Source organism: Sus scrofa, chromosome 18 (assembly GCF_000003025.6).
Source record: "Sus scrofa isolate TJ Tabasco breed Duroc chromosome 18, Sscrofa11.1, whole genome shotgun sequence".
Classification (NCBI taxonomy): Eukaryota; Metazoa; Chordata; class Mammalia; order Artiodactyla; family Suidae; genus Sus; species Sus scrofa.
In genome coordinates this window covers 50726654-50839304 of record NC_010460.4, presented here as the reverse complement: position 1 = coordinate 50839304, position 112651 = coordinate 50726654, and the positions used below count along the sequence as shown (strand labels likewise).

At 53.5% G+C, this 112651-nt stretch overlaps 2 protein-coding genes across 3 annotated transcripts; both read right to left on the bottom strand.

Moving 5' to 3' along the window:
- NUDCD3 (NudC domain containing 3) lies at positions 8969 to 80236 on the bottom strand. Of its 2 annotated transcripts, XM_013985824.2 has the most exons (7): positions 79842 to 80174; positions 73500 to 73810; positions 67023 to 67115; positions 30702 to 30834; positions 23323 to 23466; positions 13994 to 14182; positions 8969 to 10609 (listed from the first exon to the last, which is right to left on the bottom strand). In XM_013985824.2, the coding sequence occupies exons 1-7, from the start codon at positions 80031 to 80033 to the stop codon at positions 10499 to 10501; spliced, it is 1173 nt and encodes a 390-aa protein (XP_013841278.1). In that variant the 5' UTR covers positions 80034 to 80174; the 3' UTR covers positions 8969 to 10498. The 2 variants fall into 2 exon arrangements, with proteins under 2 accessions (XP_013841278.1, XP_003134928.3); XM_003134880.6 differs by lacking the exon at positions 67023 to 67115 and having other exon boundaries at positions 79842 to 80236.
- NPC1L1 (NPC1 like intracellular cholesterol transporter 1) lies at positions 81629 to 112451 on the bottom strand. The gene is made up of 19 exons (XM_005673340.3): positions 112178 to 112451; positions 109710 to 111238; positions 107079 to 107179; positions 106217 to 106389; positions 105850 to 105978; positions 105025 to 105207; positions 103826 to 103940; positions 103554 to 103681; positions 102320 to 102457; positions 101960 to 102049; positions 90848 to 91038; positions 90533 to 90657; positions 89871 to 89997; positions 89670 to 89725; positions 88257 to 88407; positions 87892 to 88123; positions 87621 to 87734; positions 87366 to 87528; positions 81629 to 85423 (listed from the first exon to the last, which is right to left on the bottom strand). Exons 1-19 carry the CDS (start codon positions 112229 to 112231, stop codon positions 85224 to 85226), a joined length of 3999 nt encoding a protein of 1332 aa, XP_005673397.2. The 5' UTR covers positions 112232 to 112451; the 3' UTR covers positions 81629 to 85223.

Sequence of the window (112651 nt, the reverse complement as noted above, 5' to 3'; positions counted from 1 at the left end):
TTATGTCAGGAGAATCATCTCCTTAGGGTGATCCTGGAAGATGGAGCCGCGCTGTTGGTGGGCGAATGTCAGAGGCAGACGATGCCGATGCTTGGGGAACTTGGGCAGAACAGCTCGGGATTCCATCACGCCACCCAGAATGGCCAAAACGTAAGGCCTGTGAATTGCCGACTTGATACTTGGGATCACACTTGACCGTGGGTAACTGAAACCTTGGAAGGTGAAAGCAGGGATAAGGGCAGACGGCTTTATCAGAACTTCCTTCATTTTCACGGCCGAATGACATTGCATTGTATGGATGGACTCTGTTTGTCGAGCCGGACATCTCAGCTGTCTCCATCTTTTGTCTCCTGTGAGTAACGCTGCTGTGGACAGTGGCACACAGTACCTCCGACCACATTCGGGTATATATCTAGGAGCAGAACTGCTTGGTCATGCGGTAGTTCTGTTTAACTTTTTGAGGACCCACCAGACTGTTTTTTACAGCAGCTGCCTCATTTTTCATCCCACTGGCAAAATGCACGGGGTCCAATTTCTTCATACCCTCACCATCACTTGTTCTTGGCCTTTCAAAACCATCATAGCCATCCTAGTGTGTGTGAAGTGTATCTCCTGTGGGTTTTGCATTTCCCTGTTGACTTAAGGACATGGAGAATCTTCCCATCTGCTTACTGGTTATCTGTATAGGTCTACTGAAGTTCTCTGCCCACGTGTTAGTTGGCTTGTCTTTTTCATGTTGAGTTGTAGGAGTTATTTCTACATTCTGGATATTAAACCCTTATTTTCTTCTACTCTGAACATTGTATTTTCACTTTCTTAATAGTGTTCGTGGAGTTCCCATCATGGCGCAGCAGAAACGAATCTGTCTAGGAACCAGGAGGTTGCAGGTTCGATCCCTGGCCTCACTCAGTGGGTTAAGGATCCGGCATTGCAGTGAGCTCTGGTGTAGGTCGAAGACACAGCTCGAATCTGGCTTTGCTGTGGCTGTGGCTTAGGTTGGCGGCTGTAGCTCTGATTTGATCCTCAGCCTGGGAACCTCCATATGCTGCAGGTGCAGCTCTAAAAAGAAAAAAAAAAAAGTGTTTTCTTCTAAGAGTGTTATGCTTTTAGCTCTTATATTTAGGTTGTTAATCCATTTTGAGCTAACACTTGTGTGTGGTGTGAGGTAGGGCTCCAACTCTATCCTATGAAACAGGCAAATTCATAGAGACGGATAAGTGGTTGGCAGATAAGTAGGCCTGGGATGGGGAGGGGGGATTGGGCATGATTGCTTATGGGGACGAAGTTTCTTTTTGGGGTGATGACAATATTCTAAATTTGGATAGTGGTGACGGTTGCATAATTCAGTGAATACATTAACAACCACTGAATTGTACACTTTAAAAGGGTGAATTTTATGCTATGTGAATTATACCTCAATAAAGCTGTTATTAAAACAAACAAAAAGAACAGCTGGTGGCCCGTAGGAGGGGGACAGGCCTGGCAGCCCCGCCTCCTGCTTCTAGAAGAGCAAACATGCTGCCCTCCTGTGGCCTCTGGTGGCCGCCAGCCAGACTTCTGCCCTGCCAGGGCTGTTTTAAATCAAATACCCAGGAGTCTCTCTCAAGAGTCACATTTGAGGTAATAAAGGGTCCACTCTCATCGGCTTTTCTCCACTTTGGTCCCAACCCCAAATGCAGCTGTTGTGGGCTTCTCATCCCTTTTATCAGCCACGAGATGGAAAGAGGCCACAGACGGCAGATCCGGTGCACATCTCTCTCCCTGGAGTAGACGAAGCACAGAAGGAAAAGCAGGACGCTGATGGTCCCAGTGGACCCCAGGGTGAGGCCAAGACCCAGCCCTGCCCCAAGTCCCCCCTGTGGAGGGAAAGGCTGGGCCTCCGCCTTGTCCCCTGCCATGACCTCAGGGACAGTTGTGTGAGGGTCCTCCTGCCACCGGGCCAGCCTGGGGCTGGGTGTGGGCTCTTTGCTGACCAGCCCAGCTTGGGTTCCAACTGGGATTTGAGCATTTAAGCCCAGATTGCACTAGCCAGTTGCACGAGGCCTTTTTGTGGAAGCTTTGTGGTGGCGGGGATGGGAAATTCTCGGACATGAAGGGCCACCATCCTGCAGTGGAAGGGATGGGGCGTCAGCATCCTCCCACAGCACAGCTGGCAGCGGCCCTGGAGAGGCTTCTCTGGCACAGCCTTCCTGGGCAGAGGCTGCTGACAACCAGGGCCGAAGAGAGCGGTGGGCACGGGTGGGGACTGTGGCTGGCAGACTGTGCAGGTCCCGGGGGGACACCGTCAGCCGCTTCAGTACAACTGAAGCTCCAGGCTGGGAGCAGAGCGCCGAAGCCAGTCTGGTTGGTGCCAGTGCTGTTTGGAGCCCAGGGGGCCTCCGTCTGGGCAGCTCCGGCTGCCGCCACCAGGCCTCTGGGGCCCCAAGCCGTCTCTGCCTTCCTGCTTCCCACCAGGGCAGAGACCTGGGTGCGAAGCAGGCTCCAGGAGGTGGTCGTACAACCTCCCTGTGAGGTCTGCCTGGCCAGGAAGGAGAAGGGCTGGAGGGTGAGCTCCCAGGAAGGCTCGGCCCCCCTGTCCTGGCCCCAGAGGCCGAGGGGCCTGGCTGGCCCCGTCCCCCGTCTCAGGCACCTGCAGCCCTTCACCGGGATTCACAACCACCTGGCTGCCATAGACCGGCCTTGACATTTTAATTACAGTCATTAAGATGCCTCCTTTTGCTGTGGCCACGTCAGCAGTTCCAGGCCCTTCTGTGTGGAGCATCTCAGCCTCGTCCCTTCTACCTGGCGGCTAACCCCTCCCCTGCCCTCCAGGGCGCTCCGTCCCACCTCCCCAGCTGGATGGGCTGGGTTGCAGGCAGCACCTCGTGCTCCCTCCCTGCTCCCCCGACCCTGACCGTCTCAAGGAGGGTCAGACCCTGCGCGGAGACCACGGCGCCAGGTTGGGGCGGGAGCGCTTTCCCGTGGAAGGTTCCCTCACTGGTGTCCAGGCCACCTGTCTGCCTTGTCTCTCTGGTCTTGGGACCTCTGCTTGGGACACATGGCCCCCAAAGGGGCTCACTGCGGTGTCCCCCTGTCCCCAGCCTCTCCCCAGTGGGAGGACCCAGGTCCCATGGGCTCCCCCTGAGCAGACTCGCAGTGAAGTGGGGACATCTACCACGGGTCCACTGCCCCGCGACAGCTGGGGTGGGACATGCACCCTGTCTGTCCCCTCGCAAGGCTATGAGCAAAGCGCCTGTCTCCTTGTGCCTCCTCCAAGACCTGAGCCTGGGTTGAGAGTCTAATTCCCAGTAAAAGCTGTTCTGCCAAACTTAGCACAAAATGGCAATTCTGGGCTTGAACTCTACCTAGCAACAAGATTAGCAGCTGATTTTGCAAGCTGGTATTTTTATCCCTGGGACTGGAAGCGCTGAGAAAAGTGGCCTCCTCCTGCAGCACCTGGGGACCCTCCCCCCCAGGCGCTCCTCCTGGCCCCATGCCCAGCTCTGGCAAGTGAGAAGGGGGGCCATGGAGCCTCCAGAGAGGAGTGTCGGCCCGGGTCCATGAGGAAGCACCGGCTGGATGCCGAGGCCTGGCCTCCTCTCCCTCTCTCCGCCTCCCTCTTCCTCATCCTCTGTCTCCGCCTCCCCCACCAGCTGCACTTGCCCTGCTGTGTTGCACTCTGGGCCCCGCCAGTCGGGGAACCGATGGGGCCGGGGCTACAGCGGGCTGGGCAGCTGCAGGATGCCCTGGACCGCTTCCTCGCATCCCTCCCCCAGCTCCTCTCTGCCTGCCTTCTCTCCACCCCTCACCATGATCAGAACCTTCGGCAGCTGAAAGCCCCAGTGCCACTTATGTGGCTGCCATCTGCCAAGCTACCACCTAGGAGTCATCATGGCTCCTGGTTTTAGAGAGGAAATACGGTGGTGGTCAAACCTCCTGGAGCTGGACTTCTAGTTCCAGAACAGGATGGATGGCATAGCCTCCCCTCCCAGCTCCTCCTCCCTGGACGTAATCCAGCAGACACCCAGACAAGGGCGCTGAGAGCTCCAAAGGAGAAGGCTGTCTGGCTGCGGCCGGGGGGCTTCATTTTCTAGAAGGTAAACATTATAGAACCGAAAAGTACACGAACCAAATTAAAAACTTTGCTGGATCAACTCTCGTGGCTGGAGATGACAAAGGGCAGAATCAGTAGCCTCGAAGAAAGACCAATAAATTTACTCACTCTGAACAGGAGGAAAACAGCCTGAAAAATAAAACAGAGCCTCATAGACTGGTGGAGCATCAACAGGAGCTACAACACTCGATCACTGGGGTCCCAGAAGGCAGGGAGAAAGGATGTGAGGCTCCAAACGTAATTCAATAAATATGTTTTGGGAGTTCCCGCTGTGGCTCAGCCGGTTGAGAACCTGGCTAGTATTCATAAGAATGCAGATTTGATCCCTGGCCTCGCTCAGTGGGTTAAGGATCTGGTGCTGCCTCAAGCTGGTGCAGAGTACACAGATGCGTCTCAGATTCGGTATTGCTTTGGCTGTGGCGTAGGCCAGCAGCTGCAGCACCAATTCGACCCCTCGCCTGGGAATTTCCATGTTTCACAGGTGGGGCCCTAAAAAATAAATAAATAAATAAATAAAAATAATGTTTTTTTTAAATCCCAATTTTTACAAAAGACATAAAATGTACAGATTCAAGAAGCTAAGCAAACTCCAAATAGGAAAAACCTAAAGAAAGCCACCCCAAGACACATCATAATTAGACTTCTGAAAGCTAAAAGCAAAGAAGAAAAAAAAAATCTTAAAAATAGCCAGACAAAAATGACACATTTGTAATAGAAGAATACCACTCAAATAACAGCAGATTTTTCACCTGAACCCATGATAGTCAGGAGAGGGTGACACAATATTTTTCAAGGGCTGAAATAAAATAGTCAATTTCAAAATCCAGTGAAAAGATCCTTCAGGAATACAGGGGAAATAAAGATAGTTCCAGATAAGGAAAAACTAAAGAGAATCTGTTGTTACCACATCTGTCGTTAAAGAATGGCTAAAGTGGGAGTTCCTGCTGTGGCGCAGCGGAAACGAATCTGACTAGGATCCATGAGGTTGCGGGTTTGATCCCTGGCCTCGCTCAGTGGGTTAAGGATCTGGCATTGCCGCGAGCTGTGGTGTAGCTCACAGACGCAGCTTGGATCTGGCGTTGCTGTGGTTGTGGTGTAGGCTGGCAGCTGTAGCTCCGATGTGACCCCTAGCCTGGGAACTTCCATATGCTGTGGGTGCGGCTCTAAAAAGCAAAAAAACAAAAACAAAACAAAAAACCCCTAATATATGTTTAGTAAGATCGCTAGATATGTCACAAAAAGTCAATTTCATTTCTATACATTACCAAGAGGAAATGAAAATAAAAGATGCAATATCATTTACAGTATAAATCTAACAAAACATGCAGAATCTACACGAGGAAAGTTACCGCATGCTGATGAAAGCGGTATTTATACTTGGGGAGACAGACCGTGTCCACGGCTGGACGGGTCAGCATGGTAAAGATGTCAATTCCTCCTAAATGGATTTATAGGTTTAGTGCATTTCTTACCAAAGGCTCAGTGAGATTTTTTTTTTTTAGGCTCTAGACAGGCTTTTTCTAAAATTCACATGAAAAGGGAAAGATCCTAGAATAACCAAAACAGTTATGACAAAGACGATTCCTAACATCCAGGCTGACCAGATAGCCAGTTATCAAGGCAGGGTGTTGATGATGGGAGGCAGACATATAAATCAACGGGATAGAACTGAGGCCCGAGGGAGTTCTCCCGTGGGGCAGCAGGCTAAGGATCCAGCACTGTCATTGCAGCAGCTCAAGTTGCTGCTGTGGCACAGGTTTGATTCCTGGCCCAAGAATTTCCACATGCCAAGAACGGCCAAAAAATAAAACAAAACAAAAAAGAATTGAGAACTCAGAGTAGAGCCACATAAATACGTCCAATTGGTTTTTTGTTTTGTTTTGTCTGTCTGTTTTGTTTTTTGCTTTTCTAGGATCGTGCCCGTAGCATTTGGAAGTTCCCAGGCTAGGGGCTGACCTGGAGCTACGGCTGCCAGCCTACACCACAGCCACAGCAACGCGGGATCTGAGCTGCGTCTGGGAGGTGCTGATCCATGGAGTCCAGGATGTCCTGATGCTGTCCAGTCCAACAGACTGCCATGGAATGCTCCAGAAGCACTGCCTGCCTCCCCCCAACCAAGGGCCCACTTCTGTTCCTGGGTGGACTCACTCAGGAACAGAGCAGGGGTGCCTCTAGCTCTTGGGGGGGTCCCGGCATGGGAGGCGTCCCTGCGAGAGGTGGCGCCCCAGGGGGGTGGGATGAGTCCCGGGGAGTCAGGGTTCCCATGAAGGGGAGACAGCCCTGCCACTCTCTCCACCAGAGGAAGCCTCTGGCCGTGTCCCCAAGGAGCCCGCGTCCAATGTCCTGGCGGAGCGTGGTGAGTGGTCTAGAGACTCGCCTAGTGGCTTCCTCTCTACTCCCTCTCAGCTCCCCGAGTCTATAAACGAGGCGGCGGGGGATCGGGAGAACAAGAAGGCATCCTCCTCCCTTTTGGGGGTGGGGGGAAACGGAGCACTGCCCCCTCCCCTGGCACATGAGGCCAATGCGTGTCCTCCGGCCCCACCACACCCATCGCTGGCCGAACAGCTGGCTCCAGGGCTCCGCAGGGGTGGGGGGACCCACCTCAGAGCACTAGTGAACTAGTTCCAGCTAGTGCTTCTTGGACTCTGGGGGGCATCAGGATTCCCAGCCCAGTTTCTGGCCCCAAGAACCACCGCCACGCGTGCCAGCACCACCACAGGGATCGGCACGAACCCCGCACATGGGAGACTCGGGAAGGCAGGGCTCATGCTCTTGGTGCTCCCAGACACGGACAGGGCTGTTTACCAGGGGGGTCTCACCCCCTCGTCCTGCACTGCCTCCCCTCCCCTTTGCAGTCTTCTGCCAGCACCCTGCACTCTGGCCAGTGCTCCCCTGCCCCTGCGCCCTCTGCACCGGGGCTGCTGGCGCCCTCCCCATCCGAATCCCCACTCTGTAGCCTCCGTGGGGGCGTGCTGCGGGCCAGCTCGGTGGTCTCCCCAAGTCCAGGTCCACCGGGGAACACTGCCAGGTCAATGCTCCTGACCCCGATCCCTGCAAGGTCAAAACCCGGGCAGCTTTCTGATTACCCTGCCTCTCAAGGTGCAGGCTCCCCACCCCTGCAGGGGGAACCTCCCCCAGCCCCTGTCACCCCGTGTCCAGAGGCAGAGCTTGAAATGGCTGGGCCGTTAGGGCTCACAGCGCTGGGGGCTTCCTCCCCCCGTGATTCACCTGGAGAGCACCTGCCAATGCCAGGCCTCTGCAGGGGTGACACAGGGACAGCAAAGGGTCCTGCTGGGACTGGGGGCAGCAGTGGGGCTCAGCTTGTACCTCAGGGTGATGCTTCCACTGTGGCCACTGGCCAGGGGGGGCTTGACAATGAGCCGAGGAGCCCTCCAGGAGGAACCAGAACAGAGAAGGTGGAGGCCCAGCCTGAGCTCCCCGGAGAAGCCCTCACTCACCAGGGTCCCGGCACCTCTCCGGCCAGGGCCCTAGCCTAGCCTTTTCCAGGGAAGACGGTCTCCGACCCGCCCTGCGGGAGGATGGCCGTGTCAGGCCCACCGGCTCTCTGTCCAGAGCTGGCAGGACCCCCTCAGCACCAAGCCCATGGCAGCAGCCCCCCAGGGTGGCCTGGAGCACGCGGGCCCAGCCCCCTCCACCCCTCGCCCTCTGGGCGGCGGCAGCAGGTGCCAACCCCGCAGAGCGGGGCCGGGAGAGCAAACCAATGGCGTCCAGCGCGGGGCTCCGGGTCGTGAGGGGCGGGCAGCTGTGAGGGCCCTCCCTTCCCTTGGCAGGCCGGCCGGGACACCCACCCTTCAGCTGTAATGGAAAAAGCCAAGGAGGTAAGAGAAAGAAGACGAACCCGCACTCTGGCGGCCTGGCGGGGAGGGGGCGAGTCTGCAGGGACAGCGCATGGCTCTCCCTCACCCCTCAGGTTGTGACAGGGACCCAAAGGAGAGGCCCAGCTTCCTAACCATGTCCACGTGGACACCAGGGAGCTGCGAGCCAGTGTGCCAGCCTGGGGTCCAGGAAACGCACACCTAGTGGGGGCCGGGCCCAGGCGTGCGTCGCTGGGGCAGGTGCGGCTCCGGGGCCCTCACTCCACCCTTTATTCATGGAAAGAAGCCGTCAGCCTGGGCTGAGCTTGCGGCCAGACAGCCACCTGGAAGCAGACCGGGGGTGGGTTTGGGTCTGTCCCCCAGGTTGTGTTGTGGGTGGTCAGGTCTTCGAAAGGCAGCTGCCCCTCCTGGACACACCTGCCCACAAAACCTTCCTGGCTGTTCTCCCTCTTGCCAAGCTTTGGAGGCAAACTGTTGAAAGACGGCGCCTCGCCTTCCTGGCAGATTATTGGAGAATGCTGAAGAATTCCACTGTTCAGGCGTTTGCACATTCTTCATTCATTCAAGAATGCTCATCAGGAAATACCCACCGGGTCCGGCCCCCTGAGCACAGCTCCGGGAATGGGGTGGGGGTGGGGGGCGGAAGGCCTGCGACGGGACTGAGGAAGGGGACCCGTCAGCCACCTGTTATGCCTGGAAGGGACGCAGGCAGACTCACGGGCCCAGTGTCCAGGGACCAGTGCAGGGGAAGAGGGCACCAGGACCCCCTGGGTGAAGCCTTCTGAATCCCGCTCGGAAACGGATGTAAGCTCTATATAGCTACAATCGTTTTTCTTGAGCAGAAGCTTATCGGATTTCTGAAAGACACGTGAAGTCTTGGCTAGCATGCAGGCTGAATGAGAAACAGCTTTGGGAAATATTTAGGAATTCCCCATTTTGGCATTTGCTGTGTACATGGGCCAGGGACCTCTTGGCTAGAACGTGGGCGATGACCACACACAGAAAACTGTCTCGGCAGCAAATGTCACACAGACACGGATGTGCTCACATACGGATTTATTGCAAACCACCACTGGAGACGGGGCGACTCTGCAGGCGGCACCCCGCTTTCCTTGGACCTCTGCGGATGGAGCTCAGTGGCCAATCTGCTGCTGCCGTGTCTGAAGAGAGAAAACAGGCAGGGAGCACAGGCTCCAGGGCCCAGGCCGGCAGCAAGGAGCAGAGGTCGCCCACCAGACGGCGGGCGAGGGCACCTGGCAGTCTCAGCACGTGGGACCAGAGCCCCAGCCCCAGGCCGCCGCTACAGTCATAGGGTGGGGAGAAACACAACCGCGAAGACAAGAAGGGGCAAAGGAAGACAACTGAGCACGGAGCCCGCAGCCCCCAGTCTCCCAAAGAGCCGAGGTGCAGGCACCCCCACCCCACCCCGCCCCGCCCCGGAGAAGACGGCAGAGGGGAGGAGGCAGGTGGAGAGCGGCCCTCACACCGATGCGGGCCAGGGAGGCCTCTCATTACATGGGGCAGGCATGCAAACCCTGAGGGCGCTGGGAAGGTCAGTGGCCCGCCCACCAGCCTGGGCGTGACCGCAAAGCAGGGCTCTGTGCCCCCTTGGTGGAGCGCCCACCAGCCACCTGGTGTCCACATCTCCCGGGACGGCATCAGGACAAGCAACTGCTTCCTGGAGCCCAGGGCTGCGTCCGCCAGAAACCTGCCCCTACAGACGTCGACGAGCAGCTCTCAGCTACAGAGTTGAAGGCCCCCCAACAGAGCTCCTCCTCCCCCAGTGCAGTGAACACAGCTCACGGGGTGCAGAAACCTGCAAGGTGACCGCCCCAAAGGGCAGCCCCAAGGTCCTGGTACAGAGCACTGGCTCTGGGTCCTGGGAGAGCAGTGGGAGCAGAGCCGCGAGCTCTGTGCGGCACAGCACGGCCTCAGCCGAGAAGGGACAGGGCTGCAGCACGGCCGACACGCCAGGGGGTCTCCTGAGGGTGCCTGGCCCAGGTCGCTCTGACAAGAACCAGACCCCTGGAGAGGAAAGTGCTAGAGCGGGTGGGAGAGGGCAGTGGGCCAGAAGACAGGGGCTGGCCCTGCACCTGCAGCCACGAGAGACTGCCTCCGGCATCCCGAACCCGTGACCAGGACCCCAGGCTCGGCGGCTCCTGGACCGGGGGAGGCAGGCAGGTGACGTGTACAAGCAGACGGGCAGGACGGCACACGAACACACCCAGCAAGAGGACAAGGCTGAGGTTTCCCCAAACTGCCAGGAGCACGGCCCACAGTCTGCAGGCCCCGCCCCAAGCGCCAGAGCAGCAAAAGCAAAGATCACAGACAGCAGCAAGCAGAGGGCGGGGCGCCTGCTCTCGGCCCGCCGCCGGGCACCAGCCGCGCGGCCCCCGCCCACCCTGCTCTGGAACAGTCTGGAGGCGCAGGGCCAGCGTGGAGGCCGGGTTCGCCCTTGAAAGCAAGGATGGCAAGGGTGAACCAGACAGGGAGTCCCTGGCAGGAGGGAGCCGAGGGACACCGCCAAGGCCCCGCCTCCCCGCCGCGAGGGCCGCCTCTCCTTCGGTCATTAAAACTGCACGGCCCCCGGGGAGATGTTGAACATGGCCGGGTCGAAGCGCTGGCCTCGGAAGGGAGAGCCTTCAGCGTCCCACCCCTTCTTCAGCATCTCATGGACTTTCTACGAACAGAAAATAGAGAGATTAACTGTAGTCACCCGGCCCACGCGGCCCGGAGCGGAGCGGGCTCTGCCTGCCGCCTCCGGAAGAGGCCCCGCCTGGACTGAGAGCAGACCCCTCCTCAAGACTGTGCCCCCACTCCGCCCCCCAGGCCGACTCTGCCCCCGTCTTGCCCCCCAGTGAAGCACCGCCGTCTCTCTGGCTCAGAGGCTGCCCTTCTCATGAGCAATGTGTCTGAATGCCTCGAGGGGGACAGCCCACAGCGCTGCTGACCAGGTGCAAAGAGGGGGCCTCTGCTCCCCTCCCCCGGGGAGAAGGCTGGTGGCACCAAGGCCCGAGCCCTCGGCTACTCTGGGGATGACCCAGGCTGTGACTTGGAGGGAGACACCTACAAGTCCGGCTGAGGACCCCACAGCCCCCGACTTCTGTGGACCCCGGGGCGGGGGGGGTCACAGCGGCTCCATCATGCATCCCAGTATGTGGCCAGTCTGGACCTTCAGCCTTCAAGGGGCGGCAACGGACCAAGCGGCGCCTCGGCCAGGGCACTGCAGGAGGCTGTGCCCGCGAGGAGGCATCTCCCTGTGCTGCAGGCGTTCCTCCCCTGGGTCCCCGAGGCTGCCCGCCGTGCCCTCCCTGCCAACACAGTGGGCTGGGAGCCACCTTCTGTTCCTTCTGACAGGGAGAAACGAAAACACGCACTGCCTGGGGGCCAGAAGGGCCTGCCCACCCCCGGCCTCTAGGCCGACAGAGCTGAGGGGACATCCTTGGTACTGGACGAGGCTGCGGGACTCCTGACAGGCGCCTCCTTTTCCCTGTTACTGAGCCTAAGTAAGTGCACGGCAGCAAACGTGTCAGAGACCCGCAGCGCGGAGCAGGGATTAACGGATGTCACTCCCGACCCAGCAGACAGCACATGACAGGACCTTGGACAGAGCACTCGGAGGGCTGGGCACTGCAGCCTCCACGGAGGAGGTGACCAGAGAGCCCAGGGCCCCACCGCCGTCCCGCCTCCCGTCCCCAGCAGAGTCACAAGGTGACACCTTGTCGCCCGGCAACAAGCTTCCTGGCCGCCCGCCGAGCCAGGCCTCCTCCTGCATCCCCTCCTCGAGCTCCCGCCCTCCGCCCCCTCTGAAGGCCCCCTTCTCGGTCTCTCACTCAGCCTGCGCTGAGCCCCGACCCATGACGACGTCCCCATGCACCAGCCTTGTCACAGGCGGCCGACAGGCCCGCACTCCAGCTTCACGGGGAGCCCTGGGCCCCTCACCGCCACCACCTCCTTTCTCAAGCGGCTCCTCCCTCCTCACAGCCCTCATCTGAAGCCACCAGCTGGTCCTGCTGACTCTCCAGCCCCAAGTCCCTTCCTCTCCTGGGGGTGCTTTCCTCCGGGGCCCACGGAGACCACCGACTCAACTGTGCATGGCTGCAAGGCCTTTAGCACTGGAAAGTCCAGCTGCCGCACCACCAGGCCACGCCAGCTCCACCAGGTCCTCAAGCCTCCACGCTTCTCTCAGCACCTGCTCCCCAGGCTGGGCTTCCCTCAAGGCCCAGGTGCTGAGGAAGGTGCACGTGGGACCCTGGGAGGCCAGGCCCCATCTGCAGATACTCCTCCCCGAATCCCTGCTAAGCCCGGTGAGTCCCAGGCAGCAGGGCTGGCACAGGGCCGTGCCCTCAGACCCCCGCCCACCTCCCTCACCAGGGCCCTGGACATCAGCCCTTGACTGTCTCCAGTGAGGGGCGGGGAGCTGGGGGCCCTGGCTGTCCAGGAGCAGGCCAGCTGGACGAAGGGTCATCCCTGGGTCCTGCCACCAGCCATGGGCTCTATGTGTCCGCCGAAGGTCTTCGCAGGGCACTGCACTCTGCCAGGCACTCTCACTGGCTCACGGTCGGCACACTGCCTGGGATGGGAAACGGCAAGTCCTTCCAGAATCTCTCTGGACTCAAACCGCAGAGGTCTTTCCACTAGACTGCAGCGTCCTCATGGCTCTTCTTCAGCTCCTTCTTGATCGGTCAGCCCCATTCCCGAGCTGCTTCCTACTTGGGCCTCACGGCCGGTGCTGCCCACGTTGGGGCAGAGACACCCCCCCTCCAGTGGCTGCACGAGCCCAGCTCCTGTCGGGCCAGTGTTCAGATGCTCCTTCATCCGGTGGCCAGAGGCAAACACAGTGAGACTGGACCAAAGCTGCCACTTCAATGTGCACACAGGGGAGCTGCACTTCAAGTCCTGGACCCTGCGAGCTCAGCAATTACACCAGACATCACTTTCCAAAGACGAGACCACTAACGTGCCTGTGACCCAAAGGTCACCCGGAGCCCCAGCCTCCGGCCCCATACGCCCCGGTGGGTCAGGGAGCCACACCGAGAAAAGATGCAGAGACTCAGGGAGAGAAGACAGACAGGCCTGAACCAGCGCAGGGGTCAAACGCCAGCCCTGCTGTCAGATCAGCTCTGGGACCTTGAACGTGCGCTGTGACCCTTAACCCTCGACCCTCCACTCGGGCTGCCATGGAGACTGTGTCCCAGGCAACCCCACCAAACCTGCGAGCAGTGAGCGCCCAGCGCACCCTCCACGGCCCCGCGGCCCCCGCAGGAGCAAGGTGGGCCGTGTGTGTCCAGGTCTGAATGAAAGGAGGACGGAGACAGACCCACAGGCACGTGGGCAGGAGCCTTGGCAGCCACAGGCCTGAAACACTCACCGTGCAGCCCCCAGGGGACAAACAGGACACCCAAGAACCCGAACGGCATTCAGCGGTCCTGGGGGGAGCGCTGTGTTTGACACATGAGCAGCCAAACCCTGGAGAGGGGCCGTGGCGCCCAGCAAGCCCCACGCCCGCCCTCCCCGGACGGGACACGTGCTTCACCTTGGCCTGTTCCCACCGCGCCGGACTTTCGACTCCCGGTGCTGTTCACGTGGGACACTGGGAGCTAAAAATAACCTGAGACACACAACCCTCTCTCCTCCAAACAGCCACTCGTGGGATTACTGAGACAGAAGGCAGCCTGCCACCTGATCCTGTTCTCTGCACTCACCTCCTCGGCCCCCGCGCCCGCCAGCCACACGCACGCTCAGGCCTCTGACGTCCAAGCGACTCGGAGGGACCTCCTCCCCATGGCCCCTTTGTGCTCGACCGCACACTGGCCCTGAGCACGCCGGGCCTGGCCGTCCTCCCTCTGCTGAGGGTCTTGGAGGGGCTCGGGGGATCTGCCTGGACGGCCCCAGCACTGAGCTAGGAACGACAGGGCCCCGATCCCGCGGCCAGGCCCCTTGCAGCTCTGCCACCCGGGCTCCCTGTCCAGCGGTGGAACCAGAGCCCCGGCCTAGGGGGAGACCAGGCCAGAGCTGCCCACGTGAGGGCCCAGGACGACCTGCGAAGGGTGGGCGCCCGTACCAGCTCGTGGCTCTGCGGCTTGCCCTGCAGCTTCTGGTGGTAGTCGAAGGTGAGCCTGTCCAGGACGGCGTGCTCCTCCTCGTCCACCGTGGCCATGGAGCGCTCCTTGTTGATCTTGTCGATGTCGATGCGCTCCTCGCCCTCCAGGATGGCGCTCCACCAGTACTCGCCCACCTTGTTCAGGCTCACCTGGCACACGGGGGCAGACACAGTCAGGGCCGGGGAGGCGGCGCTGGGGACCCAGAGGGGAAGTCGGGGCACTGGCAGGGGACTGGCGCTCCACATCTACGACTGGCTGGTGCCTGTGGTCCTTGCCCCCAGGTCCTCTCGAAGACAGGGACCCCATATGCATCAGAACCCCAGCCCACTCTGACCAAGAACACTTGACATTTCCAAGTGCTCTGAGCCGCGCCCCCCACCCCACCCCCCAGACCTGGTCCCCGTCACAGCCTCCCTGAGCCCAAACAGGAGCTGCTTTCAATGTCCATCTGCCAGGACCCTGCCAGCCTGTCCCCCTTCCCTCCCTCTTGATGACTTTTCTGCTTCCAGATGCAGCACCCGGGCTCCAGCCTGCTGTGGGGGGACCTAGAACCCAGGGGACCAAGCACTCAGCCTGATGATGACCCCCCCTCCCCCAAGCAGAGGTCTGGGTGCCTCTGTCCCACTCTCCTCCCCATCAGGGGAAGAACCACCACGGCCTCACAGGGCAGCCCAAGGAGGGGAGGGAGGAGCTGGGGGTGGGGTGGGCACAAGAACTCCGAGGTGGGAACTGCAGAATAGCAGGGCTTTGTTGGAAGGTGATGCCAAGGACACCCATCCCAGGGGCTGGACCACACAGGGGGGGCCCAGGCCACGCCCCTCCCAGGGTCAGTGGCTGGGCTCATCGGGAAACTCCCAACTGAACTCCCAGCTGATGGTGGGCCGCCCTGCCCACCCTCCCTCGTGCTGTCCCTCAGATGGGATGAAGGTCCCAGGCACATGCAGGGGGCAGAGAGGTGACACGGAGATGACGAGCTGGCAGCCAGAGCAGCTCTTGCTCAGAGGAACACCATGAGAGGAGGGCTACCAGCCATGGCAACCGTGACAAAGTGCCCCCGGAGCTGGGCCACACGCCAGTGACATCAGTCAAGACACTGTGTGCCCACAGGTCATTAGAAGTCAGCCCCATCGCTCACGGGCTAGGGAAGCCCTGCTGCCTGAGTGCACCCAGGGCCCCTGCAGAGCCCAGGTCCAGCAGGGTCACGGCAGAGCTCTGTCCCAGGCTCTGAGAGCCACTGGGGCGTGGGCACTGCTGCGGGAGACAAGTCTCCAGAGAACTGCGAGCACAGCATGAATACCAGCATCTCGGCACATCAGCCAAGGTGAGCCTCCCCGAGTCGGATCGTCCTGGGTAGACACGGCAGGGCTCAGAGGGCAGGCTCTGAGTGCCTCTGTCGCCCGGTCAGATGAATGACCTCTCCTGCCAACACCAGTGTATACACTCAGGGTGAGGGTTCTGTTTCCAGATCTCTGCCCAGCCAGCTTCCTCTAGTTTGCGCACGCAGACCTGACGGGGCCCTCAGAGACCCCAAGGCCAGACCTCGGCATGTCCTTACTGAGCTGCAGCTCTCTGTGCCGACGCAATGAAAACCTTCCAAGGGGGAAATGCATTCGGCTCGTACTAGTGCAGGAAAGACTTGTGAGGTACAGTCAGCTCTGCGTATCCACAGGTTCCGTATCCACTGATGCAACCAACTTCAGATCAAAAATATTTGGGGAGTTCCCACTGTGGCTCAGTGGAAGTGAACCCCACTAGTGTCCATGAGGAAGCAGGTTTGATCCCTGGCCTCGCTCAGTGGGATCTGGCATTGCTGGGGCATAAGCCAGCAGCTGTAGTTCTGACTGACCCCTATCCTGGGAAACCCAGACAGTTCCAAAAAGCAAGACTCAAATTTGCGGAGCTTTTGCAGCTGTTCACATAACGCTGACATTGTCTCGGGTGTTGTAAGTGAGCTAGAGATGGCGGAGAGTGAGCTCTACGCAGATACCGTACTGTTTACGTAAGGACCAGAGTATTCTCGGATGTTGGTATCTGCGGCCAGGGCCATCCTGGAACCATGTCCCCTGAGGATACCGAGAGACGACTGTATTGGCAGAATTATTTAGCCTTATTTTACTTGTATCCCTGTTGGTCGGTTATCAGTGCTAAGACATCCCTCCCACATACTATTACTACTGACAAGTCTTGTAAAACACACACTACAGGAGTTCCCATCATGGCTCAGCGGAAACAAAATCTGACTAGCATCCATGAGGACACAGGTTCAATCCCTGGCCTCGCTCAGTGGGTTAAGGATCCAGCACTGCTGTGAGCTGTGGTGCAGTGCAGGTCGCAGACGAGGCTCAAATCCTGAGTTGCTGTGGCTGTGGCATAAGCCAGCAGCTACAGCTGTGATTCAACCCCTAGCCTGGGAATCTCCATATGCTGCAGGTGTGGCCCTAAAAAGCAAAAAGGAAAAAAAAAAAAAAAAAAAAAAAACCCACATACTATCACCTCTACCTCGAAGTCAGTGCCTCACCTGGATCACCCAGCACTATGGGTACAGCAGAGCCATACTCAAGCCAAGAGCCCCCGGACAGCGCTGCAGGGACCAGCCCAAAGCCGCCCAGGGGCTCTGCTGCTGGTCCCTCTCACATGAGCCAAGAGGGTGTCGGGCCAGGTCCACACGCACATGCAAGCCCAACACAGGCCACAAGACACTGACCCTAAAAACAAGCAGTTTGATGGGCCTCACTGCCCAGCCCGCCTGTGTCCATAGCAGACGTCCACACGGCAGGCTGAGGCACCTGTGGATGCGTTCCCCGGCTCAGCAGTCACGCACGGGCCGCACGCTGGCCTCTGTGTGAACACATGGTCTCTTTCCCCTTCGCAGATACCCAGCAGTGCTGGGTCCTGCGGTAAGTGCATGTTTAACTTTAAAAAAACTGTCAAATTGGTTTCCAAACCAGCACCGTTTTGCCTTCCCGTCTGCAGTGCACAGGAGCTCCAGCAGCCCAATACTGTCGCCAGCACCTGCTACTTGCTGTCCATTCTTGCCAGTTGCCACCTGAGTAAATGTGAAGTGATATGTCACTGTGGCTTTACGTGGTATTTCCTTAATGACTAATGACAGTGCGCGTCTTTTCATGGGCTTATCTGCCATTTCATGTCTTAAACATTTTATTTGAAATAGTTTCAAACTTACAAGTTGCTAGAACTATTTCAGGACAAAGAATACCCGTAGACTCTTCTCAGCTTTGCCCACTGTCAACAGGACGCTAAACCCCCTTTCTTGATCACGTGTGCGTGTCTGCGTACATGCTCTCACTCGGTCTAAGTTTATGTATAATACATGGTAAATTACATGGTATTTTTCCAGAATCATCTTGGCCTTTTACCCCTAATACTTCAATGAGTGTCTCCTTCACAAAGAAATGAAAATTCCTTCCCAATAACTTCAGCTCACCCTCCCTCCAGTGCATGGTCCTGACCACATCTCAGTGGTCCTGTCCCCTTTCATCTGGAACATTCCAACACGTTTGTTTTCTGTTGCTAAAGACCGTTCTTTCTCCCCCATGCCCCTTTTATGGCTGCGCCTGCGGCATGTGGAGGTTCCCAAGCCAGCAATCGAACCCATGCCACAGCAGTGATAACACCAGACCCTTAACCTCTAGGGCACCGGGAAGCTCCCCAACACCATCCTTCACTTCAGGCTTGTTTAACAAATTAATGAGACTCAGGGATGTGCCCCCAGCAGCACACTGCACAGGTGATGCTGCCCCCTCCCAGGATGTCCCACCTGCAGGCACAGATGTCTCATGGCCACATCCACCGGGGGTTCCTCCCTGACCCTGTCTCCCCCACAAGGGCAGGGACACTATGCCTCTGGCCCCGACAGGCGCTGTGCAGTGGCCTGCAGGGGCTTGTCCTCTGTGACAGGAGCATTTACCCCTCTGTCGTCAGCACCGGCTCCTGGATGCCTAGCACGCCAGTAGCTCCCACTCAGGCCCGTCCCTAATGATGCAGCTACAGCGCTCAGGGGTCCGCCTGGCTGGTCTGGGGTCACTGTTATGACCCGGTAACACACTCTCCTTCCTTGGCCTTCCTCCGGGTTCCTATTACCAACCTGGCCCCAGACCCAGGAGCAGTTTCTCAGGGGGACCTCCAGCGAGCTGGCTGGACAGCTCTCCCACAACCTCCTCACAGAAACTTCGAACTGCACGAGAATCAGCTGCCCCAGTGGCCAACGTGTGCTGGTGACTCACCCACACGCCCTCCTTCCCTGGCCTTCGTCACAGAAGCTGGTTTCTATTCAGGGAGGTGGCGTGCCCGGCGAGGAAAACGGCTCCTCGCAGCTGCCCGTACGTGGGATCAAGTTTGGGCCAAGGAGATGCACGGGAGGCTGTGGGACGGGGCTTCCAAGCGGCGCCGTGAAGCAGGACAGAGGTTGGGGAGAAACAGCAGGGGCCCGCTCGGCTCCAGGCCCTTCTGCGGGGAGCCTGCGGCCCCGGCCAGCCCGCTGGCCTCGCGGGGCTTTGCCGGCCGCAGCGGTGTGGGGGCGCATTGCCTGGTTTTCAATGTCATCAACTCGGGCTTTTTTTGAAGCTGAAGCATCAAAGCACTGCAGCAGCCGCGGTGCAGGTGGGGCTTGAGCCAGAGGCCAACCCCGCGGCTCCCGGCGGCAGCGCCCCCTCCTCCTGGAGGACGGAGGGGGAGCGTGGTCTTCTGGTTCTGCCCAGCGCATGCCTCTGTCTCCGGGCAGCTTCTCCGGAATGCTGCCGGAACGTGCTGCCTCAGGCCACCTGCTTCTCAACACCAGCCTCAGCTCTTCCTGGCCGGGACCCGGGGGCTGGCGAGGATGCTCGAGAAACACGTCAGGTCCTGGGACACCTGTGCACTGAAGGCCAAGAGCTCGCAGTTCCTTCCAGGGACCAAGTCCCAGGCTTTGGGTTCTTGCCCAAATGTTAAAGGAACTTATCTGTATTTCAAGCTGAACGATAACCCCCCAGGGCCAGCAAGAGCGCTGGCGGCCACCAATGACAAAACGGAGATGATGAACCACTTCAGAGAGAAACACACATCCTCGCGAGAAAACGGAGAGGGACAGCTGGGAGGCAGGCAGCTCCAGTCAGCAAAGATAAGGTAAAAGGAACAAGGCCAGCGCCAGGGCACGCGGGCATCCGGTGACCCCACAGAAGCAGTGTTCTTCCGGGAAGAGCGCACAGCAACGCCGAGGACTATGGTCAGTCTGTAAGTCCGCTCTAAACAAGCGCTCTAAGGACCGGGGCGCGGCCTGATGGAAACAACCACAGGTTCAAGCACCAGACTCACACACCAGCGTGCGCTCTAAGACGAGCAGATGAAGGCCTGCGAACACTCTGCAGCGCTGCCCCGACTGCAAATGGCTCGAGTGGGGACTGTGTCCCGTGGGGACTGGCTTCGCCCCACCCGTGGCCACGAGCACCGAGACCACGGAGCGTGGCAGGCCTGCCGTCACCACGGCAGGGAGAGCCACCTGGGAGGAGAATCCAGGACAGCGAGCCGATGCGACCGTGGGACAGAACGAGGCATCGGGGGAGGCCCTGATTTCACGTCTCCGTAACCAAGAAAGGAGCTCGCCTGAGAATCAAGAAGCTCGTTTAACATTCCTGCGTGTGGGAGGGAGGAGGCAAGAACTGTCATCCGGTTTTAGCTGCCACCCCTGCCTGCTCGACAAGCCTGCCGGGCCTGTCGGATGTGGATCCGTGGCTCAGGCAAGGAGGGTGGAGTGGCTGGGCATCCAGTGCATCAGGACTCAGAACAAGGACTCTGGCAAGGTGACAGGCACCCCTGGGATCACCCCTCTTGGCCCACATGGCCCCTCAGAGCTGCACCCGAGGCCTGTGCCAGGGGCCTGAGGCAGTCCCCTCAAAGCGCCACACTGAAGGCTTCAAACAGGACGTTCATTCTCCGTCGGAGCCAGGCAGGCCCGCAGCCCAGTGTCCGGGCTGTCCTCCCTGCAGAGCTCCCAGGGCCAGCTGTGCCACGTCGCCCCGCCGCGGCCCTGCTTCACGTCACTCTTCCTGCGTCTATGTCTCCCTTCTGCCTCTCTCTCGTCACTTGTCCCTGGATGTAGGCCCACCTGGGGACGAGCTCGTCACTGCAAGATCCTTAACGTTATACACCACACCTGCAAAGACCCTTCCTCCAAGTGAGGCCCCCATGCAGGTTCTGGGGTGTGGCGAGGACAGGCGGGGCCCTTTTCGGCCCACTTGACCCTCGGCAGGTGGGCCCTTGACTATTTTCTTTCATTGCTCTGGTGCCCGGCACAGGGCCTGGCACTTCATGAAAGCAACCAACAGACATCTGGGGATCAATCCACCAAGGCGCCCAGCCTCCCTCTAAGATGGAGGTATGGGGAGTTCCCATCGGGCTCAGCGGAAGCGAATCTGACTAGTATCCATGAGGACACAGGTTCGATCCCTGGCCTTGCTCAGTGGATTAAGGATCTGGCATTGCCATGAGCTGTGATGTAGGTTGAAGATGCGGCTCAGATCCCATGTGTCTGTGGCTGTGGCCAGCAGCTACAGCTCCGGTTTGACCCCTAGCCTGGGAACCTCCATATGCCGAGGGTGCGGACCTAAAAAGACAGGGGGGAAAAAAAGGCGGAGGTCCAGAGGTCCAGCGAGGCTGAAGGCAGCAAGGGAGCAGGGCTGAGGCTGAGGCAGGCTCAGCAACCACGCTCTGCACCTCCAGAGGCTCGAGGGAGCAGCACTTGTTCTTGGCAGCAAATGCAGCAGGGTCTTCACCCCTCAAAGCAACGTGCTCGCTCTGGCATCGTCTCAGATACACAGCCCTCAACATCACCAATAAATAAATAATTACACCAAGAACATGCCAAACCTTCAGCTCCATAAGCAGTAATGCCTCTGTGACACACGGGCATTCGCTGTCCTAGAAGCCCGTGGCAGGAGAAGAAGCTGCACGCCAGGTATGCCGGGGCGGTGCTGACGGGCAAGCTCCTGAAGGGGGCGTGCTGCTCTGAACAAGTCCTCCTCTTTTCCCGCAAGAGGTGAAGCCGCACCACAAACATGACACCTGTCACGGGTGATGCGAGCCACTCCAAGGAGCCTTGGGAAAGAACCTCCGTAGCACCTGTAATTCTGAGAGGTTTCTTCGTGGGCCCCACAGGGTTAAGCAGGGGCAGAACGCCCACAAGCCACGCCCCCAGCAGTGACAGGTGTACCTCGGCCCACAGCTGGTTCTTCTTTATGACGCCTCGAGCAGGAAGTATTTGGCAAAAGCAAATCAGGAAACGAAAGGCAGCCAGGGCACAAGCCTCCTCCTGGACCAGAGGAGGACCTAGGGTGACCACAGGGCCAGGGTGCCTGACTGGCTGGCCGGGCCTCTCAGCAAGGTCGGCAGGGCAGGCGCTGAGCCCGTCTCCCTGCTCACCTGCCTGGGGCTGTCACTCACGAACGACACCATGCCAGCTGCCAGCTCTCCTCCTCCTCCCCTCTCCCTGCCCTCTGCAGGGCACCTTTCAGCTGAGAGAGAGAGAGGATGGGGGACAGGAGGCCTCTGGGTTTGGGTCTGGCTCCACTCTAAGCAAGCTATTCACCCTCTCTGAGCGCCGGCATCCCGATTTATAAAACGAGCTTGCACGCCCAGGCACCGCACAGAGCGGGGCCCAAGGGCACTCCATCCACGGAGGCCACAGCCCTACCACGTTCACACGCAAGGGCACACAACACATGTCAAAGGCGGCACAGCTCTGAGACAACCAGGAGGGAGTCGGCGGCCCCTGCGGCAACAGAACCGCTAAGAGGTGAGCAACCTGGTAGCAACCCCAGTTCTACAGAAGTAACGTGAGGAAGAGGCTGCCTCGGTTCCCTGCTTCACCCAACGGGCGTGGGGGCTGTGAGCTGTGCTGGGAACCTTGAGTGTGGTGACTTTCCATGGAAAGGTCAGTCCTTCCATCCCAGGCAGGGACTCAGGTTTACGGGGCTGCAGATAACAGAAGAGGGGGCACAGCCGAGCCGCCCATGGGGACGAGCAGTACGTGGTACTGTACTGGTCAGTCCGTCGACCCCACACAGGCTCTGTGAGGCCCGGCGTCCGTGGACGACAGAGCACCGAGAGTCGGGGTCCATGCTCCCTGAGAGCACCGAGCTAGCACAGCCACACCTGCAAGGGTGGGCTACCAGCCACTGGCTCTCACTGGCCACCTGTGTGACCTCAGGGGGCAAGGGGATAATGCCACCCTGGCTTTCCACCTCCGACGACCTTGGGAAGCGCCACTGGGCTGTGGCCAAGAAGGCGAAGTAGAAAACTTGGAAGGGCGGGGAGGTGGGACAGAGCCAGGTCACACCAAAAATCGGGCAGATGTGACTGGGCTCTGCCCCCAGGGGTTCCCGTCACGCAGAGAAGCCTGTATGCGCTCGGGGATCCCAGGCCTGCCACGACCTCCAGCCACCCCAGCCCCGAACAGAGCCCCGCGGGCCTTGTTGGTCAGGAGCGAGCAGGCAGGCCTACCGGCGCCTGTGCGCAGAGAGCAGTGGGTCCTGATGAGACCGAAAGGAGCATTTCTTTCTTTCCCGCACGCCTGGCACAGGAGCATCCCTGCATAAAACCCTGCGGCCCTGTGTACAGAGACCCAGCGTTTTTCTTTTCATCCTCAGCCCTTCGCCATGGCCCCGCTGAGCACCCCAGCAGGAGGGAAGAGGAGAGCAAAGAGCCCAAACACATGGCCTCCCTTCGCTGTGCGAGCCTCCCTGGGTGCTGCCCACTGACCAGGCACGAGGCTCTGAGCAGCAACTAGAACACATACCTCTCCACCTGGATCCTGCCCCCGCGGCCAGCGTGGCCCGCTGAGCCCCACTTTGTCAAAGAAGCCTGCATGTCTGGATTGATCAGCTCTGCGGCATTCGGACGGCACCCACGATCTGCCTTTCAGTTGGTGACTGATTCGGCTCTGCCTTAGGTGTAACTGAATCCCTGGGGAGAAGCCTCTGGGACAGAGGGGACGCGGCTGGTGTGTGAGCACAGCCGCACTGGGGATGATGCCCCGCCAGGACCTCCTCTGTGGTCACTGCAGGTGGTTGTGCGAGGGCAGGAGGACAGAAAGGGGTGAGAAACACTGCAGTCAAGTGTCCCCGAGTTCCTTGTTGACACCTACCCCACGTCAAGGAGCCAAGCAATGGCATTCCAAGGGACCAGGGCTGTAGAGGCAGCAGCGACAGTCAGCTGAGGCCCACAAAGGCGCAGGAACACCCAGCAAACGCCCTGCCGGCAGGGCCCGACCCCTCACGGCAGCACAGCCCGCACTCACCAGGACGCACTTCCCGGGCTCGAGGCTCCACAGGGAGCTCTCGGTGTTGATCCTGTGGGTGAACGTGCCTTCCATGAGGACCCGCTCCCCGCTCTCCTCCAGCACGGCCACCCGGATGGAGCTGCTGCTGAGGGCCACGGAGACCTGCAATGGAGCGGGAGAGAATCGGGTCTTGCCGGGAAGGCGGTGCCCTGCCTCTTCCAAAGCGGGAGGGGACGCCCGTTTCCCGGGCACCTGACCACACGCTGCAGGAAAACAAGAGGCAAAACCATCCGCCCCGGGGGCCGCGGGCCTCTGAACGAGGCATGCCAGCCAGTCCGCATCTGAAGCAGCCTCTGCATCCGCATCTCCTTCAAGGAAACTCATGAGACGATGTCTTGAGACGCGTAACAGCGCGTGGGTGCTTCGTGGAAACGGCTGGCCTCTCGAGGAAACCTGCCCCCTGGAGAGATGAGGCCAGCGGCCCTGGGCGCCCTGGGTGATGCCACGGCCAGCCCGCTGCCCTCGGGAGCCTATCCCCCCACTCCCCAGGCGCTGGCCACGGCCCTGCCCCGCTCTCACGGGAGCTGCCGGCGCAGGGTCACTTCAGGCCTGGACGGACCCTGGGCAGCACGTGCCGAAGCACATGGACCAAGTCAGCGACCGGGAGAGGAAAGAAAACAGAACTCCAGTTTAGGGTTGGTTTTTTTTGTTTTTTTGTTTTTCATTTCTTTTGGATTCTAAATTCTGTGCATTTTATCATGTAAACCTCTTTTTGTAATAGTATTTGCACGATGTATGCACTATGTGAACAGCTGCTGGAGGGGAAAATCTGGGCCTTTCTCAGGGTGGGTAGGGTCAGTCAAGGGGTCAAAGCAGTCTAGAGATGGCCTCCTACATCGCTTACTAAGTGCTTAATAAATGCTTATAAAGCACCTGAAAAGAAACCCTCAATGTCACAGAATTTCCCAACTGGAGGTTACATTTGTCGGTGGAACGTGACACTCCAAGCTCCCTGTTGGAGTTAAATAATCATAAATAACCATAAATAAGCGGGGGGAAGGGGAGTGATGCCCGTGCATGCAGCCACGTGGGCCCAGGGGTGTCCTGTGAGCCACAGCTCCACCCGCGCCCAGCTTCTAGGAGAGCTGACCATCACCCAGCCGGTTCTGCCAAAGCAGACACAACTCACTTCCCTCCAAGCTGTCCAACAGCAGCCCTGCCCACTTCTAGAGAGATCCAGACAATCACTGGCCAAATGAGGCGTCTCTGACCATGAACTCGCAGGGGCAGCAAACACCTGACAGAGGGGGCCAAGGCTCCATCAGTCCCGGCCTCCCAGGAGCAAGCCCCCTGTAACAGAGTCCTCCCGCCGGCTTTACGTAACAGGATGATTTCCAAATCTGAGCAAGCTTCTCACGATGCTTGTCTCTGGCACAAAGGGGACGAGCCAGGAGGGGCTTCCAGGAGCTGTGGTTCAAGATGTCACTCTAGGGACAGACGGTCAACTCCTGACCTCCAGGACCCACAGAGACGACAGGAACAAAGCATAAGGAGAAAACGTCCAGACAACACAAGGGAATAAGGGGGAGGCCGAGACAGAGACGAGCTTACGACAACTCTGTGGGGAGAAAGGACAGGAGCAGGGGACAGACACCACAGAGGGGACGAGCACAGCCACACACAGCTTCGGCCGGCAGTCAGCAGGCGTGGAACACAGAGGCAGAGCAGCTGAGTTGGTCCATGGGGCAGCTGGGCCAGTGGAAGCCCCTCAGAAGGGCCTGGAACCCAGGAGTTCCCGTCGTGGCGCAGTGGTTAATGAATCCGACTAGGAACCATGAGGTTGCGGGTTCGGTCCCTGCCCTTGCTCAGTGGGTTAACGATCCGGCGTTGGCGTGAGCCGGGGTGTAGGTTGCAGACGTGGCTCGGATCTCGCGTTGCTGTGGCTCTGGCGTAGGCTGGCAGCTACAGCTCCAATTCGACCCCTAGCCTGGGAACCTCCATATGCCACGGGAGCAGCCCAAAGAAATAGCAAAAAGACAAAAAAAAAAAAAAAAAAAAGAAGGGCCTGGAACCCAGTGTGGCTACAGAGCAACAGGAGGCCCTGCTCCAAAAGAAACTGACCAGCAGTCTGAGGGGCCTGGGTGGACACCCAGCCCAACAGACTGTGCGGCAAGGCCAAGCGGTTGACTTCTGAGCTGTCAGCAGCTGCAGGAGGAGCAGACCTCATACATGCAAAGGAGACTTCATACACTGACCTCATCCCTACTCAAAAGAACAGGGAAAATCTATTTTTAAAATTAAAAAAGACAAACAGGGAACTAAGGATGGCATCCTATGAGAAAAGCCAGCAGCACGAAAGACAGGTTAAAAAAAAAAAAAAAGTAACTATCAAAGAGTTAATTAGGAAAAAAGGGAATTCTAAAATATTTCCCATTTATATCCTCAGATCAGAGAAGATACTGTATTTATAGAACCAGAATAAAATAAAATAAAATGAGATTGAAACAAATAAAAAACACTTAGAAAAAAAATACAGCGACAATAAAGTTTTCAATAGAAAGGCTGCAAGACAAAGCCAAAGAAGTCAAGGTAGAGACCACAAAACACAACCCAGGCCATCAGTTTGGCACCCCGTCAACGGTGACAGCAGCAAGACGACTTTCCAGAACCTAAGAAAAAGATGCCTTCAGACTGAAAAGACCCACTGAGGGCTGAACAGAATGAATGAAAGAGGACTTTAAAAACTCATGATAAAATGTAATACATTCGTGGAGTAATTTTAAAAAAAAACTCATGATATTTCATATCACTGAGTATTTGAAATAAGGTCCTAAAAGTTCCAAACAGGAGAAAAAAAAATTTTTATGCAACAAAGAACCTGACTGGGAGATTTCTAGAGTGAGTAAGAGTGGATGTAAGACCACAACGGGACCACGCCTGCAAGCCTGTTTCGGGGAGAATATTTCTTAAACTTAGAATTCGATGCAAACCCAAACCACGAAGCAAGTGAAAGGCTACAATAATGACATTTTAAGACATTCGAGAACACTGTACTTACTACACATCATTTTGAGAAAGTTGTCTGGGGCCCTACCGCAATACAATGAGGACGAAAACCAACACCGAGGAAGACCTGGGTAAGGAGGGGCAAAAGGCACCCACTTCCCCTTATGAGCTGAGTAAGTCCTGGGATCTAATGTACAGCAAGGTGACTGCAGTGAACCACAAAAGCGTGCATTTGAAAGTTGCTGAGAGAGGAGAACTTAAAAGCTCTCATCACAAGAAAAAAAAAAAAAGATTGGAGTTCCCATTATGGCACAGCGGAAACGAATCTGACTAGAAACCATGAGATTGCGGGTTCGATCCCTGGCCTCGCTCAGGGGGTTAAGGATCTGGCGTTGCCGTGAGCTGTGGCATGGGCTGGCAGCTGTAGCTCCGATTTGACCCTAGCCTGAGAACCTCCATACGCCACGGGTGCAGCCCTAAAAAGCAAGATTTACGTCTTCAGGAGAGTTTTCTTATCTGCAAAATAAGAGGTTAGACCCAAAATCTCTGGAGTTCAATTTTCCAGCCTTAAAATCCTATGAAATGCCAGGTTTATGACTGGCCCCAGCAGACATCGGCATCTACGTCCAGATCACAAAGTTCCTTCTCCTGCCCCACTGCTACGCCGAGGACAGAACGGGGCACTCGGCTTCTTTTCCATGCGGACAAAGCAAAGTGCATGGTGAAGCAAAGACCTAACTACATTTCACAAACGCATGAGACCAAAGCTTGAATTTGAGGCATTTTTCTTTAGAGTCACCAACAAAATGATAAAAACAAAAAACGGCTGCATGTAAAATAAGAACCACCGAACATAAAGCCTACGTACAAGCACTGACTGGCGCCTCGACCCTGAGAGGCAAACCTGCTTCTGCGGAAGAAATCAACAAGGAGCACGGGAGAGACCAAGTTCTGAGGCCTCAAGCACCAAGCTGCAGCTAAAGAGGGGGCCCAGCACCCCCCAACACATCCTTCACCCCCAAACCCTTGCCCCCTCACGTAGAGCTACCCACAAACCCAGAACCACTACGACTTTATCGGCTGAGCAGCTACACCCTCGCTACCATGATGACGACATCTGATAGGTGCCGCAGACAAACACCAGAAATAAGCCCTGCTGACAGGTAGCTGTGACAGGTACCAGAGGGAACGGCTGGAAAGGAGCCAGTCCAGAGAGAAAGTGGCAACTCAGAGGAAACCCTTAGGCCAGCAAAAGCCAAGAGATACAAAATAAACTTATCCTCAAGTTTCAAGGGAGGCATGTCTAAAACTCTTAAATCACTAAGAACTAGAGACGTCAGGAATTTTTAAAAGGCAGCAGCAGTACAAGAGTGACATGGAAACTGAAAGTTGCTAAAAGAAGAAATCTTAAAAGTTCTCATCACACTCACACAGCTGTAACACAGTGAGGATGTTAACTAGTCTTACTGTGGTGACCATTTCTCAGTAGGCACAGACACTGAGCCATTATTCTGTACACCGGAAACTAATGTAACGCGCGGCATGTCAACTACACATCAATTTCTGTTTTTTAACGACGGGAAAAACACTATTAAAGGAGAAAAAGATTAATCACGTAAGAAACTAGTGAAAATTAAATCAGCAGGTGTCACATAAGTGCCAACAACAGACAAATAAATGGCTGACGTAAGCATGCCTCTTTCAATCCCGGTGTCACAAACGCGTGGGCTCATGCACATCCACACACCTCCAAGTGGCGACAGCACTGGGTCCAGAGCGAGGACAAACCAGCCTGGGGAGACCCTGAACCAATGGCTCTCTACGCTTCCTCCTGTGTCCCCCACAACAGCCTCGAAGGGCTGCTGGGAAGAAGGTTCTAGGCAGTGCCCGGCTGCACGGGGCTGGCTAAGCCATCAGAGTACCTGTCTAGGCTTCACACGGCACCTGCCACTCCACGGAACTGCGGTGCTGCACCTGGCGTCCGTACCTGAGCCCCACGCACATCAGCTCAGGAACAGCAATCTTGTCCGCGTCTTGGGGACTGTCACACACTCAGGAAATGTCTCACGCAGAAATGAGCAAAGCCCAGGGCTCCCCTTGGTGAAATCAAGGCCATATCATCCTAGAGGTTGTGGCACGTGCATCTGACCTACGCAGGATGGGCTGCCCCTCAGCGCGATGAATGAAGGTCAGGCCCCCCGCAGCACACTGCTCACAGCCCGACGCCCCAATTACCAGTGTGCACATCCAAGACGCCATTCTCCCGGGTGGCTGTGGAAAGTACACCAAGGGCGTCGGGTAACCTGGGTCCCTTAAGGCAAAGAAAGAAAAAATACTAGTCTTATGCTGGGCCTAACACAAGTCCCTCCGGAGAAAGCTCCAGAAGTTCGTGGAGAAGTAGAAGACGGACACTAGAACCAGGAAGCTGTAACATTTTTAGCCAAATAATGAAGTGTGGTAACCAACACTCCGATAATTTATTCACCCACACACAAGGCAATCCTACCAAAAAACAACATGAAAATTAACACCTTCGGGCAGTAAGACCTTAGAAGACACTGGGCAGGCTGCTCTGATAAGGAAGGTGGCCTGCCTCCGCTAGGACCTACCAGAATCACAGGGGACACTGACATCAGAAGCAGGGTCCCCAGGGATGACCCCTGGTCCCAGTTGGACCCCAAAGGCCATCTAGCCGGGGGTCACAAGCCCTGGAGAGAGCTCCTCGGACCGGGGAGGGGAGAGAGGGAGGACAGGCAGACAGCCACTCCTGCTGACACGGTCCCCAAGTCCATGCGGAGCCGTGAAGGCTCAGGGCACAGCGGCAGGCTGTCCTGCGGCTGTCTCCCATGCTGCGGAGCGAGCTGCACTGTCTGATGCTGGCCGGAAGCTGCAGTCTTCTCCAGGCTTCCCTGGCCCCGCTCGGATGCCTGCACAGGACGGGTGTGTTTTAGGGAGAGGCTGGGGAGCCAGGGAGAGACCAGCAAGGGACCTTGGGATGGGCGGTACAGTCTGGAGGGTGGATGTGCGCGTGCATCCAGCCAGCAGGAGCCACTTCCACGGCGGTGGTTTGTCTAAAGTCTACACAAACTCAGCGTCACACGCATGCTCTGAAACAGTCTCCTAAAGAAGCCAGCGGTTACTTCTCTTTACAAAGGGAAGCGTGGGGCACGGGGAAAAGAGCATGAGCTTTGGAAGCAGACACACCCGGATCACACCTCGGCTTTACCACCGCACCCATCCAGCCACTCGTCCCTCAAAAACACTGGGTCAGAGCGCCCTGGTCTCACTCCCGGCACAACAGGAGGGAGGGAGACGCCGTGGTGAATTCTCCACTTCAATCTGCATAACTGAGTACCTCTTCTCGGCCTCAATTTCTCATCTTCAAAACACGAAAGATACTGCTCACTTTGCAGGTTGCAGTTTCTCAAGACAACTGCAATAAGGCAACAGTTTCTGACACACAGCACAATCCTTTACACTATGGATTAAGGCAACAATACGCCACTTCACGCGAGCCTCCCTCTTTAAAGAGAGGCCGCCCTATCTTCAACAAGCCACAAAACCGTGCTCCTCAGCAACGCGCCCAAGTCAGCATCTCCCCCCCAGTGCCGGGCTAAACGTCTACTCTCGCAAGCTCAGGAAGATGGGCAGCGCCTCAAGCCGCTCCTGTTAGAGCTGCACGAGCCCAGGGCTAGAAGTCCATCGGTAACTGGAGAACCCACGGTTCTCTACTCTGCCTCTGGGGCTCCACTTTCGCCGTCTCTGAAATGGGTATAACAACTGCCCCACCTCCGTGCACTGCTTTGCCAGAGACTAAATGCAATAAATGTAAGAGGGTGTTGTACTTCAAAAAAAAAAAAAAAAGCTCAGGTGCCATACACACAGGGGGCTAAGGTGAGTCTCACACTTGATATGGTGGGGGGGTGCGGGTGTTTGTGACTTAAGAGGCAGTCCTGTGCTGGTGGTTAAGGAGGGAGCCCAGGGATGGAAAGGACAGGCTGGGTCAGCTCCAGTGCAGCTCACGGCCTAAAGCCTGCACCTCAAGACGAGAAACTGTGGGAGCTCCTGCTGTGGCTCAGTAGGTTACAAATCTGACGTGTATCCATGAGGACGAGGGCTCAATCCCTGGCCTCGCTCGGCAGGTTAAGGATCTGGGGTTGCCGTGAGCTGCGGTGTGGGTCGCAGACACAGCTTGGACCTGGTGTTGCTGTGGCTGTGGTGTAGGCCAGCAGCTGCAGCTCCGATTCAACCCCCAACCTTCGAACTTCCATATGCCATGGGTGCAGCCCGAAAGAAGCCCAAAAAAAAAAAAAAAAAAAAAAAAAAAAAAAAAAGGAGCAGCAGTAGCAGCTGAGTGGAAAAGCTGGAAGAAGAAGAACCCCCGCAGTTACCTGCTTGCCCTTCACCACGTGCTTGGGCACTGGCACCTTCAGCTCCAGGTCGGTGTAGTCCTGAGACCAGGTGTAGTTCTCGCGCACAGCACCGTTATAGCTGTCGGGGTTTCTCTGGAACTGCTCCTGTCTCCTGAGAAAGAACAAGAAGTAAGATGAGAGCCAGGCCCATCTGCAGCAAGGCCGCCGAGTGCCCAGATCCATCCTGCCTCTAGATCCTCAAGTTCTACCTCATCTCACTTGGTTTGGCGTCTCCAACACCTTCTCTCTGGCCAATTTCCATTCTGACCCCCCTCCTAAGGCCTCCTGGAAAGGCGCAGGGACAATGAAAAAGCCAAGACGACCCTGAGTGCGGCACCCAAGTCCCCGGCACAGCCTGGTCCTCCTGGCCGTCACGAAGCTAAGAAACCAGCCGGTCCACAAGTCAAAGTGCCTCATCAATAAAATCCTGGGGCTTGCGGGTGCCTGGTTTCTCATAAACTGCTCAGCAGAGCCTATCTTAAAAAAAAACAAAAAGCAAAATGACTTCAGCCCGCAGCCACTCAACTTCAATCCTAATCCAAGCCCGCCTCCGTTTTCTCCTGGTAAATAAATCAAAGCCAAGGCGACACACTCAACGGCAGACTTGCTTCGAGGTGAGCTGTGTGCTCAGGAGACCGCCCGGAAAACTCAGGCAGCCGATTCTTCCTGTACACTCACCACCAACCCAGCAGAGACACAGACGGGCATGGCCAAGAAGCGAATGTCAAAGGTAACACCTGATAAAACACCTGCCCTAAAACTTCACAGTGTTAATAAGAGTATAAATGCCATGTACAAGTACGCTTAGAGTCCATCATAGCGCGTTTTCAATCTACACTCAAGACAGAAGCTTACTGTGGAGGAGGCAACACCTAAGGCAAAGACACGCCGACCACGGGCGCGACTGGGCCACGCTCTCCTGCCCTCGGGGAGACGGGTAGGGGCGGCTGGAGGGAGAGGCCAATGGGCAGGTTCCACTCACTGCGCGCCGCCCCCCCGCCCCGTGTCGCAGATGGGAACACACAGGACAGAGGCAAGAATGCACACGCCCCCTGTGCCCCACACCTCCAGTCAGGAGGGCTTGGGAGTGGCAGTTAATGAGGATGCACTTCTTCTGGCTAAACTTTAAAGCCTCCTGGGGGTGTGCTTAATACGCCTCACATTGGGAAGTCGGCCTCCCCCGCGGCGATGTGAACGGAGGAGGGAAAGGCGACAGTGACGCGGCTGCAAGCCAAGGCTCGCTGAGGGCTGTCAGCCACCCTAGAAGCTGAAGAGACAAAGAAAAATTCTTTTTTTTTTTTTTTTGGTCTCTTTGCCTTTTCTAGGGCCACTCTCGCAGCATATGGAGGTTCCCCGCCTATGCCAGAGCCACAGCAACTCAGGATCCGAGCCGCGTCTGCAACCTACACTACAGCTCACAGCAACTCCAGATCCTTAACCCACTGAGCAAGGCCAGGGATCGAACCCGCAACCTCATGGTTCCCAGTCAGATTCATTAACCACTGTGCCACAACAGGAACTCCAAAGAAAAATTCTACCCAGAGTCTCAAAAGGAGTGCGGCCCTGAGACCTGTGCTGCCACAACTCTGGGAAGACGAATTTCTGTGGATCTAAACCATCCAGTTTGTGGTACTTTTTGCAGCAGTTTAGGTCAGGGGCAGGGCTAAGCGCTAACCAGTCAGAAGAGATGCCAGCCCCAAACCACCTGCTCGGGCTGGCCACGGAGGGATGGCAGGCCTCTGTGGGGACCGAAAGCCAAGGAGAGAGCAGGTGGGGCAAAGGGGACGGGACCCAGGATGGTCAGACTAAGCTTCATGTGGATGCCACCAATGCAACTGTTCAGAAAGACTGCTGAGCAATGAGAGGAAAGTTTTCAATACGCCACACAACGGCCAGAGCATATGCAGCTTTTGTGTGTGGTTCAGGTTCAGTGCTCTAAGAAAACACACACAAACACGTGTAAAAGGAATCCCCTTGGGTCTCCATGGTTGTCTCTGGGGAGGAGGAGAAGCAGTTTGACTTTCTTTTCTGTATCTTGAGGTATTATCCCAACGCCCTACAACGCGAAGACATTTTATCACCAAAGGGAAAAGAGCTCTTTAGGAAGGCACTGACCGGAGACGGATCTGCCCTGTGGCCCCAGCCCCTGGGGAGCTCCCCAGTGGCCATGCCAGCCTGCTTGTGCCCTGAGCCCCCAAAACATATCCTAGGGGGCGAGGTGGCCCAGGACTACGTGTCCCTGACCCACAGCTTCCTCCTGACTCTAGCACCTCCTGCAGCTATAACGCTCACCTCGGATGGACACCCAAACGTGCCAAGAACACTGCCAGTGAGTGCCACGTGTCAGGAGAGGGCCGGGAAGAGGCCTGACCCTGCCAGCACTGCCTTCTCAGCGCGGCCTCTTGACATATGTGTGTAAGCTACCTATCTGAAATAATCAAGGTTATGACAACATGGAAATTAAATACCCACATACAAAATAAAGGCCACCACGGCCTGGCACCTGGCAGGGATGAGGAAATAAACTCAAGGATCCCTCAAAGTGGGGGGACAGCCACTTCCCACGATGTGGGGCTACGGCCCTATCAGCTGGTGTCCACCTGGCCCCAAGACCAGAATGAGCAACAGACAAGCAGGCAATGGGAGATGCTATGAGGTCACGCCTCCTTGAAGGGCCACCCTTGGCCCCACAGGCGTGGTGCTCATGGAGTCCGGGCTGGGCATGCAGCATCACAGGATGGGCAGCTCTGGGGGCGCCTGCCCCACTCACCCCGAAGGGACCTGCAGCCTCTTCCCTATGAAGCCAGGAGAGTCGCTCCCAGTACAAACCAGCAGGCTGCTGGGTGCTTTTAACACTGTGAGTCCACATTCTCTTTAAATAATTTCCAGCTGACAGTGTGCAAAAGGAAGCCTCCTGTCATGTGCAGGTGCTCTGAGGCCAGGTGTCACCCTGTCATCCTTGACCGGCCTGCAGCCACAGCTCTGCAGCTGCGGGCTAGCACAGGGGGTGGGGAGGGGAAGGAGGGCAGGGAGTGGGCAGGGTGGGAGGAGGAGCATGAGTCAGCAGCCAGGGTGCGGATGGGGGAGCAGGCCTCTGCTGCAGCGCCCACGCCTGATGAGCCGGGTCAGCCCAGGCATCAGGGCTGCACCAGCGCTAAAGGAAAAGCCGGGCCCTGTGTCTCCCAGGACCGGCTCCGCGGAGCAGGCGCCCACAGCAGCATCACCTGTACAGGCCCGCCCTGCCCCTTCCTCCCTCCAAGTCCCTGGTGAGAACGGGCAGAGCAGCAGTGGCGAGCAGCAGTGGTGGGTAACAGGGATCCCAGCCCCCAAATAAAGGCTGTTGTGCAGGAGGCTGGAGGCAGCCCAGGGAAGGGGTTCTACTTCAGGCAGCAGCAGTAGCCGCTCTCAACCACCCCCCGTCCCGAGTCCCCGAGGGGAGTCCCCCCAGGTGCAGACAGGTGCTGCCAGCACTCACCAGGCTCCCACAGCCAAAAAAGAGCCGCCTCCACCCCAACAACATCCTGCCTTAAGCCGGGCAGTGGAGCCCGGGTGCCAGGGCTCTACCCACAGCGGGAGGGGCCGGGGCTTGTGTATTCACAAGCATGCGTGTGGTGTGTACGTGCACATGAGCATGTCACGGGAGTGTGTGTGATGTAAGCATGCATGGGGCGTGGGCATTTCCGTGTGCCTCCCTGCACTTCTGTGAGTGTGCAGTGTGCGCGTCTCCGTGGTGTGTGCACACGCACGTCTTCGGGGGGTGAGTGAGGTGCTAACGGGCGGCTCGCGCTCTCTCTTCACCGACCGGCCCACCTCTCCCTGCCTTCCTCCCCTTCTCCCTGACCTCACTCTCACGCCTGCACGCCAGCCTCGGCCGTCAGAATCCCAGCGCCTTTCCCCCGGATTTCGGCATTTTCCAGCCTCGGTCAAACGAGCACTGTTCCAACACCGCTCACTGCGAAGGTTCGAGCCCTGCTTCAGAAGCCCAGCACCGAGCGCCCTCCTGGAAGCAGGTCCACAGGCAGCACTCTCAGCACTGCAGTGTCACCGGTGGGGCCTGGGTCCCCGGCCGCTGTAACTACCTGGTAAGGTCACAGCACACCTGGCCTCACCTCTGCAGCTAAGAGAGGAAAGGGTCAGGTGGCGGCGTCCGTCCACGAGCACCACCCCGATGGGGCCCTGCCCCAGGGGGCCGCCGTCGTCCCCATCCTCCGGCCAGTCTCCTCTGGGGACCCCACCTGCAGGCCCCTTCTGCGCACCTGCCTCTTGCCCACTCCTCTGGCCCCAGGCAGGGGGTGGAGAGCCCTCCACGCCAGGCCCCAAGGTCACTGAAAACGCCCTGTGTCCACCGCTCTCAAGGCCCAAGGCCGACCCCATGTCCCTAGGCACTCCGGTCCCTGCTCCCTGACCGTAAAACCAGAACAATGACAGTCCTGCCCAGAGAGTGGCCAAGAGGAGTCAGGGAGACAAGCGTGTACAGTGGGCTGACGGGGAAGCGTTCGGTCGTGGCCCTCCCCACACCGGGTCCCTGCCCTCCGCAGTGCCCGCCCGCCCACTTGGAAAGTCTGGCTGCTGACACAAAACTCAACAGCCACTTTTATGAATTGTCTTGACCCTCTGGGGCATTTAAGGAGACACGTTACGCATCTCGCCTATTAAATTTACAGTTTCACCCTTGACTTTCTTTTTAAAAACCTGGCATCAATAATTTTACCTACACTGCTATCATTGGTTTAGCATCTGCCACCTCTCCCCAGACAGCAGGGGCTACCTCACCACCAGGACCAGAGCCCCTGGAGAGGCGGATGGGCCCCAGTCAGCCTGAGCTACACTGTCCCCCAGGAGCAAAGACACCATTCAAGGAATTCCCTCTGCAGTGCAACAGGTTTGGTGGCATCTCTGCAGGTACTGTGGCTCAGATCGGATCCCTGGCATGGGAACTCCATATGCCGAGGGGCAGTCAAAAATGAAAAAAAAAGGAAAAGAAAAAAAGATTCCATTCAAGGTGAGGAGGGGCCCATGAAGGGACTTAAAGGGCTTAAAGGGTTCCTGCTGGCCACAGATGGGACAATTCAAGCCCCCAAAAGAACAATGTGACATGTTTAAAGCTCCATGAGCTCATAAAACAAAACCCCAGTGGTCACCTTTGGTGACCAGAGCACAGCTCCGTTTGAAAACTGATTTTAAAAAATGTTCTTCAGGCATTAGAATTTCAGAAAAGCTGAGTCCCTCCATAAAGATTCCAGACAATAAAGGAAGGTATAACAGAATGAGAAAATCGCTGCGCTATGACCGGCCACGGAAACTGAGTCTGGGCACAATTCCTGACAGCCGGACGCCGAGGCCTGGGTGGAAGGCGGCAGGAGTCCACCTGTGGAAGGGTCAGGATCGCCACATCCACACAGCCAGGCTCAGGCACCTTGGGAGAGAGCCCCACCTCAGTGGCGGTCCTACCCGCTCCCTTCCGTGTCACAAAACCTGAAGGATGTGTCTTGACGACACAGCCAGGAGTGGACCTGGCGGGTCAGGGTGTAAAGGCAAGCATCCCGCGCTTAAGCGAGACTGCAAACGCAGTTCCAAGGATGCCACGTGCCACACGCGCCAGCGGCACACACGGGCCCTGCCGACCCTCGGGTCGTGCTCAACACGCCAGACTCTCCCAGGTCTTGCCACGCGGTGTTTCCGTACAGTCTTGATTCGCATTTCCCTGCCTGTTGCTGTTCATTGGCCACATGTGACTCGTTCCTGTGGAACTTCTGCCATGGCTTTGATCTGAGCTCCCCTGGTTCTCTGCAAATTTTTGGTAAGAATTCTTCCTTGGTTTCACAGTTGACAAATGCCTTCTCCTGGTCCTACTTTTCTCAAGAGTTGGATTAATTCAAGCTCTGTCACCAGAATCGAACACTCTTCCCTCCCCCAGGTCTGAGGAGAGTCCCGCCGATTTTCTAACAGCAACGCTCGCTCGTGTTTAGTCTCTACTTTTTGGAGTCCTGCCTTCTTGGCATCCAACCTGGTTTCCTTGAGTAGTCTTTTATTCTCTTGACCAAATGTACCAGAAGCTTGTCTAAATCAAAGAGAAACCCGACTAGCATCCATGAGGATGCGGGTTCGATGCCTGGCCTCACTCAGTGGGTGGAGGATCTGGCGATGGTGGTGTCAGTCCCAGACGCAGCTCAGATCCTGTGTGGCTGTGGCTGTGGCTGTGGCTGTGGTGGAGGCCGGCAGCTATAGCTCCATTTGGACCCCTAGCCTGGGAACCTCCATATGCCACAGGTGCGGCCCTAAAAAGACCAAAAAAAAAGAATAAATAAATAAATCAAAGGGAAAGTCCAGTTGAGGAACACAGAGGGGCCAGCCAGGGACAGGACTGAGCGTGGTCACTGTGTGTACCCGTCTAGTCCTGCTGGGACACCTTCCAGTCCTCAGCACCCACTCACTCCACCCAGACACTGTCAGGAAGGCTCAGTTTAATAAAAAATTCTTACAACAGTATATTTTGAAAATGTGCTTTTAACATTTTTAAATTAATTTTGTAGCACAGTTAAAAATACGAGATGATTCTATATTTACCCAAAACAAATGAGGCAAGGTGCCTGGAGTCTCATGATATGCCCACGAATCATTTGACAGATGTTAATGGAAACTCAGGGAATGTCTCTGACAGTCTGTATCAGATGGTCAGCCTACAAACACACAAGCAATATTTACTAAGGACGCCTTTAATTAACTAGAGATATAGGTTGCTTATAGTGAGCTTTTTCTTAAATCATGTTAATTACTTTCACAAGGGAAAGAGGCAGTCCAATTTTTTACAAGTCTATAAATGTGAAATATATATTTTCTTTAAAATTAGGTAATCTACCTCATTAAATATGCTGAATTATTAGTCTTTAATTCACCTTTTTATTCTGAGGCATCTAAAATCAGGACAATTATGACCAGCTTTACTATTTCAATTCCAAGGGACTTCGCAATTGAGAAACACAAGCATACCTGGGTAGCCCCAGCCCCGCACCATACCACGCTCGGGCACAGCACATGGTCTGCCAAGGCACAGAGAAGTTATATACAGTCTACACTACCCTGCGCAACTACTCTGTAGTCTGTAAACTGTGTAACAGCATTATGTCTAAAAAGACTACGAGGAGTTCCCATCATGGCACAGTGGTTGACGAATCCGACTAGGAAACCATGAGGTTGCAGGTTCGATCCCTGCCCTTGCTCAGTGGGTTAACGATCCGGCGGTGCCGTGAGCTGTGGTGTAGGTGGCAGACGCAGCTCGGATCCCTCGTTGCCGTGGCTCTGGTGTAGGCTGGTGGCTACAGCTCCAACTGGGCCCCTAGCCTGGGTATCTCCATATGCCGAGGGAGCGGCCCTAGAAAAGGCAAAAAAAATTTAAAAAAAAGAAAGAAAAGAAAAAGAAAAAGAATGTTTATATATGTATGATGGCAACACTGCTGTACAGCAGAAACTGGCACAACAATGTAAATCAACTATACTTTATTTTATTTTTTTTAACATCAGGGCTGCACTGTCGGTATGCAGAAGTTCCCAGGCCACAGCACTGCGGGATCCAAGCCATGTCTGTGACCTTGCAGCTCACGGTAACATTGGATCCTTAACCCACTGAGCAGGGCCAGGGATCAAACCTTCATCCTCATGGATACTAGTTGGGTTTGTTTCCGCTGAGCCACAACAGGAACTCCATCAACTAAACTTTAATTTTTAAAAATTTTATTTCTAAAAAATGCTAACCATCATGTGAGCTTTCAGAGCATGATCTTCTTGCTGGTGGAGGGTCCTGCATTGGTGGGACGGCTGCTGACAGATCAGGGCGGTTGGTGGTTGCCGAAGGCTGGGACGGCTGTGGCAACCTCTTAGAAGAAGGCAACAATAAAGTCTGCCACATCGACTCGCTCTTCCTCTCACCAACAATTTCTCTAGCGTGCAATGCTGCTGGACAGCATTTTACTCACAGTGGACAAGTTTCGAAACTGGCGTCAATCCTCTCAACCCCCGCTGCAAACACTAGGTCACATTCAAATCCTGCTGACCTGTCAGAAATCTTCAGTCTCCTCACCAGCAGATTCCATCTTGAGAAATCACTTTCTTTGCTCACCCATTAAAAGTTTTATATTTATAACAAATACAGTAATAATGAGAAAGTTTGAAATATTGGGCAAATTATCAAAATATGACAGTGACACAAAGTGAGCAGACGCTGCTGGGAAAATGCCACTGAGAGACCTGCCTGATGCAGGGTTGCCACAGACCTTGCGTTTGTTAAAAACAAAAACCCAGTATCTGCAGAGCACACCGAGGCAGAGCGCAATGAAATGGAGCCCCCCAGGGGCAGCACTGCACGGGGCTGCAGGTGCGGCGGGGGGATGGAACGGACCCTGAACAGATGTGTGTGTGAGAGGCCAGCGCTAGCACCCACCCCGCAGACAAAGACGGGGGGCCGCGCCGTGCCATCGCCAAGCCTCGGCCCTCGGCCCTGCCTGGAGAAGTACTGCCTGTACCTGACGGCAACCCCCCAAAGAGCCCTCGCCTCTTCCATGAATGTAAGCCGCCCCCGCCCCCCAGTTACACGCGGCCTCTGGATCCACCCTCAAAATCACAGCTTTGCAGTTTCTACCTATCCCGACTGTCTCTATCGGTCCCAACCAAGACTGGCCCCCCACCTTCTCGCCCGACACCGAATTTCTAATTCTCAGCAAGTTCGGGCCTCCCTCCCCTCTGGGAGGCTGCAGCACTCTGGAGGTGAGGCTGTCCCTCCTGAGCGGAGTGCCACCCGCTGCCTCCTCGACACATGGCGTGCTGTCTCCAGGGCTGCCGGGGGCCACCGGGCAGCACGCACACTGATGTGCCTGTCAGGACACAGCAGGGTGGCCCTGAAGCCACGGGGTCGGCTCCTTCTGACGCTGGCCTCCCATAAGCAGTGAATTCATCAAGGCCTCCTTCGGGTGGCCCCGCTGTGAAGAAGGAGAAGCACCAGAGGAGAGAGACAGGCGCTACTTTTCGTCAAGTAAAAACGGAAAAATAGGGAAGAGGGAAATTTGGGAGGCTGGGGAAAGGGAGGCTGGCCCTCCCCGGGCCCAGGTTAAGAAGCCGGAGAAGCGTCAGGGTCAGGGACAAGGCTCGGGTTGTACGATCTGCTGGCCCCTTCTGTCCTGATGACAAAATGAACTGGTTAGCGACACTGCCACTGTCAAAGAGTTTACAGCCCAATCAGGGAAATTCGTGTGCCCACCCAGATGAAAGGGGCAAAGTGTTCGCTGCCAGCAGCCAGGCTGCCTGGGACCGTGAGAGGGAGGGAGGCAGGCAGGAGCAACGTGGACACACGGCGACGGGGAGCAAGAAAAGGCCTGGCAAGGCGACACAGGCATCGGGGGCACCCAGAGCACTTGGCAGGCCAAGGCCTGAGGTGAGAAAGGGCACTTCTCCCGACAAGTCTTGAGCCGTGAAGAAACGACCTTGATACTGAGTACTGAGAAAGCTGACTTTTCCCAAAGGTGAGTCTGCCGATGTGCTATTCTGTCCTGTTCTCAAGCGTTTTGCTGCGACATCGTCTAAAATACTACAGGTCAGGGGTTAGCGAATTACAGCCCAGCACCTGTTTGGTAAATAAAGTTTTATGGGAACACGCTACAGTAATCCATTTATGAAGCGAGCGTCCCCAGCTGCTTCTGGCTCTAGAATGCATGGCCTGCAGAGCCTAAACTATTTACCAGCTGGCCCTTCAAATGAACTTATGCAGTTTCGGGATCTGGGGGCTGGTTTTGTGGCTTTTTGTTATTGGTATTTTTGAAACGCCACGTTAAGTTTAAAAACAAAAAACCAACTTTTAAAAGGCATCCATTCCAATCAATAACAAAACAGCGGAAATGAAAGCGGCTCCTGTCACTCAGACATGTGACCAGGTCACCAAGGGTGGAGCCTCTTCTGTTCCTGGCAGCTCGAAGCTGGGAAGGGGCAGCGCAGAACAGCAGACACGCATGAGACTTCAGATCTGAAAACCTGACCCAAAGTTCCCTTCGTGGCTCAGCAGTTAACGATCCCGACTAGGATCCATGAGAAGGCGGGTTCAATCCCTGGCCTCAATCAGTGGGTTAAGGATCCGGCATTGCTATGGCTGTGGTGTAGGCCAGCAGCTGCAGCTCCAATTTGACCCCTAGCCTGGGAACTTCCATATGCCAAGGGTGCGGCCCTAAAAAGACAATAAATAAATAAATAGCCCATCACCTCTTTCCAACTTCTTCCGTGATGCCAAAAAAGAAACTTGACTGGCTACAACCCCTCTCACCCTCCCTGGGCTGCAGGTTCACCTCCTGTCACCTCCTGGGAGTCTTAGCTGAGCATCACCTGGAAGTGTGTGTGCACAGTGCTCCTGGCAACACGCATGTGTTGGGTGATTTTATCCAGTATGTCCCTCCTGTAAGCGGCCCTCTCCATCTCCCCAGGAAAAGAAAAAAGGCTCTTTCACCCTAGAAGCTGTTCACTGTTCTCCGCTCTCAGCACTCTCCCGACTGGCCCCTGGGACTGGATGAGCTCACCCACTGCGAGAACAGGGAACTCTCAGGCTTCGGGGCTGCATCTCTCTAGTCCAGGCCACAGAGAGATGAGGATGAGGCCCAGAAAAAACACAGAGGCAAAGAAAATAAAGAGAGGGAGTTCCCGTCGTGGCGCAGTGGTTAACGAATCCGACTAGGAACCATGAGGTTGCGGGTTCGGTCCCTGCCCTTGCTCAGAGGGTTAACGATCCGGTGTTGCCGTGAGCTGTGGTGTAGGTCGCGGATGCGGCTCGGATCCCGTGTTGCTGTGGCTCTGGCGTAGGCTGGCAGCTACGCCTCTGATTCGACCCCTAGCCTGGGAACCTCCATATGCCGCGGGAGCGGCCCAAGAAATGGCAGAAGGACAAAAAAAAATAAATAAATAAATAAAATTTAAAAAAAGAGAGAGAGAGACCGAAAGAGATCTCGAGAATCATCATGATCATTCTGAAAAAGAAGGAAGACAAGAGGGAGAACAGCCCCTAGAGATGTCAGGTGTGGTCCTGGCACTCAGGCAGCAAACGGGCAGCAGGAAGAACCACCGAAGTGGCACAGGTGTGAAAGAATGGATGCCTGATAAAGGGCGCCAATGCACAAAACTAAACTTAAACGTGAAAAGCACACTTGTACTTCAAACATTTTACGGGGAATATCTTTATTATATCCGAACAGAGAAGTATTAACAAGACATATCATAGAAGACCGATCATGAAAATCTAAATTAAACATAAATCGTCCATGTCCAGAGGTCCCATAAGTATATCAAGCTCAAAGGCAGACCACAGAGAGGAGGACGATTCTGTGACACATAACCAACAATTCCCACGCATCAGTCACAGAGACAGGGAAGTTGGCAAGGGCTATAGAGAGGACACGCAGCGAGAAGGAACCCGAACACAGGGCTGCACAGTCTCCCAAGGAACTGTAATCACAACCAAAATGATGGACTTAGGCACCAACTGACAAAAAAAGAGACAACCAGAGAGCAGGGAGGAGCATGGTGACTCTCCATACAGCCCTGGGGGTGCACACCCTAGAGGAGCACTTCTTGGGGAGGGGGGACGGGGCCAGGAAGGCCACAGAGTCGAAAGGGGGGCACAGAGCGGGGAGGATGCCTCACTGGAGATGATCCAGGATCCAGAGGGGCAATAAATGACTGCAGGTTCCATCAGGGCCCAGCGCAGGAACCAAAATAACTGGAAACAGTTTAAAGAAGAGAAGATGAAGGGTAACAAGGGAGTGGTACCACGATGGGGGAAGGACACTCACTCATCATCACGAGAGAAGCCGGGGGCTCACAGCCAACCAATCAGTCACAAGAGTGGGAGCACCTCCTCCAGAGCACCTCCAAGCTAGGACACAGAACCCACTTTAGAGAGGAGGATTTGCTAACTGCCTCGCAGCGGCGGGCACAGGAGCCACGTTCTTTTTTTTTTTTTTTTTGGTCTTTTTGCTATTTCTTGGGCCGCTCCCACGGCATATGGAGGTTCCCAGGCTAGGGGTCGAATCGGAGCTTCAGTCACGGGCCTACGCCAGAGCCACAGCAACGCGGGATCCGAGCCGCATCTGCAACCTACACCATAGCTCACGGCAACGCCGGATCGTTAACCCACTGAGCAAGGGCAGGGATCAAACCCGCAACCTCATGGTTCCTAGTCGGATTCGTCAACCACTGCACCACGACGGGAACTCCAGGAGCCACGTTCTTATTCTCGGAGAACATTACAAAGACTTTAACCTTCACACAGACAAAGACATAAAAATAAAGAGACGAGCATGTACACTGCCAGGGTCCAGAGGCAGGAGTGCCCAGCAGCAGTGAGCTGACCCACTGCCACGTGCGGTTTCTAACACCATCCTGAAGCAGTCAGGCTCTTTGGAGAATGGGCAGAAAGAAAACACAAGATGACCCTGAAGCCCTGCCAGTGCCAGGAAGTGAGAAAGTGCTCAAAACCCCACAGGATGGCGAGTTCCCATTGCGCTCAGCAGGTTAAGGACCCGAGGTGGTCACTGTGAGGATGTGGGTTCGATCCCTGGCCTCACTCAGTGGATTAGGAATCCAGCATTGCTGCAAGCTGAGGCATAGGTTGCAGATGTGGCTCAGATTTGTGGTTGCCGTGGCTGTGGCATAGGGCGGCAGCTGCAGCTCTGATTCGACCGCTAGCCTGGGAATGGCCACATGCCGCAGGAGCGGCTGTAAGAAAGAAGAAAACAGACAAAAACCACAGAATGTCAAAAGTAGAAAGAAGCCAACCTGCGAGCTCCCAATGGGCAGAACTAGAGCTGATGTGAGTAGCTATATACATATCACTGGATTACAACACAGAGAACAAAATAACACCCGTGAGTCACTCTGATACAAATGAATGACTGAATAAATAAACAAATAAAGAACAGACAAATTCTCCTTACAGAAGAATTCTAATTAATAAACAGAAGGAATGAGGGAAATATAAAATTAGCATTAATTTTACATTTATAAAATAATATAATAATACATTATATTATATTTTTATATTAATATAATAATAATTGCTACAAGATTATACAAGATTATAAAGTAATATAATAATTGCTACAAGATTATAATAATATAATAATTGCTACAAGATTTGCTCACTGATGATGCTGAAAGCAGTGGGTGCGATTTTAAGGGAAAACAGGATATCTGCATAACTTCATCTCCCCCTAAATATTTATCAATTACTGCCATGGTTTTAATCTACGCTGGGAATTTTGGGGGGGATTTATTTTTTTCTTCACTTTTTAGGGCCGCACTCATGGCACATGGAGGTTCCCAGGCTAGGGGTCTAATCGGAGCTAGAGCTGCCGGCCTACACCACAGCCACAGCAACGCCAGATCTTAACCCACTGAGTGAGGCCAGGGATCGAACCTGCAACCTCGTGGTTCCTAGTCGGATTCACTTCCTCTGCGCCACGACGGGAACTCCTATGTTGGGAATTTAACAAATTCTCAGAATCTCCATCCTCCCAGGAGGTGGCGATGGACCCAGTGATCAATGAACAGAGAACAGAAAGGGCACAGGAGTAACGCCGGGTGGGCGCCAGCAGACTCGTTCTTAGGTGACCAGGCTAAGGTCACGGTGTTAGGTCACATTCCTATCATGAACACTCAATGTGATACGACGGGAGGAGCGCGTCACCCCCGAGGCCCTCATCCCCAAATCCACGTCCCAGCTGATGAGAGTAAACACCAGGCCAACCGAAACTGAGGAACATTCCACAGTATGTCTGACGTCTTCAAAAGTGTGACTGTCACAAAAACAAAAACACTGAGAAACTGTCCCAGGCTCAAGGTGACTAAAGAGACACGACGACTATGAGCAAGTCGGCATCTTGGACTAGATTTGGAAACAGAAAAGAGACACTGGCTAGTGAGGGGAAAAAAGAGAAAAATCCCCAAGAGACCAGTACAGCAGCTCACTTTAGGGGCAGGAAGGCGACCCCACCCTCAGGCTCTCTGCTACAGCCGTGAACTCGGGCCCTGAGGTTGGAGCCAGCTCAGCGTTGCGTGTGCTGGCTGTGCCGGCTGAGCACACGTCTCAGTCTCCTTCCAGCCTCCATGTCCTCATCTGCTCACTCAGCGCTGCTGAAAGATGGACAACAAACGACACTCACAAGACTCGACTCGGCAACTCACGGGCAGCAGCTCTTGCCAATGCAGGGTTGTTAATAATAGATACTTGTTCAAGTTTCCTGCCCTTGGTGTTGAACCAAAGCCCAGGCAGGGAGGCTTGGCATCATCTTCAGTTTAAGATTACTGTGTTTACTCTTCTGCCCCCTCCTTTTCCTATCTCCATACTGCCCCAGTCCCACCGACTCTGAAAAGCAAATAAAAGGGTTTTTTCCCTCCGCACAATTTCCTCGCTGGCTGCCATTGTTCACAGCATTTGATACAGCAAATTCTGGCAATGGTTTCCCGTTTGCTTTCTCTAGAGGGTGGTTATTTACTGCTCCTGCTGTTTCGGGGGGGCGAAAATTTTAGCGATCTACCGAGAGGGCTTTCCACAAATAGCGAGGTGTGTCTGCACAACAGTCAGTACGTGGAGAGCCCCACCGTGGAGGCTTCCTAACTTTAACCACAGCTTAGTGACAGCAGACTTAAGGGATTTTAGCCTGAATTACTCCAGTCTGGACTCAGAAAGATGGTCCTTTGTTTTCCTGCAGACACCAACTCCTGGGAGTTCTTCTGGCACAAAAGACTCCCATCTGCTGGGAGACCCATATCCTTCCTCAGCACCCACCTGCCCTGTCCCAAGTAACCATGTCACCCACGTCAAATCACCCAAGTTCTCACCACAACCCCCGACCCCAGGCCTTACCACCTGGTATCTGCCCAGTGCTAACCTCTCTGTGCCATCCTTTCCTGGGGCCCCACTTCCAGCTCTACCCAGGCCTGGCAACCAGCAGCACCAACACCAAAACCTCCCTGATTGTGGCATCGACACAGCTGCCACTCAAGAAGTAGTGGCTGAGCCGATGCCATTCTGAGCGCCAGGGCTACAAGACAAAGAGAGCATCGATGTAAGGCCCGCCCACATCACAAGGGCAGTGGGGCACTGACTTAATCAAATGTGGCCTGGTGGCCCCGGCAGAGCCTCCAGAGCCTCCACACAGGATCTGCTACATGACAGGACAGCCTGCTCCCCAAGGTCGCAGAGCCGCACCCCTGGTCAAGGGAGCCGTCCCTGGCTAAGGTCACAGCTCTTTCATCCTCTCTGCTCTCAAGCTCCCGCGATGAACTGGCCTGTCTCCTTCACTCTCACCTCGGGCTCCTGCTGCCTGGCCCTCACCACCCCCTGCACTACAGAGCCGAAGAGAAAGTCAGGGAAGGGAAAGCAGCCCTCTTGTCACCCAGGCAATCACGTCGCCACCCCTCCCACCCTCCCACCTTCTCCATCTTCAGCCCTGAAGACCTGCACGCAGGTGTATATATACATCTGCAAAGAGAAATCTCCAAAGAACTAAGGAGTTTGCTATTTACTGGACTTTTAGGGTAAAAGCTTTTGACAAAGCAACGCTCCACTCCTAACTGAATGCTATGTAACACAGAATTTCCACATTAATTGGAAACGCTGAGTCCTGTGGAACTGGACATGTTCCTGCTTCCTGCCAAGGTCACTGGACCTCCTGGCAGCTCCGGCTTGACCCCTCCCACTGCTCCCATCGACAACCTGCAGCTTTTCTTACCCACTGTGCCCACCCTCAGACCACGCCCAGCCTTAAGGACAAACAAGGACTCCAAACCCCATTCCCAACCATTCTTCCCTTCGAGGAGTCACTTCTCTCCATCCCGCCTTCCAGCACGCCCCACCGTGACCCTCCGTGGCCATTTCCAAGTGTCAAAGCCAAGTCTGCCTTTTGTAGTTTCAGACTCTATGTTTCCCCAACAATATCGAATATCAATGTCCTGCCCTGGACATCTGGTCCCCCACCACCTACCACCATATCCAGCACCACCCTGAGCCCTCTCTCTCCTCCACCGTCAGACCCAGCACCAGCCTGAGCCCCCTCTCTCCTCCACCGTCAGACCCAGCACCAGTCAGTGCCCATCCGTCTCCTCCACCCTTACACATGGATCACCACCTGGTCTCCTGTGGCCGACCTCTCCTCTGCTCTGTCCGCCTCATAAGCTCCAGGGCACATAACTGACCCTGCATCTTCCACACACCCCTGGAAACACTGCAACAGTGAAAGAGGCCGTCTGCATCGCAACCTCCTCTATTGTGTCTGCTCCCCGGTAACGTTCAAACAAGCCAGAGCACCAAACTCTTGGTCCAGAAGCCACTGGCTATCCCATCCTCCACAAGACAGACCTGTTTCTTCGATTTCACGGCGATCAGGATACTTCAACAGTGAGTGGTCTCAGCCACCCAAGAACACAGACAAGCCCCTCGCTCCTCCAGCTCAGGCAGGACCACGGGAAGGCCGTGCTGACTTCCAGGCAGCGCCCCCAGCAGGGCTGCCTGCCCTTCTCAACCTGACCTCCCACACCAGCACCCCCCCAGTTGGCAGATTCTCTCCACCCACTGTTCCTAGAGGTCCAGTCTGGCTTGTTTTTGAAAGAGAGGGTTGTTGCTCTGTGTGTTGTGTGTACACATGTGAGCACAGGGGGAGGGGCATTCCAGGGTTTAGCACAGTACAGATGGAACCCACAGAGTCAGGACTGGAACTGGGCATTTCTGAGCCAATGTGACACTGAGGAGCACGGAGGACACCACCCCAGGGAGAAGAGAAAGCGAGGCAAGAGGTTCAACGTGTCGGATTTGCTTAGAGCAAGGAACCTCCTTGAAGAAGTCCAGATTAAAAAAGTAAAGCAGGACTTACTGCTGTGGCTCGGCGGGAACAAACCCAACTGGTATCCGTGAGGAGCTGGGTTCGATCCCTGGCCTCACTCAGTGGGTTAAGCATCCAGTGTTACCGTGAGCTGCGGGGCAGCTCAGATCCTGCGTTGTTGTGGCTGTGGTGTAGGCTTGCAGCTGCAGCTCCAATTCGACCCCTAACCTGGGAACTGCCATGTACCACGAGTGCGGCCCTAAAAAAAGTAAATAAATAAAATAAAATGAAGCAGAATCAGTTTTTTTTTTTTTTTTTTAGTCTTTTGTCTTTACAGAGCCACACCCACAGCATATGGAGGTTCCCAGACTAGGAGTCTCATCGGAGCTGTTGCTGCTGGCCTACACCACAGCCACAGCAACGCCAGATCCTTAACCCACTAAGCGAGGCCGGGGACTGATGGTTAGGACGCATGGTTCCTAATTGGATTCGTTTCCACTGCGCCACAATGGGAACTCCAGGATGAGTTAGTATTTAAGGACACCAGCCCTGGAGTCAAAGTCCCTGTGGGGCCACAGACTAGCAATGACACCCTGGACCAGCTGGCCTGGCTCTCCAAGCCCTGGTGTGCTCATCGGTGCGGGGGGGGACACAGGCCCTCACGGAAACCGCATGGCTTGTGAGCTCACAGACCGCAGTGGCTGACACCCCAGAACCCACCCCGGGATCATGCTGGTCCAAGCTCAGTTCTTAATCGGCACACGCGAGGCTGCTCCCCGCCCAGCTGGGGCCTCTGACGCCATCACCTGCCCGCCCACAGGACCATGAGCCCGAGTATGTGGCCAGACTCTCATGCCAACAAAACACTCTTCTCCCTAAACAGTCAGGGTCTCGGTCAGAGTGTGGCTGTTTTCACAGCCTGACGACAGCTCAACTGGGAAGAGATGGTGGCCCAAGAGTCCAGCCAAAGCGACAACGTGCCATGGGAGCACTAACGCCTCCTGGATTTCAGTCTCTGCAAATAGTACTTTCCGTTCTCATTAGTTACAGGCTGCCAAGGAATTTTAGCTGTGAACAGAATGAAGACAGGCTGGAGAAATACTCCTACTATTTATAAAGTTCTGTGTCAGAGACTCGATCCTCCCTTGACAGCCCCTCCGCATGTAAATGAGATGAGACCCTCCAGCAAGCAGTTCTGAGGGGGGGCTGAATGGGTGGCTGCACGGGACCCAGGCCACAGGCCACGTCCTCCTGCAGCCCGGGGGAGGCGGCATGATGCCACCCAGACTCACCGAGCTCTTCTGCTGTTTTGTTCCCACTGCCTGTCCCCACACAGCATGAACAGTTAATTTTACTGCCTCCCTAAAAGCGTGCTTAAGAGAAGCCTCTTGGACGACTGTATATATTCGCAATCCCCACGCTTTTACCCTTTAAACTAGCAGAACCAAACACAATCCCCTCACTGCACTAACGATGACTGGTTTCCGGCCACACGGACCAGCGAGCTCCACGTGGCTCCGACAGAGAAAGGTCTTTCTTACTCGAAGAACTGTCACAAACGAGGCCCTATCAGCAAGGCACCTCTGACAGAGGCCTTTCCAGGCAGCACCTTTACTCCGGTCCCCAGAAGAGCGGCATCTCGCTCTGCCTTAAGAAGCCGCTTTACTGAGGAGGCACTCTGCAGTCTTGCAGGACAGGCCCGGGGGCGGGGGCCTGAGGGTGCGCTGGTCAAGGTCACCTGTGCAGTCACAACCTCACCTCCCAAAAGCACAGACGAGCTGGAGAACCTGTCCTCTGCACCATGACCAGCGAAACAAAGGACACAACGGGGACTGGGCGCCCTGCCACCCTCAAGGCCATGCTCAAGAGAGGACCACCAAAACAGGCCATCACTGTGGGTGGTTGGGGGCCAAGAAAGAAGGGGCTGGAACTCAGTTTCACCACGTGCTGGGCGCTGCCCGCCACCCTCACACAGAGGCCAGACCACATCCCAGGGGCCATAGGCTCCCTTCACAGCCAGAGAAAAGGAGGCTTCAGTCACACCCAGGGGGCTGCCTCTGGCTTTTGGGTGGGTCACCAGCCAGTCAGATGCCTGCTCCCACACGCGGTCCCCAGGGCACCTGTGTGTGGTCCGCCCACAGGTGATCTCAGCCTCCAGGGGCCCTCATGGGCGCCTCCATCCCCTGCCCCCCTGGCCCCTGCCTGCCCCAATTCCAAGTCTAGCAGGCAGGATCTGCCTTCAATGGCTGTCTGTGCCAACAGGAGCAATGCCTCATTAGTCTGTGAACCGCTGCTCCCAAGGACAGGCCCTGCCTCCCAGGGCTTGCCCTCAGCTCCAGAGAAGTGGACGGGCCTGCTCCCTCCACGGGGTCGGACACTGCGCACCCCACACGGGCACCAGGAGGCAGGACAAACAGCAGGGGAGGCGCTTCCACCTGCAGCTTAACTCGTGACAGTCCCGGACTCGAGAGAGCTGCCGCGACTGCCATGAGCAGCAAGGCCCCTCCGACATCCAGAGCTGCACCCAGACCACAGGTAAACCCAACAGGCAGGAGCGTGGGTGAGAAAGAGAGCCCCACAGAGCGACCTCGTCAAAGTCTGAACGCTCTTCCCCATGTCTGGGACCAGACAAGGGGGACCACTCTCGCCATTTTTAGTCAATGTTGCACTGGACGTGCTGGTCAGGGCACTTAGGCAAGGAGATAAAAGGCACCCAGACTGGAAGGAAAAAGTGAAACTACCTCTTTTTGTAGATGACATAATTGTGTGTGTGTTCGTGCGTGCACATAAGTGCGCGCGCGTGTGTGTGTATTCCTTAAGAATCCACTACAAATTATTAGAATTAATAAATGAGTTAAGGAAAGTCGCAGGTTGCAAAGTCAATACGCAAAAATCAACTGCATTTCAATACAGTAGCAATGAATAATCTGAAAAAGAGATTAAGAAAATTCCATTTGTAAGAACATCAAAAAAAGGTTTACAAATAAACTTAGCCAAAAAAACCCAACAAAACTTACACTCCCAAAATAAAATATTGTTGAAAAGAATTAAAATGCTAAATAAAATAGAAAGATATCTCAAGTTCAAGAATTAGAAGTCTTGGAGCTCCCTTTATGGCTCAGCAGAAACGAGCCCGACTAGTATCCATGAGGATGCAGGTTTGATCCTTGGCCTTGCTCAGTGCGTTAAGGATTCAGCATTGCCATAAGCTATGGTGTACGTCACAGACGAGGCTCAGATCTAGTGTTGCTTTGGCTGTGGCATAGGCTGGGAACTGTAGCTCCAATTCAACTCCTAGCCTGTGAACTTCCATATGCCGAAGGTGTGGCCATGAAAATAATTTTTTAAAAAAAAATTAAAATCTTGAGTGAAAGGACACTATCAAGAAAGAGAAAAGAAGGGGAGAAAATACTTGCAAATCACTTATTTCATAAGGGTTTAGTTTCCAGAACATATAAAGAACTCTTCTACCTAACAATGAAAGACAACTCAATTTAAAAATGGATAAAGGGGAGTTCCCATTGTGGCACAGCAGAAATGAATCTGACTAGGAACCATGAGGTTGCATGTTCAATCCCTGGCCTCACTCAGTGAGTTAAGGATCTGATGTTGCCGTGAGCTGTGGTGTAGGTTGCAGATGCAGCTCGCATCTGGCATTGCTGTCTGTGGCTGTGGTGTAGGTCCGGCAGCTACAGCTCGGAACAGACCCCTAGTCTGGGAATCTCCATATGCTGCAGCTATGGCCCTAAAAAGACAAAAGCCAAAAAATAAAACAAAATAAATAAAATAAAATAAAAATGGACAAAGGAGCTGAACAGACATTTCACCAAAGAAGATACACAAATGGCCAATAAGCACATGAAAAAACACTCACCATTTGTAGTCACTGGGAAATGCAAATCAACATCATTAAGGTGGCAAAGTTCCCTAGTGGCCTAACGGCTAAGGATCTGGTGGTGTCACTGCTGTGGCTCAGGTCACTACTGTGGCATGGGTTTGGTCCCTGATCCAGGAACTTCTGTATGATGCAAATGAAGCCAAAACAAAAAAAAGGGAAGGAAATTCAGCAAGATACTAATACTGACGGAACTTGAATAATTTTCTCTATTTTCCAATTTTTCTAAAACCTGCTTTTATTGCCTTTTCTTTTTTGGCCACTTCACAGCACATGGAGTTTCCCAGCCAGGGATCAGATCCAAGCCGCACTTGCAACCTATGCCACAGCTGTGGCAACACTGGGATCCTTTAACCCACTGTGCCAGGCCAGAGATTGAACCCGCATCCTTGCACTGCAGAGATGCCGCCAAGCCCGCTGCACCACAGTGGGAACTCCAAAACCTGTTTTTACTTCTTTTTTAATTAGTTAAGTAACATTTTCCTAACTGCCATAAGCTATAATACAAAGTGGCAAAGAAAATGCCGTTCCTGGAGTTCCCATCATGGCTCAGTGGTTAGCGAACCCGACTAACATCCATGAGGATGCGGGTTCGATCCCTGACCTTGCTCAGTAGGTTAAGGATCCAGTGTTGCCATGAACTGTGGTGTAGGTCACAGATGCGGCTCGGATCCCGCGTTGCTATGGCTGTGACGTAGGCCGGTGGCTTCAACTCCGATCCGATCCCTAGCCTGGGAACCTCCATGTGCTGCGGGTGCAGCCCTGGAAAGACAAAAAAAAAAGACCAAAGAGGAGTTCCCATCGTGGCGCAGTGGTTAACGAACCCGACTAGGAACCATGAGGTTGTGGGTTCGGTCCCTGCCCTTGCTCAGTGGGTTAACGATCCGGCGTTGCCGTGAGCTGTGGTGTAGGTTGCAGACGCGGCTCAGATCCCGTGTTGCTGTGGCTCTGGCATAGGCTGGTGGCTACGGCTCCGATTTGACCCCTAGCCTGGGAACCTCCATGTGCCGCGGGAGCGGCCCAAGAAATGGCAAAAAGACAAAAAAAAAAAAAAAAAAAAAAAAGACCAAAGAGAAAAAAAAGAAAATGCCATTCTTAAACACAATACAAACACTAAATATTTGGCTATTAATTGAACTCAGAATACATTAAATCTACATATAATTCTTTCTTTTTTCTCCTCTTTTTAAAGCCGCACCTGAAACACGGAAGTTCCCAGGCCGGGGGTCAAATCAGAGCTGCAGCTTCAGCCTACATCACACTCATAGCAACATCAAATGCAAACCACATCTGCAACCTACGCTGCAGCATTCAATAATGCCAGATCCTTAACACACTGAGCGAGGCCGGGGATCGAACCTGCATCCTTACAGAGACAATGTCAGGTCCTTAATCCCCTGAGCCACAACAGGAATTCCCAGGGCAACTTTCTATAGCTCTATTTCATGGGAAGCCATGAACAATGCAATGATACATCTGCTTTTAACAGGGTGTTTAGTGGGAGTATAACTGATGACATACTTGGAGGCACTACGCAGTTTTACTGTAACACCAGTTAAAGACCTAAAGCAGTGTAACATGGAACCCGATCAAGTCACCGTGACATTCATTTTAAAGAAATCAAACAACAGTAAAGAACAGTCTTGTTCCCACTGTAGCTCAACACTAACGACCCCAACTCGTGTCCATGAGGATGTGGGCTCGATCCCTGGCCCCGCTCAGTGGGTTAAGGATCTGGCTTTGCTGTGAATTGTGGTGTGAGTCAAAGACGTGGCTCGGACCCTGCGTTGCTGTGGTCGTGGCGTAGGCCAACAGCTGCATCTCCAATTCGACCCTAGTCTGGGAAATTCCATATGCCGTGGGTGCGGCCCTAAAAAGCCAAAAAGAAAAGGACAGCGTTGAGGAGTTCCCGCTGTGGTGCAGAGAGTTAAGATCTGGCTTGTCTGTGTGGCAGTGCAGGTTCTATCCCCAGCCCAGCACAGTGGCTGAGAATCCGCTGCTGCTGCAGGTGTACCACAGGTCGCAGCTGTGGCTTGGATTCCATCCCTGGACCAGGAACTTCCAGAATGACAGGAGGGAACCAACTACCTCAAAGAAAGAGACATGAAAATAAAGATGAAAAGGACCTGATACTTTAACACTGGGGGGAAAAGAAAAGGGAGATGAAAAGTCTGAGTCCTGGATTGAGGATGAAAGTCCAGTTTACACCAAATTAAAACATCACAAGACACTGCTGACTGCTACAGGTTTCACAAAATTTGCAGTAAGGGATTTTCATTTTCTTGGAAAAACTTTCAGTCTTTGTTAAAACCTTCTGAACCTTGTCATGATTCTTTTCCTCAACTGCAAATCCTCGGTGGCCCTGGACAGCAGCCTGAAGGACGTGCTAGCCTCAGCCCTGCCCAGGTCACAACGCTCCTTCAAGACTGCACTGGCCCTAGGAAGGTCCCCGAGCCCACGAGCCCACGGTGGGGCCCGGGCCCACCCACCCGCCTGCCTTCGCGTGGCCTGTAGGACCAGGAAGGCCCGCCCCTGGCTCGCAGGGCCCTACCCAGCGCGGCTTCTCCAGGAAGCACTTCCTTGCACCCATCACACTGGACTGGAGCTGTCTGTCCACGTCCCCACACCAGAAGCCCTTCAGCGCCTTCTGCCCTGTCCCTCCTGTGCCTGTCACAGCACAAAGAGAGACACGACATGTATGTGGGTGGGAGGCTGGAGGGGCAGGCCTTCTCTAACATCAGAGCGGCCTGCGAAAGGAAGAGGCTTGTAACTAACTGGTGCCTCCTGTCACTGGCCTGACTGATTCCGACCCTCAGGGGAGGTGGAAAGGCAGAGGCTCAAGACCCCGCACCCACGGGGAGCTGCGACTGCGCTGGGCGACACTATGATTGGAGTGTGGCCATGCCTTCGGCCTCAGCTGCCAAACAGAGGAAATGGAGGAAAAGGGACAGGTGAGACACGGCAGCTCCCGGGGGTTACTGCCACCCTCCTCTGCAGCTGGCCCAAACCCAGGGCCACACAGAAGCTGTCCACACTTGCGAACAGGTGATGACAGGACAACTTCTACAGCAAACATGAGTGCTCTGACCAGGCAGCTGTGCAGGCAGAGGTCCAGACGGGGGGGCAGGGGGGGTCTCCCTAGGAGGCTCTCTGTAGTACTGGAAAAATAAAACCCCACACACACCCCCGGGGAGAGGGAAAGACAGAGAAATGGGATTACCTCCGCATCCCTGAGGATATTTAGAGTAACTTATTCAAAGAGCTGGATACATTTTACTTACAAGCAACATTTCACAAATTGTCCTGACATTTCAACAAAAACTAATGTCCATGGTTCTAGTCACAGTTATTGAACAAATATAACCCTCCTGTGTGTCGTTAACATGTTATATGTCAATGCATATAACATTTGTTACATGTTAGTACCTGTAACAAATTAACACACATGCAATTCAAATGCTCAAATCCTCTAATGATCTATCGCCCGAAAAACTCCTAAATAAGAAAAATGGATCAATATGCAAGCGCAATTCCTCATGGTTTTAAAGAGGCCCTGAAGCAGATTTCTCCACCTATTCGAATGTGCATGAAAACAGGAAAGCCTGACTTAACGGGCAGCTCTCAAAGGGAGAGAAGGACAGCACTGGGTGTCGGGGGCCTGGAGGGAGCAGGTGCCTTGGGGTCCCACACCCTGTCCTCTGCCCCACACCCCTCTGCACATCGTCAGGCAGGGGGAAGGTAGAAGCCTGCTTACATTACATTAATGTGAGCCTATCACTTTTAGGAAAAAACCTAACAATTTTTGCTTGGTCCCATTATATTGTGAATTTTCTTTTCTTTCTCTTTCCTTTTTTTTTTTTTTTTTTTTTTTTTTTTTTTTGTCTTTTTAGGGCCTCGCCCACAGCACACGGAGGTTCCCAGGCTAGGGGCCCAATCGGAGCTGTATCTGCCAGCCTACACCACAGCCACAGCAATGCTAGACCTACACCATAGCCTGTGGCAACGCCAGATCCTTAACCCACTGAGCAGGGGCTGGGATCAAACCCACATCCTCATGGATACTAGTCAGATTCACTAGCGCTGAGCCACCACAGGAACTCCCTATGCTGTGAATTTTCCAGACACAAAATCGCATGTACAGCTGTTTGATTCTGGTCTTTTTGAAAACTCCTGACCAACACAGCACGACTCAATGGACCTCCACGGGTGAACTTCACCTAGGATAGTAAAGTGCAGGGTCACAAAATTTGGGGGGTGGGGAGCTTAGAAAGAACTGAGCATAAGCAAAGTCAAGAGATAAACTGGGGGAAATATTTATAATATATTATAGATAAAGGTCAAATTTCCCCAAAAGGAGTGCAAGCTCTTAAAAACTGAAGTAAAATAACAAACCTGTACAGAAAAATGAACAAAAGACAGAAACAGTATTCTCAGAAAAAAGACACACAATTAGGTCTTAAACACATGACACTATACACAACTTCACACATGATAAAAGAAATAAACATTAAAATGTGAGTATCTCTTTTAGAAGAGCATAAATTCAAAAGCTCAGCACACAGTGCACTGGCCCAGCTGTGGGGACAGGCGCACAAACACTCGCTGGAAGAACGCAGACGGCACCGCCTTCCACGGGGGCATGTGGCTGGCCAGGGACTCACATACGCAGCAACTGTGGGGGGGTGGTGGCACACGGAGGGAGCACGTGGGGAAGCTTCCAGTTATTTCTTGTTGGGGAATATCTTGTTCTGGGTGGTGATTCATGGCAACGCTCACTTGTAAAAATACATCAGGTTTTCAGCTTCTAACTTACAACGTGCTTCCAGATGGTTAGCGGCAGGGCACGCATCTCAAGCCTGAGTTGTCCTTAAGCACATGAGATGCAGAAAGTGACGTGTGCTGGAAAAAGCACTGAGAGACCCTGGGGAGACCCGGCCCGGACAGCACTGGAGCATGTGCACAGGCTGGGAGAGGGAGGCCAACAGAAAAGGAGCTGGGCGCGGGAGGGATGTCTTCCTGCACAGCAGACGGTCCAGAAAGGTCCACAGAGAGACAGAGGGATGAGCTGAGGACAGAGGGGGAACAGCGGGACATGCCTCCGAGAGAAAGCACAGTGTGATGTCAATAACTGGGCTAGAAGTGACCAGAAGCCCTAGGAAGGGAGGGAGGGAGGGGTCTGCCCGTGGGAATGGAGGAGGCGAGGGCCAGTCGGAATGGAGGAGTCCAGGGTGCAGAGGCGGACCAGCTCTGGTCTCTCCCGAATATCAGGGGCCAGCACGCTTAGGGCAGGACAACAGAACGGCCACGAGGCCGCCTCCTGCCCCCTTCCCAACACACACGAAATCTCGACCCAGTGGCACCCAGCCCGGAGGGTGTGAGGACACGGCTGGTGACCCACGGGAAGTGGGGCGCCATTCCCACAGACCAGCTACCAACACAGCACACCCCAGGCCACCCCCCCAAAAAATGCCCAGAGACGAGCTGTGGAAAGGCGACGGCATTCACAGACAGGGTAACAGGAGTCTCGAGCACAATCACCAACACACCTCGGGAATCAAGCCCTGGAGCCAGCTCCCCAGGGCAGGGGCGCTGAAGTCTACAGGGAATGATGCGTTGCTGCAAGACATGGAGGCGACAGGCCACCAGGACTCCACGACCCTCCTCGGGGACGGAGGGACACCGCATGCAAGAAATCAACAGGCCATGGGAGAAACTAAAAATTGTGATCACCGACATTTAAAAACGAAACACAAAAGAACTCCAGAGAAGTAGCTCCCTCGAGGAGCCCACCGTGACCGGGGTGGTCAAAGGGGGCCTGAGGTTCCCCTGCATTTCTAAGTGAGTGTACTCTGTTATTACCGTGTCAATAAAAACCAATAAACATTTCAAATAAATATGTCTTGAGACAAAATAAACGAGGACTGACTACCTCTCCAGCCTTTCAGACTCCTCCAAAAAAAAAAAAAAACAGTCCCTGGAGGTGACAGCAGGCCACCTAGGTGTCATTAATTTGGTAAGTGCTGGGTGAAACCACACGTGTCTCTACTCCAGGACCGCCAGGGACAGCGACACAGCACAGACCAGCGATCCACGGACACTCCAAGAACACGGCCCGCAGAAACCGCGCCTTGACCGGAGACGCGCGGGTGCCTTCAGCTCTCACCCTCCCTCATCCTGCGGACCAACGGCCTCCTGGAAAGAGGGCAACCGCCACTCCCGGGCTTCTGGGCGGTCCGGGCCCCCATTCATTTTCCTCCGTGAAGACACAGTACTTCCGGAGGCATTTTTAGGACTTTCAGAAATCTCAGCGTCATCTCTGTTTAGTCACTGTTCTCTGATTCCATGAGAAACGAGGCCGACCGAGCAGACAGGCTCCCGGAGCACCATTTACGCCGCAGAACACGCTGGGCAGCTGCCCCAAGAACAGGCTGCCCGGCTGGGGCTGCGAGGACACGTCCGTACGGTGCGCTGCGTGGAAAGAGCGAGGATGGCAGCGTGCACAGTGGCCCCGTGCCCGCGCAGCGGAGCTCAGAGGCGGCCCGGGGCCGTGGGGGAGGCTGTGCGAGTGGGGACAGGGCCGCGGGGGCCTCGCTACTCTGCTCACTTGTGCTGTGAACCTGAAACCGCTCTAAAAATAAAGCCTATTTTTTTTTACAGTAGGGGAGAGGCATAAGCAAGCATCCTCGTATCCTCAGACTTTCTCGTGGTGTCCCCGCGGCGCCGGGCGCACGCAGGGGGCTCTCCAGAGCCAGAGAACAGCAGGCAGGTGGGAGTGGCGGTGAGCAGAAGACTGGGGTCCACGGCCCCTTTCTGCTGCTGCCATCTCTTTAAATGCCTGCATGCGGCATTTTTCAAAACACCAGTTTTAAAAAAAAAAAAAATAGTTTTAAGGAAAGAAGCGGTTCTAGGGCTAGAGGGAGGGGTACAAGGGGCACAGACCCAAGTAAAGGCTGCAGCCGCGACTCAAAGACGCGCGCTCGCCGCAAAGATGCAAAGGAGGGAAGAGACTCTGGCCGAGAGGCAGAGTCTGCACAGAAATGACCACTAGACACAGTGGCATAGCCACTGCCCCGCAGCCAACTGTCCTGCCAACCAGGCCAACTGAGAGTCCAGGCCCCAGGGCCAGGCTCAGCAGAGCTCTCCCCAACATCCTGCTCAACAAACAAATTTCGGCCTAAAACTGAAAACTGCTGTTAATGGTGAGTTCTTCTGTGTCACAAAGAGGGCACTGCCAACCTGCTAGAGGGAAAGGGACCATGCCCCCATCTGTGGACTCTCACTGTGTGGCACCTGTCCCCCTCCTTCTTGACTGGGCTCTGGGAGGTACTTCCATGGGTTCTGCTGCTTTCATTGTTGGGAGAGTCTGGGACTTGTTTTCCTTGGACGGAGAACAGACCTTTCTGTTGTCTTAACCAGGACCAAGCAGAGTGGGCAGGGCTGGCTGGTCACAGAAGCAAGTCAGGAAACCAGTGGTCACTACACAGCGTTGGGCAGCACCCATCCTGCCAGGCATGCAGGCAACGGGGTCATAGGGCAGCCCAGGGGCACCAGGGCACGGAGTCAGCAGCGCTGCCTTCAGAAACAGGAGGAAAAAAGAGCCCTGGAAGTCTGTTCTCCTGGGAGGACAGGAGCGTCTGCAGTGACATTCCTCCTACTTTATTCAGCTTCCCCAGCGACGCCCAGAAAACGCCCGAGTGTTTTTAGGTCACAGCTAGTCCTACCTACCCACTTACTGCAGTGCCCCGGCAGCAGCAGAGCAGGACGCTCTGGGGGAGCCCGCCTGCCTGGGGACGCTGGCGGGGGCGGAAAGGCTTCGTGGGGGACTGGCCCAGGCTGGTCGCCCACCCTTCCTGCCGATCCCCCCGCCCCCGTCCCCCCGGCAGAGACGATTCCATCTAAGCATCCACGCACCAGGGGCCACCACTGCAGAAATCTGAGGGGAGCTGGCTGGTTTCCTTCCCGCCGCCCCCTCACCAGCCCCCGGGGAGCACTGTGAGCCTCGCCCCATCCCACCCCAGCCCACGGAAGAACCAGCCCAGAAAGGCGGAAAGGTTACGCTGGAGGACAGGGAGAAGCGCCTTCCAACTCCGCACATGACGACGCCACCCACGGATCAGCGTGGGGCTTGCTGTCGGAGCAGAACATGCTGACAGAACCAGGACTCCCGTCTCACTGGGGACAGCGCGGCACCCACTCCTCTCCTCCCTCCAGCTGGAGAGCAGCTGCGAACGAGGCGTCGGAGGCGCTGCTGCTGCACCAGCCAGCCCGAGGCCCCCCAGGCGGGCACGGCTGAACGCCACGGGCCCCGGGGCCCGGAGCCAAACCCACACGCATATGCACTCCATGAACACCTGCTGAATGAAGGAACCAAACTGAGCGCTCGGCTCGTACGGAACGCTCTCATTTTTCTGTTCCCTTAACCCTCACGACAGCCCTTCAAGTTCAGAATCATCACCCTGCTTTACACCTGGGAAAACTAAGGCTTGAAGGCCAGAGAACTTCACAAGGTCAGAGCTGGCATCTGAATACAGGGGTTTTGACTCCAAGATTCGCAATCTTAATCCATATCATAAACTTTTTAAAAGGGGAAAAACCTGCAGGTGAAAAGTTGGCAGGATGGTTTTGAGGGTAGAGAAACCGGAAAATGGGCATAAAACAGGCCTACAAGCCAGGATACTGGCAGCGACAGCACACCTGGTGCCCAGATCCTTGATTTCAGATCATTCTCCAATCAAAAGCCAAGGCCACTTGGGGAAAAAGCTGACCTCACAGCAGGATGGCCTGGAACATTCTGTGGTGCAAGCACGTAGGGAAGTGCTCAGAAAAAGTCGTGAACGTGTCAGAAGGACATGTCCACCTGAAGGGAACCCTGAGCAACCGCACAAGACAGTGGGGTCACAACTACTGCGTCGACGTCGCGAAGGACACACTGACACACGCAAACAAGTGTATGAATGAGTGAGTGAGTGAGTGGAGGAGAAAGAAAAGCCCTTCCTAACAGTAAAATCCCAATGAATAAATGTAGAAAGAAGGATAGAAGCAGAAGAGCACAATTTGGCAGACACCGCAGTAATAACTGTTTCAGACAAGAACAATCAATGGTTGCTGAGATTAGTGGGCAAAGTATGAGGAGAAACAAGATATTTACAGAGAAACTCTCTCTGCGCAGGACACCTATTAATTAAAAAGGGGAAAAGAGCAACCCCTCAGCGGAGGCGAAAGGCGCCACCCCCACCTCCTTAGCCGGTCACAGGGAAACCTCAGCCGAAGCCTCACAGAGACAACCTTCCACCAAGAAGACAAAGACGTCGGTACCCTCAGGGTCCCGGTCAGGAGAGACAAGACTAAGAAACTGCCGGACAGAGTCAGGAGATGGGCCCCTAGTGCAGGGACGACCATGGACGGAACCCTGGCCTGGGGGAGAGGACCCTCCTGAAACGAGGGCTGGAAGCCACCAAGGCCCTCAGCAGGTAGTCTGCACAGAGGCCCTGAGTCCGTGGGGCTGACCTGCGGGCCTGCTGACAGAGGGATGCCTGGGATCATTCGCACGACTTCGGCAACTTTTTCTTTCAGATCTGAATTCCCCAAAAATGAAAGTTTTCTTTAAAGACCAACAAATAAATAGACATTGAAAGTTATATGCCAGCGCACACGCCGGCCTTTGCTCAGCTGAGGCTGGCCCCATTCCCTCCTAACGTGGAAGCCACAGACCCGACACTCAGAACCTAGGCTCCTGACTCACCAGACACACAGAGCCTGTCTGAGATGACCCATTTCAGACGTTCTCAAGAGAACGTGGAGATGGAGTTCCCGTGTGGGGCAGTGGTTAACGAATCCGACTGGGAACCATGAGGTGGCGGGTTTGATCCCTGCCCTTGCTCAGTGGATTAAGGATCCGGCGTTGCCGTGAGCTGTGGTGTAGGTCGCAGACGCAGCTCGGATCCCGAGTTGCTGTGGCTCTGGCGTAGGCTGGTGGCTACAGCTCCGATTCGACCCCTAGCCTGGGAACCTCCATATGCCTCAGGAGCGGCCCAAGAAATGGCAAAAAGACAAAAAAAAAAAAAAAGAGAGAGAGAGAACTTGGAGATGAAGCTGCACGTGCACCCCAGCCCTACGCCAGCCAACTGCTGAGCCTCCGCCTGTCACACGCAGGGGCCTTCCCCAAAGGGTTGCTCTTACCCCCAGGACAGCAGGTGGTCTGGCTTAAGAAAAAACGACAGAAGACTCAGGACTGCTCTAGCTCCCTTGCAGTATAGTCTACACAGCCGGACCAGGGCTCGGACTCCCGGTCCTGGACTCTGTCCCTCAAGGGTTCTTCACCACCGGACAAGTTCAGTGCCTGGCCTCACAGTACAGAGACGGGGAACAGGAAAGGCCTCAGGGCTCTATCACCACACGGGACTAGGGAGCTTGGAGGACGCCAAGTGGCCATTAAAGACCACAGGGATGAACAGAGCATACGCAGCATGAAAGCCCCCACTCTACGAAAATTCAAGGAAAACCGAAATGTTGCTGGAGAATGGAAGTCGTTAAATACGAGAAAATTCTAAGGTTTATCATTTTTTAACTTGACCTTTAACTTGAATCACTCATTCATTCGGCTGGTTACTAAATGCCAACCATGTGCCTGGACACACAACGGACAAGACAGACAGAGCCCAGGGCACACGGTAACCGAAAAGCTGGGCTCTACCCCCATCGCTTTCCACCTACTGTCCTCCTGGTTTCCCGGGCGAGAGAACTAGCGGGGAGGGCAAAAGACACACAAAAAAGGCAGTTTACAGGGGAACAGAGGTGGGAGCCACCACCCAGGGGCCAGAGACAAGGATGTGGTCTGAGCCAGAGGCCAAAGAAGTGGCTGCCACAAGGCAAGCCAACTGCAGCGACAGAGACCAAGGGAGAGGGCAGGCGTGGAGCCGATGAGGACGGACGGGGAGAGCCGAGGAGTCCAGGGCTGGACGGCGGCAGGGAGCAAGCCGCGGGTGGAGCAGAGGTGAAGGTGATGCATGATGTGCGGTGCTGCAGGTCACCACTGACCTCCCTCCCCCCAGGGGACAGGACGCTCCTGGTTGCCGGCTCTAGTCTGCACCCCTGGCTCACACGCCCTGCTCTCCTGGCCCCCCAGGCAGACAGCTCCTCGTTTCACGTTCAATGCCCAGCTGTCAACCCTTGGGCCTCTTCTCCATCTTTACTCACCGCCTCGGGGATCTCAACCCAGCCTGTGGCTTTAAATGAATCAATACACTGATGCTTTTCAAATTCCCACCTCCAAGCTCACTGCCCATGTTCCGGACCCACGCGCATCACCTGCCTTCTCAGGTCCACCTACACAGCGCGTGGCTTCTCAGACCAACCGCACCCAAGGCCAAACCTGTCACCCTCAGAACCAGTCTCCCCATCCCACCCCTTCCTTCCACAGCTAATGTCAGTTTCATCCTTCCGTTGCTCAGGGCAACAAATTTTGAGGGGAAGAAAAAGTAAAGTTACATTTAAAATTCTTAAGATTAAAAATCTATATATTTACTACTAAATATAGTCACTAAAATACTGTAATAAATACTAAATAGTCTATATTCCTAGAAAATCCAAGAAAATCAACTGAGAAGCTTAGAAACTAAGAATTCAGCATCGGTGTGTAGGACCTACTGAATAAGAACATTAAAATTCTACAGAAGAACATAAAACAAGACACCAAGACTCAATAATGTAAAGCTGTCATTTCTCTGTAACTTAAACATAAATTTAACGTATTCCCAATGAAAATTTCAACAGAATTTTCTCTCTTTTTTTTTCTTTCGGCTTTCCGGGGCCACACCCATGGCATACGGAGGGAGGTTCCCTGGCTAGGGGTTAAATCAGAGCTGGAGCCACTGGCCTACACCACAGCCACAGCCAAGCCAGATCCGAGGCGCATCTGCAACCTACACCACCACTCACAGCAACACCAGATCCTTAACCCACTGAGCGAGGCCAGGGATCGAACCTGCATCCTCATGGGGGCAAGGGATTAAACACTAGTCCCACCAAGTATTAAAATGTATCATAATGAAGCTGCGGCAAATAAAATAGCTTGGTACTGGCAAACAAACAGGACACACGGTTTAGTGTCTATGAATACACAGAAGAGGAAAGGAAAACACAGAGAAACACATGCAAAGCCCATCAGAATCTAACACGTCACGTAAGTGGCATTTCAAATAAAACCAGTGAAGCAAAGGTAAGAGTGGCCAAGAAATGGGCTAGGGCTGGTACCCACCATCAGACAGTGGGGGCACACACGAGGAGGATCTCTCGGGGCCACTTTAACGACATCCGTCACAATTACCCACCTCATGTCCTAGGACCCAGTAACTCCTGCTCTGTGAATTCGTCCGACAGATATGTACACACGTGTTTCAAGAAACACGTACAGCGCATGCACCGCAGTGGTGCTGCTCAGGCGGGAGACTGGAAACGACCTAAGGACGCCCCTGCGGAGCCTCACAAGACGACGGCTCTAGGTCCGCAGGGTGGACGCTGCGCGCGCTCGAGAGGCAGACTGCAGCCACGTCGGAGTCACCCGGAAAACTTCTGCAGATCCTGACACACGGTCACACTTGGGTCAGTTACAGCTCATCTCGAGGGGCAGGCCCAGGAATCAGCATCGTACAGCCCTGTGATTGCCAGGCCAGCCACCGCCCCCAAAGGCAAACCCAGATGCCACTGCTCACCTCCAGCATGGGCCTGGGCCGGATCCCTAACTGTGATGTGGAATGTGCACGCGCGCACGCACGCGCACACACACACGCACGCACAGAGTGGTGAGGACCGCCACAAACTACATGCACCAGGAAACGGGCAGCTGGTCATAAGGAACACTGGTACTTTTGGCAGCTGCTCGGGGATGTAACTAAAGGCTCCCACGCAGCACACGGTATGTAACAGGGGGAAAAAAAAAAAAAATATATATATATATATATATAAAAAGTGAAAAGTAAGTCTATGAAACAGAACAAGTTTACAAAAGACAAGCATAGACAATGGCTGCCTTTAAGGCAAATTCACTCTCATTACACACTCTCGGAACGCTCCAAAGTGTTTATCCTAAATTCAACTGCCAACTTACTAGACCACGGAACAGAGAGTGGGGAACTCGACACACCAGCCATCTGATTTTTTCCGACCCTGCCTGAAGCATGGGAACGTTCCCAGGCCAGGGACTGAACCCGCACCACAGCAGCAACCCACGCCACTGCACTGACAAGGCTGGATCCTTAGTCCACTGTAACACAAAAGAACTCTGATAACCTGATTTTTTTTAAACTAATTTTGAGAAGATAAAAGTGAGAGAAACAGAAAGTCAGCTACAAGTGATGTGTGGTCAGAGCCTCACTTATAGATTTTGACAAATTTTATTATTTTTTAAAATTATGACATGATGAGAAAACCAGAGGTTTAAACGCTGGTTGAGGAGTTCCCATCATGGCGCAGTGGTTAACGAATTCGACTAGGAACCATGAGGTGGCGGGTTCAGTCCCTGCCCTTGCTCAGTGGGTTAAGGATCCGGCATTGCCGTGAGCTGTGGTGTAGGTTGCAGACAAGGCTCGGATCCTGCGTTGCTGTGGCTCTGGCATAGGCTGGCAGCTACAGCTCCGATTAGACCCCTAGCCTGGGAACCTCCATATGCCGCGGCAGCGGCCCAAGAAATAGCAAAAAAAATAAAAAATAAAAAATAAACGCTGGTTGGAAATATTTACAGGTGAAACGATGAGGTAATATCTGCTTCTAAATGAGGGGCGAGGGACCAGGCGCCAGGGTCGGCAGTGAGTACACCTGGATTCATTGCGTCCTTCTGTCTACCTTCCTTTGTATTTAAATTTGACCTAGAGGAGTCCCTGTCATGGCGCAGCGGAAACAAATCTGACTAGGAACCATGAGGTTGCAGGTTCGATCCCTGGCCTCGCTCAGTGGGTTGGGGATCTGGCGTTGCCATGAACTATGGTGTAGGTGGAAGACACAGGTCAGATCCCGCGCTGCTGTGGCTGTGGAGGAAGCCGGCAGCTGTAGCTGATTCGATCCCTAGCCTGGGAACCTCCATATACTGCGGATACAGCTCCAAAAAGCAAAAATAAGTAAATAAATAAATAAATTTGACCTAGACCATTTTTCACAAGGTGCATATATTTTCACGTATCTCTCAGATAGTTCTGGTAAATAGTTGCTTTTTTTCTCCACACAGCAGAGCAAACATACCCATGTCTAGGCCTCTAAACTCACAAACACCGAAATACTGCTTTAACTTCCTCAGCTCTGGCCCCTTCTTCTAACTGTAGGATTTCAGGCAAAATGCTTCACCGACTTACATCTTCATGTCTCCATCTGTACGAAGGAGCACGTGGGTTCTGGAACTGGAAGTGCACGGTTCCCGGGGGCTCGCTGGCCTCTCTCACCCTCACAGGCTACAGCACCAGGTCATTTTTCAATACTGCTTCCAGTGTCCAACAAGCCCAATCTAAGCCACTGCTGTAAGGTACACAGGCCAGCCTAACAACCAAGCCTACAGGAGTTCCCATCGTGGATCAGCAGGTTAAGAACCCCGACCAGGACCCATGAGGATGCGGGGTCAATCCCTGGCCTCACTCAGTGGTTAAGGATTTGGCCTTGCTGCAAGCTGCGGTGTAGGTCCCAGATGTGGCTCGGATCTGCTGTGGCTGTGGTGTAGGTCGGCAGCTCCGACTTGACCAAACCCTAGGTCTGCGAACTTTCATACGTGGTAGGTGTGGCCCTAAAAAGAAAATTAATTAATTAATTAATTAATTAAAAGAAGCTTATAAGCTGGAAACAAACTGCAAAAGGAAAACTAAAGCATAATGTATCTAGAGGGGGAAAAAAAGACTCTAACAAAATCTGTATCAGATTTTCCTGGCTTGTGCTTTAAAGCAAATCCTTGAAGCCTCTCACGCCTGAGGCTCCTTAGAGAAGGGGCAGTTTCAGGGTGAATCACTGAGAGAGGGCGCGACCCCATCAGGTGAGACTGAGAACAGACCCTGAGGCAGGTAGGCCAGGCTTGGCCCCGCGAGGGTCTGAGAGAGAAGGCTGGCGGACGGCCTGGACCCCTGGCTCTCTGTTTATTATCCTCTGAAGGCATAACTGCAGCCAACACTCTGAGCTGAGCAAAAGCACCTCTTCAGGCACACAACCCTCAAAAGGGCACACCTTGAGCTCAAAATCAGCAGAAGGAATGCAGGAAATGCTCAGGACACAATGCTCAGCAAAAGAGAATCCGCAGTTAAGCCTTCTTATATTCAAACATACACACACACACACACACACACACACACACACATTTGCATGAACAGAAAAAAACTGTAGAAATAGCCCAGAAAGTTGATAGGCAGTGGTAGGGTGTTTCTCTTCTTCATACACTTCTCTCTGTTTTCCAAATGGTCTACACTGAGCAGTTAGGAAGAGAAACAAAGTCTGTTCTTAAGCAAAGACAAGCAATGCGGTCACAGCGCCTCACGCCTACGCTGAGGGCTCACTATGTGCCGAGAACCCTGCTCATCAAGTCATACTGACCTCAGCCAATCCTCACAAGCCGACCGGGTGGGTGTTTGGGTGGCATTCTGGCGTGTCCACATGACTCTACAGAAGAGCCTCCTGCAGCGGGCACTGAAAACACGGGGATCAACAAAGGAAGGCCCCTCAGCGACAGACCCAGGAAGCCGGCTCTCAGGCAGCGTGACTACGCCAGAGAGGACGCCCCGGCAGAGAGCAGCACCTTCCTGCTCCTGCAACGGCCCGTCTGAGGGGCATCGCGGGCGGATGTCACCAGAGATGGGTGAGCACCACCGGAGAGGCACTAAGGACTGAAGCCCACACACAGGATGCTCACCTGCACAGAGCTCGGAGCTGAGCGGGGCTAAGCAGGTCTCTGGCCAACACTGAAAACGGTGAGAACTAGCCATAAACAGGGGGTAAGGTGAAACACAGGCCCAGAGGAGATGCGGTTACCTGCGGGGGACAGGAGAAGGGTGGAGGTGCTGGAAGGCCTTGCTGAATGAACAGCAGCACCGAACAAGGTGAACGGTGCTGTGCCTGGGGTGTGGATGAGTCAGGAGGATGCGTGATGAAGACGAAGCATCTGCTGAAGACACGGTTAGGAAACCTGAAACTTCTCTTCCAAACTACACCATCCCCTTCCCAAGAAACGCCTGGATCCCTGTAACAGCTGCTCACGAAGGCCACAGCTCCCAAGGAAGAGAAACACCCTTGTTCTACCAGGCTTTCAGGAGATGGGTCAACACCCCCCACCTGAGGCTTTGTGGTCTGCTTCCCTGAGCAGGGAGAGGTGTAGTGCAGGGGACTCTGGGCAGGCACCACCATTCAACACGGACAGCACAGAAGCAGCTCTACCCAGAGGCCTGCACCAACACAGATTCTGCGGGACTGTAGTATTTACTGCTGAAAAAAAGCCCGTGTATAAGCAGATCTCTACAGTTCACGGCCATGCTGTGCAAGGGTCAACTGTCATTTACTCTCGGTCATACTTTTTCCTTCTTTTTTAAAGAATTCTGTCTGCGATTTATAAGGCAAAGGTCAGAGGTGGCACAGCCTTCTGTACATTTTTTCTTTCCTTTTTTTTTGGCTGTACCTGCGGCATTTGGAAGTTCCCAGGCTAGGGGTCAAATCAGAGCTGCAGCTGTTGGCCTACACAGGATCCAGGCCGCATCTGCAACCCATGCCACACTGCAGCTTGCGGCAATGCCAAATTATTAACCCACTGAGAGAGGCCAGGGATGGAACCCACATCCTCATGGATACTATTTGGGCTCTTGAATCACATTTTTGTCAGCATCCCAGCACCAGCAAATGCAGTTAGAACTGTGTCGCCTACAGCGACACCTGCCGATGAAGAGGGGTACTGCAGGACCAAAGTGGGACCAGACCCAGAGATGGAGCCCAGGAGGCAAACCCACAGGCAGCTCTGAGGTGCCGGACTTAGGAATTAGGAATTAGGACATGGATGCTCTTGACTTTGAGCCCCTCTCTCCTTCCCGGGCACTAGTAATGTCATCGGCATTTCCAAAATCTGCCTAGCTCCCTAGAAGTCCTTTGAGCACAGGTGGCTGGGTCAAGAACAATGTAAACCATGGGACTCGAAGCAGCGCGTTTTGCATTTTCTTCACTACGGACAACTCCTAAACCGCGAGGCTCCTCTGCAGAACACCGGCGCATTCGCAAAGCTATCGTGTATGGATGAGGGCATCTGTGAGTGCCCAAATTCTCTCTCTTCTCCAAGGACTAAAACTGAGCGCTTTAAGCCTGGGGAGGGGGACATGAGACTTTATGTGTAAAAATCTGTACATTTTATGTATAAATGAAAATATATACTGCAAAAACTTTAACTTGTGGTTGGTGGGGCTGAGGCTGGGCATGGGGAGTTGACTCCAAAGCGGCAACTGGGGCTTGGGCTGACCTGTCTTGACTGCGACAGCACTCAGACTGCACCTGCCGAAGTCGTGAACTATAGAGGCAACTATACTGTTGTGTAAACTATACTTCAATAAAACAAAAAAATCACTGTACTCTATACACAGACTAGCTTATAACAATACATATGTAAAATATACACACGTTTTTATTACCTTATTTTATTTTTTCCCAATGCCTATGCTGAACCTGCTTACATTACACAAGCATGTGTGTGATTTGCCTGTAGACTGAGAGAAGCTGCCATCACCATCACCTAATACTGGGCAGAACCACCAACAAATGGGTAGCAAGCAAAGGTAATCAAAAATCAGCCATCTCACGGAGTTCCTGCTGTGGCACTGGGTTAAGAATCCGACTGCATACCTGGAATCTAATACACAGCACAAATAAACCTTTCCACAGAAAAGAAATTCATGAACTTAGAGAACAGACTTGTGGTTGCCGAGGGGAAGGGGCAGCGAGTGGGACGGACTGGGAATCTGGGGTTAATAGATGCAAACTATTGCTTTTGGAATGGGTAAGCAATGCGACCCTGCTGTATAGCACTGGGAACTATATCTAGTCCCTTATGATGGAGCATGATCATGTGAGAAAAAGAACGTATATATGTATGTGTGATTGGGTCACTTTTCTGTACAGTAGAAAATTGACAGAACACTGTAAACCAGCTGTAACGGGAAAAATAAAAATCATTAAAAAAAAAAGAATCCAACTGCAGAAGCTCGGGTCTCTGAGGAGGCTTGGGTTTGATCCCCAGCTATACACAGTGGGTTGCCACAGCTGCAGCCTAAATCATAGCTCAGGCTCAGATTCAATCCCCAGCCTGAGAACTTCCATATGCCACAGGTGCAGCCACTGAAAGAGAGAAAGAGAGACAGAGAGAGAAAGAAAGACCGACCGACCGTTCGGCCGTTTCAGACCCAGACTCCAGATAACTGGTTTTGGACAGGGTGTCCAGGAAAGGCAGTGCACCTGTGTGGTCACCTAAAGAATAAATACCTTAAGTTATTTACTTAAAAGACCCCCAGATCCACAGTTTATAGGATAAGCAATTCTAGGCACACACTGGAGGGAGCCACAAAAGCTAGAACAAGGAAAAGAATGGCTTTCGTGTTCCTTTTTAGGTCTGCGACAACACTGCCTTTCAGATGGAACTGGAGAGACCTGGACCACAGCTTCCCGTTTTGTTCACAGAAAACCAGTAAGTACCTGTGGGCCAAGGAGGTTCAGTCCCTGGAAGTGCTGGGCCTGCAGCACAGTCAAAGGTTTCCTGGAACACACCCAGGTCTTCAGCCTATACTTACGCCAGGGAAGGACTCTCAAAACTAATGCTGATTCTAACCCAGAGCACACCTCACTGGTCCAGGAATAGAAAATTGGGTCTCTACAAAACAACAGGCAGCTGTTCTCATCTATGACTCAGAAATCAAAAGCAAATGCCCCCTTTTCATAAAGCTCTTAGAAAGTATAAAAAGAACGCAAAAGTTTTAATAAAACAAAATGCATGCTTTTATAGAAAAATTAGGAAAGAGAGTCGGGGCAATGATGGCAACAAAAACCACTCACACTTCCACCCGTGTGCCCACCGGCTTTCCTTCCAGGCCTTTCCTCTGCACATCCAGTTGACCTCCCGTGGCCAACACGGGGGTTGGGGCACCCTCCACGCATTCGAATCGAATCTGGATCTTAAGACTCTGCAGTCTTGTTCCAACCTATCTCCACATAATCTATTTTCCCCTACTCCGCATTTATGTCACTCCAAGTTGTTCACTTTGCTTCATTAACTAGGCACTACATTCAAAGAGTCCCCAAGACAGGTCAGAGGAAGAAGAGTGCAAGGGCAGAGAACACGAGAGGGAGGTTAGGACAGAGAAGGGATGAGGGGGAGAAGCAACCCGGGAGAGGGCAGGGGGCGGCCTTCCGAAGAGCAAAGAAAGCAGATCCACCTAAAAACAGAGCTGGCCAGGAGCACGCCTCCAGACACTAGCACAACTCATACACAGGGAGGTATCACCCAGCAGGGGCAGGAAAGTCTAACTCCTGAAAAATGAGGACAAGTTCAGCACAGGACTTGATTCGAGCCCTACCACTCAATAGCTGCATGACCCATGGTTCATTCAATATTCACAACAGAGGTGCTGTTATAATCACTTCTGCTTTACAAAGGAGAAAAATGAGACACAGAAAGAGATGCTGTGGAGTTCCCATTGTGGCTCAGTGGAAACGAACCTGACTAGTATCCAGGAGGTTGCAGGTTCAATCCCCGGCCCCACTCAGTGCGTTAAAGATCCAGTGTTGCTGACAGCTGCAGTGCAGGTCTCAGATGCGGCTCAGACCCCGAGGTGCTATGGTTGTGGTACAGGCTGGCAGCTGCAGCTCCAGTTCGACCCCTAGCCTGGGAACCTCCACATACCGCTGGTGTAACCCTAAGAAAAAGAGAAGTGCCACTGCTCGCTCAAGGTAATATGTTTACTAAGTGGCGGGCTCTGAGGGGACTCTGGGTCCACAGTGCCCTGTGTCAGACAACCTCTTCGAGGGTACGTGGGACCATGAGGACGTGGGCCGACATCCCAGCACTTGCTCCCGCAGAGAAAGAACAGAGGCAGGACTCTGAGGCGAAGCCTCCACAAGGAAAAGCGTAAGTCTACGAGCTCAGTCTTCTAACTCTGGCTCTCGCTCTAAGTGGCTGTAGGACTGTGGGCAAATCACTACCTTACCTTAGTCATTACGGAGAGAAAAGGGAAAAGAATGAAGCCAGTAGACCTCCCATCCCACACACTGTAAGGCAGTTTGCAAACATGAAGAGCTCACTAAATGCTGAGACAGAGTCAGTGTGTTACCAAGTGAGAACCATTTATGGACAAACCCAACCACACGTCAAGGAAAAAAGAAGCTGCCTCTGACGTGAATAGTAGCAATGTTTTCTTAGGTCGCTCTCCCAAGGCAACAGGAATAAAAGCCAAAATAAATACACAGGACCTAATCAAATAAGCTTTTGCACAGCAAAGGAAACCATACACAAAACGAAAAAAACCACCTAAAATAAGTGCATAAATAAAATAAAAAAGAAATCATTTTTAAAAAGGCAATCTAAAGACTGGGAGAAAATATTTGCAAACAGTGTGAAGGACAAGAGCTTAATTTCCAATATATACGAACGGCTCATACAACTCAGTAACAAAAAACCCAAACAACCCAATCAAAAAATGGGCACAAAACCTATGCAGTCAGACACTTCTCCAACGTGAGGGAGGAGACGGCCAGCAGGCACATGAAAAGATGGTCATCATCGCTAATTACTAGAAAATCAAATTATAATCAAAATGGCAACAAAGTATCACCTCTCACTAGTGAGAATGCCCGTCACTAAAAAGTCTAAAAATAATAAATGCTGGAGACGGTGTGGAGAAGAGGGAACCCTCCTGCACGGTGGGTGGGAGAGTAAACCAGTGCAGTCACTACAGAGAACAGTTGCCACACGACCCAGCAATCCCACTCCTGGGCATATATCTGGAGGAAACTCTTAATTCGGGAAGATACGCTTGCCCCAGTGTCCACAGCAGCACTATGTCTAACAGCCAAGACCTGGAAGCCACCGGAGTGTCCTTCGACAGATGAATGGGTAGAGAAGATGTCATGTACTGATGAATGGATCAGGAAGAGGTGGTACATACACACAATGGAATACTCCTCAGCCATAAAAAGAGCAAACTAATGCCATCTGCAGAACACGGATGGAACTAGAGACTCCCATACTGAGTAAAGGAAGTCAGAAGGAGAAAGACAAATACCATATGATTTCACTTACACGTGGAATCTAATACACAGCACGAATGACGCTTTCCACAGAAAAGAAAATCACGGACACGGAGAACAGACTTGTGGCTGCCGAGGGGGAGGGGGGGGACTGGGAATTTGGGGTTAACAGATGCAAACTATTGCCTTTGGAGTGGATAAGCAATGAGATCCTGCTGTATAGCACAGGGAACTGCATCTAGTCACTTACGATGGAGCATGATGATGTGAGAAAAAAATGTATACACGTATGTGTGACTGGGTCACCTCGCTGCACAGGAGAAAATAGAACACTGTAAACCAGCTACAATGGAAAAAATAAAAACCATTAGAAAAAATTAATTAAATTTAAAATCTAAAAAAAAAAGATGTCGTATAAATATATAAAGGAATACTACTCGGTCCTAAGATAGAATGAAATAATGCCCTTTACCGTAGCATGGATGGACCTAGAAAACATACTAAGTGAAGTAAGTCAGAGAAAGACAAATACCATATGATACCATTGATATGTGGAATCTAAAATATGATACAAATGAACTTATCTACAAATAGAAACAGACTCACAGACACAGAAAACAAATTTACGATTACCAAAGGGGAAGGAGGAGGGAGAAATTGGGAGTGTGGGATTAGCAGATACGCACTACTCCACATAAAACAAACAAGGGGTCCTCCTGCAGAGCACAGGACACTATGGCCAATATCCTGTAATAAACTCCCAGGGAGGAAAAAAGAAAGAAGCTACAAAGTAGACATTCTTACTTGGGAAGAGGCAGTGGTTCCCTGGGGACCTCAGCAGCACCAGCATCTGCTCCTGCTGGCTCCGCCTGCCCTGAGCCAGGGCCCACTTCCTGCGCAGGGCCCTGTGGGCCTGGAGGTTCCTGAGGCGCCCCCGAGGCTGCGGTGGAGTCGACCTCCACCTCCTGAACCGGGGCCGGCACGGGCTCCTGCTCAGCGGTGGCAGCTGCTGCAGCCTTGGCCTCCTCTTCTTCCTTTCTCCTGATTCTCTCCTCCAGCTCTTTCCTCCTCTTCTCATCATCCTGACGGGCCATGTGGTCGAAGGTTTTGAATACCTAGAATCAAACAGCAACCCAGCAATGAGCTCATCTGCCCACTACACTCTGCAAAAACACAGCAAAATCTGGTAAATAAAGAACAGAAACGCAGCAGACTAAAAAAAATTCCCACTGCAAAATGGAAATGCATTTAAGCTTCACCAAAAGCCTCTATGAAAACAATCTTTAACAGGGAGCTCCGGAGTTCCCGTCGTGGCGCAGTGGTTAACGAACTCGACTAGCAACCATGAGGTTGCGGGTTCGGGTCCCTGCCCTTGCTCAGTGGGTTAACGATCCGGCGTTGCCGTGAGCTGTGGTGTAGGTCGCAGATGCGGCTCGGATCCCGCGTTGCTGTGGCTCTGGCGTAGGCCGGTGGCTACAGCTCCGATTGGACCCCTAGCCTGGGAACCTCCATATGCCGCGGGAGCGGCCCAAGAAATAGCAACAACAACAACAAAAAGACAAAAACAAAACAAAACAAAACAAAAAAAAAAACCAAACAGGGAGCTCCAAAGTCAACACAGGTGAAATCTTCACCAGCCAAGGCTCACGATACCTATGCACCTCTGAGCCCAACTTCCAAGTCTAACGGATACATAACTAAGTGGTCTCACATGTCATCACTTTTAACAGCCCCAGACAGTCTCCGAAATGCAAAGAACACAGTCGGTACTGAGGGTTGTAAAAGCACCAACAACTCAGACGCAAGAGGATGGGAACTAGCTGAGTTTGGATCCACAAACTACAAGCCGGCTCACTGGACTGCCGTCTTCCCACGCTGCGTGGGCTGAGGGAAGGTGTGGTCTTAAGACAGCTTGGGAACTCAACAAGCATCCATGGTGTGCCTACAGGGTGCAAGGAGCACAAATACTCAAAGCGACAGCTCCCACTCTCAAAGAACTGGTGTGTGCATCAGTCACTAATCTTTTCTGGGACACAGTTGCACCCACAAAAGTGCTGATACTCTCCATCCAAAAAGTACCCAAAAACTGGCATTTTGCATGCGCTGTTCAAGGGCACACAAAACCCTGAAGCGCAGCCAGGACAGACTCACACGTGGCAACTCTGACAGCGGGGCTGTGATGAGCACACGTGGTGCTGTCAGACTGAAGGTGCACATGAGCACTTCTGGTGAAAGAGAGCTACGGAAGTTTCTTGGAAGAAGGGGCTCTGAATCAGACCTTGCGTGAAAGGCACATCGTCCACGGGGAACGAAAGGAGGAAATGTCACAGCCCCAAAAGGCAGCCATCAAGAAATATTTCCCACAGTAGCTGAAGACAGGAACGCTGGGAGACCCGCCTTGAAAGGGGGGTGGGAGCAGACCCTTGGATGCAGTCCAGCTACCACGCTCCTCGGTATTTACCCCAAGGAGGTGAAAACGTGTCTGCACACAAACGTGTCCACGGACTGTTTACAGCACCTTACTCACAACTGCCGCAACTCGGAAGCAGCCAAGACATCCTTCAATAAGAGAGTGGATGAACAAGCTATGGTACCTCCAGACAATGGAATACTATTCAGCGATTAAAAAAAAAAAAATGAGCTAGCAAGCGATGGAGGAAACTTAAACGCATATTACTAAGTAAAAGAGGCCACTCTGAAAAGGCTACATAATGTATGATTCCAACTATACGACATTCTAGAAAAGGCAAAAAAAATTTTTTTGCTTTTTAGGGCCACACCTGAGACATATGGAAGTTCCTAGGCTAGGGGTCCAATCGAAGCTACAGCTGCCGGCCTACACCACAGCCACAGCAACACCAGATCCAAGCCACGTCTTCGACCTACACTGCAGCTCACGGCAATGCCGGATCCTTAACCCACTGAGCGAGGCCAGGGATCGAACCTGTGTCCTCATGGATACTGGTCAGATTCATTTCCTCTGTGCCACAACGGGAACTCCCTGGAAAAGGCAAGATCTTAGAGACAATAAAAAGACCAGTGGTTGCCTGAGGTTGGGGGTTGGGAAGAATGAACAGGTGGAGCCTACAGGATTTTTTTAGGGCAGCAAAAATACCCTGTGTGATACCACAATGAGGGATACATCTCATTACACATTTGCCCAAACCCCGTAAAACGAACATAAGAGCGAAACCTAAAGTAAACTTCGGGTTTAGGTGACTAGAATGTGCCAACGTAGATTCACCAGTTGTAACCAATGCACCACTCTGGCGGGGATGCAGATAGCAGGAGAGGCTGGGGGAGTGGGGGGTGGCAGAGGGTATGTGGGAAATCTCTGTACCTTCCCCTCAATTTTGCACTGAACACAAAACTGCTCTTTAAAATAGTTTTAGTAAAATAAAAATGTTTTAAAGTGTGTAGGAGTCAGTTTCCAAAGGGCTAGCATGCAGACAGGTGCTAAGTAACTGCTGTGTACACGGGGCAGGAGGACAGAACAAAAAAAATGTTAACATGCTGAACTATGCCAGTGTTCTTACAAATACTCTCCCAAGGAGTTCCCTAGTGGTGCAGCAGGTTAAGGATCTGACATTGTCACTGCTGGGGTGCAGGTTCAATCCCTGGCCCAGGAAATGCTACAAGCTGCAGACATGGCCAAAAAAAAAAAAAAAAAAAAATTCTCTCAAAAACCTCCTGAATATGCGGAGGAAGACAGCACTGAGGTTTCAAAGATAAGGGCAAACTAAGCTCGGACAGGATAACTTGCCCAAGGTCCTGCCAGTGAGAGAAGAAAGTAAAAAATTATACGAGAAGCACACCAAACACTGAAAGGAGATGTGGGCAGAGCAAGGTGAGTAAAACCCTAAGGCTGAAACCTGGAAACAATACCTCCTTCTACTTCTTCAGAGAACCTGAGTCCCCAAGGCACTTGTCTCAAGTTCATGTCTACGACACCCAACACCAGACACGCTGCCCTCAGAGCCGTGAGGCATTTCATCCTCCTGGCACCCCAGATCTTTTTTTTTTTTTTATTTTTTTTTTTATTTTTAGGGCTGTACCTGCAGAATATGGAGGTTCCCAGGTTAGGGGTCGAATTAGAGCTACAGCTGCTGGCCTACACCACAGCCACAGCAAGACCAGATCCAAGCTGCATCTGCAACCTACACCACAGTTCATGGCAACTGAGTGAGGCCAGGGATCAAACCCACACCCTCATGGTTACTAGTCAGGCTCATTACCACTGAGCCACCACGGGAACTTCCAGATCTTCATCTTAACTCCAGAAAAAAATCAACTGCAAGGCTCTCTCCAAACCCCCGGGTCATCCCTTGGAAGCAGGCCTCATATTCCTCGCCACACTGCGAGGCCCACTGCCCTGCTTACTGAGCACTCCCGCCTCCTCTAACCTGCCACCTGCTTCACCTCTCACTCGTTCCAGAATCCCGGACTGTGGAGCTGGAAGAGAGGTCCGCGACCTGCAATCAACCTTCTCAACTGACAGAGAAGAGACTGATTCTCCCAAGTCCTCCCAGCAAGCTCGGTGATGAACAGATGGAACCAGCTTTCCTGATTCTCATGGGGGGCCTCTCCTAAGCAGGCTTCTCAAACCGGATCCAGGATAAACACAGAGGATCCAGTGAAATGAATGAAACATCCTACACTACAGTTTTCTTAAAGCATACTCATAAATCATGGGGTGGAATGCAATTTTCACACACATCTTTCCTGCTGAAAGACCTTCCAGCTGTACATCCAGACTGCGAAAGTCCTTAAAATTAGGAGGAAAAGTCTGAGAAGGCGTGAGCCTCACCAACAGTTCATAGGCCAGAACATCAGCGGAAAATTTCTGACTTCCAGAATGGAGCACTCCAACCCTCCCACCCAAACCCTCTTGACAAGAGTCCTAAAGAGACCCCTCCCAAGCAGTCCCCTGCCAAATGCTTCTGCAGATAAAAGAACAACTTCCCAAGCAAAACACCTGGGGAATACCTGCTCTTCTAAAGCTACTCAGGCAATGCTGACGACTGGAGAACAACTTGCAAAAACCACCGCAGCTCTTTTAATTCTCTGCTGGAAACTGCCCCCCGTGATTTCTCCTCCACCCCCCGACCGCTCACAGAGCTTCTTGCTTCTGCCGTCCCTCTTCTGGGATCCTGCCCCACAGGGCTATCCTCCACTCTCAGCTCCTCTCCGTCCTTCAGACCATCAGATTCCCCCCATCTCTCTCACCAGCTCCAGTCCCACAGTTCAACAGCCTAAGGGAGGGACTTCTGTCTGCAACCTCAAACTCAACTTGTCCAAAACTAAGCTCTTCCCTCCACCCTCAGGAGACAGTTGAGTGAATGCATTAGCATCATGGCATCACCCAGGCTTGAAACCTTGGATCACCTCTCACTCATCCCAACGCTCTCTCTGTCCTGCTCCCCACCCCCACTCTATTAAACTGTTCACCAAGTCTTAACCTTTAAGAGTGGCTGGAACACAGCATACGTCTTATATACTGCTACCAGATAAATGAATTCCCTGTTAGTTCACCTGTAAAACAAGGGAAAAGACCAAACTTCCAGGTTGTGTTAGGAATAAAAAGCATCCTAGAGTACAAAACAGGTAACATCCTAGAGTACAAAACAGGTAACATTAGTACACACTAGGTGCTCAGTAAATGCTCCTTTCTCCCTCACATCCTCTCTGCAAAAGATCACCCTCGACGAAGCTGTTCCCACCCCACAATGGACTGGTTAAATAATACAAGAGAAAGATCTGGGATCAGTAAGATGCAGTTTTGAGTTCCAGTTCTATGATGAGTTTGGTCAAATCACCTCACCTTGCTGAACCGGCACCCTCATCTGCCACATAAAATTCAACCTTATCTTTTTCACAGAATCTTCCATGAAAGCATGACATTGCCAAAAGGGGCTGCTAAAAACCGTCTCTGACACACAGCTCTCTGATCATTCGGAGGGCACTTAAACACTAAAAAAAGGATGAGGAATAGGCTGAAGATTGGAAATTGAGCACCAACCGCATCCCTCACTTGACCATTTTATCTCTGGTAGTGACTCAAACCTTCTACGCTTCTGTTTCTTCATGCAAGCGCTGAGGAAAGCAGCACCTGACCAACCTGAAGCTGTGGAACATTCAAAATCACTTTACAAACTGTAAAGTGCTAGAGAAGACATCACCGCCATGTCTACCATCTCAGGTTCCCACCAACAAGCTCAATGCTTGCCTGAGCAGCTGCTTTCAATCCCATCAAAGTCCCGCCTCCCCTACTAAATTTTTCATTTTCAAACCGTCATTTCTGCTCCTTCCCTTCTCATGGACTCTGTCACATAACTGGCCTTGCATAGTTCTTGGTCACTTGTGTTTTATCTCATTAACTATAGCATCAGTAGCCCAAGGAGAAAGACGAGTATTTAACCAACCACATTACCAGTGCACCACCAACGCCTGTGGCAGCTGAGAGTATAAATACAATCCGCACATAAATTCTTGTTTATTACATTCGCGTACCCAGTCAACTTCAGGGAACAAGTATTACCAGCCCCTCGAACATACGATCGATTTAACCTGGGATATACTCAAACGTAAACTTATTAACTACTACCATGACTGTCTTTGACCTGAGAAATCACATTCCAAACAAGCGGACAACACCCATCAATAACCACAGTCTCCGCTCCACCTCTACTCTTCCATGGTAGGGTGTGCAGGTCTCTGTGCTACCGCCGCCTTCCCGCGTCCAGCCTGCACTGTTTTTATTTCCTAACTGGCAGGCCCTGGCACATCGAAAGATTACGCGCTGCAGGAGACACCGGGACCCTGAGCATCTACTGCTTCTGATGCCCAAGTGCACCCAGTGTCAGACCAGGCTACTCGAGCGCTAGCCCCTCTCCCGCAGGAGTAATCTGATATTCCATCCGCCTCCCGGGTGAAGCCGCGGCCCAAGGAGGCGGGTCCGAGCGCCAGAGGATGAACGGAGGCCGGGAGCGCAGAGAGCGGCGGCTCGCGGGGCTCTTCGGCTCCCGCGGGGTTCAAGAGCCACGGGGACTCGGCTGGCGGGAGGGGGGGACGGGCTGGCGGGCGGCGGGGGCGGGCTGCCACGGCTCCCCCAACCCCACCCGGAGCCGCCTGCCCGCCGCGCGTTACCTGCAGCACCAGCGCCTGCGCGGCCCCCGGCGGGAAGCCCATGCGGTCCGACGGGTGGCGCAGCAGGCGATAGAAGTCCGTCTTGCGATAAAGGAAGCCGAAGAGCACGCGCAGAAAGTCCTGGACGTTGCCCACGTGCTGCAGGATGCCCAGCAGGGCCTGGTCGTATAGCTCGGCCGCCCCGGGCTCCATGGCGTCGCCGGCCGGAGGGACGCTCACTCACTGCGGGCGCGGCCCGGACGCCGGCCTACGGCCACTTCCGGTGCCCTGCGGTAACGGCTCCGGCTGCCAGCGCGCCCGTGAAACTTCCGGTCCGCGCTGGTTCGCCCCCCGCCCCCCCGCCCGTGGGGCTGAGCCCGGCTGCGCCGGAGGGACTTGCCGCAGGCCCCGCCCCCAGGGCGCCGTGGCGGCCTGGGGCTGTCGCCGAGGGGCCGCTGTGCGCCGCGAAGCGCAGGAGAGCCTGGGGCGGCCGAGCTGCGGGCGCCTAGCGGCCATGTTGGCAACGGGCGGAAGAGGTGTAGTGTGGGCAGTGTCACCTGATCCTCGGCATTGTCACCTGGTCTGCGGGCCCGTTCCCGACTGGGTGTCCCGAGCCCCAGGTTACGGGCGGGACCACACGAGCCGAGAGCCTTTTGCTGGCGCGTCAGAAGAGGAAAATGCCAGCGTGCGGGTGGTATGTGCCCTGTTAATGACAGAGCCGTGGGTGAAATGCGTTGTGATGTGCCTAAATCAAAAGAATGTAAAGTGAGTGCATTCGCGCATATTAAATGGAAAGAGCAAGGTGCAGAATCATCTGGTGTGCCCTCCTGTGAAATACACCTATATGTACATGTGTGTGTGGTATGTCCCTGTGTATGCATAGTATACGTACGCACAGCATGTATATGTATCCTAGGTGTGTGTCAAAGCATAATCTTAAAACAGAAAACATAACCCTCGGACAAATACATAATGAACACATGTCAAAAATTTATACAGTTTAACTGAGTAACCAGTGTTTGGAGAAGCTTTTGGAGAAACTGGGTATTTATAAACATTTTGAAAAAAACAGTAAGATTGCCAGGTTGGATACAAAGCTGGCTGGTGTCCTACAAAATGATGTGGATTATCTTTTCTAGTGGATAGAGATGACTTGCATCTCTGCTGGCCTGAAATCTGCAAGTTAACACATATCTTCATAGTGTATGGGCTCTAATGAATTGTAAATAGTCAAGCTCGGATAAATTGTCCTAGAGCAGTGGTTCTGAAACTTTTCGAACATAGGACCCATTTACACTCTTAAAATTTGTTGAAGGAGTTTCCTTTGTGGTGCAGCGGGTTAAGGATCCTGAGTTGTCGCTGGAGTTGCTGCTGTGTCAAGGGTTTGATCCCTGACCCAGGAACTTCCACATGCTGAAAGCAGCCAAAAAAAAAAAAAAAAAAAAAAAAAAAAAAAAAAAAAAATTATTGAAGACTCTAAAGAGTCTTCAGGGAGTTCCTTTTATGGCCTGTTTATGCAGTGGAAACGAATCCAACTAGTATCCATCAATCCCTGGCCTCGCTCAGTGGGTCAGGGATCCGGTGTTGCCATGAGCTGTGGTATAGGTCACAGATGCCGCTCGGATCCTGCATTGCTGTGGCTGTGGTGTAGGTCAGCAGCTGCAGCTCCAATTCGACCCCTAGCCTTGGAACTTCCATATGTCTCAGTGCAGCCCTAAAAGGCAAAATAAATAATCTTCAGTATATTATGTGGAGTGGACTATGCTTATCAGTAGTTACCATGTTAGAAATTAAAACTAAGAAAAAAATTAATATTTATTTAGGCATTTTAATAACCATAAAAACACATTACATGTTAACACATTTTCATCAAGAAATAATGTTCTTCAAAGCAACAAAAGTTTATGAGAAACATAGCATCCTTTTAAATTTTTGCAGATCTCTTTACTGTCTAGCTTAATCTTGACAGCAAGATTCTTATATCTGCTGCATTCACTTCAATGCAATATGTTGTTTTGATTGAAGTATAAGAAACCCAGTCTCACACAAACAGTACTTTAGTTGCCTTTTCAAATAAATGTGAGTATTATTCTTGGAAACTAAACCAAAATTTGACAGGTTGTAGTTTCTCGAAGGTTAGTTGCAATATGGAATTCATATCAATAACGTTCCCTATTTTGTCACATGTATACCTATTAGTCTATTCTATACTTTGTTTTATTTTTTACATATATACTTTGAATTGATCTTTGTTGGTTCACAAACTAGCCCCCATACACACAGGGCAAGGAGAGACTTGAGAAAGAGGCAGACAGCTTTGTATTGGTAGGTAGTATGTTTAATAAGCAAGGGAAATTACTTACGAGGCTTGCCCTAGGCAGCCAGAAGACCAGTAGATCTCGGCACCCACCTGCCCGAATCTTAGAAGTATATACAGAGACCTTAACTGGGTTCAGTCACGTACACTGTCCAGATGGTTTCAATAACACCTTACTCTCTCAAGGCCGTGTCCCTGAAAACAGCGCCCACTGTGGAAACAGTAGGCAGAGCACACATTACAAGGATGGGGAAGGGGTGAAGAGGTTCCCACTGCCTGAGTCCAGCTCAAGGGTCAACCAGTGATCATGTTTTTTTGGGGGGAGCGGGGGGGAGTCTAGACCCACGGCATATGGAAGTTCCCAGGGTAGGGGTTGAATCAGAGCTGTAGCTGTGGGCCTACACCACAGCCACAGCAACACCAGATCTGAGCCAAGTCTGCAAACTAAACCACAGCTCACAGCAATGCCAGATCCTTAACCTACTGAGCAGGGCCAGGGATTGAACACGAATCCTCATGGATATTAGTCAGGTTCATTACGTCTGAGCCACAGTGGGAACTCCCAGTGATCATTTTCTCTTGATTACCCCTCCCAAAAATCTTCTACATGAGTGATTTTTGTACCACCACAATGGAATGAAGAATGTGACATAAGAATCTACATGGATTAAAAATGTATGAAACAAAAGAAGATTTGTAAAAAAATTTTTAAGGAAAAATAATTTAATAGCAACTTCCCTCCAAAGAGCAGAGTGTGGAAACAGCAGCAAAATAACTGTACAGAAGGGATGCCTGGCAGACACAACCTCAGGCAGGTGATCAGGGGCAACATCACAGCAATGAGTCATAGTGACAGCAGGCGCCCTTGACACAATGTGCAGGGAACAGTACTCTGCCACCGTGGTTTCCCTCCCCAAACCCATCCCCCAGTCCGAACAGGAGAAACGCCAGACACACCCCCATTTGAAGGACATTCTGCAAAATGCCTGCCCCCTTCTCAACTGTCCGGGTCATCAAAAAGAGGAAAAGGAAAGTCTGACAAACTGCCACAGCCCAGAGGAGCCTACGTAGGCACAATAACTGAGGGTTAATGCAGTGTCCTAGACAGGACCCCTGGCACAGAAAAAGGACACTAGGTTAAAACGAAGGACATCTAGGCATTCCAGTGGAGTGCAAGGGGTTAGGGATCTGGCATTGCCACTGCAGTGGCAGGGGTCACGACTGTCGGGCAGGTTTGATCTGTGGACCAGGACCTTCCGCGTGCCATGGGAGTGGTTAAAAAACAACCACTAAGGCAATTTAAACAAAGTATGGGCTTTAGATAGTTACAATATCAGTCCTGGTTCATTCATTGTACATTGATGAATATATCATACTATTATACATGAATGTACTTTATATATTAATACACATTAATACATCCTAATGTAATATCTTAATAGGATAAACTGGGTGTGGGGCATACAGAAATTCTATTATCTTTGTAATTTTTCTGTGAAACTATTCTCAAATGTAAAAGTCGTCTTCTTCTTTTCATTTCTGGCCACCTGGGCCTATGGAGTTCCCAGGCCAGGGATCAGATCTGAGCCACAGTTGTGACCTACACCGCAGCTGCAGCAACGAGGGATCCTTTAACTCGCTGTGCTAAGCCAGGGATCAAACCAGCGTCCTGCCACTGCAGAGACGCCACCAAACCCATTGAACCACAATGGGAACTCTTAAAAGTTTTCTTTTTTTTTCTTTTTAGGCCACACCTGCAGCTCACATAAGTTCCCAGGGTAAGGGTGGAACTGGAGCTACAGCAGCCCAGCCCACACCACAGCCATGCAACGCAGGAGGAGCCTCATCTGGAACCTACACCACAGCTCATGGCAACACTGGATCCCTAACCCGCTGAGCGAGGCCAGGGGTTGAACCCTCATCCTCATGGGTGCTAGTCAGGTTCTTAACCTGCTGAGCCACAATGGGAACTCCCAAAGTTTTCTTTTTTCAAAAATGTATTTTAAAAAGGGATAGTCATCCATGAGCCTACCCCCTCCCCCAAAACCAAGTGGAGCATCGTGTTGGTATTCGTGCAGGGAGAGAGGAACCGCATCCTTTGCTGGTGGGAGTGTGAATAGGGCAACTGCCCTGGGAGGCATTTGCCTGAATCCATTCAGTGCTACAGCGAGGAGCTCCCCACACGTAGCCAGGAGACGGGTAAACACACACGCCTTACAGAGGTCCACAATTTCATACCTGAAGTCCCATAGGGGAGCTGAATTTCAGAATTTAGAACATTTGTTAGGAAGGCAATCTGATGCTTAGACTACATTAGATATTAAATCCCACCAGGGTCTGGGGCAGCGACACGGAATCAAACCCATTAAGGCAATGAAATATACGAGTCTTCATCCCAAGAATGTTGAAGAGTATAATTAAATCGACACATCCTGTTTGATCGGTTTTGCCACCAAATGAGTTTGTCCCAAACTTACAAAGGAAAGAAAGACAAACACACCAGGTTTTCAGAGCTTTGGGGTTTCGGAAATTCACGTAAGTGACTACGGACCTATAGCAGAGGAATAATTGGGGACAATCTGAGTACCTGCTAGCAGGGCAATGGATAAAAACTCTGTGTTCACTGACACAGTGGGCTGCTGTATGGGAGTTCAACCGATTGGACTAGCTCTCCATGTACCAATATAAATAAATCTAAAAATGTACATTGCATGAAAAAAAAAAAAAACCTCAGTGCAAAAGGCTAGGTCAAGTCTGATATCAAGAAAAAAATTTAAATGTGACATAATATTATATATTGTTTACATAGATGGAACTAAAGTTTTAAAACTTGCATGAGGAGGACACACGTCAAGTTGAAGAGACGCATCAGGGGCAGATCATGCCCACGCCATCACGTGCCGCTTCTACCACAATCGCGGGTCCTTATGGATGAGAGCTGGTGGCCAGAGCGTGTCCTATTGCAGGCAGGCACTCCTGTGGGGACAGCCTCTCCCAGGCCCTGAGGGGAAATACAGATCAAGGGACCCCCCCCACAGGGGAACCCTCACGGCCCCTTAGGTCAGGGCCGTTGAGCTCTGGCTCCATCAGAACTTCTGCCTATTGTGTGGCTGGGAGCTGTCGGAACTATTCACACTCTTGTCGGGATGCTCGAAGCCAGAGTTGACATAGACGTTGCCTGCTGTGCTCATCGGGATGGGGTGCTTTGAGCAGGAGGCCTCCTTGGCCAAAGCCGCCTCCTCCTCCCGCTTCTGCTGCTGCAGCAGAGCTGGGTTGACCTCAGGCCCTGCAGAAGGACAGATACAGAGGACTACGATCAGAGAGAGGCAGCATGCTGGAGCAGGGGCTGCAGCTGTGTACGGCAGCTGAAAAAGAACGTTCCAGAGAGTGAGGGCTAAATCCTCAGCCCCCACCTCCATCACTGCCCTTGCTCCACCCCAGCCCTTGCTCCACCCTATCCCAAAAAGTCCAAAAAGCAGGTGGCCCCTCCAGCCATGCATTCAGAGCCCCTGGCCTGCAGCTGCAGATCCCTGCCCTGGGAGGCAGGGGGAGGGCTCCTTCGGGGGAAGCCCCGAGACGCCCCCAACAGCCTGTGACTCCCTCCCTCTGGTCTCTGCCTGGACACCCTGTGCGAGCACTCCTTGCCCAGAGACGCTGGTCCTCACTCTGTCGTCAGACTCAGGTCAGGATGGGGCCTGGGGGCCTCTGTGCCCACCCGCTTGCCTTCCTGTCAAGACCTGGAGGCTCCTCCCCCCTCCTGGCCACTTGGAGTCGCCAAGAGGTGGCCGCGATCCGCTGCTCCCCATCCAGGCGGCCCCGTCCTTGCCTTCTCCTCCTTCCCACCCAGCATCCCCAACACACACCGTCCTCTTCCAAAGAGGGTCAGGAAGCTTCTACAAGACTACGCTGCCTGGATCAGGGGCTCGAACTGTGCGGCCTCTAAACATCCTGCACGTGACCAGCTCCGTGGCTGGGCTGGGAGTCTCGGTTTCCTCATCTGCGCAATGGGGGTGAAAACATCACCTACCTCCAGGGACGATGAGAGGATTAGCACACATGTGCTAGGGCCCAAACACCCTTCTAGAAAGGTGTTCTCTAAGATTACCACCAGTATTATTCTGGGTGTCGGGGCACGATGCAAAATTGAACGGCTCTCTGCTTGCTCACCCTGAGTGGGCGTGACACTTTATCTCAGGGGCCCAGTTCAAGTCTCCGATGGGGGACAGGGCAAATGACTGTGCTCAGCAATGAAAAAAACAGAAATGTACATGTTGCTGGTAGACACTGAAATGGTAAAACTTGCCGGAGGGCTTTAAGGATTGGCGTGGACAATCCACGTTCACCAGACTGAACTAACTTTCCTTCTTTCTTTCTTTCTTTTTGTCTTTTTAGGCTCGCATCTGTAGCATACGGAGGTTCCCGGGCTAGGGGTCGAATCAGAGCTATAGCTGCCAGCCTACACCACAGCCACAGCAATGCCAGACCCGAGCCTCATCTGCAACCTACACCACAGCTCATGGTAACACTGGATCCTTAACCCGCTGAGTGAGGCCAGGGACCGAAGCCGCATCCTCATGGATACGAGTTGGGTTCATTACTGCTGTGCAACAACAGGAACTCCCAGACTGCACTTTCTCTTGGGAAATATCGGAGGATGAAGTCCAAGATTCGGCTACAAGGATGGTCATCAGAGCACTTGGCAATAACATGGAAAGTCAGAAATAATCTATTGCCCAGAAGCTGGGAGCTGGGTAAATGGATTGTGGCTGATCCATATGAAAGGATACGTTTTCAAATGACAAGCTGTCGCTCATAAATGAGTCATGAAATCAATTTTGCAAATAACACCAGCATTTAAAAAATCAATGATAGCCTCAAACAGAAATATCAGGCAATATTATTCTGTGCAGTGCTTGGCCTGCTCTGTGTGTCTGCACCTGTCACATCACCTCTCAGCGAAGTGCGTTTCTTACTGAGGGTCATGGCTCACAAGTTCAACAGCATGCAGCAGAGAACCACGCGGCCACCGAAAGTGTCTGAAACACACATTGACTGAAAAAGATGTTTCACATGTAAAAGCTGCCGCTTCCAAACCAGGAGGGCCTGTGTGCTTGCAATTTGGGCCGTGGCTGTCCTGGGGAAGCAGGGCTGTGAGTGATGCTTGCGTTTTGACTTGGAGTCCTGCAGCAGGGGGGATGGTGGGGGACGGGGGGGGCCTGGACACTCACCCACGTAGCTGAGGACGACCGGCAGGAAGACCAGGCCGTGCAGCAGGCCCAGCAGAGTGATGAGGAGGTTGAGACGGAAGAAGAAAATCTGGATGAGCTGCGTCTTGGCCAGGCCCAGGACGAGGATGCCAGGCAGGTTGGTCATGGCCACTCCTGCGAACACCTGGGGGTGTCGGGGCAGACGTCAGGCTGGGCTCAGGGGGCGGGGGCGGGGGTGGGCAGCCGAGGACTAGGTAAGGCAGCCTGTCTACTCACCGCACTGCCCATGGAGATGGTGGCCTCCTTAGCCCTCTCCAGACGGGTGGGCTTGGTGCTGATGGCAAAGGAGCGGGTGATGTGGGACACAAACTCCACAGAGATGCCCACCGCCTGTGAGGGGACAGGGGGCTTCAGCCACAAGAGGGCCAGGGCAGGGGTCTCCGCCCAGGCCAGCAGGTGGCACTGAGACTCTAGAGAGAACTGGGAGCGTCCTAGGAGGCCGGCACCCTCCCGCCCCGAGGCTCGGCCCCCGCGGCCCGCGGGTTACCGTGACCAGGTTGATGAGGGACACGGCGTTGTAGGTGATGTTCCACAGGGTCATGAAGCCCACGGTGTCCACCAGGATCATGACGATGGAGAAGAGGTTGATGAGGCCGGAGCGGACGTCCATGCCCAGCAGCAGGCAGCAGACGATGAAGGTGGGCACCAGGCAGATGCCGAGCATGAAGAGCCCCTCGGGGACCACCGTCAGGTACTGCTCGTAGAACACGTTGGAGATCCTGCAGGTGGCAGGCACAGTCACGGCCCGGGGCTGCCCACGCCCGTGTCCCCAGGAACACTCAGCCTCGCCCAGCCCTCTGCTGCCCTCGCCCGCCCGGCACCCCCTCCGGGGCCCGCCTCCCAGGGCCTCACGTGTAGGGGAAGACCTTGAAATCCGGGTCGGTGCCCGGCACCTTCAGCAGGTCGGCGGTGATGTTGGCCGCCAGCGCCCGAGATGCCCGCAGAGCCTCTGTGTAATCCTGCGAGTTCTTCAGCGGCTTGTGGTAGGCCATGAACCGAGAGGCTGCAAAGGTCAGAGCCCGGGCCAGGGGCCCTCAGAACCCCCGAGCCGCCGCACCCGACTGGGTTCAGGGCTCTGCTGCCACCGCTTGGGAATTCTTAGCACATGCTGAGCAAGTGGCCCTGCATTTTGGGTTTGCCCCAGCCCTGCCGACTCTGTAGCTGGTCCTTCCGCGGTGGAAGAAGATGCCGAGCCTTGCCTCTAATGAGTGGACTTAAAGAGATCTCCCAGATGAACCCAAACGCTGCTCTGCATAGTTTCAAAACATGCATCGTGGAGTTCCCGTTGTGGCTGATAGGAAACAAATCTGGCCAGTATCCACGAAGACACAGGTTTGATCCCGGGCCTCGCTCATTGAGTTAGGGATCCGGCATTACTGAGAGCTATGGTGGAGGTTCTCAGACACAGCTCGGATCCTGCGTTGCTGTGCCTGTGGTGTAGGCCAGCAGCTGCACCTCCGATTCAACCCCTAGCCTGGGAATTTTCATATGCCTCAAGTGTGGCCCTAAAAAAAAAAAAAAGAAAGGAAAAAAAGTGCATTGGATTCTTAAAATTAATTACTTTTTTTCTTCTTAGGGCTGCTCCTGCAGCATATGGAAGTTCCCAGGCCAGGGGTCAAATCGGAGCTGTGGCTGCCAGCCTATACCACAGCCACAGCAACGCAGGATCCAAGCCGCATCTGAGACCTACACGGCAGCTTGTGGCAATGCCAGATCCTTAACCCAGTGAACCAGGCCAGGGATCGAACCCGCATCCTCATGGATATTATGTTGAGTTCTTAGCTTGCTGAGCCACAACAGGAACTCCAAAATTAATTACTTTTGTAATGTACACATTCTTATAGGAAAGAACCAGAAAAGGAGACAGAAAAGTGGAACCGGTCGACTTAACAGGCTGGGCTTCAGGGCCATGACCGGGAAAATACAGTAGTCATTCATTAGCCAGCGGCCCACTGCCCTCATCTGAGTGCAATCCGTGCCAGAGAGAAAAGGATGTGGGTGGCTCCCAGGTGTGGCATCAGCCAGTGGAAGATTCCACAAATGTCGCGCCGACCGTGGATTTGGTCACGGGGAGAAGGGCCAACCTGGGGTGAAGTCTGAGGATGAGGAGCTGGGTAATGTGAGGACCCAGGGCCAGGGCGGTGAGAAGCCCCCCACGAGGAAGGAAGGAGGGAAGATTCGAGATTGAGAAGCTGCTCCCTGGGACTCGTGGGGTCCCCGGAGCAGCTCATTCTGGTCTTTGCCCACAGCCAAGGCCATGCTTACCTAACACCTGGCCATCTGGGCCCAAATTCACGGAGGTGCTGTACGCCCCCAGGCCGCTGCAGGGAGAAGACCAGAGCAGGCTTAGCCAAGGAGCGGCCCCCGCTGTGTGCCCGGAGGCCCCGCCCTGCCTCCTGCCCTTCCGTGCTCCCCCCTCGGGCGTCCACTCGCCATCCTCCCCAGCAGACCCCCCACCCCACCTACCCTTTGGGACATTTGATGTTGGGCATGTCGTTCAGAAACCAGGGAAGATACCGGTGGAACTGCTCCACAGTCGGCCGGACGGTCCCTGTCGTGAAGCTGATGCAGGTCTTCAAGCAGGCCAGGGAGCCTGCAAATAGAGCCGGGGCTCCAGGCAGCAGCACCCCCAGAGCCAGACAGCCCATGCCCGGCCCCGCTTGTGCTCACCTCCCATCACGACCCCCACGTGTGCCCCCTGCCGCAGCAGGCCTGCAGGCTCTAGAGGGATGGCATTTGCCCCTAACGAAGGAAGGAGTTCCCCTCTCGGTTATGGAAACTGCCGTTGCCCACGTGCAAGGGAGGAAGGGCAGTTTGGGGCAGAGAAACCCCTGCTATGGGGCCTCTCGTATCCACCTGCAAGCGCAGCTGCTCGGGGGCAGGGCCCCACACCCACTCCAGCTACCACTCCGGCTCCCACGGCACATAACCACCAGTGTGCCCAGCGGGCATGGGCACAGCTCAGGAAGTGCATGAGGGTGTGATTGCCTGCTGGCCAGCTGGGCATCCACACATATGGGTGTAGTGGACGGGAGGGGCTAAGAGACCCTGCATCGGCCCTCTCTTTCCCTCGCCTCAGTTTCCCCAAGCCGTGATAGGCCCTGAATCCCCAGGGACCCCATACTCACTGACGGTCGAGGGGCAGAATTCATCTTTATTGGGGCCAGAGATGTAAAGGCGGCAGCAGGAAGATGAAGACAGCCAGTCAATGAAGTCGTCCACCCAGGAGGAGGCAGGGATGGCCAAGTAAGACCTGAGAATCCGGGGAGAGGAGGTCAGGGGACCGGGCCAGACAGGCAGGGGACGGCAGGTCCTTCCCGTGGGCCAACCCCCACACCGGGCCTCCCCAGGCACATGGCACCAGGTGGGCAGCAGGGCAGGGGCAGGGAGGCAGGAAGCAGGGGGCCAGGGTGGGAGACAGAGGGGTGGGCAGGGACACTCACTGGTCAGGGAACTCGGTGGCATATTGGATCTTCTGGGTTAGGGAGAAGTTGTTGCAGCCTGCGCTGGAGCAGATGGCATTGATACCTTCCTCACTGGTGAAGTTGTAGCCCCCAGTGGTGACAAAGTAGACCGGGGGCCCCACCTCAAAGTAGCGGTTCAGAAAGAGGAAATAGTCGAGCAGGTATGAGTCCTGGAACAGAGGGCAGTCAATGAGGCCAGGGCCAGACATAGCCCGAGAGTCTTGCTCCCGCTCGTGCTCAAGAGGTACACCCTCCCAGAGGTACACACACACTCAGAGGTACACACACACACACACACACAGGTACACACACACACAGGTACACACACACACACAGGTACACACACACTCAGAGGTACACACACAGGTACACACACACACACAGGTACACACACACACAGAGGTACACACACACAGGTACACACACACACACAGGTACACACACACACAGGTACACACACACACAGGTACACACACACTCAGAGGTACACACACACACACAGGTACACACACACACAGAGGTACACACACGCACACAGGTACACACACACAAACAGGTACACACACACAGAGGTACACACACACACACACAGGTACACACACGCACACAGGTACACACACACAGAGGTACACACACACACAGAGGTACACACACAGGTACACACACACACACAGGTACACACGCACAGAGGTACACACACACACACACAGGTACACACACACGCAGGTACACACACACTCAGAGGTACACACACACACACAGGTACGTACACACACAGGTACACACACACACAGAGGTACACACACACACAGGTACACACACGCACAGAGGTACAGACACACACAGGTACACACACACAGAGGTACACACACACACACAGAGGTACACACACGCACAGAGGTACACACACACACAGGTACACACACACACACAGGTATACACACACACAGAGGTACACACACACAGAGGTACACACACGCACAGAGGTACACACACACAGAGGTACACACACACACAGAGGTACACACACACACACAGGTACACACACACACAGGTACACACACACACACAGGTACACACACACACAGAGGTATACACACAGAGGTACCCTCACACAGGTACACACACACAGAGGTACACACACACACACAGAGGTACACCCTCACAGAGGTACACACACACTCAGAGGTACACACAGAGGTATACATACGCACAGAGGTACACACCCACACACACAGAGGTACACACACACAGAAGTACACACCCACACACAGAGGTACACACCCACACACAGAGGTACACACACAGGTACACACACACAGAGGTATACATACGCACAGAAGTACACACCCACACACACAGAGGTTCACACACCCACAGAGGTACACACACACAGAAGTACACACCCACACACAGAGGTATACATACATACAGAGGTACCCACACAGAGAAGTACACACACATACAGAGGTACACACACACACAGAGGTACACACACGCACAGAGGTACACACACACACACACAGGTACACACACACGCAGGTACACACACACTCAGAGGTACACACACACACACAGGTACGTACACACACAGGTACACACACACACAGAGGTACACACACACACAGGTACACACACGCACAGAGGTACAGACACACACAGGTACACACACACAGAGGTACACACACACACACAGAGGTACACACACGCACAGAGGTACACACACACACAGGTACACACACACACACAGGTATACACACACACAGAGGTACACACACACAGAGGTACACACACGCACAGAGGTACACACACACAGAGGTACACACACACACACAGAGGTACACACACACACACAGGTACACACACACACAGGTACACACACACACACAGGTACACACACACACAGAGGTATACACACAGAGGTACCCTCACACAGGTACACACACACAGAGGTACACACACACACACAGAGGTACACCCTCACAGAGGTACACACACACTCAGAGGTACACACAGAGGTATACATACGCACAGAGGTACACACCCACACACACAGAGGTACACACACACAGAAGTACACACCCACACACAGAGGTACACACCCACACACAGAGGTACACACACAGGTACACACACACAGAGGTATACATACGCACAGAAGTACACACCCACACACACAGAGGTTCACACACCCACAGAGGTACACACACACAGAAGTACACACCCACACACAGAGGTATACATACATACAGAGGTACCCACACAGAGAAGTACACACACATACAGAGGTACACACACACACAGAGGTACACACACGCACAGAGGTACACCCCCCCAGAGGTAGGAGGTGTGTCCTCAGGGAGTTACATGTGCAGCCCCACTACAGACATGCATGGTAGGAAGTGTGCCCTCAGAGGCACACCCTCCAAGGTACACACGTCCAGGTATCATCACAGGTCTGTGCAGAGAACACGCTCAGGGAGGTACACGCACAGAGCACCCCAAGCCACGCCGCAGCAACACACTCTCTGATACGCACACACTCAAACATGCACACACACAATTTTACCCCTTTCTATCATCCCCAGTTCGGCACAGCCCGTAAGCACAGCGCACGCTGACGTGCACATGTACACATCTGTGTGTGCACACCCTCGAGACCCGGCGCCAGGCATCTTCACGGCCTAAACGTCAAATCTCAGGGTGACACCAGGAGTCCCTCTCCCCCCTAGACGAAAACTGCACTGGCAGAAGCTGACCGATGGAACGGTTTTGGAGCTCTGGGGTCTATTGAGGACTTGAAGTTTCCAGAGAAAGGTTCTGGGATGGTAAATTGCGGTGAATTCTATCAATTTCAGCTCTTTGCCTGGAACAGGCTACCCACCCCTTATCCTATGGCAGGCAGCCATGCATACATCCCAGGAACAGTGTGCACACAGCTTGCAGGATCTGGGGGGGCTATAAGGACTCCATCCCTTAAATATCAAGGATCCGTGTTCTTAAATATTGAGTGATCAAAAATCACTCTTTGCCGCTTCCAATTTCAGTAAAATCCAGGCACAAGAGTCAGGCTACCACTGTAACCTCCACCATCTCAAGCTGAAGTGACTTCCAAGATAGCTAAAGGGCAAGTGTCTGATTTATCATTTTTCTCCTTGATAGTTCCTTTTTCTCCTTTTGTGAGTCAGACATTTAAGAAATAGGAATTTGACAATCACCACACATGCCTAGAGAGCCACAGGCTCAGAAAAGACCTGTAAAGGAGTTCGCACCAGGGCACAGTGAGTTAAGAATCCAACTGCAGTGGCTCAAGTCTTTGCAGAGGTGCAGATTCGACCCCTGGCCCAAGCACAGAGGGTTGCAGGATCCAGCATTGCCGAAGCTGCAACACAGGTCATGACTCTGGCTTGGATCTGATCCCTGACCCGAGAACTCCATTTGCTGCAAGTGTGGCCATAAAATGTTTTGAAAAGAAGAGATAAAAGAAAGGAAAGGAATAGAAAGACAAGGTTTGTAAAGACTTCAGGCTGATCTCCAGGACAGAGATACCAGCAACAATAAAATTAAAATAAACAAACCAACCAACCCCAGGGAAGGCAAGGTTTGAAACTCTGGGATTATTCAGAGCAATTACTCAAATGTCCATTTTTTTCAGCCAACAAAAACAAAATAATAAAACATACAAAGAAACAGAAAGGTATGGGCCATACCTGGGAGAAAAAATTAGTGAACAGAGTTGACTCTGAGAAAGACCAGACAGTGACTTTAAAACAACTGTCTTAGAGAAGCTCAACGTGCTCAAATAAGATATGGACAAAGTTAAGAAAGCAGGTATGATCAAAATGGAACAATCAATAAAGAGAAAACTTAAAACAGAAGCAAAAAGAAATTCTGAGCTGAAAAGTACAACAATTAAATGAATAATTCTCTATTAGGATTCAAAAGCACACTTGAGTAGTCAGCAGAAGAAGAATTACCAAACATGAAGCTAGAACAATTGAAATTATCAAATAAGGAACAAAAAGAAAAAAGAAGAGAGGAAAATGCGCAGAGCCTAAGGGACTATAGGACATCATCCAACAGGCCCACATGTCCATCAAGGGAACCTCAGAAAGAGAAAAAGAAGGAAGAGATACTATTGTGGAAATACGGCCCCAAAATTTCACAAGGTGGATGAAAGATATGACCATAAACCTCCAAGAAGCTTAACACACTCCAAGTAAGACAAACGCAAAGGGACCCACACCAAGGCACATTGCAACTGAGCTACTGAAAGACAAAGGCAAAGAGAGAACTGTGAAAGCAGCGAGAGGAGACCCTTGTCACATACAGGATCCTCAGTAAAGTTGTCCGCATAGTTTTAGCAGAAACCTTGGAGGCCGGAAGGAGGTGGCTTTGTGTATTCAAAATGCCAAAGGGCAGGGGTTCCCATCGTGGCGCAGTGGTTAACGAATCCGACTAGGAACCATGAGGTTGCGGGTTCCATCCTTGGCCTCGCTCAGTGGGTTAAGGATCCGGCGTTGCCGTGAGCTATGGTGTGGGTTGCAGGCGCGGCTCGGATCCTGCGTTGCTGTGGCCCTGGTGTAGGCCGACGGCTACAGCTCCGATTCGACCCCTAGCCTGGGAACCTCCATATGCCGCGGGAGTGGCCCTAGAAAAGGCAAAAAGACAAAAAAAAAAAAAAATGCTCAAGGGCAAAACTGTCAACCAAAAGTCCTATTTCTGGCAAAAACTGTCCCTCAAAAATGAGGGAGAAATGAGAGAGTCCCAGATAATCAAATGCTGAAGGAGTCTGTTGCCTCAAGACCTGCCCTGCAAGAAATGCTAAAGTTGAAATGAAAGGATGCAGGTGCGAACCTCAAAGCCATATGGGGAAACAGTGAGCCGTAGCAACAGTAAATACACGGAAGATGATAAAAGCTAGCTTTAGGAGTGAGTCAGCTTTCCTGAGTTTCTCGCCTGGGTGCAGATTATTTAGCTGTGTTTGATTTTATTTATTTATTTATTTTTCTTTTTAGGGCCACACCCGCGGCATATGGAGGTTCCCAGGCTAGGGGGCCATTTGGAGCTGCAGCTGCCCACCTAAGCCACAGCCACAGCAACACAGGATCCAGGCTGCGTCTGAAACCTACACCACAGCTCACAGCAACACCAGATCCTTCACCCACGGAGCGAGGCCAGGGATCAAACCTGCGACCTCATGGTTCCTAGTCGGATTTGTTTCTGCTGTGTCATGACGAGGAACTCCTGTTTGATTTTTTTTAAGCTAGTTTTTTTTTTTTTGGTTTGTAACTCCACTGTTTAATTTTTACATTACTTAGGAGACTAATATCTAAAAAATTATTAGCCTGTGTTTTTTTGGGGGGGTTGTTTTGGTTTGAGGGGAGGTTTTTTTGCCCATGTCTATGGCATGCAGAAGTTCCCGGGCCAGGAATCAAGCCCACACCACAGTAGAAACCAGAACCACAGCAGTGACAATGCCAGATCCTTAACCCGCTGAGCCACTAGGGAACACCTAGTCTATGCTTTTGGATACACACGCATAAAGATCTAATTTTGTGACAATAATAACGGAAAAGACAAAAGAAAAAAATATTTAATGAAAAACAAAAGAAAAAAATTTTAAATAAATGAAAGGAGACAGAATGGAGCTATACATGGCATTTTGTATGTGTTTCATGTTAAACTAGCATGAATTCAAATTAGAGCGTAATAACTTTAGGATATTTCATAATCCTCTGGTAACTACAAAGAAAATAGCCATAGAATATACACAAAAGGAAATGATAAGACAATTTTAAAATTTTCCTAATGAAAATCAACTGAAGATAAAAGACATCAACAGAAGTTCCTGTCATGGCGCAGCAGAAACGAATCCAACTAGGAACCATGAGGTTGCAGGTTCGATCCCTGGCCTCGCTCCATGGGTTAAGGATCTGGCATTGCTGTGAGCTGTGGTGTAGGTCCCAGCTGCAGCTTGGATCCTGTGTTGCTGCGCCTATGGCGTAGGTGGGCAGCTGTGGCCCCCTAGCCTGGGAACCTCCCTATGCCGTGGGTACAGCCCTAAAAAGCAAAAAAAAAGAAAGTCAATAATACAGGAAATGAGAGACAAAAAAGCCGTAAGGCACATAGAAAACAAATAGCATAATCAAAAGTAAGGCTCTCTTTATCAGTAATTACTTTAAGTGTAAATAGATAACTGTCTCCAAAAGAAGTCAGAGATTGACAGAATGGATTTAAAAAAATATGACCCAGGAGTTCCCTGGTGGCCTAGCAGTTAAAGATCTGGTGTCATCGCTGCAGTTCAAGTCACCACTGTGGCGAGGGTTCAATCCCTTGCCTGGAAACTTCTGCACGCTATAGGTGCAGCCAAAAAATAAAATAAAATAAAAATGGTTAATTTAAAACATATGAATGATCCAGCTATATGATGTCTATAAGGGACTCACTTGAGATCCAAAGACACCCACAGGTTGAAAGTGAAAGTATGGAAAAAGATATTCCATGTAAATAGTAACCAAAAGGGAGTTGGCTATCAGGTAAAATAGACTTTAAATTAAAAAAAAGGTAAAAAGGCAAAGAAGAACATTATATATTAGTGAACGAGGCAATGTAGCAGGAGTGTGCATAAACAGGTACACAAGGAATGACCATCAAAATCTATGAAGCAAAACGTGACAGAATTGAAGCAAGAACTAGAAAGTTCTACAATAACAATCGGAGAATTCAGTACTCTGCTCTCAATAATGGATTGGATACCCAGACGGAAGACACTTAAGAAAAGAGAGGACATGAACAACACAATAAAAAAACTAGATCTAACAGACATATACAGACACTGCCCGACAACAGCAAAACACACATTTCTCTCAAATTCAAGGAGCATCCTCCAGAATAAACCACATGTTTAGTTGCATATTATGTCTCAACATGTTTAAAGATAGATATCATACAATGTATATTCTCTGACCACGACTGGATGAAGGAATCAGTAACAGAAGCAAAACAGAAAAATTTACAAACTTGTAGAAATTATAAATCACACTCTTACACAACCACTGGGTCAAAGCACAAATCACAGAGGAAATTTTGAAAATACTCCGAGATGAATGAAAGTAAAAACAACATAGCAAAACTTATGGAAAAGGTTAATTTTAGTAGAATTAGTAGAATGGGGAGAAAATTACATGATCATCTCAACTGATACAGAAAAAAATACTTGACAAAATCCTTTCATGATTTAAAAAAAAAAAAAACTCAGAAAAGCAGGAATACAGGAAATTTCCTCTACAACATGATAAAAGCCATGTATGAAAATTCCACAGCTAATATCATAGTCAATGGTGAAAGATAAAGCATTTCCTCTAAAACTAAGAACAGGGAGTTCCCGTCGTGGCTCAGAGGTAACGAACCCAACTAGTATCTATGAGGATGAAACTTCCATCCCTGGCTTCACTCAGTGGGTTAAGCATCCAGTGGGTCGCAGACAGGGCTTGGATCCTGCGCTGCCGTGCCTATGGTATGCAGGCCAGTAGCTACAGCTCAAATTCGACCCCTAGCCTGGGACCCTCCATATGCCACAGACGTGGCCCTAAAAGTAAAATAAAATAAAATTGAGAACAAGATAAGGATGCCTGCTTTCACCTCTTCTGTTCAACACAATACGGGAAGTTATAGTAAGAGCATTTAGGCAGGAAGAAGAAATTAAAAGCATCTAAACTGAAAAGGAAGAGGTAATCTCTGTTCATAAAATACTTGAATTTATATCTATACATATAAGTAGTGTATATACATATATAATCCCACCAAAAATCCTATTAAACTGGTAAACAAATTCAGCAATTCACATGTTACAAAATCAACACATAAAAGTTAGTTGATTTCTATACAAGAGCAATGAGTAATCCAAACAGGAAATTAAGAAAACAATTCCATTTACTACAGCATCATAAAATACCTAGGAATTAACTTCACCAAGAAGGTGAGAGATTTATACACCGAACATGATAAAAAACACTGCTGAAAGAAATTAAAGCCACAAATAAATTGAAAGATACCCAGTGTTGATGGGTTGGAAGACTTAATGTTGTTAAGATGTCAGTGGCACCCAAAGCAATCTACGGATTCAGCGAAATTTCCATCACAATCCCAACTGATTTTTTTTTGCATAAATAGAAAAATCTGTCCTAAAGCCCATTCTGAAATCTCGAGGGACCTCAAAAAACTAAATAATCTTGACAAAGAACAAGTTGAAGCACTCACATTTCCTGATTTCAAAATTTACCACAAAGATTATAGCAATGAAAACGGTATGGTATGGGCGTAAAGACAGGCACATGGACCAAGAGGAGAGATCAGGAACCCAGAAATAAACCCTGACATATAAGGTCAGATGACTTTTGACAAGGGAGCCAAGACCATTCCCCCAGCAAATGGTGTCGGGAAAACTGGATATCTACATGCAAAAGAATGATGTTGGGTGTTCAGAAATATACATAATTATATAAAAATTGACCCCAAATGGATCAAAAACCTAAACTTTAGAGTTAAAACTATACAACTCTTAGAAGAACACAAAGGAAAAAAAGCTTCAAGGCATGGGATATTGTAATGATTTCTTCTTGAATATGACACCAAAGGCACAGTTAACAAAAAGAAAAATAGGCCAATTAGACTTTATGAAAATTAAAAACCTGTTGGAGGAGTTCCCGTCGTGGCGCAGTGGTTAACGAATCCGACTAGGAACCATGAGGTTGCGGGTTCGGTCCCTGCCCTTGCTCAGTGGGTTAACGATCCGGCATTGCCGTGAGCTGCGGTGTAGGTTGCAGACGCGGCTTGGATCCCGCGTTGCTGTGGCTCTGGCGTAGGCCGGTGGCTACAGCTCCGATTCGACCCCTAGCCTGGGAACCTCCATATGCCACAGGGGGGGCCCAAGAAATAGCAAAAAGACAAAAAAAAAACCTGTTGGAGTTCTTGCCGTGGTGCAGTGGAAATGAATCCAACTAGGAACCATGAGGTTGCAGGGTTCGATCCCTGGCCTCACTCACTGGGTTAAGGATCTGGCGTTGCCGTGAGCTGTGGTGTAGGTTGCAGATGCGGTTCAGATCTGGCATTGCTGTGGCTCTGGTGTAAGCCGGCACCCGCAGTTCCAATTCCACCCCTAGCCTGGGAATTTCCATATGCCATGGGTGCGGCCCTAAAATAAAAGTAAAAAGAAGAAAGAAAGAAACAGGGAGTTCTCTGTGGCACAGCAGGTTAAGGATCTGGCCTGGGTCACTGCCGTGGGGGCAGATTCGATCTCTGGCCGAGGAACTTCCACAAGCCGCAGTCATGGCCAAATACATCCATAACAACAACAACAACAACAACAAAAGAATTGAAAGCAGGGTCTCAGATATTTGTAAACCCTGTTCACAGCAACATTATTTTACAACCGCTAAACATGGAAGCAAACCATTGTCCGTCGACAGACAAATGATTAAGGGAACGGTGATATAGATGCATTCATATAGATGTATATGAATATTATTCGGCCTTGAAGAAGGTAATTGTGACACAAGTTATAACGTGACCAAACCTTGAGGACATTATGCTAAGTGAAATAAGCCCATTACAAAAGGACGACTAACCTCTGATTCCACTTACATGACATACCGAGAGTGGCCAAGTTCAGAGACAGAAAGCAGAAGACGCGTGCCGGGGGCTGGGGGGAGGAGTGGGAGTTAGGGTTGAATAGGGACAGAGGGTCAGCTTCGCGGGATGAAAGAGCCGTGGAGATGGATGGCGGTGAGGGTAGCACAGCAACGGAGATGTACCTACGGCCACTTAAAAATGGTTCAAATGGCAAATTTTGTTACGTGTATTTTACCAGAAAAATGATTGAAAAAAATGTGATAAAGTCATAAGAAACAAACGAATCTCCCCCCAACCCCCCCAAATAAGCAAAGGGCACAAAGAGAACCTGAGCTGGGCCTTAGACCTCATCACTGCCTTCCTTCTTGCTTGTTGGCTTGGCCCCCCAGAGGGCCCCCAGTACCTGTTCTGGGGGGACGGGGGACCTGCTTCTCCTCAGCCCCGTGAGCCGCCCCCAGGGCCAGGTCATTCGGGACCCTTTCTGGCTTTGCTGCCTCCTCTGGTTCCCTGCGGTGGCTCCAAGCTGCCGTCCTAGCTGTCTCTTCTCCTCCTGCTTCATCTTGCTTCCAAGGCCAGCACCACCTACCAGCGGCCACCCCGGCTGCCTGTTCTGGGGCTCCTGCCAGCACCCAGACCCACGTCATCATCTCAGAGTGGTCCTGGAGGCCAGAGCCCCCACGATGCTCTCTCTCGCCCCGGAGCCTGGGCGCAGACTTTCTTACCCCAGCCACCAGCCCGCGCCCCCTCTGCTCGCACATCCAGACAAGCCGCGGGTCCCTGGCCTCTCCCAAGTGTGAGCCCTGTCAACCCCACAGGCCTGCTGGCCCCAGCCTGGTGGTCAGCAGCCTCCCTCACGCCCGACCCCCAGCCTCTGGGGTCCAACGCCTACTCCTCGCCACCCCCCACAGTCACTCCCACACCCAGGAAATGCGCCTTGGTGCTCCCCAGCCCCCCACGGCTCAGTGCTGTCACCCTTGCTGCCTGCCCCTGCAAACCCCCCTTGTGCTTGGATGCCCCTCAAAACTCTCCTCCGCCCAGGACCCACTCAGAACCCTCGAGCCAGAGAAGTCGTTCCCCCCCCGGGGCCCCCAACCCTTGCCATCTTTCAAAGGACGGTACAGTGACAAGGACGGCTGCGGAGCCCAGGCCTGAGGATGTGGCGTGCCTAGCGCAAGGCAGGTGCTCACTGAGGGGTCGGTCCCTTCTGCCTGGACGGTCATCTGCCATGGCCCACACCTTGGATGCCGCCGGGGGCTGGTGCTGAGCTCCCGAGCTTTCTGAGCAGGATGGGCTCCTCTTCCCAGCTCCACGTGGTGAGTGGTCCTGCACCCCCACCAAGCCCCTGGTCATGCCACCCCACCCCACCCCCGGCCTGGGCTGCTGACCCTCCCACATCCCAGAGGACTGAGGGCAGCGAGAGAGAGGGGGCACTCGCCAGAGGCCCCAGGACCCGCTCACCTTGGGCAGGGCCAGCTCCTGGTCCAGCCCCACGGTGATGAAGCACATGAGGTAGAGACTCGCTCCGAACAGGGCCAGGAAGAGCAGCATCTGGGGAGGGGAGCCCCGAGTGAGAGACTCCCGCACAGCAGCTCCCCAGTCTGGGTCTGGTCGGGGTCTCGTGGGACCATTCTGGAATGGGGCAGCCTTGACCTCAGCTGCCCCCTACACCTCAGCTCCTGGACCTGGGCAAGCCCGAGGCCCCTCTCAGGACAAGCAGAGCAAAGGTCAAGGCTGAGCAGACCCTCCTGCCCTGGGCACTGTCTGGACCCGCCCCCAGATGGTGCAGGGTCCCCCAGCTGCCCCTCCGACCCCACTCACCACGACCACGCGGGTGAACCAGTGCAGCAGGAACGGGGCGTAGAACTTGCGGAAGCATAGGAGCAGGAGCCCCTCGGCCTGGCTAGGCGGGGGCACATCCCGGGGCGTTTTGCAGCAGCAGAAGTCCAGCCGGGAGGCCTGGAGGCAGGCAGACACTCAAGACGGTCCCAAAACAGACCGTGGAGATGGGCTCCCTCCCACGCGAGCGCCATCTTCTGCAGGTGGCCCGCGCCAGCACCACACCGTGGGGGCACGCCAGGGTGCTGTTTCTTTATTTTTTACCTTGACAAAATACCTTAGAACTTTACACCATAACAGAAATAATAGCTCTCCCTATCAGTTTCTTGTTTATACTCTATTTTTATTTTTTTGGCTACATCCATGGCATATGGAAATTCCTGGACCAGGGATCGAAACCGAGCCTCAGCTGCAATGATGTCAGATCCTTAACCCAATGCACCAGGCCAGGATCAAACCCTTGCCTCTCAAGCAATCTGGGCTGCTGCAGTAAGAGTCTTTTTTTTTGTCTTTTGTCTTTTTAGGGACACACCCTCAGCACATGGAGGTTCCCAGGCTAGGGGTTGAATAGGAGCTATAGCCACCGGCCTACACCACAGCCACAGCAATGCCAGATCCTTAACTCACTAAGTGAGGCCAGGGATCTAACCTGAGTCCTAATAGATACAAGTCAGATTCACTTCCACTGAGCCACAATGGGAACTCCTGCAATCAGGTTCTTAACCTCCCTCTCATTTATATTTTAGTTCATGACCTTGTGTACTTTAGGAGGTTTGATCATATTCCTCCAAATTACCAAAAGAAAAAATTTTTTTTTTTTTTTAGGGCTACACCTGCCACATATGGAAGTTCCCAGGCAAGGGGTCTCAAATCGGAGCTACAGCTGCCAATCTACAGCACAGCCACAGCAACGCCAGATCCGAGCCACATCTGCAGACTACACCATAGCTGGTGGCAACGCTGGATTCTTAACCCACTGAGCGAGTCCAGGGATCAAACCTGCATCCTCACAGATGTTAGCTCATTTCTGCTGAGCTACGATGGAACTCTGAAAATGACTCTTCTGTTGGGAGCTTGAGGACCACATGGCTCAAACTTTCCAGTTGTTTCTGCACCCAAGCCCACTCTCGGAGCCTTCTCTGCAAAATGAAGCCATCCCATCCTTGGCCAAGATGGGGGCCAAAGGTGAGTCCCTTCATCCCACCACCGCCCCTACCTCCTGCCTCCTGCTGTCCAGGGAGAGCAGGGCCACGAAGGCCGACATCTGCAGCAGGAAGTCGAGAAGCACCGCCAGGCCAGAGATCAGGGCAAAGGTCCGCACTGCCGGCATGGGGGTCAGGGCTCCTGGTTGCGGGGGCGGGGGGGGGCAAGGTAGGGGTGAGTCTCAGGGCCTGGGGCCTGCTCAGATGGGCACAGAGGGAAAGGGGGCTGCCCGCGCCCACTGCCTCCAAGAACTCCCACTGCCTAGAGGGGGCTGCCCAGGCTCACCTAGGAAGAAGCAGATGGCCTCGGAGAGGCTGCAGAGCAGCATGCTCGGGGCCACTCTGCCCAGGGCTCGGCCGATGTGGGCCTCTCGTTGCTCCCCAGGGTTTCGAGGCAGCCTCTGCGTGGGAATGGCGGGGACAGAGTCAATACTTGGCCAAGGGCTCTATCCTTCACAGGCCAGCAGGGAGCTGGCATGTGCCCTCACTTCCCTGGGCACAGCCATCGCCTGGAGACCACGTAGGACCAGAGGAACCATCTTCCCCAGTTGGGAGCAGACCCGGCTCACGCCGTTCTCTGCCACATCCTATTTGGGGGTGTCCATAGCATCCTTACTCTGATGCATCATTGGAACCCTAAATGTTCACCAACAGGGGAGGCTCAAATGGACTCTAACTTGTCCTTCTGAATGCTCCTTAACAGCGCAAAGACAGAAGCGGCTCTATGTGTAGCAGAAGAGAACAAACCCGACTCCATATTAAACCTATTCCTTTTTCTTTAAACTTTGTGCTTTGTGGCCTGTGCTTAGTCAGGCCGGAGCTGCCCCTTTCGTAAAAAAATATTGCCTAGAGCCTGAAATATACAGGAGAGCCCATTCTCAAGGCTCCGACCTTCAAAGGTGTAGCACTTGGCTACCCATATAGAGATAAAAAGTTGCAGAACAGAGTATAACATTTGCCTTGTTGGAGGTTTACGGGAGCAGAGGACCAGAGCCACGTGGACAGCTGCAAGAATGAAAGATTCTGGCACCAAGAAGTTTGCAACAACCAGCCACACCCCCCTCCCCTTTTAGTGTAAAAGAAGCCAGAATTCTAAGACGGTTCTTTGGGACACTAGTCTACCATCTGCCAAGCCTGCTGGCTTTCCTAAGAAAGTCCAAACCATTCCTCGCCCCAACACCTCATCTCTCTATTTATGGATCTGCTGTGCTGCGGGCAGCATGAGCCTGAACATGGTAACGTATGTGCCATGTGACACTCCTAGCGGACAGCATGCGGCACGGACGGAGGGCAAGTTCAGGGACACACGTGGTATGAATGCCTTTAGGCAAAAGATAAATAAACACGAAGCCCTGTTTCCTACTGGAATTGTACCCGTGGACGTAAGTGTGTAGGAAGAGGCTGCAAGACGCCCAGCAAACCCTGCAAGGCTGCGCCCGGGCATGGAGGGGCAGTGGGGGGCACGCAGACCGCCTGCGCTCTTACCTGGTACTCAAGAACGAAGATGAAGATGTTGTCGGCCCCCACGGCGAGCACCAGGAAAGGCACCACTTGAAGGATCACCAGAGAGGAGGGGACACCAAGGTAGGCGAAGAAGCCCATGGAGGCCATGACTGCTCCCAGCACCACGACCACCCCGCCCAGGCCCAGCGTGGCCTTGGAGTCCACCTGCAATGGGACCAGGCTCAGCCTCCTGGCTGTGGGGAGGCTCGATGAGCCCCCGCTCTGAGTTAGACGGGGGCGGTGGGCAGTGGGCAGGTTTGCTCTGTGCGTCTGCATTGGGGCTGCTCTCCAGAGCCGTCCTCCCAAGGGCAGGCCCCCGTGAGGCTGCTGCTTCTTCCTGAGCCTGCATTGTAAGACGCTTTAAATACTAGCTTTGTGGAGCTCCTGCTGTGGCTCAGCAGGTGAAGAACCCGACTAGGTCCACGAGGATGCAGGTTCGATCCCTGGCCTCGCTCAGTGGATTAAGGATCTGGAGTTGCCATGAGCTGCAGCGTAGTTTGCAGATGCAGCTCAGATCTGGCATTGCTGTGGCTGTGGCGTAGGCTGGCCGCTGCCGCTTTGATTTGACCCCTAACCTGGCAACTTCCATATGCCACAGGTGCGGCCATTAAAAAAGACAAAAAAAAATTAGCTTTGCATTTACGCAAGCTGGTGGGGGGGCAGGGGTTGTCAGGGAACAGAATGAAACTTCAAATGGCCTTTCGAAACAGAAGGCTTCAAGAAGCCTCACCCTTTGGGGGGACCACTCTAACTGAAAGCAGGCTGGGAAGGGTCCGGGCGCCTGGATGTGTCCCTCCCGCTTCTCACCAGCACTCGGCGCCAGCTGGAGTAGGTGCCCAGGGCCAGGGAGATGTACAGGAAAATGACAATGTAGCTGACAGCGAAGATGGGCAGGTCCTGGAACGTGCTGCTGTTGATCTCATCCTCCAGGGAGCGCTGTGGACACACACCCACCCCGCCCCACGGCCCCAAGAGCTCAGCCCCTGCGCACTATGCGTGTGACCCACTGTGAGCCCCCCAGGCTGCAGGAACACCCCCATCTTCCTGGACAGGTGCCCGCTGACTCAGACGCACTCAGGAGGGGTGAGGGCAGGACGGGGACACAGGACCCCACGCAAAGCCACCTGAACTGTTCCTCCCCCAGCCCCGGAGCCAGGGACCCTGCAGCCCCTACCTCTGCCATGAATGTGACCTGGAACACGCCTTCCATCCGACGCTGGAAGGCTTGCATCTCCTCCAAGAAGGCTTTCTCCCAGAGCTTAGCCTGGTCCAGCCGAGGGTCCCCAGGAGGGTAATTGTTGAGGGAGAAGGTCACGATCAGAGCCTCTGCCTCAGAAAAATCCTTCCCTGGAAGGACAAGCGCTGAGCTACCCTCCACACCTCTGCTCCCCGCCCCCCACCATTCCAGCCTCGCTCCTGTTTCCCCTCCCGCTCCAGCCACAGCCCTGCCTCTCCCTGACCCCCCCACCCTTCTCATCCAAGTCACTGCCTTTTTTTTTTTTTTTTTTTTTTTTGGTCTTTCTCTCTTTTTTTAGGGCCGCACCTGCAGCATATGGAGGTTCCCAGGCTAGGGGTCCAATTGGATCTGTAGCCACCGGCCTACGTCAGGGCCTCAGCAGCTCGGTATCCGAGCCGCGTCTGCGACCTACACCACAGCTCACGGCAACGCCAGATCCTTAACCCACGGAGCAAGGCCAGGGATTGAACCTGCATCCTCATGGATGCCAGTCAGGTTCCTTAACGGCTGAGCCACGACGGGAACTCCCTAAATCATTGTCTGATGCTAAGCCCCCACTTCCCTCTCTCAGCCAAAGGCAAAGCACGGGAGTCCAGGCGCACAGCCAGAGAATCTGAGCCGGGCTGGGAGCAGATGAAGGATGGCAGAGAAGGAAGGCGGGACGGGCGGGTCGGCGGCCCCTGCCAGCTCCCCGCCAGCCCCCACCAGCCCGGCCATCCCCAGGCAGCCGGAAGGAACCATCCTGCCCAGAACTTCTGCCCACAGTCCCTTTATTGGCCCCCAGGGCCACTCAGCCTACCTTTGTAGCCCCCGACAGCGAGGAAAGGGAAGACGGGGGCCCCGTAGTCAGCCATGCAGCTCAGGGCCAGGGCCGTGCCATCTTTGAAGGTGAGTGGGGCGCTGGTGGGAAAGAAAAGGGCATTTCCTGATCCCAGTCCATCACCACAGCCCCGGCACCCCGCCGCAGGCCCGCAGCGCCATCATCTGAGACCGCGGTTCGAATGTTTTTCCCAACAGAATCTCACTCAGCCCAGCCCAGAGGGGACAGGAGCCCCCTGGCCGAGGCCTCGGAGCACTCTGCCCTCTCGCCAGCCTGAACGTCCGGCTCCGGCATCATCTCCTCCCTGGTGGGGCAGGTGGGCGAGCGTCACACACGCTCCCCCTGGGTGGGGGCTGGAGTCTGGCACAAGCCCCTGGGCCCTAACCACCAACGAAGCTGAGCAGGGCTCATGCCGCCCTCAGCCTCCTCCTCCTCCTCCTGCCACCCCAGAACCCTCCAGGCCCTAAGTTTGGAACCCCTTCTTTCCTGTGGACAGTTTGCCATCCTGCGACCCTGGGTGAGTTGTCTCCATGCTGTCTACTGAGCCCATCACGGGTGCCTGGATGAAGCCCCATTGTGAGCAAGTGTGTCTGTCTGTCGCCAGCTGGCTGGAAGTGCTGCTTGCCGGGTGACCTTGAGCAGCTCCCCACACCCCTCTGAGCCTCAGTGTCCCTGTCTCTGAGAATATCTAAAATCAAAACGAATCCAACTCCAGCACAGGAAACCTGGGACCAGAGCTTCCTCTCCGGCCTGCCAGTTCTGAGGCCAGCCCGGGGGCCAAGGCACAGACTCTGGGAGGCGGCCCACACTTGGCTCAACTGAGCGATGGGAGCCCTGGCTCTTTCATCTAATCCAGTGGCTCTCAGTGTGGCCTGGGGGCCTCGGGAGCCTTGGAGATCCTTTCAAGGGCCTGCAAGGTCGAAACTGTTTCCATACGGAATTCCCAGTGTGTTCAGCGGTAACGAACCCGGCGAGTGTCCAGAAGAACACTGGTTCGATCCCTGGCCCCGCTCAGTGGGTTAAGGATCCAGCATTGCCATGAGCTGTGGTGTAGGTCGCAGATGTGGCTTGGGTCCATGTTGTTGTGCCTGTGGTTTAGGCTGCCAGCTGCAGCTCTGATTTGACCCGTATCCTGGGAACTTCCATATGCCACAGGTGTGGCACTAAAAAGGAAAAAAAAAAGACTATTTCCTTAAAAACACTAAGATGTTATTTGCTGTTTTTACCCTCCTTCTCTCTGCAGTCTGGGGAGGACAGACTGTTCACTGACATGGCATCAGCTTCCATACTGCAGCTGACTTTTTTTTTTTTTTTTTTGTCTTCTTAGGGCTGCACCTGTGGCATATGGAAGTTCCCAGGATAGGGGTTGAATTGGAGCTACAGCTGCCGGTCTACACCACAGCTACAGCAAGGCCAGAACCAAGCCGCGTCTGCGACCTACACCACAGTTCATGGCAGCGCTGGATCTTTAACCCACTGAGCAGGACTAGGGATCCAACTTGCATCCTCATGGACACTCTGTCCAGTTCTTAACCCACTGAGCAACCGTGAGAACTCCTATCATCTTCTAAGCAAGATCCTAGAGAGATTTGCAAAGATGCAAAACAATGCTATTCTTATCACTCCTGATATTTTTTTGTACAGGAAATACAATTACTTTCATAAAAAATATGTTATTTGTATCAGCATGTAATGGGCTTATTACTATTATTTTTAAAGAATTAGTCAATACTCTGTCATTTCTCAATTTTGCTTTCTTGTGTGATAAAGGTCAGTAGAGACAACCTGTGCTCTCTGGGGTCCTTGGTCTTTTGCCAGAGTGTGAAGGGGCCCTAGAACCAGGAGTTTGAGGACCCTTGCCCACTCCAACCCCAGAGATTCTCAGAGGCTACCTGCCTACCTGCTCCCCGTCAGGCTCAGCAGCCCTTAGACCTTCACTTTTGGCCACAAGGCCCAAGAGCATCCTGTTTGCATCACAGCAAAGTGGACGCAGCCGGGGACCAAGTCCCAAACAGCATGAGGGTGTGTGACTGCAGTCTACACAAGGCGCCCCGCCCAGACGAGCCAGACCTGAAATCAGCCACATCCCCTGCTTCGTGGGCTACCTGTGGCCCTGCTGGCCTGTGCCCAAAGCCCAGCACAGAAGCGAAAAAGGAAACAACGAAACACGCCCGTGAGCAGAGCCATCAGATCACTCTGTGACCCTTAAACCGAGAAAGTGCAAGGATCAGAGTTTCCGCTGTGGCTCAGCAGTAATGAACCACACATGGTATCCCTGAGGACGCAGCTTGGATCCCTGGCCTCACTCAGTTTCTGGGAACCTCCATATGAAGGTGCAGCCCTACAAAGAAAAAAAAAAAGTTCAAGGATGAACCCAGCTAACTATGTCGGGAGCTCTGCAGAAAGACCGCGCGGAAGCTGCTGTGATGGTCAGGTGCCCATCAGCCAGAGCGAGCGTGCACGTCACTGGGGGTGGGGAGCGGGTGTCGAGAAGGATCATGCAGAGAAATGGCACCTCGAGATTCGGGGCGCCCCTGGCGGGGCTGTGTACTTGGCCTGGGCTTCAGGAGGCCCAGGCCGCCCCAGAGCGCCCGCGCCTAGAGGACTCACTTGGCGCAGTAGAGAAAGTGGTCCCTCCAGTCCACCTGGGAGGTCTGCCCGGACAGCGTCTGGTTGGCCGTGAGCAGCAGGTGGGTGCGATTGTTCTGGAAGTACTGCAGGAGGCTGTTGACGCAGCAGTCGGAGAGGCTGGTGTTGTGTGGGTTGAGGGGGGCGTAGCAGATGTCCTGCAGAGAGATGTTGCGCTGCTCCTCCGGCGACCACACCTGCAGGTGCCGCAGCTTCTCCTGCAGCTCCAGCACCTCGAGCAGCAGGTCGGAGGACAGAATCCCGCTGAAGTTCTTGGGCCCCAGCAGCAGCGAGTCGTACCTATAGCTGGGCCGGTTCGGTGCTGTCAAGAATACCTGGTTGGTGCGGAAGAAGGGGCCGAAATACTTGTCGTGGAACGCCTTCTCCTCTCGGGCTTGGCTGTTGGGGGCCGACCACAGGTCCACGGGGTCTGTGGTCAGTACCGTGAAGGCCAGGCCCCCTGCCATGGCCACCACCACAACGATGGACACCGCCAGGACGGTCAGCGGCCACGAGGCCACCCAGGTGCCCCAGCACTGGAAGCCCCTGCTAAGGAGGCTGTAGGTGGAGAGGCTGAGCCGGTGGGCGAGGCCGATGCCCGCCTTGCGGTCCGGCGTCTCGCGCTTGCCGCAGCGCGAGGCCATGCGAGGCCGGAGGAGGAAGAGGGCGAGCAAGGCGAAGACCGAGCAGAGGATGATGATGAGGGCCAGGCTCCCCGCCATCCTGCCCATGCGGAAGGTGGGGTCCAGGGCCTCGGGCTGGGCGATGACGGGACAGGAGGCGGCACAGTCCTGGCAGGAACAGGCCGACACGCTGTCCCCCTGGGACTGGTTGCAGGGCACCACCTCCCCGTTCAGAGGCTGAATCACGCTCCCTGCGGCCTGACTAGGCTCCCACAGGTGGAAGGTGATGTCCAGAGGTGCCAGGCCATTCCCCGTGTCCCCCTGGAAATTGAGCCAGCGCTGGGCGTTGCACAGGGCCGAGCCGTAGACGCCGCACATGGAGCCCACGGCCAGGGTGGCGGCGGCGGGGATGCGCACGCGGCTGCAGGACTCGTAGGTCTGCTCGGCGAAGCTGCGCTGGTAGAAGGCCTCGTAGGCCACCACGGCCGGCAGCTGGCCATCCCCCCGCACGGCCACGCGAGTCACGTTGATGAAGAGGCTCTGGTTGGGGCTGCAGGTGTTGTGGCAATGCAGGCTCACGAAGTTGTTGGAGCAGGAGGGGCAGCGGGTGAGCAGGGCCTTGGTGACCTGCAGGCTCGTGTCCAGAGACACCAGCTGCTTGGAGGAGCAACAGGCATAGGTGGTGTTGGGGCCGGTGTAGAGGCGGGGACAGATGCTCTGTAGGAGGGCCAGGTGGTCACCCGTGACATGGCGGGCAGGCGAGTTGTCCAGGCAGGACACGTTGGAGAGTGAAGCCAGGCTTCCAGACAGCTCTGGGTTGCTCCCACACTCATCGTAGAAAGCGCAGACGCCAGGCTGGTGTATGGGCGTGTACAGCTCACTCTGGACCTGTGGAACAGAGCAGTGCCACTATGGGCCCCCGGGCCACCCTCTCCAGGTAACTGATGAGCAGCAGGCAGTCAGGGAGGGGTGGGGAAGAACTCGGAGCGGGGGTGAGAGAGGCATGGATGCTGGGCAGCTCCCCAATGCCAGGGAGAGCACAGCAGGAGGTGGGGTGCTGAAGCAGCATGTGGGGCTCCTGGCGGTGTCTGATGGGTACAGCCAGGCCTTCGTCCCGAGTGACAGCGTCACCAACAAGAGAGGGGACTCGAGAGATTTGCATTTCACAAGGTCACACCAAAAGGTGAGGGGACGAGTGAAGAGAGTCACCCAGGATACCCCTGGAGGCCACTGCAGGGTCCTGCTGAAAAACAACGACCCCTGACGGGTTGGGGGCTGACTCTAAGAAGCCGAGAGGATGCAGGCCCTGTGCTCACGGGGCACCACTGCCATTGCAGTCAGCCGCCACTGTGCCCAAGCTGCAGGCCACACCCAGAGGCCAGTTTCCCCTGCCCTCACCTGCTGGGGACTGAAAGCCGTCACCCACCTCCCCAGACATGCCAATGAACAAGACACTTGAGAGGCAAGCGGCCCCCCAGCCCTCCTCCCAACCCTAGATGCTAAATTCTCAAGAGGTGATTCTCCCCTTGAACCCGCGCCCTCAGCACCACGGCACTGGATCCTCGCTTAAGCTGCCACCGGCCACCTTAGGCCAGGACATCCACAGCAGCCCAGGGATGGGAGGCGCTCAGTCACGCTCAGTCCAGCTGCCCCCTCCCCAACCCTTGTGTCCATCTAACCTCGTGACCTGGAGGCTTGGACAGCTCAGGACCCCTCTGGGAGCCTGGGATCCCTCATCAGTTAGAAACTTGCCCCCCAGAGCCCAGGCCCTCCCTCCCTGTTGCCAAGCAGCCCCCCGCCCGGTGTGACACAGACACTGGGACTCACCAGGTGCTGGAGCAGGGCCCAGAGCAGCCAGCCCTTCAGGCTGGCCTCCACCATCCTGGCACTGGGAAGGGGTCAGAGGGCAAGTGAAGCCTGGCCTTGGGGACAGCCAAGGGCTGGCTCCTGGCAAGGCACGGAGCTCACTTCAGCCGTGCATATGCTAAAACTGAGGGCACAGTGGAAGGCAGCTTCCCTACCATCACCTGACTGGGATGGGGACCAATAGGGCCGGGCCCTGCACCTGCCAGGGCTCCCAGCTGGTTAATAATCCACCTTTGGCCCCACCCTCTCAGATGAGCCTCCCGGGGTCTCCTCTTCACCTTCTTCCCAAAGCAACCAAGGCCAGAGGGCTGAGCCAGCCAGAGACCTGCAGTGAGCTCCCCACGTGACTTCTGCTGCAGGAGGTACCAGGCCCTGGGAGAAGTGGGAGACGTGGTTACACCTGGGCACCACCCCCTCCCCTGAACAACTTCCAGC

What these genes read in the sequence shown, in the direction of transcription:
- NPC1L1 (XM_005673340.3), bottom strand. Translation starts at nt 112,231, where the DNA reads ATGGTGGAGGCCAGCCTGAAGGGCTGGCTGCTCTGGGCCCTGCTCCAG. An exon ending in AGGAGCTGGCCCTGCCCAAG is followed by an intron (nt 91,039 to 101,959) that starts GTGAGCGGGTCC and finishes CCTCTGTTCCAG; the next exon opens with GACTCATACCTGCTCGACTA. An exon ending in AACATCAAATGTCCCAAAGG is followed by an intron (nt 89,726 to 89,870) that starts GTAGGTGGGGTG and finishes TTCTCCCTGCAG; the next exon opens with CGGCCTGGGGGCGTACAGCA.
- NUDCD3 (XM_013985824.2), bottom strand. Translation starts at nt 80,033, where the DNA reads ATGGAGCCCGGGGCGGCCGAGCTATACGACCAGGCCCTGCTGGGCATC. An exon ending in GCTTGTGAGGATTGGCTGAG is followed by an intron (nt 30,835 to 67,022) that starts GTCAGTATGACT and finishes GTTCTTTCTCAG; the next exon opens with GAGACAGGAGCAGTTCCAGA. An exon ending in AGCCCGGGAAGTGCGTCCTG is followed by an intron (nt 14,183 to 23,322) that starts GTGAGTGCGGGC and finishes CCCGTGTGCCAG; the next exon opens with GTGAGCCTGAACAAGGTGGG.